The sequence below is a fragment of the Perognathus longimembris genome, chromosome 21 (genome assembly GCF_023159225.1).
Source record: "Perognathus longimembris pacificus isolate PPM17 chromosome 21, ASM2315922v1, whole genome shotgun sequence".
NCBI lineage: Eukaryota > Metazoa > Chordata > Mammalia > Rodentia > Heteromyidae > Perognathus > Perognathus longimembris.
The window spans coordinates 6,323,719-6,443,388 of NC_063181.1; the positions used below are offsets into that span (position 1 = coordinate 6,323,719).

General features: G+C 44.6%; 1 protein-coding gene and 1 long non-coding RNA gene across 3 annotated transcripts; one reads left to right on the forward strand and one right to left on the reverse strand.

Moving 5' to 3' along the window:
* Nucleotides 1-441: 441 nt before the first annotated feature.
* Nucleotides 442-46,942, reverse strand: Ppp2r2a (protein phosphatase 2 regulatory subunit Balpha). Of its 2 annotated transcripts, none has more exons than XM_048330312.1 (10): nt 46,634-46,942; nt 44,627-44,701; nt 20,722-20,819; nt 12,630-12,795; nt 9,980-10,092; nt 9,031-9,208; nt 7,472-7,636; nt 6,066-6,235; nt 4,569-4,660; nt 442-1,430 (listed from the first exon to the last, which is right to left on the reverse strand). In XM_048330312.1, the coding sequence occupies exons 1-10, from the start codon at nt 46,638-46,640 to the stop codon at nt 1,151-1,153; spliced, it is 1,344 nt and encodes a 447-aa protein (XP_048186269.1). In that variant the 5' UTR covers nt 46,641-46,942; the 3' UTR covers nt 442-1,150. The 2 variants fall into 2 exon arrangements, with proteins under 2 accessions (XP_048186269.1, XP_048186268.1); XM_048330311.1 differs by lacking the exon at nt 46,634-46,942 and adding an exon at nt 46,045-46,093.
* Nucleotides 31,675-50,557, forward strand: LOC125339251. The gene is made up of 3 exons (XR_007208511.1): nt 31,675-31,998; nt 49,308-49,313; nt 50,544-50,557. It is a non-coding gene; the product is annotated as an uncharacterized LOC125339251 (long non-coding RNA).
* The last annotated feature ends 69,113 nt before the right edge of the window (nt 50,558-119,670 follow it).

Consider the following 119,670-nt stretch of genomic DNA (forward strand, 5'->3'; position numbering starts at 1 on the left):
TATCCCTTGATGCTATGTTTCCACTCTATTATATGACTAACAAAAAAGTCTAGTTAAAACATCTTAAAGTCTTTTGACTTACTAGTATTCAGGGAAGACAAAAAATGAAATTACTATAAAAAGTCTTTAAAATTTTGGTTCTCATTTACAACAATTTCATTAACAGTGAAGTATAGATACAATGTATCTAATATGCCCACAACTACATTTAAAAATCTCTAGTAGCATTTAGAGATAGCAAAATCTTCAATACTAATATATATTTGAAACATGTTCACATAGAACCAAGACCTCTCTCCTCCATGAAAAGAACACTTGTTAAAAATAATTAACAGATATACCAATAAAACAACAGACTCAATTCAGTTCAGTTCACCCAAGGGCATGACACAGATTTTGGCTTAAAGAGGTAGATTCAAAAGAAAAAGAAAACCAGATTCTCCGTTCTTTGTCACTTTTATTCAGTAGTAGTTTTTTTTTTTTTCCTTATTTTCAGCGCCAGACATGGCAAGGAGTGATTACAGCCAACTGTTATTAAAACATTTGTTCGCAACATGTACCCCCTTTACCGTGGACCCCAAGCTGACTCATTTTGTGTGCTTTCATTCTTTTTCTCATTTTTAATATACCACCACCAAGACCAGGTGGAAGGGGCTAGGTAAGAGATGGAGGGGGAGAGTCCAGGAGGCCAGAGAGGAGGAATGCTACAAGCCACAGTAAGAATGAGCTGTATTTAATTTAAAAAAGGGGAAGGGGTGTACCCCACAAATGATACAGTAATGAGGATACACAATTAAATCCCATAGCATGACTGAAGGCTTTCACTGTGTTTGACGTCATCACAATGGAAGGCATAAAAAGTGGAGTAAATCAATGTTGATACAGTCCAATAGTCTAGTCCATTAGGCAAGATGGTGCAAGAAGTCATTTAAATTAAAAGTGCCCTACCCTTACCTAAATGGCTAGCAGACACGGAGAAGCCCAGGGTGGTGAGTGGAGCTCTCTCCATGCAGCTATGAGTGTTGTCGAATGGCACACTGTCAAACACTGGAAAGGGTGCCACAATGGACCCTTCTCTTACAGGTACGAATGCTAGACTCAGCTATCTCAACTAAGCAGGATGTGGGCTCTTCTGCTAGGAATGCCAACCCTAATTCACTTTGTCTTGAAATATATACAGATTGTTTGTAGTAGCTACGGCAATGATATTTTCCTTGGGGTGCCAGGCTGTATGAAGGATTTTCTTGTTGAAGTCTAGGCTGTCAACACTTATTTCATCTTTCTTTCGTTTGCCGCTTGCACAGACTTTGCGTGGCTTCAAAACCGTGCGAGGCTTATTGTTTTCTCGTGATGCTTCTAGGGTTATATCTCGCTTTGTGTTCCTGTCGAACATTCTGAAGAAATTATTGTAGGATCCAGTCATGACAACACTGTAAGAGTAGAGCACCGCGTCAAAACATGTGAAGAGACTGTGTTAACTAAAACTGCTCCAACCTGGCCTCGCGCCCCCAGGGAACAGTGACTGGAAGGCCCCGATTCACTGGAATAAATCAACTGCTTCTGCTAGGACCCTCTTCCAAAGCTGACATGTCCTCATGCAAAGTTCTCAGTCACCCTGAACTAGCTCCCCTGAGCCACCTCTGCAACTGCGGACCATGTCATTTACTGGAGTAGCAGCTTCTTGAAGTACAGCTGCCTGTAGGATTCACAAATTGTCATCTCCCCCACACACGGCAACAGCTGTTCTTATGAAACCAGTGCTTTCTAATGTGAATTATAAACTTTTAAATTTGTTCCAGATAACCAGAGGCCTCTCCCCCTAAAGCCCCCACAGAGGGCGTGTGGATGATGTAATCTAAGATGTCTTCAACCCGCAATCCTCCTGCCTTGACCTATAGAGTGCGCTTGGACGACAGGCCTGTGCCCCTCTGCCTCGCTCAGACAGCCCTGCTGCACAACGCTGCTAGGCCCCCAGGCGTTTACACCGCACACGGCTCCCAGTCGGCACCACCACCAAGCGTCCTCACAGGCACTTCTCAAGACTGGAACGGCCATGTGTGCAGACGGGTGCCACATGGTTCAAATGACTACTCTAACTGAGGTCAGAAAACTAAGGACCTGCTTGCTCTGTAACCAAGAATTATCTTCTACTCGGTAGTATCTATTCTCCCAATAATCTACATCAAACTCAGCTTAGCACATGACCCTGAAGCCAATGGAGCTGTAGTCCTTAAAAAAGGACTTATGTAGCATTCTTGCCAAAAATGTATAACACACAAATTACAACCATTCCTTCACTAGGTGCCAGTGACTCAGGCCTGTAATCCTAGCTACATAGGAGGCTGAAATCTGAGGATCATGGTTCAAAGCCAGCTTAGACAGGTTAAATCCATCAGATTCTTTTTTCTTTTTTTGGCCAGTCCTGGGGCTTGAACTCTGGGCCTGGGTGCTATCCCTGAACTCTTTTTATTCAAGGCCAGCACTCTACCACTTGAACCACAGCACCACTTCCAGCTCTTTTTGTGATTAAGTGGAGGTAAGTCTCATGTACTTTCCTGCCTAGGCTGGCTTTTGAATCATGGTCCTCACATCTCAACCTCCTGGGTAGCTAGGATGACAGGCGTGAGCCACGGTGCCAGACTTGTTTGTGAGCTTCTTTTTTTGTTGGTTGCGGGTCTTGAATCAACTCAAGGTCTGGGCACTGAGCTCTACTGCTCAAGGCTAATAACTCTACTACTTTGAGACACAGTGCCACTTCTCGTTTTTGAGTGGTTAATTGGAGCTAAGAGTCTCATGGGGACTTTTCTGCCTGGGCTGGCTTTAAACTGCAGTTCTCAGATCCCAGCCTCCTGAGTAACTAGGACTACAAGTATAAGTCACCAGGGCCCAACACTTGTGAGATTCTTATCTCCAATTCATTACCAAAATATTGGAAGTTGAGCTGTGGCTCTAGTGGCAGATCACTAACCGCTAGTGAAAAAGATTAGGGACAGTGCCCAGGCCCTGAGTTCAAGCTCTAGGAATGGCACACACATACACCTAAAAGATATGACTATCATAAAAGAACACAACTGGTTGCTGGTGGCTCATGCCTGTAATACTAGCTACTCAGGAAGCTGAGATCTGAGGATGGTAGTTTGAAGCCAACCGAGGCAGGAAAGTCTCTGAAAGATTCTTATCTCCAGTTAACCACCAGAAAACTGGAAGTGGGGCTGTGATTCAAAGTGGTAGAGCACTAGCCTTGAGTATAAAAGCACAGGGACAGCAGCCAGGCCCTGAGAACAAGCCCCACCACCAGCAAAAAAGTAAAATAAATAACAAAGAGAGAGTGATAGAGCAAATAGCACAAGGATATCTGGGTAAAGGCTAAATGACTTCTTTTGCTATGCTATCAAATTTTCAAGTTTGAAATTATTTCAATAAAATCTTTTTAAGGGAAATAATTCCCACTTCAAGCTGCTTTAAACAAGAAGGTGGCAGTGGTAGCATTACACCACAGGCTATTACATAATGCCTTTCTCCAAATTGGTTTAACTTCCTTTACTCTGTAATGACACTGGAATCATATTCAGCTCCCATGATAAAACTACTACTGAATAAAGAACTCCTAATTATCAATAAATCTCAAAGTTACTTTTTCTCAACTTAAGACATAATCAAATGGCAAAAAATTAATGGCAAGGCTAAGGAATATGGCTGAGCAGCAGAGTACTTGCTTTGCATGCTTGAAGCCCTGGGTTTGAGTCCTCGGCACCATATAAGCAGAAAGTGCTAGCCTCGAGCAAAAAGAAGCCAGAGACAGTGCTTGGGCCCTGATTCCAGGACTGCCCACCCCCCCCCACCAAAAACCCACACCTGACAATTACAATTTTTTTGATGCTCCTTTGATAGTGAAAGAATTATGCTGTGACAAAACTAGAGATAAAAATCATAATATCCTCTGATAATATGGATAAAATGATACACACAAATTGTTGCCTCTATGAGGTATTAATGTTAACAAGAGATCATATGGTAATCATAAGAAATCACCACTGCCAAAGGACTTCTCAAAGCAGGCTCACTGTACAGTAACACCAAACTGAAAATTCACTACTTTAATGAATGGTTATCATTTCAGGGAAGTGATTTTAAAAATGCTTCTTGAGCATGGAGTCTCACTATGTTGCCTTGCCTATGCTGATCTTGAACTCCTAAGCACAAGCCATCCTCCAACTTCAGCCTCCCGTGTAGGTAGCAGGCTACAGGCAGGTTCCACGGTGCCTGGCTTCCCACGTGACTCATCGGGTCCACAGCGGGAAACATGTGAAGGAAGTGACACACGTTTCGGTTTATCTTCACTGGTGGAACCAGTGCTTAGTTTTTCACGTGTGATTACCGCAATGCTACATTTCAGATGACTAAATTTACTTCAAGGAATCCATTGAGAAAAATGGTGTTGTGCTTCTAATTTGTCACTCTAAAACTTGCATTGATTTATATAATGCAGCAATCATAATGGAGAAGGCATCTACCAATCCCCTTCCTCTAATACGACTCCTATTTGAGAGGGTTAAGATGACAATTACCTGTCCGAGCCATTCCAACAACATTCAAACTTGTCAAATATGCAGTCGTTCTCATACAGCGAGCAAAGCTTACTTCTGAGGTATTCATGTACCTGGGGAGATGAGACAAACTAAGTGCAAGATCAAGCCACAAAGAACCGGAAAGTGATGCTATTAGCAAGTCCACATACTTTGGAAAGTATCCTTATATAGGCATATACAAATACCTTTTCATATTAAATCTTACCTTCTTAACAAAATAAAGGTATTATATCAACTTCTACAAACACACAAATCTTATTTTAGGGAAGCACGTTTTCCTAGGGTATACAAGTTAAAAATCCTGTCCTGGACAGGACACAAATACTCTGATAAACTTGACTAAAACAAGAGTAACAAAAGAGCACTACAGCAGTGTTCATTATCACTACTTTCTTTTCAGTCCACCAACTGCTGATAAATTTTTTTGGGGTGTGGGGGGGTTTACGAGGCTTTGAACCCAGGGCCTTGTGCTTGGCACATGTACTACCATTTGAGCCCCCCTACTCCTTTTGCTTCAGTTATTTTTCATATAGTCTTGTGCTTTTTGCTTGGAGTTGGCCATGAATCATGATCTTTCTATGTTATACCTCTTGAGTAGCTGACATACGTATGTCCTGCCACATTCTACCTGCTTATCTCTTTTGTGTGCTGGTCCTGGGGCTTGAACTCAAAGGCCTGGGAGCTGTCTCTGGGCTTTTTTGCTCAAGGCTAGTCCACTCTACCCCTTGAGCCAGAGCTTCACTTTTGGTGCTTAAATGGAGCTAAGAGTCTCCGACTTTCCTGTGCAGGCTGTGTTTCAAACTGTGATCCTCAGATCCTAGTCCTCCTGAATACCTAAGACTATAGGTGTGAGCCACTGGTACACCTGGCTGGCCACAAATTTAATTTAGGTCTACATTTAAAATAGTTTGGTAATGGCTACTCTAGTTGTAAATGCATAATCAAAAAATTTTGATTAGCATAACTTGTTATACAATGATGAAAGCTAATGAAAGTTTCTTTGATAAATTAAGATTTCTGTATTTACTCACTAAAGTATAAACTAGAAAATAAGTTTGGTATTTTAAAAAAGGACTCTGAGAAGCATGATTTATTCCAACGTTAGTGCTGTAAATTACAAAGGAAGTTCAAGTGTTTACTGCAGTGGTGTGTGTGCGCATGCGTGTATGTATGTTTATCAACTATTCTTTTTACGGAAGAGGACCAAAACAAGCAGCAATAGCAGTGAACAGTAGGTGCGCCCTTTCAGTTGAGTGTCTTGCCATGCAGACCAGTATAGCCTTGAACTCATGATACTTCTGAATGCTGGGTACACACTACAATATCCCTGGCCCTAACCTAATTTTAAATGTCCATTTTGAGCCTAATTGGATTAAGTCCTGTTCTATCCAACACAGAATTGGGATCAGTACCATTACAAACCACTCTCTACAAACCACTTCAAAATGCTCTTGAAAGAAGAAAACATGCAAGTACCTGGTATGTCTCCACAGGCCTGTTTTCCATATTTAAGTCCCAAATTTTGACTGACAAATAGTCTCTCGTCATCATATAGCGGCCACTATGGCTAAATTTTACATCCGAAATAGAGGAGATGATTTCAGAAAAAAATGACCTGTTACTGGGATCTTCAGGTTCTTCAAACACTAGAAAGCAAAAAGAAGGTAATGTATGTGTGTGCACACGCACGCAGTCCAGTACTGGGGCTTAATCTGCAGCCTTACATCCTCATTTGGCCTTTTCACTCACAGCCACCACTTTACCACTTGAGCCATGCCTCCAAGTCTGGCTTTGTGCTGGCTAAATGGAGGTAAGAGTCTCATAGATTTATCTGTCCCAGATGGCTTTGAACAGATGGCTTGTGGCATGAGCCACAAGCACCAAGCAAGGTTAGGTATTTTCATAATGACCAACCATTTTCTAATAAAATAATTGATAAGTCTTCTAAGAGAAGTAAAATTATAGGCTAATAAACAACTGGAAAATATCTCCCAACTCTAAAATTTAATTCCCCCAAAAAGTTTAAGAAAATGCCGGCCTGTCTAATTGTAGATGCAGGGTATACAATGCACGTTCAGTCACCCAGCTAATTTAGGAGAACTTAGTGCACCTCACCCGGCTATCACACTCTACCACCTGCCTTACTGACTCTGGCCACCATCGCCCTGACACACCACTGTTTCCCACCAACTCACCCCACGCTATCTTTCTAGTAGCCATGTAAAACTTTTTTTGGTAACCATGTACTTGAATTTGCAAGTACTCATAACAGCATGAGAACAAGAATATCACAGGGCTGGGGATATAGCCTAGTGGCAAGAGTGCCTGCCTCGGATACACGAGGCCCTAGGTTCGATTCCCCAGCACCACATATACAGAAAACGGCCAGAAGTGGCGCTGTGGCTCAAGTGGCAGAGTGCTAGCCTTGAGCGGGAAGAAGCCAGGGACAGTGCTCAGGCCCTGAGTCCAAGGCCCAGGACTGGCCAAAAAAAAAAAAAAGAATATCACAGCCCCTTAATGTTCTGAAGGTAATATTTTCCCATCTTTAATTTTAAGCAACTTTTTAGAATAAATCTGGGGAGAGACAGAGATAGGGACTGGGGGGACGACGACACAAAGGGACTCCTCTACTTGAATACAAGGTTGGAGAGTTCATTCAAATACAGATTTTCCAAGTCTAGCACTGAACTACAAATTACAGTCACTGAAAATCAAAAGCCAGGCCCCCAAGGGAACCCGGCTGCGTTCTTCTGGTGAGAATGCAGTAACGCCTCCTACAGAGTCAAGCATCTAACCAAGGCTACAGCAGGTCTCCACGTACATCTCAGGCTAGTGTCAAGCAAATAAAATAAGGTATTGTTATGAAGATGCATGGAACTTACGCTTAGAGTGCCTGTCACAGAGGGCAGATGCCCTCATGTCACATAACCGAATCGTTCCTTTACTGCTGCTGTAGACAAACGTGTTACAGCTGTTTGGATGGAATTCTGCAGCTGTAATCACCTCTGTGAGCTCTTCCATATTGGCAGGCTTGATATCCACAATATCTGGACAGCATTTCATTAAGGAATTCCCACTTGGAAACAAGGTCAGTAAGATCCTACAATTCTCAAACTAAAATTCATCCACAGACCTAAGAAGTATTAAAACTTTTAAAGCTAACCACCAACCAACTAGATTTTTAGAAGACAAAAATGGGCAAAATTAAGATATTGGGGGGGGGGGGCGCTTTAGGCTATGAATCCCAGAAGTCAACTTGGCAGAGTGGCATGTGCCTATAATCTCAGCACTTGGGAGATGCAAAGGCAAGAAGAGGATCACAAGCTCCATGCCAATACTGGTTACTTAGTAAGACAGTCTCAAAAAGCCAAGCCAAAATAAAACTAAAACCAAAAAAAGGAAATCCCAGAAGCTATAGAGAACAATGACACTATGTAAACAAAAAGAGAACTCCAAAACATGTATATACACAAGAGGATGAAAGGAGTGAATTGTACCACAAATAAGATCTCAATTAATGCAAAAAAGGGGTACTTTTAAAAAAGCAACCCCCCCCCCCAAACAAAAAAATCATGCTAGTCCCATGGAAAACCTGGGAAAGAATAAACCAAAACAAGCTTTTCACTAATTAGACTGGAAAATGAACAAGAAGACAGCCTCTCCTACACACCTTGGTAAAGCATGAATTTTGACAAGCTTCGTCCATCTTGAAATGACTGCTACTTGGAAAATACACACATTGAGTAGAAATAGTTGCTATCATTTATCAAAACTTTCCATTTTGAGTACATATTTGTGTTTATGAATGTACACCAGTACAAACACTTGGAATTACACACGTGTGTATACAGAAAAATTCAGAGAACATAAATAGAAGTGTGCTTTGGAGGGCTGGGGGCATGGCTTCTCTGGTAGATTACTTGCCTAGCATGTTCAAAGTCCCAGTGCAATCCTGGTACTCCAGAAAAGGGTGCAGGCTCAACAGTTTCTACTAACACTATTTATACTTTGCAACCCATATGCACTTGTTTTCTAACCTCAGTGAGAATATTTCTGATTGCCAAAAAAGCTCATTATAAAAAGTGAAGTTTCTGCCAAGTCCTGGTGGCTCACATCTGTAATCCTAGCTACTCAGGAGGCTGATTTCTAAAGATTGTGGTTCAAAGGCAGCCCAGGCAGGAAAGTCTATTAAGACTTATCTCCAATTAACCACCAGGAAACTGGAAATGGTGCTATGGCTCATAGGGGTAGAGTGCTCGCCTAGAACAAAAAAGTCAAGGCCTTCAGCTCAAGTCCCACAACCAACACCCCACCCCCCAAAAAAAGGAGAGAGAAATTTCTATGTTCATAAATACAAACAAAAACCTATGAAACCAATGAACACAGTATTTTCTTTACCAAAAACTACAACAAAGCACATATCATCAGATTAAGTGGATACTAAAACTTCTATCTGTAATTTCCAGATGCCAAAGATTTATTCGCAAATCATCTGCAGATAAATAAGTTTCATAATCACTATTAATAGAAATTGAATTGATGTGGTATGTATGAGCATTGGCAAATATTCTTCGTGGACTGGCCTCAACCATTAGATCCATGGGCCTGAAGACTGGCACCTGTTAATAGTACATGAAAAACAGAATTTACAAAAGGTTAGCAGTTACAAGTTCAGAACACATCATTATTCCAGTTTTTGAGACTTAGTTCTAAAAAGCAAATAAGCTGACCCTTTGTTGAACAGGAAAACAAACAGTTGGGAAAATTTATCTCCTTTTATTGGTAGCAATGTTATTACAATTTGTACTTCTTGAAAGATAGGCAAAATTATTAATGTTTAAACCATAGCACCCAATTCTTTGTATTTTTAAGCTACCAGCTTTGGCCCATTTCTACTTTTTTGGTCTCCAAAGAAAATTAATTTTGAAATGGTAAATACAGCATAAAATCAAGTGCTAATTTCTTTTTTTCTTTTTTTTTTTTTTGCCAGTCCTGGGCCTTGGACTCAGGGCCTGAGCACTGTCCCTGGCTTCTTTTTGCTCAAGGCTAGCACTCTGCCACTTGAGCCACAACGCCACTTCTGGCCATTTTCTGTATATGTGGTGCTGGGGAATTGAACCCAGGGCTTCATGTATAGGAGAGGCAAGCACTCTTTTGCCACTAGGCCATATCCCCAGCCCTCAAATGCAAATTCTATGCATGCTTATCTAAAGTCACTATGTAGTTCAAGTTCAGCGTCTATGTTTAAATGGGTATTTTCAATGTGATACATCATTATAAAAACTTCTGGGGGCCTGGGACTTAACAGTAATCGCTCCTATCGAAGTCTTACTCAAACTCCTGTACAGAATCATATAAACTAGTATTAGAAACTTCTTTCAAGCACTTACTCGTAGTGTAGTAACTGTAGTAGGGTCTCTATACCTTCCATCTTCTTCTTTCAAGTTATACCCTTCTGGTCTTTTGTCTCTTTCACTGATTTTCCATAATTTTATTGTTTTATCTGGGGGTAGAATGAAGTATTCAAAAGGCAAAACTGGCAGAAAAACCATTTAGGACATTTTAAAACATAGCATTTTATACTTCACTTAAAACCATCGTGACTGTATTAATAAAAATACAATTATAATGTGAGTAAAATACATAGAAGCACAGCACAGAAATTACAAATATGTAACAATGTTAATCAAATATATGCCAAGATGTCTATCCTTAAAAAACAATAGAAGCTATAGGAAAGCAATTATTCATGAGTGTGAACAGATATTTGTACAAACATAAAAAGATATTTAGAATCAAATCTCAGGGCACAGATCCCTTGGTTCCTTCCCTTGCAGGTCCTGTCAGACTCCCTCCTAGCCCAGGATACCTCACTCAAGTCTCTCCTCCTCCTCCCGGGTCAGTGCTTCCTAAGTCTGGAATAGGGTGTGAAAAGTATTGATTGAAAGGCACATGTCACAATTCCTTCAAGACATATGCCCTTCAAGATATTTTCTAAAAGGAAACTTTTATTTTAGGATCTATTTTAAGCCTAGAACACAGCTGCAACAGCAGCACAATATTCCTATGTACCCTTCACCTGGTTTCCTCTAATGCCAAAATCTTTTGCAACCATGGCATATTTGTCAAGACTAAGAAATTAACACTGTTCCCAAGTGTTTCTCTCCAAACTTAGAACATTTAGTCCTCAAGTGCCCTGAAGCTTCTCTGACTCAACTGCTTCTCAATGGTGGTCAAGTACTTTGTAGTGTCCATCCCTCAACTGGGATTGCCTGCTGTTACAGGAGACGGACCTGGTGGTGTTCTATCATTTGGGCTCTCACTGTACAGTGTTACCTTTGTAAATTCTCTGTAGGGATGAGTATCAATCCCTTATTTGGAATTATCACTATGAGGGACTTAAGTATGCTTATTTTTATTGGTGTTAATCAAAAAATGGCACTTTTATATGAAAGCATGACATCTTAATAATTTTGTAAACAAAACATAAGCACAGGGACTGGGAATATGATGGCTTAGTGGTAGAGTGCTTGCCTCACATACATAAAGCCCTGGGTTCGATTCCTCAGCACCACATATATAGAAAAAGCCAGAAGTGGCACTGTGGCTCAAGTGGCAGAGTGCTAGCCTTGAGCAAAAAGAAGCCAGAGACAGTGCTCGGGCCTTGAGTTCAAACTCCAGGACTGGCAAAAACAAACGAACAAAAACAAAAACAGCACGTAATGCCATTTTATAAAAGAATTACAAAACAACTCCCAGAATGACCAATGACTCTCTAGCCTGGCAATGTCTATCGTCTAGTTTATAAGAATGTTTGTTCTCCCTGCAGATTACCCGGCAAAGAGGAAATGTAAACAGAGTAAAATTGCCTTTAGTACTTTATTCTTCTGAAATCACCATCTGAAGACAGTGACAACTCTTCAGTGACAAGTGGTTTCGTCCTGCCACACTGGACTCTTTTTATGTGTGTACTGGTCCTAGGACTTGAACTCAGGGCCTGGGTGCTGTTCCTTAGCTTCTTTGATCAAGGGTAGCTAGCAATCTACCACTCGAGTCACGGCTCCATTTCCAGCTTTTTGGGGGTAATTACACGAGAGTCTCACAGACTGTCCTACCTGGACTGGCTTCAAACTGCAATCCTTAGATTTCAGCCTCTTGAATAGCTAGGATTACAGGTGTGAACAACTGACCCCTGGCTGGGCCCTAGTCCTCCCCAGCCCCCTTGTTGGTCCTGGGGCTTGAACTCAGGGCCTGGCACAGTCCCTGTAATTGTCCACTCAAGGCTAATGTTCTACCGCTTTGAGTCACAGATCCACTTCCAGTTTTCTAGTGGCTAATTAGAGATAAGAGTCCCAAGGACTGTCCTGCATGGGCTGGCTTTGAGCCATGATCCTCAGAACTCAGCCTCCTGAGTAGATAGGGACACAGATGTGAACCACCAGTACCCAGCTTGGATCCTACTTTGCACACACAAAAACGTAATCTTTGTTTTGTTTACAATTCATTTTCACAACAAAGAAAGTGACAATGCATTCTACAATACTATTAAATATTTTGTGAAATTAGTGAATGATTGTTTGCATTCAGCCACTCAAATTTATTTTGGAGGCACTTTTAATTCTGTCTACAGAAAAAAATGACATGGATTCACTAGCCCCTGACCCAGGCACTGGAATAGCCAGCAGCTTCTGTCCACTCCAAGTCCTACAGTGCTCAGGGTCTAGAAGACTCTGTGCGTGATGGCCGTCAAAGAGTCACGATGAAGCCTCTATGGCAGACCCAGGTGGAACCAACAGACTAGAAAGGTAGGTTTTAATTTCATCTAAACTCGCAAGCACAGGTCTGCTTGCAAGTATACTGGAGGGACAGTGATGGACTTGAGCAAGAAACGACACCCTGAGAACTTCCGGAAGCCCCAGGACTGGCAAAAAAAAAAAAGGAAACCGCTCAAGGACATTGCTCTTGGGAAGGAAGAGGATCCATTCTAGAACACTAGAATACGCACCCACAGAGAACACAGAAAAGTAAAGACTGACTTACCATTGGTAGACAATAAAAACTGAGCAGCATTTTTCTGGGGTAACCACCTAATTTTGTTGATCTTTTCTTCTATTTCTAAACTTTTCAAGTAGTCAAATTCTGGCTCATGGCTCTGGAAGGTACTGTAAACATTATATTCTCCTCTGCTATGAGACTGGATTTTGTTCTAAAATGGAAAAAAAAAAAAAGATTTGGAACAACTGTTGAGAAACATTCCAAAGAAATCAAACATGTAAATCAATTCCAATAGACAGAAAATACTAACTCACTTAACTATCTTGACTCACTTAACTATGTTCTGCTTTGTGTATTTAAAGACTTCACAGAATAAATACAGCTCAGATGAGGAGAAAAAAAGCTAACAATAAGCTTCATTCAGTAGAAAAACAGTGGAATAATTATGGATCAATTATATTGCCAAGTTACTGTTATATATTAAAGAGCACAGAATCATACTGATTAAGAGAAATGAAAACTAAAACTAATGACCCAAAGAGATTCATCTGAAAGGTAACACTTTGTCCACTGTAGGGGAACCATTCCATTCTGCTGTTAAATGATGTTTCATATTCTTTTCTTTTTAGGTGTCTGCCTCTTTGGGAAGATTGTTTCAAAAGACAAGTTTTCATAAATGCAATGGCCCTATTTGATCCCTATGACATACTCTGAGACCAAAGTTATTGAGAAATTTTGCTAGCAATTAAGTTCACATTCAGTACTACCCAGCAGTGCCCCTGTGACCCTACCAATGGTGGAGCCCGTATCTTTCAAGTCGTATTACATATACATACTGGTGATTTGTTTCTTTTTGGATCCATTTGAAAAAAAAATGAAGCAACTAAATACAGACACTATAATCATGGATTTCTTTGGTTAACACAAATGCCTCAGCAAAAGGAAAAATTATAATCATGTTTACAATTTCATCTCCGTACAATTACTTTAAAAACACTAAAAAAGGGTCATTAAAAAAAAAAATCTTATGGAGGACTGGGAATATGGCCTAGTGGCAAGAGTGCTTGCCTCCTACACATGAAGCTCTCGGTTTGATTCCCCAGTACCACACATATGGAAAACGGCCAGAGGGGCGCTGTGGCTCAGGTGGCAGAGTGCTAGCCTTGAGCAGGAAGAAGCCAGGGATGGTGCTCAGGCCCTGAGTCCAAGGCCCAGGACTGGCCGAAAAAAAAAAAAAATCTATGGAAAACATTTAAATTAAAAAACCCTAAGGGCTGGGAATATGGCCTAGTGGCAAGAGTGCTTGCCTCATATACATGAAGCCCTGGGTTCAATTCCTCAGCATCACATATATAGAAAATGGCCAGAAGTGGCGCTGTGGCTCAAGTGGCAGAGTGCTAGTCTTGAGCAAAAATCCAGGGACAGTGCTCAGTCCCTGAGTCTAAGGCCCAGGACTGGCAAAAACAAACAAACAACAAAAAAGAAAACCTTAATCTGAGCTATCAAAATGTCATCTATTGTTATTGTATCTCCTGAATTCAGAGAATAATCCTGGAAGTATGTTTTGGCTTTTTCAAATAGCCTGATGATGCAAACTGTTCACTCACATAGTTGTTTTGATCCCTGTGAGAATAGCATCGATTATGAGTAGGTTTGTCAACATTAAGAATGCAGAGTAAGCTGTGCACAGGTCGCTCAAGCCTATAATCCTAGAAGGCTTAGATCTGAGGATCACAGTTCAAAGCTAGCCTGAGCAGGAAAGTCTATAAGACTCTTATCTCCAATTGAACATCAGAAAACCAGAAATGGAGCTGTGGCTTAATGTGAGAGCACTAGCCTTGAGAGAAAGAGCTCAGGACGGCACCCAGGCCCTGAGTTCAAACCCCATTAAGAGTATCAAAGAGCAGTAATTATCCACCCTGGGACTATGCAGGGGGTAAAAACCAAATACAGAGCTTGGTTCCCAGCACCTCATCCATTACCTAAACACACTCAAGTATCGCATTAGAAGGAATGTCAGAAATCTCACCTAAAATTACCCACCCAGTCTCATGGTTCATTGTTATACCATGAAAACTACAACATACCAGATAACAATTTGATATTCAGGATGAATGCTATTCAATGGGCACTCCAAGAAGAGACATAATACTATGTGTACACACGAAGGCTTTTGCAAGGGTGCAATCTTTCTTCTGCTAACTACCATCTGGATACTTTTGCATGGCCCATAATGACACAGAGGCAGATAAGCCCACAGAGCTGACATGGAACATCAGTCCGTCCTGTTCCATATGAAAGATTTTGCAGGCCTTACTTATATAGTCCTGGGGCCAGACAATCCCCTCAAGGACAGAGACTGAGCGGGGAATTCCCACCTTCCACCTAAGTTGTGTCTGTTGAGGGGGCGGCAGTGAGAGGTGGGCACATGAGTGGAGGGAGGAGAGTGAAAAATGCAGTCATTATGTTCAATGCATGTTATATAAAAATTGAACTATGAAACTTGAGGTTAAGGATGGGGAAAGATGAGGGAGAATGATGCAAGGGGTAATATTTGATCAAGATGCACTGTACTTATAACCTGACTTCTGGGCGCAGGAGGCTCATGCCTGAAACCCTAGCTACTCGGGAGGCTGAGATCTGAGGATCACAAGGCCAGCTCGGGCAGAAAAGTCCCCGTGAGACTCTTTTCTCCGATAAACCACTCAGAAACTAGAAGTGGCGCTATGGCGCAAGTGGTAGAGCAATCGCCTTGAGCAGAAAGAGGCTCAAGGACAGCACCAAGGCCCTCACAACTGACAAAAAGAAAAAAGGGCTAAATATACATGCTATGCTCAGCAATAAGCAAAAGTACTATTACATGCATGATGTTCTCCTCAAAAATGTAACACCTTAATGAGCTGGAACCTTCAAAAGATTAGTAAGTAGCCAGATGCCAGTGGCTCTCATCTGCAAACTAGCTACTTAGATCTGAAGATTGAGGGTTGAAGCCAGTTTATAGGACTCTTGTCTGTAATTAATCACCAAAAAGTGGGAAGTGGAGCTGTGGCTGAAGTGGTAGAGTGCTAGCCTTAAGCAATTAGAAAAAAGCTCTGGGACAGTGCCCAGGCCCTTAGTTCATACCCCAAGATTGGAAAAAAAATGAAAAATTAAAGATCAGTAAGTATGATTTGGTGGCAGGCTGGAGAGAAAGCTTATCAAAGAAGGCTGAACATGAAGAAATGGATGAACAGTTAACACCCAGGTGTTGGGGATTCATATTGGCCTTAAGGGGGGAAGGGCGATGAGAGCGCTCCCGAGGCACCGCCCTTCCCCCAGCCCTGGGGCAGTGTGGAACTGAGCCACCTATCTTCTTCTGGGTCCAGAACCAGAAGGGGTAGCTTTGAGACCATCCCCCACCTTGCGCCAGCGAGCACTTTTCGCGGGCTTTGCCCAGAGGGCAGTACTATGGGAAGTGACGTTAGCCCATGAGGGAGGTCCTTCCTTGGGAGCTGCTCTTGGATGGACAAGCTCGCCAGTCTATCGCCAGCCCCTGCTCAATCCTCGTCATCATCACTATATTACTGTAAGCCCCTCCCGATTAAACCAGATTGCTCTCCGAAGCACTTGAGATCCGTCTGCGCCTGGCTTCCTTGGATCTTGTTCAGCTGCGTGCACTTTAGGCTTGCCCGTGTCCCTTCGCTCCACCTTGGCCGCCCTGTGGGTCGGGCGCCCAGGGGAGAGGGTGAAAAGGGGAGCACTGATAAGGGAGTAAGCTTAGCATCCCCACACCAGGGGAGGTAAATCTAGCCCAGCACCCAGGTCTTTCAATTCCCAGCTCAAACTCAATCTTAGCTTTTCTCTAACACTAACAACGGAGAAAATAAGGCATTCATTAGCAGCTACTATAGCTAAGTACTCCTCAAAGGTTTTGGATTTCAGAATTTTTCATACTTGGGAATATACATAATGAAATATCTTATTAGAATGTCATCACAAAACTCATTTATGTTTCATATACAACTTATACCACATAGCACAAAGGCAGCTTATATAGCACTTTTAAGTCATTGTACTCATCTTATAACCATCTGCCACTCAGGGTCGGGGTGGAATCCTGCATCTGCGGCATTATGTTGCTTCTCAAAGAATTTCAGATTTTAAGCACTTCAGATTTCTCAACTTTCAGGACCTACTACGTCTGAAGGATAAAACAGGTAAGACCCAAAGGAGGGACTTAAAAATATTGGGTTGGGAATGTGGCTCAGTGGTAGAGTGCTTGCCTAGCATGCATTAAGCTCTGGGTTCAATTCCTTAGTACCACATACACAGAAATAAACAGAAGTGATGCTATGGCTCAAGTGAAGTGGTAGAGCGCTAGCCTTGAGCAAAAAGAAACTCAGGGACAAGGCCAAGCCCTGACTTCAAGCCCAAGGACTGGCTGAAAAATAAAATAAAAACCAAATGATATGCCAAGTATCTGCTGCTATGACTTCTTAAGGTCCATAAAGTTTAATGAAAAGCCTTACCAACAGGTAACAGTAAAAGGCCATAGTAGATCAAATGCCACCGTGTTTTGCAAACAAAGCCACATCATGAAACAGATTAAGAATATTCACTGGAAGTATGGTGCTCACGTGCCTACAAGTCCTAGCAACCCAGGAGGCAGAAGCAGGTAGATGCCTAGTTAACTTTACTGAGGCTACCTCAAAAATAAAAAATACAAACAAAAGGCATAGCTTTTGTGAGAGCATGGCTCAAATGGTAGAGGGCTTGCGTAGCTCGAGTGGGACCCGTGCTTAATCCCCAGTAAACCCCACTTCCCCTACTGAGCCCAGCCTAGGGATCGGCAGCAACTACGTATACTTAGAATGTCTATTTTTCTGGGATTTATCTAAAAAGTTAGAAAAAATTATCTCTGAACTCCCTTCCACTTTTCTACATAATACTATCTTACTGATACATAGGCAGGAATTCCTAAATTCTCACCCAATTGTATTCATTGTAAAGTACACTTATAATCAATCACACAGACCTTGAAGACAACATGGTTTCAGAAACTCTCAAGGCCCGCTTTAAAATAGGGAAAATTAAGCAAAATGTACCAAATACATATTAACCAGTGCCCAGTTTGGAAATATATATGTGCATACACACACACACACACACACACACACACACACACTTTTTTGCCAGTCCTGGAGCTTCCACCCAGGGCCTGAGCGCTAGCCCTGGCTTCTACCATTAAGCCATATTCCCAGCCCTGATTACTCTTTTTTTTTTTTTTTTAACTAATTTTATTTTATTTTTATTTATTTTTTTGGCCAGTCCTGGGCCTTGGACTCAGGGCCTGAGCACTGTCCCTGGCTTCTTTTTGCTCAAGGATAGCACTCTGCCACTTGAGCCACAGCGCCACTTCTGGCCGTTTTCTGTATATGTGGTGCTGGGGAATTGAACCCAGGGCCTCATGTATACGAGGCAAGCACTCTTGCCACTAGGCCATATCCCCAGCCCCTGATTACTCTTTCATATACTCTTTATCTTATTTTCTTTCTCTTCCTCTCCTTTTTTTTTTTTTGCTGGCACTGGGGTACTTGGGGCCTGGATGCTCCCCCTTAGCTTTCTCAGTGAAGCCTCTGGAGATGTTTTCTTTATTCTGTCCAAGCTGGCTTCAACCCTCAGTCCTCCATCTCAGCTTCCTGAGCAGCTAAGATAACAGGTGTGAGACACAGGTGCACAACATTGATCTTATCTTCTGAAACAGGTAAAATATTTGAGCAATCTCACTACCTTAAGACACTCTTTTAGGAAAACAAACTATAATTTATCTACAATTATTGACCAACTCTGTATTACAGCAAACATTTGCCCTATTTTTGCCCAAATTCCAGTCCTGTTTTATATCTCTGTTAAAAATTTTTTCATGCTGGTCCTGGAGCTTGAACTCATCAGGGTATGGGCAATGTCCCCGTGCTCTTTTGCTCATGGCTAGCACTCTACCACTTGAACTACAGCTCCACTTATGGCTTTTTTTTTTTCTTTGCCAGTCCTAGGGCTTGATCTCAGGGCCTGAGCACTGTCCCTGAACTTCTTTTTGCTCAAGGCTAGAGCTCTGACACTTGACCCACAGCGCCACTTCTGGCCTTTTCTGTGCTGAGGAATCAAGCCCAGGGTTTCATGCATGGTAGGCAAGCTCTCTATCGATAAGTCACATTCCCAGCCCCTCCACTTAAAGCTTTTTGATAGTTTACTGGAGATAAGAGTCTCATCAACTTTCCTGCCTGGACTGGCTTTGAATTGTGAATCTCAGACCTCAGCCTCCTGAGTAGCTAAGATCACAGTCATGAGCCTCTAGCTCCCAGCCTCACTTTTGATTTTGACTTTAAACTACCACCTACAGAAGGTGAAAGTGACTTCATTCTCAAGCACTACATTTTCAAGTTAGCTTTTAACACTGTTATTTATATATATATATTTTTTTGGCCAGTCCTGGGCCTTGGACTCAGGGCCTGAGCACTGTCCCTGGCTTCTTCCGACTCAAGGCTAGCACTCTGCCACTTGAGCCACAGCGCCGCTTCTGGCCGTTTTCTGTATATGTGGTGCTGGGGAATCGAACCTAGGGCCTCGTGTATCCGAGGCAGGCACTCTTGCCACTAGGCTATATCCCCAGCCCTGTTATTTATATTTTTATAACTAAAATAATTGGCAAAATTCATGCTTACAAGTTTTTCTTCAATTTTTTCCCCTTAAAACAAAAAGTATGGAAAAGAGCTATATTACCTTTAAGTAAAAACTAGACTGAGAGAAAATAATCCATGGAAGGCCTACTTTTCGGTTAGCTAACATGAAAGGCACGAAAAACAAACAAACAAAAAACCCAAACAAACAAGCAAATAGAGACACCAAGTCAGATGCTGTGAGTAGTGTTTCTGCTATTTATATCTTGGCTTTCTTATTTGTAAATAAAGGGCAATTGTGCTGAAAGTGCCACTTCTCCAAGTATTTCAAGATTCTACAGTCAAGTGTTAGAAACAGAAAATTTGATTGAAATGGTCCCTTCCCCACCAGACCATTCTTTGTGAAGTACAGCTGGAGTTTTAGTTTTCTTTGCTTACAACCAAAAAAGCTAAATTAAATAAATAAAAGGAAACATAGTGTTTGTGCATCTTCTAATCAGACACTATCAATCATTTCTTTTAAAATTAAGTTACCTACCTCACTGGGGTGTTGTGAGGACTAATTCATTAGTGTTTGTAAAGCACTTTGAGATCCTCAGGTCAAAGGCGCTATAGAAGTGCAAAGCAGTAGTATTATTACTAGAGTCTTTGCTTATTCCAGGAACTTCACAATCCTTTAAAACCTAACTTGGAATCATGATTTAGACATACTTGTAAAACCCTGCGATTTATATACATTATGCTAGTTCTTTTTTAATAGACAGGGGGCAGAGGTTTCAAAAAAAAAAAAAAAAGGAGTTTTCTAAAGGATAAACCTTGACCTACAGAGGGAATGAGCCAGGGAAAACCGGTCTGACAAATTTTATCAAATAATTTTAGTGAGAAATTTTGTCAGTCAGATTAGAAGTATGCCTAAAGCGAAAGAAAAAACAAACAAGAATGCACTTAAGTCAAAGATTCTACTACAATGAGAAATTTCTTCAAAGAGCAAGGGAGCAATGTCCAACTCACTCTGAAAGGTAGCAGCACTGCGCTTAAAAATGACATTTAAATCACAGTGACAATATTACTATTAACTGGTATCAAAATAACTGAGCTGTATTTTCTTTAGCCTCCGTACCCTTGGATACACAAAGCAAATCAGGCACTGAGATGGGGGTCAAAGGAACTTTGTTTTACCGAGTTTAAAGAGAAAACTCTTAACTGAGGGCACAGGCTTCAGGACCATTTAAAGTATGGAATAATTCAGCCACTTCCTGCCCTCTTCTTTAACCAAATCTTTTAAAAATTAAAATGTGTTTAAAAATCAAAACAGATATATATGTACACATATGAGGCTAAAAGAACTAGAACTATGTACATATTGAATTCTACTTGATAGATTTCATCTAAAAATGTCAATACCCTTTGGTGAGTTTCTCCAGGGTAACACAAGCTCTAGTCTCAAGGTGAAGATAAAAGTAAGATTAAACTTTACTCACCTCCTGCTCTTGTTGAAAGATGACGACTCTACCACCTTTATCTCCTGTTGCTAGTAATTCTCCAGAATGATTAAATTCTACTGTAGAAATTATATCTGCTGCATAATTGAAACAGAAACAAAAAGACTTCAGTCTTTGTTCTCCAAAACTTGCTAACACATTCAAGTCTACATATCAACCTGTTACCAGAAAAAAGTCCAAAGTTCTTAATGAATACTTTAATCTACTGAAAAGAAAATTCCTCAGAATGAACCAATGTAAAACTTTTTAACAGGAACACAACATGCCTTGCAAGCATGAGGCCTTGAGTTCAAAACTCTAATCTCCCCTGCCCACCCCCCAAACGTATGTAACACTTCACTGAATTTTGCATGATTACTTAAAACATCTTACGTGTATTCCTACGTATCGGTAGCATTGATAATTCATATTTTCACCATGTTTTTTGGGGGGAGGGGGGGAGTTGGTCCTGGGGTTTGAACTTATTAAGGCCTGGGCTGTCCCTGAGCTCTTCTGCTCAAGTGATCTCCCACTTTGAGCCACAGAGCCATTTTTGGGTTTTCTGGTGGCTAATCGGAGGACTTTCCTGCCAGGGCTAGCTTTGAACTGCAATCCTCAAATCTCAGCCTCTTGAGTAGCTTGGATTACCGGCATGAGCCACTAATGCCTGCTCTTCTTTAGGGTAACAATGTTTTGGTTTTTTCTCTTTGCAACTCAGAATACATTATTCAGAAGGCCATGATTGGATTTATGACTTGGGATTCCATCTGAAATCACTTTTACAGTTAAAAAAAAAAGTTATCCCAACCACACCCTAGTAATATCTACCTTAATGTTATAGGCAACTTTTGGGCTTGCGTTAACCGGCCTTACATCAGGCTCAATGATGTTATTTGCCTACCCTGTGTGAGGCCCTGAGTCTGATCCCCAGCACTGCCAAACAACCAAAACAAAAACAAGCCACCTAAGTTTATCAAGCACACTGCCCCATCTCAGCAAACCAGGAATAGAGGTTCACGTCCCACCTACACAACAGAAAAGGCCTACGTATGAAGGTGGCAACAGGCAACAGCTGCAAGATGCCTATATTTTAAAAAACAACAAGGGTGTGTGTGTCTGGATGATACATTCCAGTAACAGTTAATGATCCACTGGGTGCTGATAAAACCTATTTTACAGGATTAGAAGTGAAATTCCCAGAAATGCCTCAAAAGGCTAAAAGGCAAGGTTCCTAAAATACTGTAAACATTAGCTTGTCTGCCTGCATTGATAATTCTGTATTGTCTGTGACTTATTCTTTGGCCAGTCCTGGGGCTTGGGACTCAGACTCGGGGACTGAGCACTGTCCCTGGCTTCTTTGTGCTCGAGGCTAGCACTCTACCACTTGAGCCACAGCGCCACTTCTGGCCTTTTCTGTTTATGTGATGCTGAGGAATCGAATCCAGGGTTTCACGCACGCTAGGCAAGCACTCTAATGCTAAACCACATTCCCAGCCCCTCTGTGATGTTTTAAATATCTAAATGGCCTTTGACAGAAGAAAACTTCCCACCCCAGAGACAACCATCACAAAAGGGGTCAGTTATAAAGTAGCCTTGTAGATGGGTGCTGGTGGCTCAGGCCTGTAATCACACAGGAAGCTGAGCTCTGAAGACTGCTGCTGGAAGACAGCCTGGGCAAAAAAGTCTGTGAGACTCTGATCTCCACTAAACTACCAAAAGCTAGTGCTAGCCTTGAACAAAAGCTCAGGGACAGAGCCCAGGCCCTGAATTTAAGCCCCAGGACAAGCACAGACACATAAAAATGGAGCCTTGTGTAGGTATGCAATAATGGAAACTCAAACACTATTAAGCAATCTTGCTTTGTTGATGGGACCTGGCAAAACCACGAAGATTATTTGTAAAACCTGAATATCCAAAGTAGAGTTTTCTCTTGATCTACAGCTAACTTCAGCGTACACATTAAAGCCATGCACCCAAACTTTTGTTATATAAAATAGATTTGGGCTTTTAGCTTTAAGAAGTGGTGTTTTCCCCTGACATCACAAATATGTGGCAGAATAGTATGTTACACAGACCACAATTTTTTTTTTCTCATTCAAAATTGCCACACAAAGCTCCACACTTGGCCCATGATGCCATCACTTATTGGTAGAATTAAAAATACAAAAGAATCCAAGCAAACAAAGGGCTTCTATGATATGCATGTCAATTAAAACACTTTTAAAAGTAAGTAAAAAATATTTCTATTCAGAGACATTAACACTTTGTAATTGCAAGTCTGAAGACTGACAGAACCCTCTCCATGAGTACCAGCATGGGACTTGGCACAGAGAAGGAATATCTAAAAAATAACCCACAAACAGCATGTTTATACTAACATCAAAGTATTGTTCTCTAAAAAGGTATGCAGTTTAAAAAAAGAGAACCACAGTGAAACTCCTTGATACAAGTAGTATACACTTAGATGAATGAAAACAAAGTGTAAGAGGTGCAAGTGAGTGGAGGGAATGAAGGTGGGTGAATATGGTCGCAATAATGAAAACAGAAGGATGAAACCTGCTGGTGCCATTGTAAGAGAGAAGGGTAGGATAAGTGAGAAAGATTAGAGGGAAGGAGGAAGATGGAGCATAGTATATGTAACATGCATGGGAATATCACAATGTAAACCCCTCTTACAGCTAATGTATGCTAATAAAAACATCTTTAAAAACAGTGCAAAGATAAAAAAAAATCACTATTGCAATAGAAGTGTTTGCAATGATACAGTGGTCACTAGAAACTAGCCAACTTATAAAAAGAGGAAGAATACCAAAGTATGAAATCCTACCACTTAAATACAACCACAGGTAACAGCTGAATTAGTCATTTAGCAAATAAACAATAATCTATCAGATGTATTTATGTACAATGCAATTCCTTTTTTCTTTTTTTGCCAGGCATGAGCACTGTCCCCAGCTTCTTCCTGCTCAAAACTAGCTCTCTACCACTGGCCTTTTCTGCTTTTGTGGTACTGCATGCAAGGCAAGCACTCTACAGCGAAGTCACACTCCCAGCCCCCTGCTTTTTTAAAAGATCATTTATGTAATGGGATCATCACAGATAAATCCTTAATTAACCTTAAAAAAAATCTTACTAGTTTCTCATAAGATAGTAATTCTTAATCCTGCTTAGAAAATCACTATTATAGAAAATCACTATTATTTTTAATAAAGGATGTGTACTTGATGCTTAATTTAAAAAAAGGATATATTTGTATCAGAAAGTTGTCTACAACAAGGTTACTAAGTTCTTTTTAAAAAATTACAGTGTGAGGCTAGGAATATGGTAGAGTGCTTGCCTCGCATACATGAAACCCTGGGTTCCAATCCTAAGTACCACATATATAGAAAAAGCCAGAAGTGGCACTGTGGCTCAAGAGGTAGAGTGCTAACCCTGAGCAAAAAAAGAAGCCAGGGACAGTGCTCAGGCCCTGAGTTAAAGCCCCAGGACTGGCAAAAACAAAACAAAAGAAAATTACAGTGTATGTGAACCTACCTAGAAAAAGCAAGCAAGGAATTATGGGGTAATTACCACAGCTTAGGCAGAGAGCTCAGATAATAGACATGTGATAGCTATTATCATAAAAGGAAACATGGAAACAGAAAGTATTGAGCTGCTCCCACATACTACTCCACTGACTAAAATCAAACAGAAAAACAACCCCCACCCCCCAGCAATATTTGCTGCTGACAGGGAGCGAGTGCTTTCAGTGATGACAAGAATACAAGGTGTACTCACTTCTGGGAGGGAGAGTTCAGAAATTTAAGTCAAAAGACTCTTTGCTATGTAACCCAGCAATCTCAGTAGATACTTGCCAAGGGAAATAAAAATAGTCACACAAACATCTGGATGCAAGTATTTATTTGTAATCGCCAAAAATTAACACAAAAGTAACCTCAACTGAAGAATGAACAAATAAGAAGACACTGTATCTATAAAATGAAATAGCACTTTTATGAATGAAAATGAACAACTTGGACATTAAGCAACAGCATGTGACAAGCACCTGCAATCCTAGCTACTCATGATGCTGAGTTCTGAGGGTAGCAATTCAAAGCCAGCCCAAGCAGGAAAATCCACAAGACTCTGATCTCCAATCAACCACTAGAGTGGCTCAAAGTGGTAGAGTGCTAGCCTTCAGAGCAAAAGCTCAAGGGACAGTGCCTAGGCTCCATGATTGGGGGAGGGGGGGGGGGGAACAGCGTAGATAAATCTCAGTATGTATAGGGCTAAGTGAACAAAGCCAGATTAAAAAGTTCTACTCTATGATTTCATTATATGACATCCAGGAGAAGGAAAACTAGAGGAGAAAAGAACAGGATGGGTGGTCGCTAGGCAGGTAGAGGGAGGATAGATACTGACAACAGAGGGGCCACAAACTTTTACTGGCAATATACTGGCTTGCTATCTTGCAACTGCTTGCTTTCTTTAAAGCTTGGTGCACTATGCTTTAAAAGGGTGAATTTCCACTGGGCACTGGGTAGCTCACACCTATAATCCCAGCTACTCAGGAGGATGAGACTTGAGGATTGAGGTTTAAAGCTAGCCCTGGCAGGAAAGCCTGTGAAACTCTTATCCCCAATTAACTGCCCCCAAAAGCCAAAAGTAGAGTTGTGGCTTAGGGACAGCACCCCAGCCCAGAGTTCAAACCCAAGGATGGGAGGAAGGGCAAATTTCATCATAGGAAAATAACAAAATCCAGTTAATGGAATGTCACCCCAAAAATCCTAAAATCTTACTCTGTATGTTTTTACTCTTCATGCACTACTATGCTGATTTAACTTTAAAAAGAGCCCCATAAGTGTGATTATAGTAGTTTTTTTTAAAGTGCTGTTTGGCATTCAATCTTCACCAAATGCTTCATATAACATTCATACTCTTGAAGCTTGATGAGCAAGTTAAGCTACAAAAACAATCCCAAAACACAACAGATAAAAATGTCCACTGATGTCTGTAAGTTCTTTAAAGAATGTTAGAAAATTAGAGGAATAAGTGCTCAAGAAAATCAAATGCTTTGTTTCTGTATTTTTTTCTGCTAATATCCTTTCATTCATAATCTGCTCTAAGATTTTCCTGTCTTTCTTTCCTTTTTGCCTCTTTATTAAAATACTGGCTCTTCATTAACCAGGCAAAGATACTAAGATACTCAGCATATAATCACCATTCTGTCCAATTAATCTATGAACTTCAAATGTGTATGCAAAGAAACAGACAGGTTCTGTCTTCAGAGGATATCTTTCGTAATCCAACACATCTGGGAAGGAACCAAAGAGAATAATGCCTGCAGAAGAGCCATCACCATGGGGCTCAACCAGGAACCTTCAATTCCACAATGGTGATTTAGGGAAAGACATTTCCAGTGAGTTAGAAGCCAGTCAGTGATTCAGTCAGAATGGAACAGAAACATTGTCCACATAGCAGAAAGCAGAGCTGCTGCAGTAGTAAACCACTGGAGAGTCTTACACCACTCACTACACTGCTATACTTCAGAAGCTCTTTTCTTTCTATTCGTTTTCCCTTGTTCTTACAAAACCCTGAGTAACTATAAGCTGAAGGTTTAACTTTGAGTTTGACACTGAAAGTCCAAGATTGGAAGCCCTATCCCTTTGACCATGAGGAGGAAACAGAAGCATATCCAAGAGCAAACCCACCCCACCTGGCAGAAAGGAGGGACAATTCACTCACCAGAACTATCCCAGGGGTCCCACCAAACCTTCGACGTGATACTCTTCCAAGGACATGCCCCAAATGACACAGGGACATCCTACTAGGCTCTGTACCATCTGCTCTGTGTGCTGGAGCACACAGCCTGTCTCATTCCTCAAGTCCCAGCACCTCTCACAGGCTACCCTGTGCACCATGGGCGGAAACCATGAACTCTTGAGGGACAAACCACAAAGTATAGAGGTATTCTTCTTCACTGTGACAAGTCACAAACTACGGAACTCAAACATCACTGAATAAAAGACACTCAGCGGGCTGGGGATATAGCCTAGTGGCAAGAGTGCCTGCCTCGGATACATGAGGCCCTAGGTTCGATTCCCCAGCACCACATATACAGAAAACGGCCAGAAGCGGCGCTGTGGCTCAAGTGGCAGAGTGCTAGCCTTGAGCGGGAAGAAGCCAGGGACAGTGCTCAGGCCCTGAGTCCGAGGCCCACGACTGGCAAAAAAAAAAAAAGACACTCAGCACAGTTACCTGAGTCTTTTCCTATACACAAGGGATTCCAGGACACATTCCTTTCCGCTTCTCCCATTTTTTACATCTTGTAAAATGAAAAAAAACTCTCAACAGAGATGGGAAACTATTTTTCCGCAAAGGACCATTTGAATATTTGCAATAATTAAACACTAGAAAACCAGAAAGAAGTGTGGCTGTGGCTCAAAATGGTAGAATGCTAGCCCTGAGTAAAAAACTCAGGGCCAGCACCCAAGCCCTGAGTTCAAGCCCCACAACCACCCCCCCCCCATCTGCTAATCTGATCAACTTAAACTTCTCAAAGGTTAATTTCTCCCCTATATGACACTTTTTTGTGTAATACATCTATGAAATGCTAGCTTATTGGTATTGGGGATTCTTTTATATTTAAAATTCATCCCTTCTTCCCTATTTCTTCATTCAATCCAAGTGCAAATTCATGGTTACATATTTTAAATGTCCTATCATTTACTGTGTTTAAGTTTTTCCAGATTGGTTCACAGAACTCTTGCTCTTAGGCTAATGGATCCCTCTTACATGCTCTTAAACTTTCGAGATTTTTTTTTTTTTGGAAGCCCTTTTCCAGCAGCCCCTATAGGCTCTTATCACTATTGACCTCTAGGGGGAGCTCAAAGTTTGTTACTTATTTTCCTTCTCATTTCCACAATTGTGATTTTTTAAAAAAGAACATCTTATGGCACTCTGAAGAGCAAGTTCAGTTTCTGTTGTTCCTTAGAACCTCTTCCATCTCAGAAGAGCAAAAGGCTCTCCCTACTGTGCTCCTGAGCAGCAGGACCGAGCCACTTCTTGCCCCCCCGCCCCCCCCCAACAGACTCCTGTGCTGCTGCCCTGACACTCTTCAGCCATGTGGCACAACTAGGGCATTATTACTGCATCTGAGAGCTGAAGGGAGGACAGCAGTAAGCAGGAGCAAGCACTCCATCGAGGTGAGTCCTGTTACTTTTGCCATAGCAGCAGGCCAATGGGGTGCCACTGTCTTTACCTTAGGGCATAGGCAGAATGAAATATGCAAAGGTAAAGTGCCCAGGTACCACCTGGGCACCACTCCCAAGGGCTAACTTACTAAAGGCACAGCTGCGATACACTGTCAGAGCCTCCTCTGTAGGGAAGGCAGCACAGGAAACGGCCTGAAGTTAGACAGCCAAATTTCCACTTCACCACTGTAGGCCCAATGATGGGGAAGTAACTAGCTCATCTTTCAACACTCATCTGAGAGAGTTTCTCTAAAGCTTAAATAGACAATAAATGCAATAAATTAGCCTTGTGTGAGAAACACAGTAAACACAATGGTAAGAAGACATTTGAGTTCAGGAAGCTAAACTTAGCCTAAATTGTTTGAGTATTTGGGTTCATAGGAGCCGGAGCCTTAAAGCCCAAGAAAGTAACATTCCAGCTGCCCTGCTGTGCATACAAATGCACAGAATCATGACTGGTCATGATAAGATTTTGTACTCTGTGTTTCTTAGCCAAAATATTACTGACTTTACCAGAAGTCAGATGATATGACTGACAAGATCATGGAGAAATCTGCATGAGATTAAGTGCTCATGGCATTTAACAGTCTTTCCTCCGCCCAATTCAGTGACTAAGAAAGAACCTCCTGTGGGAGAAGTTCAGCAAAAACCACTGGCTTCAGATGTTGGAACAGAACCTACAGCAAAGCTGTCATGAAATTCAGAGTCCATGACATAATTTCCAGAGATGTGTTCTGGAACCAATGTCCCTTCTTTGTAATTTCTTTGGATAATGTAATGTCATGTTTGGATGAAATAGAATTTAACCATCCCATCCTGCAACAAAGAACAGAGATAAACCACGTGCTAATGCATGTATAGACAACACGTGTAACTAACAGGTTACGAGCCATGGAATGTCATGACCGTGTATGTTACAAAAGCTGAAAACTGACGATTTTAAGCCTCAAGTTAGGTATCTTCAGAGGATATCCACTAACTTTTAACTGGCTGATATATAATTCCACCAACTAACCACTTCATTCAGCTGCCTGGGCAAATATCGATACTTTTTAATGGAGATTATACAAATATTACTACACCAAGTTCCTACTTCTATATATTTTACTGAGTCTTTGTAATCAGAGTGAGTAACTAGTTGTCAATACCTGCTTCAACTCTTTGCATACTACAACCCACGCTGGGGGAACCAGAACACAGTTCATTATCCATTGGTCACACCAATGGAAATTTGTTTTCTCAGATTTTTGCACCTTACCTTACTGGATACAAAGAGGTAGAATATTTAGAGGTAAAGGTTAAAGAAATGATTAAGCATACCACAGAAAATTATACCACGTTCTTCAAATGGTGAACAGTAGCACCCTAGGGAATTTTAATGAATAATCCAAGCAGATGGAGGCTTGGGTTGCCCAAGGTGAAGTAAGAAAAACTGAGATCTAGGGGAAGGTCAGCAGTGGAAGTGAACGGAGCAGTGCAGAGTACAACTGTTCCTCAGTGGGCAACAGTTCACATGCATTCATGGTATGTTGGTGTCAGATCCTCACAACCAGCCGATGAAGTTGGTTAGACTAGCATATCCATTTAACAAGATGAAGAAAGTAAAGCAGTTAAGTGTACATGCACACAGCAAGCTTGACAACTGAAGGGGATTGAGGAGTTAATGATAAAAGCCAAGTATAATGTTCACTAATAATGCTGGCTTAATGTACTTCATATTACTCAATATCTACTTGCTTATCTTACAAGTACTATTTAACCTAAGTTGTCCCTGCCATTTAGATGTTGAAGAAAAAAGACCCATTAGTTAAATAACCCAATGTTTTGTCAGTGATTTCAACAAAATCTTAACCAAAATCAAGGCTTCATGCAACTTTACAACAAAACCAATTTAATTCAGCAACTTCTTTTTGCTTGTCTATTATAGCTGCCCCCCTGCCCAACGCCCAATCCATCTGTTCTCAGTTATGGTAGATAAAATCAGATCAAATTTTTTTAAGCTAGTTTGCAACTGCATTTAAAATGTAACTGATGGCTGAATGGCTCTCCTGTAATTTAGCTACTCAGGAGACTGAGATCTGAGGATCACAACTCAAAGCCAGTCCAGGGAGGAAAGTCTGTGAGACTCTTATCTCCAATTAACCACAAGAAAACCAGAAGTGATGCTGTGGCTCAAAGTAGAGCACTAGCCTTGAGCAAAAGAGTTCTGGGACAGCATTCTGGCCCTGTTCAAGCCAGACGACCAAAACAACAACAACAAAAAAACCCATGAGAGAAGGGAGTGGGGAATGTAATTTATTCTCTCCATTACTGTGTGTGTGTGTGTGTGTGTGTGTCTTCCTCCCTCCCTCCAATACAAAGGTTCTGGCTAAGTTGTCATTCTCCCAGCCCTCCACTGCATAGTTGTTGCCATTGTTTTAGACTGTTTTAATTCTTTTTCTTAAGCCCAGAGAGTATTTTCATTGGATTATATTTTCTGAAATGCAGAGGTTTTCCCCCCCCATGAACTTCACCGAATAGGAGAGCTCAAAGCCAGGATTTGGTTCATACCTATAATCCTAGCTACTAAGGAGGCTGAGAATGGTAGGATTGCAGTTTGGGACTGGTCAGGGCCAAAAGTTCTTGAGACTGCATTTCAACCAATAGGAAAGATGGGTACAGTGGCATGTGCCTGTAATCCCAACTATGCAGGATAAGGTCCAGGCCAGCCCAGGCAAAGACTCATATTGTATAACAGAATTTAGAAGCACACTTGTAATCCCAGCTCCTCAAGTGGTGGAGATCTAAGCAATGCTGTTCAAAGCCAGCCCAGACAGGAAAGTCCATGACAGTCTTATCTCCAATTAACCAGAAAACTGGAAGTGGTGCTGTAGCTGAAAGTCGTAGAGCACTAACCTTGAGCAAAAGAGCTCAGAGACAGAGTCCAGGCTCCCTGAGTTCAAGCCTGACAATGGACAAAAAAAAAAAAAAAAAGTGGCAGTTCACCTGCCTGGCAAGCGCAAAGCCCTAAGTGCAAACTCAAGTACTGTCTCCCCCAAAAGAGTTAAGCACTAAAGGTCTTCTCAATATTGTTTATGCTTTTGAGTTCTTAAAAATGATCTTGGGCTAGGGTTTATGGGACACCACTTGTGAGGCCTGTATAAGGCCCTGAATTTAGCCTTCCACTCTACACACACACTTCCTACGTTTGTGGGTTTGGGTGGTACTGGGGGATCAGAACTCAGCACCTCCCACTTCTGAGTTAAGTGCTAACTCTTGAGTCTCACAACTAGCCCAGATCTTACTTTCTCTAAATCTTGTGAATCCTGTTATTTTGTTCATTTGTTGCTGCTCAACAAATACTTTACTAGGCATCTAGTATGTACTAGACACTATTTCTGGGTGCTATGAAAAAAGAGTAGAGCTACATTCTAAGACAAACGAGTAATCTATGTAGCATGCACAGTTATCTATATAAAATGCATAGTGTGCTTTGAAAAATACAAAGTAACACAGTGGGGTAAATGACTCAAGTCATAGGGGAAGGGCTGCTTAGGAAGAAACCAAAGTGAGGTAAGGGGGTGGAGTCAAAGATGAGCCAAGAAACCTGTTCAAGTATTCCAAGCAGGGACGCTGGAGGCAAACCTGATAAAGAAGCTGATGTACAATAAGACGAAGACTGGAGCACTTGGCCTAGCCCAAACCATATATAGGCAAATTTCATTTAAATTCTGCTTAACAAATCACCCAAAAGGTAGCAGCTTACAACAAGCATTTATTATCTCAGTTTCTTCTGGTTAGGAATCTGGCTGATACCTAGCTGGGGGTCTCCAGCTCAGAGCCTGTCTCTCAGAAGGCTATACGCAACATGTTATCATCTAAGGCTGCTCTCAAGGCAAACCATGATTAGAGGAGGACCCATTTCTCAACTCAAGCACATTGCTGTTGACTAGTGCCAGGACTTTAATGGCTGTGAGCCACAGACACCATTTCTTGGCCACAGGGAAGTTCACAAAAGCAGTAGGTCACTTCCTTCAGAACAAGTGAAAGAAGGCAGCCCAACACAGTTACCTCCTAAACGATGATATACCAACACTTTTGTCACTATTGTAATAAGTCATCTGACCCAGCCACGCTCAAGGAAAGAGGAATATGGACCTGAACACCTTAGGCTCATCTGCAGGGTTCCTATCAATAATTCCTTGGTCGGCTAACAAATGCAGTAATAAATAATAGCCACTTATTAGTGCGAGAAGCCAAAGGCAATGACTTTGGAACAGTTTCAGGTCTGTGTTTCAAGACTCAGTCTCTCACTCTCTTGCCAGCATGAGTACTCTTCTCCACTCATCAGGCAAGGGAATATGTCCATGGGTGGCATGTTTGCAGTAACAGGCAAGAACTCAGAACTCCATGCAAGACTAAAAAATGTTCTACCACTGAACTACAACCCTAAATTACAAACAGTTCAGTTCCTAATCCTTGCATCAAAATATAAAGTATCTACTGCAGGGCACCAGTGTTTCACATTCGTAATCTTAGCTACTCAAAAGACCGAGATCACAAGACCCTAGTTAGAAGTTAGTTGGAACAATAAAGTCCTTAAGATTCTTAGCTCCAACTAACCACCAAAAAAGACCTAATGTGGTACTACGGTAAGTGGTAGAGTGAAAAAGCTGAAGGATAACATCTAGGCCGAGTTCAAGCTCCAGTACCAGCACACACAATCTATATTTGAATATACTTCAATTCTAACTCTGGCTGCTCAACACAGACTCCTTTTCTTTCTACCCAGGAAAGTTTCTCAAGCATATAAATGAACACTGAGGCAGTCAGTAATGTCACGCCTCAACATTTTTCATTTGTACTGTTTCCTGCCAATTCTTTTCAGCTTAGATATGGCACTCCTCCAGTGTTTCCGAGGATACTGAACTCTCTCCATTATGCTTGTCGGTCATTTCAGAGGGTGTCTTGTCTGCTTGTTTTAACATATGGGCTTGGTTTACCATCCTCCAGAGAAGTCAACAACAGCTATTTGTTTAAGACACTTTAATTCTTTAAAGACTATTTTGCCAAAAGTGCTAAGAAATGTATTCGTTTTCCTACCTATATAGCTCAATTCTATTGTTGAATAAAGTAAACATTTTAACCTATACCACCATTTCCCAGAATATATTTTTAATAATAATTTAGGTAACGGTTGCTGACTCCTAAAAACCTGAAATAGTACATTCGGTTAAAAATATTAACTGAGCTTGTGACACAGCAGGTCTTTAAAGAACCAGAATGAACCAACCATACATCTAGTAAAGAGCCCTCTGCAAATAATCCCCAGCAGTGGTCACATGGCCAAGAACATACATAATATATAATCAAAGACTCACCTTAGATTACCAACAGGATTCTAAGCTCACAAAGCAAAATATCAACTTTTATTTAAAATTAAGTTGCTGGTGGGTGCCAGTAGCTCATACCTGTTCAAAGATATCTTAAATTACCAACAGTATTCTAAGCTCACAAAACAAAATATAAACTTTTGTTTAATCCTCCTAGCTACTCAGAAGACTGAGATATGAAGATCACTGTAAGATGTCAGCCCAATAGGAAATTCCGTGAGACTCTTAACCTGCACTGAAACTAAAAACAAAACAAAAAACTGACAACAATAACTAGAAGTGGAGCTGTAGCTCAAGTGGTAGAGTGCTAGCCATGAGCCCGAAAGCTCAGAGACAGTGCTCAGGACATGCATTCAAGCCTCAGGATCACCATAAAAAAAAAAAAAAAAAACCCAACTGCTGGATGTATAAAGACTTGTAAAGAAAAACACTGATAAAAAAATCCTTGAACTAAGTAATAGGAAAGGTTTGTAGGCCCTTGTAAGAGAGGACTTGGAAATGAGTTACTATTTCCTCTTAACTGGCCTGCTGTATGAAGAGTTGTACATGTTTGGAATGTACATTTACAACTACCCAACTGTTAATGAAGGTCAAGGGTTAAACATCGTCACAAATACCCACTGAAATTTCCTGGAATATTTATTAAAAGCAAGGTAGCAAGGCCCTATTATCACAAAAATAAAGCTTTGACTACTCCTTATCTATAATTACATTACAAAAAAAACAACCAAAATCTATTATCCTCATGACTTTGCTAAATAAAAAATTCATGAAACATAGTAGTTATGATTACTAATTGAGATGCTTTATATAATTAAAAACCCATGTTTTCTACTTTAAACCAAAAACTGTAAAATAAACCAGATTAAACTGGTAAAAATTCAGGATTTTGTCTAAATGGCCTACAAAGTAATCTGGTACTAGGCTTCAAACTATTAGGCTGAGATAGCACGTTTGTGCCAATAGAACCATTCTCTTAATAGTCTAAAATTTGATAAGTTTCATGTTCTGCTTGGAGCTCCCTGTTACATCATTAATTTACAGAAAGAACTTAACTATTCTCTTCCTACAACTCTAGATAAACAATTATGAGTTACGTGGCAACAGGGACACAATCTGAGAAATTCACCATTAGGCAACCTCATTGCTGTGCTAACATCATAGAGCATCTACCCACCCAAGCTAAGACAGCTATGATGTCACAAGGTACTCTGAAGGAAGTACATTCAAGTAGGTGATCCATCAATGATGGAAATGTCATACAGAAGACTAGTTCATAAAAGCATAAAGTTGGAAGCAACCCAAATGTCTATCAAAGGATGAACAGGGCCAAATATTAGTGGCACAAACATAGGTAACATACAGGCACAACAAATGGATGAACAAAATGTGTCTATACATATAATAGAAAATTGCTCATCATTAAAAGGAAATCCTTACACATGCTAAAATACAAATGAACTCAGCCAGTCACAAAAAGACTGCATGATTCCACGTATCCAAGGTATCTAAAAAATAGTCAAATTAACAGACACAGAAAGTGGAAGGGGATTGCCAGGAGCTCAGGAATGGAAAGATCGTTGGTTTCAGTTTTGTGAAATGAAAAAGTCCTAAAGACATGTTTCAAAATAGCAAGAGTCAAACATTCCAGAAGTGCACGTTTAAAAGCTGTGAAGGGGCCAAGGGGGCAGCTCAGTTGCAAGCCCTTGCTATGGAACCTGAGTTTAATACTCAGAACCATAAACGTTAAAATGATAATTTTTATAATAAAATATATTAAACTGATTCTATTGCTGGAAAAAATTCTGTTTATGTCAAGGGAAAAAGTAAGAGTAGGCAATCCTTTTGCTATCAATTACAGTGATAGATAAAGAATTTGACATAAACTATTTATTGCCTACAAACAGGATCTTTCCTCTCTATTACCAACTGAAGTATTAAAGATTACAAATGCCTTTTATGTCACCTTAGAAATTCACTCATCAGAGTCATTCTTACCCTTGCAGCAAGCTGGAAAAAAAAATACATGGTAACACCAAAAAGGCTCTACTTCTATCTACATTTGTGTAGACACAAACATTGAATCTACAGGGGCAGGTTCTCAAGTTGTGCCAAATCTACTTTAGTATGTTTCATTTTCGGTACTGGTGATTGAGCCCCTGGCCTCACACACACCAGGCAATCATCTCCTCCACTACTAAAGGGTCATATTCCCAGCCACCAGTGTTTCTTAATACAGGCAATAGAGAAGATCCCCTTTGTATAAAATATAAAGTGCATAACTGATTTGAAACTCAATATATTCCTGTCAATTTTTTTTTTGCCCGAATCCTCTGGTACTATGTATGAAATGGTAATAACGTAGAGTGCTCATGGTTCACACATATGTAACCCTGGCTACTCAGGAGGCTGAGATCTCAGTACAGATAGGTTCAAGGCCAGGCTGGGCAGAAAAGTCTGCGAGACTCTTATCTCTGGTTAACCAACAAAACGTCAGAAGTGGAGCTGTTCACTTGAACAAGTGAAAAAAACTAAGGGCTAGAGCCTAGGTCCCAAATCTCAGTATGCGGGGTGACGAAGGGGGAGATGATACAGTAGTGCCGGCACAGAGGCTTAAGCCTATAATCCTAGCTACTCAGGAGGCTGAGGATTGAGGAATACAGTTCAAAGCCAGCCAAGGCAGGAAAGTCCATGAGACTCTTATTGCCAATTAACCACCAAAGCCAGAGTGGAGCTGTGGCTCAAGTAGCAGAGCACTAGCCTTGAGCAAAAACTCAGGGACAGGGGCAGAACCTAGGCCCTGAGTTCAATTCCCAAGACCAGCACACACACACTCACACACAAAAAAAGACAGAATTCTTAAGGAAGAATACCCTGGCTGGGTGCCAGTGTCTCATATAAATAGCCCTAGTCAGGAGGCTGGGGTCTGAGGATTGCTGTTAAAAGCCAGCCAGAACAGAAAGTTAATCTCCAATTGGCCCGGGGGGGGGGGGGGGGGGGAGGGAAGTGGAGGTGTGGCTCAAATGTTACAGTACCAGTTGAGGGCAAAAAAATGAAACAAAAGCACCATGCCCTGAGGTCACACATGAACACTGCTAACAGTTAAAACAGAGCTTTGTAGACAAACTCATGGGTGGCAAACTACATGAACTGATTTAAGTGAGCATTCAGATTTCATATAAGAAAATGCAAACAACTCAACATTCAGAGGATTTAATCAGTAGAACTCTAACTGGCTAAAGATTCCACATTAGCCAAGAACAAGAATCCAGATGAAATTTTAACTACTGGGCATAGCAACTAAAGTTATTTATAGTAATATCCAAAAAATTATTTACTAACACATACACATAAATATATATTAAACATATGGCTAAGCCTTGATGGAAAATTGGTAGTTTTTCTTTCTTCTGTGTTTTGTTTTAAGGAAAAACAGCCATAAAAATACTAAGCAATGGTTGATACATTTTCAGAATGAAAAATTCAGCAGCTACTTAAAAATGTAATTAAGTTGCACTTTAGGATGTACCAAAAAAAAAAAAAACCCACATTGACTCCCACCTTCCCCCTTTATTAGTTGTAATAGTTGGGAAATAACTATGCCAATTTTAAACCTTTCTGCAAAAAACACAAGATATCAAGCTACATGTTGAGCTCAAAACAATACAATGTCAAGGTCACCAGCCTACTTTTAACTAATAGATAATAAAACTAAAAACAGCACCATTCTAGGCTCTGAGGAAGTTGAAGAATATCTGTGACCTGACACTTTGTATTACCTTGATTCTCTTTACCTGAGCAGACAGGTAAACTGCTATGCCTTTCCCACTTAAGTATTCTGGCAAATGTTACTTGCAATAATAATCTCTGTGAGGAGATGGTTAGGTTCAAAAATAGATCCCTTAAAGTGGTAAAGGTATCCTCCCCACAGAGACCTCCAGATTGCACAATTCCCGACAGATCTAACTTGGTTATCTAAATAATAAACTGCAGTTTTATAGACATCCATGACAGTACACTATACTGACCATGGCTCATGGCCATACTACTCATGGCTCATGAAGATTCTACTTTAACATATCACTAGCACAAGCAATCTATTGTTTATACAATCAAACGTTGTCAATGGCATGGTGCTCTCAAGCTCTTAATATCTGAGGACAGCAAGACATGCAATATTCCATTAGGAAAATATTATGAAGAAAATCCAGCTTCTCAGGTACCTTGTGGGGAAGGGAGGGGATTGTAATAGGTTTTTTCAGGTAGTTATGGTATCTCGGAGACTACACCTAAATTTGACAAATGACAATTTCCAAAAGGCTTTGTGCAAGCTGAAAGTACATCAGAGGTGCACAACAGTAAATCCAGCTCTTGCCTGTACTTGTTACATTGCAGGACTTTAGAGCAGCATACACACTGTTCACTTGTAAAACACTGATTCATTCAAGTTATGAAGATTTTCCAAGTGCTGACACATTTCCTTCACTGTATAAAAACGATTATAGCCATTAATGTAAGTTTATATCAAGAAGCTATCAAGCTTACAATGACAGATATACATCTTCCAAGATCTTCTGCATTTGAAAGTTCTAATTTTATCAACAACAACAAAAACAAAATAATGGCCAGGCACCGGTGGCTCACGCCTGTAATCCTAGCTACTCAGGAGGCTGAGATCTGACGATTACCGTTCAAAGCCAGCCGGGCAGGAAAGTCCATGAGACTCTTATCTCCAATTAACCACCAGAAAACCAAAAGTGGCGCTGTGGCTCAAGTTGTAGGGGGCTAGCCTTAAGCTACAGAGCTCAGGGACAGTGTCCAGGCCGAGTTCAAGCCCCATGACCAACAGGAAAAAAGTGCCAAATAAGGCAAATTTCTTGTTTATTTGAGAAAGTGCACACCACATATCCAGGCCTGAGTTTCAGTTTCTAAGATAGAACCCAAAACCGAAAATCTGGAAAAACAGTCAGATTGGTTAGAAACAGGAAGAGCAACACCAACCCTCTTCCTCCAGACAGCTACTCTATCTTGTTTCACAGAAAAACTTATGTATGCTTCCCATTCTGTCTTGCAGAATGTTCAACACACTCAATTAATGTAATTAATTGAATCCCATTAGTAATGAGAATGACTAATTATTAATAAATCAAATAAGAATGTTAAGTGGCTCTTCCTCAATCACTCAGAACAGGCATGGTGATGAGGAATATGGTGAGTACTGGCACTGCCTAGTGCCACTCTCTGATTCACACTGGGACGGCTGCAGGTTTACCCACTTGGCCTTTTCACCACTGCAGCAAATAGGCTAATACTGTCATCAAGAAAACAATTCATAGACCTTCTCAGTGAATTCAGATGTTGTTGGACCAAACGCGCTTAACTCACTATACCTAAGAAAGAACCTTCAGTCTTCATTTTAGTAAAATATTTCACACTCCAGAGTATCCACATGTATTTAAGTGTCCTTTCTATTTCCTTAAATAAAATGTGAACTAATGAACTGTTCATCAGAACTGTAATGCAAATAATCACTAGAAAAAAATTTTCCTTATTGTTTCACTTTAATATAAGCTTGTTTTTCTATTTTGGTTAATTAAAAATTTTAAGCAATTGATTTATATTATTAAATCACAATTAGATTTTTTTTCTAAAAAGGGGGGAAAGTGATATAGTATAAAACTAGGGAGACACTGGCCAAATTTATTGAACTACGTTTTCAAAAATGCATAAAGCAGGCAATCATTAGGTTCAGGAACACTAAACAAGCCAAATCATGGAGCACTGATGGCTCAGCCTCTGTGTGGTCATAATAAGGTAAGCACTGATTTCAACTCTAACTGTAGCATGTGATATAGCACAGGGCACAAAGGGAGAAGAAATGGAGTGATGATGTGAATGGCTTAAGTCTTATCTACTGACAAATTGACAGGATACAGAAGTAACATTTTGCTCCTCCTAAGAAGTAGCAGTGAGCACCAAGGAATAGTTAAAAGATGTGAACACTTGTCTTTAGAACTACAGATTAGGAAACGAGGCAGGGAATTGCCTTTTTAAATTCTAAACTCTTTAGTATAGAACACTGCAATCATACATAAATGTAAACACACACACACACACCTTTTCACCAAGAAGTAAAATAAAAATAGAGGTGTAGGCTCAAACAGAACACCTGCCTAGCAAGCACAAGGTCCTGAGTTCAAACCCTAAGAAAACTCCAAGAGAAAAAAGTAATGTCAAAGTTTCGAAGTAAGTCTGCTTTAAACGTATTTTAAAAAATGTCTAAGTGAGCTGGCTCATGCCTATAATTCTAGCTACTCAGATCAATCCTCAGATTTGAGGACTGTGGTTAGAAGCCAGCCCAGGCAGACAAGTCTGTGAGACTTTTATCTCCAATTAACCACCAAAGAGCTGGAAGTGGAGCTGTGACTCAAGTAGTAGAAGAAACACTAGCCTTGAGCAAAAAAGTTCAGGACAGAGCTCAGGCCCTGAGTTCAAGCCCCAGGTCTAGCTGAGGGGTGAAAAATCCAAGTAAACCAGTAAGCAGTCATTAGAAAAACAACCACTATCAAAGGGCAAGACAGCACACCAAGGTCCTCTAACAACAAAGCCCTCAGCCCTTCCTAGTTCCTAATTCTCAACCTGCCCAATGTGCAGGCGAACAAAATCAACCCTAACCCCAATGTCCAACCAGACCCCTTAACAGCTCATGACAGAAAGTTATTAACAAAAGAAAAATTAAAGCTATACACTATCAGACTGCTACTGCTACCATGAAGATTAAAAAGTTCATGGTATGAAAATACCAAATAACAGAGACCATAATAAACTATACAAGGTATGGACTCGTAGAGGACCTTTTTATACACCACATATCCCAAGATGGGTTATAAGTATTGTAAAAACATATAGTTGAGCCAGGGGCTGGTGGCCCAGTCCTGTAATCCTATCTACTCAAGAGGCTGAGATCTGAGGAGGCTGAGATCTGAGGATTGCAGTCCAAAGCCAGCCCAGGTTATCTATCTCCAATTAATCACCAGAAAATCGAAAGTGGCTCAAAGTGGTAGAGGGCTCACAAAAGAGAGCTCAGGCCCTAAGTTCAAGCCCCATGACCAACAAAAATAACAACAAAAAGAGCCATCTGATTGAGAGTAGAAATGGAATGAAGAAAGAGAACAATGCAAAGGTGACAATGACCAAAATGCATTCATAACTTGACTTCTGAAATAGAAACCTTTGTAAAACTTAGTAAAAAAAAATAAGTTAATATTTTAAAACATCCACCTATCTTGTCAAATGTTAAGCTCTTAGTTCTGTAGCTTAATAAAAATTCTTAATAAAAAAATACTGAACTGAGCACCTAAATGCAGTAAAGACTTACTTTTAAATTAAGGCTCTAACATCTTAAAGAACTCAGAAGTAGTTAATAATGTTGAACTATTTCTTTCTAAGGCATCTTTGGGAATTAACAGGATTGGAGTATGAGAAACAACAGCAATCACTTAATCTAGTCCTATTAGTTTACGTCTAAGCATACAGGAAACCAGAAAACTTATCCAAGGCAACATACACTAAGTCTTGGAGCAGGGCCTCTTAATCTCTTTGTGTTAGTTATAAAGGCTATCACTATCTCTATCATCCTACTTTTCTTCCTTTCCAAATCTAGTAAGTGACAATCCTTGGACAAATATTCAGTACCTACTATGTGCCAGGCATTATTGTAGACACTCGAGTTTATACAAGGTGTGCTGCACAGAGCACAAAGATGAATTAGTACAGTACGAGGCTTATGGTGTATAGGAGAGGTTTGGGGTACTGATTACAGTATATAGCAAAGTGCTATAAAGGAACATGTGAGGTTTGAGTAGAATTGATAAAATTTTAAGTGTAGAACATCAGACATATCAAGGTAGGAGTAGCAAAAACAAAGCATGCTCCAGAGAGTACACATAGATGGGACTTTAAAGAACAACATCCATTCAGCCGGATCACTAGCCATAGTAGCAAATAAATTTACATAAAATGAGATTGAAGAGATGTTGCATATTCTAGGCCAAATTGTTCAAATTTAGTTTTTAACCTAGTCAATACAATGATCCATTGGAGATCTCTAAGAAAAATGACAAAACCAGGACTGCTTTCAATATAAACTTAAAAATACAACATAGGATTAAAAAAAAAGGAGTAAACTGTTGAGGAAGTTATTGCTATCTAGACAAGAGACAATATGAAACTGAACCAATATCAAAGCAAGTATAGAATATTAAAGCATTACAAAGGGCAACTGATATCCTTTGGTAGCTGACTAAATGCAGGAGAGCTGATATTCAGCCATTCATAGGAAATAAATTAGTATCACTGACAGAAAATAGGCAATGTAAGCTAACGATGAAGACTGATGCCACAGCGGAAATGTACTAACAGTTTAGAAAAGCAAACCTTCCTCAGTAAAATAAACCAACATTAACAATGAGATACAAACTACAGCATACAAAAAATATTCAAAGTTGCCAGGCACTAACCGCTCACAACTATAATCCTAGCTTCTCAGGAAGTTGAGATTTGAGGATGGAAGTTTGAAGCCAGCTTGGACAGCAAAGTCCATGAGACTCTTAACTGCAATTAACCAGCAAAAAGCAGAAGTTAACTCAAGTTGTAGAAGTGACTGAAGTGGTAGAATGCAAGTCTTAAAAAAGCTCAGTCAGGGGCAGCACACAGGCCCTGAGTTCAAGCCCAAGGACTGGCACATACAAACAAAAACACTCAAATCAGTCTAGTTTTAAAAATGAATGTTCTTTATACAAAATAGACTTACAAATAGATGCCAGTACAAACCATGTTTTTACTGAAATACACACACCAACTTTTGTCATTATGAAAAGCTAGAAATGGGGCTGGGGATATAGCCTAGTGGCAAGAGCGCTTGCCTCGTATGAAGCCCTGGGTTCGATTCCCCAGCACCATATATACAGAAAATGGCCACAAGTGGCGCTGTGACTCAAGTGGCAGAGTGCTAGCCTTGAGCAAAAAGAACCCAGGGACAGTGCTCAGGCCCTGAGTCCAAGGCCCAGGACTGGCAAAAAAAAAAGCTAGAAATATCACATACACTACATTTAACAGCCTCAGAAAATAACTGGTCTAGTGTGTGTGTGTATCAAAAACTATCAACTAGGGGCTGGGAACATAGCCTAATGGCAAGAGTGCTTGCCTCTTATACATGAAGCCCTGGGTTCAATTCCTCAGCACCACATATATAGAAAATGGCCAGAAGTGGCGCTGTGGCTCAAGTGGCAGAGTGCTAGCCTTGAGAAAAAAGAAGCCAGGGACAGTGCTCAAGCCTGACTTCAAGCCTCAGGACAAAAACAAACAAACCCAGTACCACCACCAAACATAAAAACAAACAAAAAAACCTATCAACTAGTTCAATTACATAGGGTAACTGATGTTCAGTTTTGGAGATCTCACTTACAAAACCTACGTAGCTCTCCTTAATGATTAACTAGTATTAGCTCCTTGAAAGAGTTTCTGTTCTAGGTACCAGAACCTTAGTGCTTAGCATTTAGATCTTGGGTAAAAGGAAAACGGAATTCCTCTTGGAATGTCCAAGTACACAGCACTTTCATGTCTTGGTACTACACAACACACAAGTAAAGATCCAGTACTTGAACATCTACTATTCAACAGGTAATAAAGTTACAAATAATAATACATGATTCCTCTTTTCAACCTAGGATTTCTTGCTCTAAACAAATCAAACATCACGGGCTTCAACAGAAGATCTTAGATACAATTTTTGTGCTCATCACTGAGACTCTTTCTGGTTTCTCATCTGAAAAATGGATGCGGATCCAACAAAAAAGAAAGGTGAAAGAGCCTTATAAACATAACAAGTGTGCCATCTGGCTTTCTACAGAATTAAACCACACTCTGATGGGACATTTTTTTATGAAGAATGGTACTGGCACAATAAACACAATCATTTGACTGGCTCAACACCAAGCCACCATCCTACCGTCACCTGGAAAAGTCCTAACACAAATGACATTCCATACACTGGGTGACAACTGTGAGTTTACAATAAGGATGATAAATCTAGACAAAGATTCACTAATTTTCAACAGACAAATGTCTGAAGATCACAAGTACGTTTAGTTTCTGTTTTTTAAATTTATTGTCAAAGTGATGTACAGAGGGGTTAGTTTCATATGTAAGGCAGTAAGTACATTTCTTATCAAACTTACCTCCTCCCTCATTTTTCTCCCCTCCCCAATTTTCCCCTCCCCCTTTTCAGTTTTATGTGGAAAATTAACACTAATTTTATGACACAGGATACTACTAAAAACCATCTTTAATATTTTGGAATAAAATAATGTAACTACCTTATTGGAAGTAATGCCTCTTACTAACAAAAGCCGTATCAACAAATGTAAAAGCCTTGAAGTCTCAAAACTTTAGCTATACTTCCAAAATAAACTGGCAGGACTACTTAAGCAGCCCATAAACAAATAGTTTCTAACTGCACAAAAAAACTAAGTTCTTCAGAAGATAAGCATTTTTTTCTTGACCACCTACACAAGACCCTGCAAAAAAAGTAAATGAATTTGAGCCAGCAATTCTTCAGCATATGCCAATCAATATTACATACCCAAAGCAGACATGCTAAACCTAAAAAATCTTCTCATAAAAATGAAAGATGTTAATAGATGGTCACCAGTGGCTCCTGCTTATAATCCTAGCCACTCAAGAGGCTGAGACTCTTATTAAACTACTCAGAAAAGCAGGAAGTAGTGCTGTAGCTCAAGTTCTAAAGTGTTAGCTAGCCTTGAGCAGAAAGAGGCTCAAGGAAAGTGCCCAGGCCCTGAGGAGTTCAAGACTCAGAACCAGCACCAAATAATTAAAAAAAAAAAAAAAAAACTACAACAACTGTCAAGGACATTTGTGAGCTAGATTTTAATGACACCTATTTCCACTTAATAATCCGAAAACACAAATGTGAAAAACCATCACTTATTTGTATGTGGAGTTTATGTAGCAAGGAAAACCTTTGCAAACGAACATCTGAGCATCCTTGTGACATTTATAAATATTATCATTTATTGCTGCTTTCATTTGAATTTAGAGAATAAGGTATAACTAATAAAAAGGATTTACATTTTTCAAAAAGGTGACTTCTAAAACTGTCCTTCCATTTCTTAAGCAACAAACACAAAACATTCCTAAAAGGCGTGTCCAGATAGATTTAAGGAAAGTTTCCTTCAGTAAAGAGCTGTGTTTTATGTTTGTCTCTACTGAACACATTCTTACCTTCTGCTACATCATCATCTACTGCTCCTTTCACCTGAGAGAAACACCACTGGATATCATTCCCTCCTCCAGCTCCTGGAAAAAGAAAACACACCAATTAAAACAGAGTCCTGTTCATGTTTACTCTCGGCAATGGAGATGGTATCCATGGCTGGCATGATCCTCATACTGCCTAGTGCTGCCCACACTGACAACCACCACTGACAGCACCGATTTGGATAAAGGTTAGTCCCCGGAGAGTTGGTAGTGCTTTAAGAACAAGACTCCATAGGAAATATGCAAAGACCTGCATTCTATCCTCTTTGTACATGTATTCCAAACTATCTCCCACATTCCTTTCCCCTTGAAGCCTTAACCAAGACAAGGCCTCCCAGAAAAAAGTAAATACCTAAAGTTAGTTTTCCTTAAAAGTACACCGGAAGCCACCAGAAGAGTTAAAATAAGGTCAGACTATTAGACACAGAGGAAGAGAAAACTTAGGGAACCTTACTGCCTATGTGAGGAGTAACAGTTCAGGTAAACCCTATGGCCAAAATGTGCACAGAGCAAACACAACACCCACTTCTTTGCATGCATTACCAGCAAAGAAATCACTGGCTCCAGACAGAGGGGAAAAGAAACTAAAAAAAAAAAAAAATGAATGCTGCTCAAGAGACTGTCAAAGGAAGCCTGTTCTGCCTCTTAGTCTTGTCTCTGGGAATCCAAGCGAACTGGCACAGAATCCATTTTGCTAACTTGTCATCATTTTGGACAAAACAATTTTAATCTCATTTCATTACTCATCAAGGTCAAAGAGCAATTTGTTTATAGTAAACTATGTCAGTCCAAAATGTTAACTTCTTGAAAGGTTCCACTAACTAAATTCATTGGAAAAAAAAAAAAAAACAAGAAACATGGAAAACTGGTTTCATCTTGGAATGTCTATTTCACCTCTGAGGACTGGGAAGGATATGGTGGAAAAAGTGCTGGACTTCAGAAGGAAGAAAACAAAATCTAAGTCTAGAAATAACTAGAAGGAAGAAGGTATCTGCAACACCAAAATATCCAGATAATCTTCAGAGCAATTATCTCTCACCTCAGCCCATCATTCCTTCCTAGATGATTTCCAACCTGGTTTTCTCCACAGACATTTTTTTTTTTTGCAAGCTTTTACGAAATCTCTCTCCCTTTGGCTATTTATATCACTCAACTCCACAACTATTTTAACCAACTCTATGTGCAGAGAGCCTTTTGGGAAAAGGGTAGCTGCACAAAAGCAAGCATGCAAAACGCAAAGTTTAAATGGAATCAGGCTTTTTGTTCATGCAACTTGCTGTGTATTTAAAAAAAAAAAAAAAGAAGGCAGGCCTGGTACTCCCTCTAGGTCGTAGCGCGTTGGAAACCAAGAATCAGGTTTGCATCCTCAAAAATAGCCGTGCCCGAGAGTGGGGGTGGGGCGGGGGTTACACCCATGCCCCCATTGTATTTTAACTTGTAAAGCGCTCTTCCTTCCTTCTGGGAGCAAAATTTATTTACACACACACCACCACCACCACCCCACCCCCGAGAGGCCCGGCGACCAGAGCCCCCGGCTGCCCCGGAGAGGAGGAATTCCAGCCGGGTCCGCACCGGAGCCCCCCCCCCAGGGGAGGGGGAGGGGGAGGCAGCGTGGCCCGGTGATGGCCCGGGTGGTGGCCGGGGACACCAATCTGCGCGCCCCCGCCCCGTCCCGCCCCACCCACGCCCCAGCCCGCGGCGGCCGCGCGGCCCCACCCCCACCACCCCACCCACGCCCGGCGCCCGCCCTCCCCGCAGCCCCCGCCGCCGCGCGGCGCCCGGGCCTCCCCGCCCCCCCCCACACCCGGGCCGAGCCCCCGAAACCCGTGGAAGGGGGAGAGGGGTAGGTGGGGGGGGCGCCCGGGGCTCCACCGAGCGCTCGGGCGGGCGCCGGGTGTGTGGGGGGGGGAGGACGGAGGGAGGAGCGAGGCGGCGGCGCCCGCCGGCGGGCGAGAGCGATTCCCCGCTTACCTGCCATGGCGCGCTGCAAATGGAGACCCCGCCGGGCTCCTCGGGTGCCCGCTTCCTGCGCTCGCCCCCCTCACCTGGGGCTGGGGGGGTAGGGAGGGCGGATGGCGGCGGATGGCACCTGTGGGGGAGGGGGCCGGGCCGAGCGGAGGGCAGGAGAGGCGGGCGGGCCGGCCGGCAGGATGGTGGGCTCCACTCCCGGGCGCCCCCGCTCGCGCTCCTTCCTCCCCTCGCGGCGGCGGCGGCGGCGGCTACGACAGCGAAGGCGGCGGCGGCAGGGGCAGGCGACTCCACTTTCAAAATGGCGCCGGCTGCCCTGGCCAGTGACGTCACCCGCGGGGCGGAGCGCCGGCGGGGCGGGGCGCGGCGGCGGCCGGCCCCGCCCCCTCGGCGCCGCGCTCCGGCCCCGCCCCTCCGCGGCCGGCCGGCCGGCCCTGCGCGGCGCCGGGGTCCCGGCGTCCCGCGGCTCGGTCCGTTGGCGGGGCCGTCTCAGCCCGGTGGGCCGGCTTGGGCCAGCGGCCGGGCTCCCGCGGCCCTCACGCCGCCCGGGAGCCGGGACTCCCGGGCGGCCTCCGCTGTCCAGCGAACGTGCTCGCCCTCGGACATACCGGCCCGTCCGCTTGACCGGGGGACGCCCCGGGTTGCCTGGCGTCGGGGAGCGAGCTCACGCCGCCCCGGGAGGACACCGCGGGGCCGGTTCCATCTCGGAGTTCCTGGGGCCGCGGCCTTGGTCCTGGGCCGCCGAGGGCAGGCCCGCGGTCCTGCCCGCCCCGGGATGAAGGGACCGGGCGGGGTCGACGCCGTCGCGAGGAGGCGCGTGGGACAGCCTCGGCGGTGAGGTGGCCGCTCGGGGGGCGGGCGGGGCGGAGGGGGGAGGGGACCGGGGTCGTAGGCCGGCGGTTCAAAGCCAGCCCCGGCCGGAAAGAGAACTAGCGAGGAGCCGGAAGTGGACCTGTGAGGCTCAGGAAGAGAGGAAAGAGCCCCAGCAATGGGGCCAAGACAGCGTCCGCCCCTAGAATGAAGTAAGGGGGATCCGTACACACACATCCCCCACGAGGGAGACGGGCCTGCCGGCCTCAGGACGCCTCCGCGCTGCCTGTCCACACCGTGAATCCCACGAGACGGATCCGCATTCCGCACCCCTGCAGAAAGAAACCTCCAGAATCTTGACCCCCGTGGGCCCAACGCAGCCTAGCACGCGTGAAGCCCTGGGTTCGAGTCCTCGGCACCACATCAACAGACAAAGCTGGAAAGTGGCGCTGTGGCTCAAGTGGTAGAGCGCCTAGCCTCGCGCAAAAGACGCTCAGGGACAGTGCCCAGGCCCCGAGTTCAAGCCTCAGGACTGGCAAAACACACACACACACACACACACACACACACACACACACACACACCATCTGCACCTTTTTTAAAAAAAGAAAATCTCCTTGGCAGTTCGTCGTTCTTTGTTTGTTTTTTCCCAAACTGTCTACCTGCCAGCTTCCATTTCCTTCACTGGTTCTGCCTCTTGGGGCTCTGTCCCCTGTCTGGAGCGCTCTCATTTGTACAATGTAAAGCCACAGTGTACCACGTGATCGCCACATTTCCATTTCCCGTTCTCAGCCTGAAACTGCAGGTTCACACTTCTACCTACCCACCTGACATTTCTGCTGAGACCGAGAACGATTTCCAGTGTGATATTACCCGCGTGGAAAATGCGCAGATAATGGGTTCCTGAACAACTGAGCTCTGTTCGGGCATCGTTGTTGTCTTCTGCAACTACTGTCCACCTGTCACTCTTGCCCCAACACTCCCTCACACCAATCCCGACTCTTAAAAAAATGAGCTTGAACGAAATGTCCTCCAGGGCTGGCTTCTCTACATTTCCTCCCCTTCCCTTCTCACCAACCATGTTGGATGCCCTTGCCAAACAGACTTAAAATCTAATGTACTTTCTCTCTAGACCCCATCAATGTCAAAATGATCTAAATATGTGTGTGTTACTACACCGACTTCTTTGAGGATAGAGAGCATGTCATTCATCTCCATATCGCCAGCCACATCATTTGTTGGATTAATGAAATAAATCTGCCTGGCTTGGGAAGAAAACCACTGAAATGTTGGCCCTCTAAAGCTGGCCATATCATAAGTGTTTTCACTCACCTTTCTTAGCTTTAAAAGAGTTTATAAATGATCTTGGTCATTTTTCTCTGCACTTATTAAGTAACCGTTGGTTAAATTTGTAAGCTGCTTACGTATGCATTTTCCCCAGCTACTTCTAACTAGGTCTTTGCGCTCTGAATGTATGTTCTCCAAGAGAATCCCAGGGGACATGGTCCCTTCATGCACATACTACCATGAACATTTTTGCCTAACACAGAAACTGCACAAGGTAATGGTTTTCTGTATAACTGATGAGGTCCTGAAGAGCCCTAAAATTTGGAAGGATTCTGCTTTGGGTCTGAGCTAAGAGGCGCTAAAGGAACCTGCAGTATCACCGGCAGATTGGAGTTAGTAGGTGTCCCCTGTTACTGCAGTGTTACTGCTGTTCAGCTTTTTAACAGGTATTCCACACCTGTCTAGGGAGTGGGTACTAGTGGAAGTAAGAAGGGTGACTGGATGGTGGAGGAAGGTGAATATGGTCACACACGTGTGAAAATGGAAGGTGAGGCTTGAGTTTGGTTTAGGAAGAGGGGAGCAGAGAGTGATGGGAGGATAAGTCTGACCAAGGTTCATTTCATGTATATATGAACATATCAAAATGAAATGCCCTTGTACAACTGATTGATGCTAATTAAAACATAGATAATAAAATGAGCCAGATGCCCAAGGCTCATGCCTATAAATCCTAGCTCCTCAGGAGGCTGAGACCTGAATGATTTCAGCTTGAGACCGTTAACCAGAAAAGTTTGGACTGGAAGAGCAGCTCAAGTGGTAGAATGGCAGTTGTGGCTAAGAAAGCCAAGTGTGAGCTGGAGGCCCTGATTCCAAGCCCTGGTACGTGTGTGTGCGCGTGCGCGCACACAGCTTATTATACAACTATATTTGGAGTTGAGATGAACACAAATCTGTCTCCCTCCATACTAAATGAGAATGGCATCATATAAATGCCTCTGTCCTCTAGGAAATTAGATCAAACAATACCCAGAAAAGACCAGGAAGTCCAGAGTAAGAGTTAAGATATCCCCAAGAAATTGAAGTTGATGAGGTACACACCTGTAGTCCCCAGCTACTGGGAAGTCTCAGGTCGGATGATGGTGAGCTTGAAGCCAGTCTGGGTTACACAGCAAAACAGAAATAAAACAAATAAAGACATAAATTGACATACTTTTAGCACTTTGGAAGACCTACTACAGCCATACTTTCTGGCCTAAAAAATAAAGGAAAAATTGCTGACAGCATTTTATGTAGTCAAATACTTCTAAAAATGGAGGAAATTGCTTGTGTCTAAGAAGCAGGATGCAAAACTCAGCCATGATCACAAATACGCACAAGAAACCCAAAATACGTGGGGCTGGAAAGGACAGGAAGGAAACACACCAAGGTGTGTGCAACGATGTCTCTGGCAGTGACACAATGGGTGAATTGTTTTCTCCTCTGACTTCTAAGTTTCTTCCCATATTCTGTAATTAACATATATTAATGGGAAAGAATGGCCCTAATTTTAAAAGCCTACTCTAGTGCTGGTATCACAGCTTGATGACAATGTACATGTTTCCCACTTAGAGTAACCATTCTAGTCCATTGTAACTACACAGACAGAAGTGATTTACCCATGATGTTAACATTAATCAGAAACATTTTGTCTTTGTCTTTTAAGAATATGCATACTTGCTAGAGTCTAGGGGAAACCCATCTTGAATTTATTTCTCCTCATCTTTGAGAAACTTGACAGTAACAGTCAGGAAACATGTTGCGGTTTACTATATACAAGAGTTATAAACCTCTCGTTTTGGGAAAAAAAAGATGACAGTCTAAAAGAAGGCATAAAATAAAGATATATGTGTATAGACATATGTATATCCATTACAAAAGGCCGTGGGCACATAATTTATTAAAGAGCTTAGTAAATGTTTTATATATAAAAGATTTATAGGCAAGCCTGGCCTACTTAGCAGGACTATTTCAATGCAAAAGCAAAAAAGGATGCATGTAGAGATGAAGGAAGGAACGGGGGTGTGGCGAGCTGGTGCCCGGCATGCCCTGCCTGCTATCACACAATAGCGACACGAAATACAAGATGAAGCAGCCGTGAGTAAAGCTTATCTCGTGACTTTCTGCTTCTCAATCGCACCCAAAGACTTCCTTTTGCACTTTTGGGGGGAAATGCATTCTCTAAAGCAAATAACCTGAATATCTCTCTGGTATAACATGCAACTGGATGACATTGAACACGATCTCCGAAACGTATGTTTAGTGGCGCTTATAAATGAATGATCCCCAGCTCCCTGTAATGTAAACTATTACCCAAATAGGCTGATTACTTTTGTTTGTTTTAAGGATGAGTCGGCTTCCCTTCTACAGATATGTTAGGTGGCGTCTGAATTCAAATATGACACGGGAACATGTTTTATGCAGGGCTAAGGCTTGAAGTAGAAGAAACTTTAGGCATTAGCTAACAATTCTCACAAGAGACTCTTGAATTCTTTATCTAGCATATCCTTTGGTGCTCATTGAGCCTGGGTTTAGGAACTTCCAAGTAACCAAGAACCAAAGATTATGCTGTTTTTAGACAACTGTCACCACTAAGTAACTCTTCCTTCTATAGTACACTGTATAAAAATGTACTTCATTGCAACTTTATTCTGCAAGCTCTGGCTCTCCTCCCTGGGACCTCTTGAGCATGAACTTGGAAAGTTATTTAGCTGTTAGAATGTATCTCCATCTCCCAAATGTTTTCTTGTGGACAAATAATCAGCCAGGCTCTGCAGAGCTGCTTCCCTGGCCCTGCCTTGGAGCCCTGCGTTACCTTGGGCCTCTACTCTCCACATACTTTCAACCCCTGTGTGTGTTCTAAATGCCTCAAGAAGTGATGCCCAGAATGAAATCACGATGCAGGCCTGCTAATCACACAGAGCTATCTGCTTCTTCTGCAATCCATACTTCCGTTAATGGAGCCAAGTGTACCATGAACTTGACAACCAGAGACTACACTGCTCCTGTTCTGCAGTGGCTCTTTTTTTTCACTCACAGCTGCTGATTGGCATCTCCACACTGGAACATCACAACAATACCTAGATAAACCAATATGAGGGTTTTTTTTACATTATTATTTTTTTCATAAATTAGAGTTTTTTTCCCCTTCTGGTTCTGGGATTGAACCCAAGTCCTCATGAATGCCAGCCAAGCACTCTACCACTTGACCCACACCTCCATTACCACCCCCTGTTAGCAACAGGATAAAGACAAATGAAATAGGAGGAGAAATAGGAAATGTTTCCCACGAAGAAATGAGAGTAAGACTCCATTGAGGATCGCCCTAGCTTTGTTCAGGCCATTCTCAAATCATGATTCTCTTGCAAGTAGCTGAGAATGTACCAGTATGACTGGTTCATAGTTGGATTTTATTGGTTATTACGTGATGATTGGTACATATAAATTATTAACAATTTGAAGAGAATGTCTACAAAGTAATGTTGCTAGAATTGATTCTAGAGAATTATTCCCATGACTTCAGTTAAAAATTTGGTACCAAATTATATTTCAAAGGAGAATTACAGCCAGGCACTGGTGGCTCATACCTGTCTTCCTAGGTACTCAGGAGGCTGAGATCTGAGAATCATGACTGAAAGCCAGCCTGGGCAGAGAAGTATGAGACTCTTACCTCCAATAAACTCAGAAAAAGCCGATAGTGGTGCTGTGGCTCAAGTAGTAGAACACTAGCCTTGAGCACAAATTGGCTCAGGGACAGAGCCCACGCCCTGAGTTAAGTATTGCAATGACATGACCCTAAAAGATTCATGAATTACTTCATCTAAAGTCCTCTGAATGGCAAATTAAGGTCAGTCATAGTGCAATGTCAAAACTTTGTAATCCATCACAACACAGTGATGAATTGTTACAGAGAAAAATGTTGCAAAAGATGTTACTGGTAACACCATGTCTGAGGAGGAGACCTGGGGTTTGGGCCCAGAGCTTCAAGCTTCCTTGGCTTTCTTGCTCAGTCTACCACTTGGATCACACCGCCAGTTCTGGCCTTTTGCTTGTTAATTGGAGCTAGAATCTCCCAGACTTTTCTGTTTGGGCAAACCAAAGATCCTCTTGATCGCAGCCTCCTAAGTAGGATTATAGGTATGAGCAACCTGTGTCCAACTAGGAGGTTTTGAAAAGAAACTTCCAGATGAAACTGATGTGTAATCAAATTTGAGAATCACTGACTTAGCATATCTAGTGTGGCATCCTACAGACACGATCAACGTGTTATATCTGACTCACGTAATGAATGCCAAGTGTTTTGATGAAGGACCTTTAGAGCACACCTCTAGCGCGTTGTTCCTCAAATTATTTCCGATTAGATAGTAAGTATTTTCTGTGTGTGGGGTGGGAGATTCTGTAGTTTAAAAAGTTGGCAAGGAGAGAGCACGTAACCCCTCTGCACATCACTTTGACAATAAATAATTGTTATTATTTTTAAAAACTTTGTATTACAAAGTGTCAGCTTGCAACGGATTGGATTAAAAAGAGGATTGTTCACACACAAAAAGAAAAGTTGACAAGGACAGGAGTGGTGTGGCTCATACCTATAATCTCAAATACTCTGGAGGCAGAAATCAGAAAAGTTGCAGTTGGAGGCTAGCCTAGGGAAAAATCATCAAAACACATCTCAACCAGTAAGCTTGGCGAGGTAGTATGATCCAACCATCTCAGCTACAGGAAGGTATAAATAGGAGGATTGCAGTCCTATCTGTCTGGTCAGGCAAAAATGCAAGACCCTATTCCAAAAATAGCTAAAGCTTAAAGGGATAGCTCATGTGGTAGAGTGCTGGTGAGGCAAGTTTGATGTCTTGAGTTCAAACCCCAGCACTATTTTTTTAAAAAAATGTAGGGGGCAAATACTAGGATTCTTAGACTGTATAGTTTTTTTTAATGTACATTTTCAATCTGCAGCAGATGAGATCTGATATAAAGCCTTTCCCAGATATGGGGGACAAAAGACACTGATACGTAGTAACCAGCATGATTTGAATATAATCATTCAACAGTTATGTGTTAACTTAGAGGAAAATTATCTAAACCACATTTCTCCACCTTCTCTTCACAAATACCAAATCATTTAAGGACTATTTTTTTTTTCAATGTTACCTGAAGACACTCTGATATACTTGAAAACACAGTGCTCTGCTAGAGTCAGATTATAAACATTTTTTTTATTTAAATATAACTTGATTTTATTTTATTTTTATTTTTTTTCAAATTTTTATTATCAAACTGATGTACAGAGAGAGGTTACAGTTTCATACGTTAGGCATTGGATACATTTCTTGTACTGTTTGTTACCTTGTCCCTCATGCCCCCCTCCCTCCCCCCTTCCCTCCCCCCCCCCCCCCGTGTTTAGTTCACTTACACCAAACAGTTTTGCAAGTATTGCTTTTGTAGTTGTTTCTCTTTTTTTACCCTGTGTCTCTCAAATTTGGTATTCCCTTTGAATTTCCTACTTCCAATACCAGATTATAAACATTTTAAGGATTTTTTTTGTAAAACTTATTAAAAGCAGATATCATTAAACAATTAAATCAGTGGTAGAGCACATGCTTATCGTGCATGTAATAGTCCATGCCTTTAGTATCCCCACAATTAAAAGATATAAACATAATTATTTATACTATAATTACAAAAAGGAAGTAGATACTAAGACCACATCAGTGCCTAATAATTGTACCATCATTTACTATTACCTCTGCTTTGTGGGTTATTTATGTCTTTGTAGAGACATAGTGGAACTAGTTACATCCCAGAAATCAGCAGATATTAGAAAACAGGATTGTCCCCCATTGACCTAGAAAGCTGATGGGTAAACATGTCCCAGCGCAGCGAGCTGCTGCTCCTGGATTCATTGACTTCCACCCACATAAGCACATCTCTCTGCCTGTGGATGCTCTCAGCCTTCCTCCCTAATCCGTTGTGTTTTTAAACTAGCGCATTGCTTCCCATTAACATTTCCGGTGAAGATGACCCTCTCCTCCATAATGAGTCTGACCTTTTTGAATGCAGCATTTTCAGCCTTCAGTTGCTGACGGATGCTTGGGCATTGCTTATGAGTCTTCTTCCCACTGAGAAGGCAAAACTGTAAAGTTAGACTAAGACCAGATCTGAAGGCCAGCCATCTAACATCAAGACAAATCTGTGTAACAGTCCGATGAAACTCTTCAATGTAAATGGGCTCTTCCACTACCCATGCGCAGTGAGGTTGCTTCATCCTCATGATCCCACCCACTTAAGAAGAGCAGAGTTCTAGGGGCTGGGAATATGGTCTAGTTTCAAGAGTGCTTGCCTCGTATATATGAAGCCCTGAGTTCGATACCCCAGCACCACATATATAGAAAATGGCCAGAAGTGGTGCTGTGGCTCAAGTGGCAGAGTGCTAGCCTTGAGCAAAAAGAAGCCAGGGACAGTGCTCAGGCCCTGAGTTCAAGACCCAGGACTGACAAAAAAGAAAAGAAAAAGAAGAGCAGAGTTCTAGTACCACATTTATGCCTGTCTCAGTCATTGGACTGTCAATTCAAAACACTAGATCCTTTGATATGTCTTTGCCAGACTTTACATTTATCCGTCGCAATAGCTTTTAGTCCTCAAGAACTCCAGAATCCTCTAACATTGGTTAGTGCATCCGGGTCTGCCAGATTCAAGCCCAGCTCATGTTGCTTTTAGGGCCATTGGGTAACTCACAGTTCCGTTTTCACTTACCCAAGTGGAAAGTAGCCTTTGATACACACTCACTGCTCAAAGTCCTGAACAACAACACTTGTATGTGGAAAGGCTGGCCATATTGGAAGCTCCTGAAACACACAGGGAAAAAGAAAAGCCCAAGTCACAGCCTACAACTCACAATCGTCCTGCCTCAAGCTTCTGAGTGCTGAGCTCGCCGGTGTATGCCAACTCTCCCCGCACTTGTCACGTTTTTTTTTTTTTTTTTTTTTTTTTTTTGCCAGTCCTGGGCCTTGGACTCAGGGCCTGAGCACTGTCCCTGGCTTCTTTTTGCTCAAGGCTAGCACTCTGCCACTTGAGCCACAGCGCCACTCCTGGCCATTTTTGGTATAGGAGGCAAGCACTCTTGCCACTAGGCCATATCCCTAGCCCACTTGTCACGTTTTCAAGGGACCTAAAGCCTACTTCACTTTTTTCAGGTTCCGAAGATCATCTATTTCCAATAACAAAATCAACGATGACCTTGGGTATTCGGCTAGGTCACTGGGTTTGTTATGAGCAGGATCTCAGAGAGCTTCATGAAGTCTACGTGGAAACCGAGGTCCCGGGACATTCCACGTACTCGAGGTTACCCACCTGGTATGGAGAAGCTAGGAGAGAAGATCAGTCTTGGTTCTCAATCCACACGACCCCCCTTCCATTATTCCCCTAAACGATGTGTGTGTTTCTCTGTTTATTTTTGTGCTATACTCTGATCTAGAGCACTTAAAAAAAAGATACATCCTCAAGCAAACCCATTTTTTATAATCAAATATAATTGGCTGGGTAAAAATTCCTTAAAGGTAAAACAGGTAAACTCATTTATGAGGGCCCCCCAAATATGTCCTGGTATGACTGCACTGTACCCTTCATCTTTAGAACAGACTCCATGCACACACCTGCACCCACATACACACACACAACACACACACACACACAGCATTATGAATGTACCCACAAACACTTGAAAGTGGCTTCAGAGAAAATGGAAAGCTTAATGAATCAAATCCGGCTCATATTTAATAGAGCTGAAAAAAAAAAGAACCTCTCTGACAGGGTATGTTGGTAGCTTTGCAATAAAAAAAAATTCAATTTAATAACTTCTTAATTTAGAAGGCAATAAAGCGCTAACAAAAGTTGAAACTTCAAATTGCTTTCAGCGAGGGAACTAAGCCCAGCCTCACTCTGCACATGCTATTTGAAGCACCGCCTCCAGAACCTAACCTCCTCCACCACATCAAAGTTGGCAATCCCTACCAAGCTGCAAAAGGAAAACCATGTGACTTCTTTTGAAGGTCATGCGGGGAAGCTATTGAAGGGGAAGCTATTGCGGGTCTCACCGGTGGGCTCCACTTGCCCTGTGAGGCGCAGGCTCCACCCCCACAGTCTGAACACCTTCCTTAGAAGGGGCTTCCTGGCCCCAAGCAAGTTATCCAAACCATTCTCCAATTGTTTTATGTCTGGGGTGGGATGCTCATTAAAAATCTAGACAATGTGACAGGGGGCAGCAGTTCCAACAAAGTTGGGAGACAGGGCTTGTAGCACAAGTCTGAACACATCCAAGAGTAAATGAGCAGCAGTAACATTCTGCAGTAATACACAACGGAGGGGTGTGTCTGCATGTGAACCCACCAGGCTCTCAGATGAGTTCATTAGCCAACAGCTGTGTGGGGAGATTTGCGGATGAGAGAGTCACAGCTGAGTGGATGGTGGACTATTGATCTGTAATGATGATACCTTACAGGGATGGTGTGTCATTTTGACTAGGTCCTGTTTTGTTGTCATTTTGTTTTATTCTTAATTTTGCACAGTAGTAGGATTTGAACTCGGGCCTTGTGCATCCTGTGAAGCATTCTACCACTCAAGCCATACCTCCTGCCCTATATCCTCTTCTTGATTAGACCCAATCATTTGTGTGTGTGTGTGTGTGAGAGAGAGAGAGAGAGAGAGAGAGAGAGAGAGAGAGAGAAGAAGGATTTGAGAGAGAAGTCAGGCATACAACTATTAATGTTTGGATCTGCCTTACCTTTAATTCATATGTTGAAATCTTAACAATTAAATGGTAGTATTTGAAGTTTGCACCTTTGAGTGGTGCCCTGAAGAATGTGATTAGTGCCCGTTAGGAAGATGGAGGAGAATGGAAAAGAAATAGGCTGGACTTGATTGTCAACAGGAGAGGACTGTTTATTGAGGAACAACGAGGGGCACAGACCTTCCCGCGGGTTTGGAGGGTGTGCGAGGCAGTGAATTTGGGACCATGGCTACAAAGGGTCTGAGCAAGGAGGCAGAGGTTATTGAAAGAGCCACTAGGTCTAGGAAGTTGGTGGCTTTTCCTTGGGCCCACAATGGATTGTGTACAGCTGGGCTTAGGTGCATTGCCCTGCCTGCACGTCAAAGCTGCTCAGCTCCTACCTGGGTTTTGCCGGTGCCTGTATGGGCCTGGGAAAACTGGGTGGGGGCCAATCCTTCATAGTCCATCTTTGAATTCATAGAAAGAATGGGCCTAGGGGGAGAGGCAAGTCCTTCATATAGGATATTTGGATACATAAAAAGAATGTTCTGAGAGGGGAGCAACGTGGAGTTAGGAGACCAAAGCCGATTTCCATCAGTGCACTTATCAAAAAATGAAAACAAAAACACCCTAGCCCATAGCTCATGCCTATAATTCTAGCTGTTCTGGAGGCTGAGATCTGAGGATCACAGTTGCAACCAGTCCAGGCTGAAAAGTCCAAGAGATTCTCATCTCTGATTAACCAGCAATCAGCTGGAAGTGGAGGTACGGCTCAAGTGGTAGAGCATCGAACCTTGAGAAAAAGGCTAAGGGGCAGCACCCAGGCCCTGAGTTCAAGCTCCAGGAATACCTCATAAGTAACTAAGTATAAAAAAGACAATGAATAGCAGGAAATGAAAGCCAATTAGAGGGAAATCTGATATGCGCATGCAAAAAAAGATTGAGGATGAAGAATATGGCGAATTGTGCGGAGGAGCTGGAGTAGACAGACCACTGAACCATTATGTGAGCTATGGGCAGAGAAGTATTTCTCTAGCATACCCAGGCATCCAAATCATCCAGAGCGCTTTACTACCGATGCCTCCACCTTATCTTGCAGAAGTTCTCATTAAATGGATCTGGGGTGGGGCTTTAGCATTGAGATTTTTTTTTTAAAAACCTCCACATATGATTCTAGTATGTGGGCCAAGGCTGAGAACTACCGAAATACTGCAAAGAGGCAAAGTTAAAAATAATAGCAAGAATAATTGGATCCCAAGGTTCATCTTCTGAATGTGGCCCTGGAACTTGGCATTTGAAACTGTCACCATGGAGACGAGTCTCAAAGAATTTTGGAAAGATGCTCTGTTCCAGAACTTTCTTTTTCTGATTCTCGATGTCTATGACAGGGGAATCCTAAAATGAGGTCAGTGAAACTTGTGAATTCAAGTTATTCTCTCTCTCTCTCTATATATATATATATATGCACACACATATGTACATACATACATGTGTGTATGTTTATACATATCTATACCTACATATACAGGTATATGTACATATGTCTGTAAGTGTATATATATGAACATATATATTGATATATACATACATATGTACATGTATGTATGTATCTATCTATCACTCTCTCTATCTGTCCTATCTTGGATATCTTTCAGGGAGAACATCTAGCTCTCCCAGAGAAATGGACTCAGTGGCCAAATTAAAAATGTCAGCATCCCACTCCAGCTCCTACATATGGACAGAAAGCAGGAAGGTATTTGTGCTTGTCTCATTCTTTTGGTCATCCCTAGTTTTACCTTTTAGCATTTCCTTGTTCATTTTGCAACTTGCTTTTGCAGCTCGGTGGCAGGCGTGGAGGCCTCTCTCCAGGCCCCTGGGGGGGGCTGGCCCTTGCTGAGTGCCCCAAACAGAAGCCCCTGTTGCGGAATTGCAGCCACATTGCGGATCTCCTCGGGCTTTGCTGACGGTGCTGTGCGTGGGGCTGGCTAGGCAGCGCTACAACGCCCACCCTCAGGACTCCCAACACCTGCCTGCAGGCACCAGCAGCTTGCTGAAACTGCCCGAAACTCACCTGAATTGCCTGTGTGCTGTGAAATGTCACAGGCTTTCTTGTGGTTCAGTGACAATGGTAAAACGACATTTCTTCCCCCATCAGAAATAGAAAAGAAACAATTAGCTACGAACACTGGTAGAACTAACTCAACTGATAACCCCACCTCTTTCCACCTCAAGTGTGCTGCGCGTGGCTGGGGACAAAGAGTTTGTGGCTGCGTCTGTGAGGAGGCTTTGTGTTGCTTTGTGCATGTGCTTCTGACTCTCCTCCTCAGCTCGCTTCCCAAGAGCTATAGAATCTTCAGAAGTTTTTCTTTAAGCTCCTCTAAAGTATTTGGTTTGTGAGCAGAAGCCCTGAGAACTTGAAAACTCCTTTTCTCTCCTACCCCTGACCTCCCTCCGCATCTCCTACCTGCATGGATATCTAATAAATGAAACTCAAAATGTTGACCTGGGAGAGACAGTAAACCTTCTTTTGTTTTGCTCTGTACTGGTACTGAGGCTTGAACGTAGGGCCTGGGGGCTGGTCCCTTAGTGTTTTCCCTATAGTGCGGCACTCTACACTTGAGCCAAAGCTCTACTTCTTGTTTGGGTTGGTTTGGTTTGGTTAGTTATCTGGAGATAAGTCTTACAGACTTTCCTGCCTAGGCTGGCTTCAAAATTCAATCCTTGGACCTCAGCCTCCTGAGTTGCTGGGATTATAGGTAAGAGCCACAAGTGGCAGTCTTCCAGACAAGTTCTTTAGGGGAATGGAAACATTTTTTTTTTTTTTTGCCATCTAATTAGCTCATCTCAAATGCAAAGAGGATTAATAACTACCGGGAACCACCGCGATAAAGTTGAACAATCTCAGAAATCTCTTTCTTACCTACCTTCCAGAGGTAACATGTCTGGCTACCACCACTGCAGAGAGAGCTCTTGAATAAAAATAACACCACCACCCCTTCATCCCTTAGCTCAAGCTTAAGTATTTTGTAGCCCTGGCATGTGAGAGCCAGATGCAACTTTATTCAGATCCTTCCTTGAAGGCAGCCAGCTGACAGTGTCTGAATAATGGATGACTTAGTGTTGTTTATCTGGAGCAATTTATTTTTGTTGTTGCTACTTGCCTTCTAAGCATTTGCCTGGTTCATAAGTTCAGAAAAAAAATAGATCAAATGTAATAATTCTCTTATTTTGTACCTAAACACATACATAATCAGTCTTGGCAATAATAAAATATTGTATATTTTGAAAGAGCTAGGTGTTATATGTTCTCATCACCAAGAAATGATAACTCTTTAGGTTATAGATATCCTGACATGCTGATTTTTTTAAATTTATTAATTAAACAAAAGTTTTTGACAAGTTGTTGTGCACAAGGGGTACAGTTGCATAGTAGGGCAGTGTGTACATTTCTTGTGATATCTTACACCCTGTTTTTCTTTCCCTTCCCTAGGTCAGGTAGACATATATACAATACACAGTATACCAAGAACATATACAGTAGCCACGTGGCCTACGCCAAAGAAAATTCGCCTAGGGCTTTAAATGTAATGTCGACAATAGACAATATGTCGACAATAGTCTTATATGAACGTACATACATAGCTTTTGAGCTATTGTGATCCACTGAGAGGTCTATTTTTGTCCTTTATATGTTGAGTAGTTGTTTGGTTTTAGTTACATAATGTAGGGTCGCCGACCCAAACCTGTGGGATATGCCATTTGACAAGAAGTTTTTGGTTTCACAGGCCTGGTCTCCTGTCTCCCCCTCCCCCCTCCTTAACAGTCATATATCAAGGAGATCATGCCCCTTTGTTTTCTGTGTTCTAGCTTGTCTTGCTCAACATTATTTGTTCGAGTTCTGACTATTTCCCTGCGAATACCAATATTTCACCATTTCTAATCGCTATGTAGTATTCCATTGTGTATAGGTACCATATTTTTTGGATCCATTCATCTGACATCCTGATTTTTAACACTGAAAACCATATACAGTTACCAAAACTCACACCGTACCTCATAAATATGCACAATTATATGTGTGCCATAAATTTAAAAGAAAGGAAAAAATTTTAAACAGTAATTCCTCTCTAATCCTATTAAGTGTATCATTCAAAACCCACCATCAGTTTAAAGAAGGTGTGTGATTGCTAGTCTGCCTGAGGTGCCATTTGTTTACCATTATGTCAGCCTAAAAAAACCACTCTGATCACCTGGAATCCCTGAACACAGTTAAAAATGGAGCTTTGGAGGATGTGTTTGGGTCGTGAGGGCTCTGGCCTCATCTGTGGATTCATCCATGGACAGATTCATAATCTGATTGGCTGCTGAGAGGTGATGGAAGCTTAGGAGGTGGGTGGGATCTAGTTGGAGAGAGTGGGACCTGAGGGTGTGCAATGAAGAGTAGATCTTGTCCCCAACCCCTTCCTCCAGTATGCTGTGCTTTGCCTTAAGTTCCACAGCAAAGAGACTAAATCACCATGGACTGAAAGCTCTGAAACCAGGAGCCAAGATACAGCTTTCTTCCTTTTGCTGATTTTTTTTTCGGCCATGTGATTTGAGAACAGTTAGAAATATCTTTGATGATGGGACCTACATTTTTATCTTGTGCCAGAATCACCTGGAGAGCTTTCTTTCCTATTTTTTTTTTAAAGCCCAAATCTACTCCTATTACCTTAGAGCTATTGGATTATTCACAAATAGGGTCCAAAAATTTGTACCTTTTCCAGTCGCCACCTGATTTTGCCATGACCAATTGTAGAAGCAGGAGTTAAGAATCCCTGATTCAGGGCTGGGGATATGGCCTAGTGGCACGAGTGCCTGCCTCGGATACACGAGGCCCTAGGTTCGATTCCCCAGCACCACATATACAGAAAACGGCCAGAAGCGGCGCTGTGGCTCAAGTGGCAGAGTGCTAGCCTTGAGCGGGAAGAAGCCAGGGACAGTGCTCAGGCCCTGAGTCCAAGGCCCAGGACTGGCCAAAAAAGAAAAAAAAAAAAAAAAAAAAAAAAAGAATCCCTGATTCAGTCCCTGGGCATAAGAGTTGTTCTCACACGGAGGAGGCTCCCTGGAAGGCTTTATAGTGTTACATCTCACATGTCTATTGAGGGCGGCTAAATGGAATTAGTTTGAACAAAAGATTTCTCTGGAATGAACTGCAATTGAACTTCAGGTGTAAGCAGGCTAGAATTTACCCTGGTAATAAAGGCTGAGTCTCATCTGCAATATGGTGGTCAGATCTGGCCAGCGCCATTGGGGCACATGGCAAGCTAGACCATGTGGTATTTCTAGCATCTTGTCTTGATGGGTGTGCCTGGATTCCTACAGGAAGGGAAGTCCCATGCTAAATCCCAAGAGACAGGAGTTAGCACATGTCCTATAGGTTACTTGTCAGTCAAGTGCTTGGGACTGGGAGCTTCCTGTGACCCAGCCCCCTGACCTGACTCTATATAGGGGCAGGCCAGCTCAGGCGCCATTACGCCATCCTATGCCACATGTTCCAGTCTGGTGCCTTGTCCCCATGGGGTCTCCTTCAGCTCTCCATTGGAGCTGAATTGGTTTGTTGATAAGGGCATGTAATCTTCCGGAAGTAAGTTGCTGTGTTTTGTGTTATATGTTTTTCTGAAACCTGGGACCTGTCCATCTGGAACTTCCCCAATAAATCCATCTTTTTATTTGAGACTGTCTCTGAATGGTGGACTCTTGGAGAGATGGGGATTCTCCCCCCAACCCCCACCTCGGACCCCATTACATCATCCAATCATAAGTCTTGTTCAAATCAGACAGAAACAAGCTGTAACCAACCAGGCTGTGTCTACCTCACTTCTGTTTTCTATTTGCCACTTCCGTCCTTTGTTTATAACTATAACCTCCCATGCATGCTAAGCTGGTAAGTTTCTAGTAAAGCACGCCATAGAGACAAAGCAGCAGCAGTATGACTTGGAGTCGGAGGTGGAGAAGTATGGTAAGGGAGAGTGTTTTCTTCAAATACCTGTAGTACTTTGGGACCATCCCATCCACCACTTAAATTCTCAGAACCTGCAAGGTGGTTTTTGTTATGGGGTTCGAGGAGGGGATTCCCTGTCCCTCCAAGAGTCCACCACTCAGAGACAGTCTCAAGTAAAAAAGATGGAAAAGATGGATTTATTGGGGAAGTAAAAAACTAAAACAAAAACAAAAAAAAACCCCACAAACTGACTGGCCAGGGCCGCAGCCCAGACTTGGGGGGTGCTGGAACCGAGTTATAAAGGTCTGGGCAGTGCTGGAACCCGGTTATAAAGGCCAAGGCCTCATGATCAAGCTTCCCACACTCAGGTGGCCAATGAGGTTACAACACCTACAGAGCATGCCAGATCACACACAGGTGGCAATGGAGTTACAACCTGTTACATAGTGTCTGTTTGAACCAACCTATCACTCTATTTAGAATTGGTGGGTGGATTTGGGGGGGTACTGGACTGGGGGGGTACTATTGTTCACAGGGAGGGGGAATCTTTCCAGGATTCTGGGCAGACAGGGCGTGGCCTTCAACTCTGAAGTTGGGGGTGGGGGATCTTAGTGGAGGTGGACCCAGCCTTCACCCTCCCTAACTAATCTGAGATAGAGGCAGCCTGCCACCCCCCAACAGTTTTTATGACCAAGCCTCTTCACTCCACAGACGAAGATACAGATTCTGAATAACTGGCCGCCAAGGCAACACAGCTAGAATGGAAAGAATCAGATTTCAAGAGCAACCAACCCCATGACCAGTCTGGGCACCAGTGGTTCAGGCCTGTCAGGCCTAGCTACTCAAGAAGCTGAGATCTGAGGATCACAGTTCAAAGCCAAACCAAGCAAACAAAGCTGAGAAACTTTTAACTACAATTAACCAGCACAAAGCTGGAACTAGAGATGTGGCTCAAGTGGTGGAGTGTCAGCCTTGAGAGAAGAAGCTAAAGGCAAGTGCCAGGTTCTCAGTTCAAGCCCCAGTACCTGCAAAATAAAATAAAACAACAACAAAAACAAAAAGCTACCAACCTTGGGATCCACGCCCCCCCCCCCCCCCCCCCCCCGCCATCCCTTAAGGCTCCCACAGGACATGAGGGGCTGTAGACATTTGTGTCTACTCAGCCCTTGACGATTGACTAGAAGTTGCCCTTAAGAGGACCTTGAACTGTGCCCAGATTCCCTGAACCTCTAGCATGGAGATTTCCAAGGCACTGTGGCCACAATACAGAGTTCAGCCAAAGGCAAGCATTGCCTGAGGAACCAGGCACCCACACTAGTTGTAGCCAGATAAGACTTCTGATGGAGGCTAAGGCGGGTGGCTGCCTGGAAGGCCTGCTCCTTTCAAGCAGGAAAATGTGTCATTTCCTCCCTGGCTTCTATAGAATTTCTCTGCGGGGTGCGGGGTGGGGGCGGGGCGGTGGGAGCCTGGTGAGAATTCAGAATGGGCCTGGGTGGGGTGCGGGGAAGGGCAGACTCCAGTGAAAAGCCAGTCAGGGTGGTAGAGTGGGACTTAGCCGGCTGTGGCTACACCCTGTTTAAAAGCCTCAGCGTATTTTTATTTATTTCTTGGCTCATTCTCAGCCTCCCTTTCTAACTGTGTTCTCATCCCTTTTTAATTCAGTGCTGGGATCTCAGCTCATTCACTTCTCCCCCACCTCCTTCTTATATACAAAATCTCACTCCTCTTTTGGCTGTATGTGGTTTTTTCCTTCAAAGCCAAGAAAGATCCAGAGCTGGCAGGTTGCTCCCCCCTTACACCACAAAGGCTGCTTCCTTGTCCCACCTAATAGTGGGACACACACACACACACACACACACACACACACACACACACACACACACAGCGTGATTCCCATGGGCTGGTTATTTTAGAGTCCTGATTTATTTAGCAGCTACCCTCAGCTCCCTCTCCCTCTCCATCTAGGCAAGGTAATGGGAGGAAAAGGGAGAGTGTGGTTTGGCACCGAGCTACAGGAGTGAGGAAAGGAAGAGCTTGTTGGATTTAGTGCTTTTCTGTTTTGCCAATGAGAAAACAGGGGCCTGCGGAGATCAGAGTCCCTGCCGTTTAGAAGGCACATCTGCACAGGGATTGGGCTAGATCCTGGCTTCAGATACCTACATTTCCACTCCCCAAAAGCTCATTGGTAATCTACGCCACGGGGTCTGCTTGTATTCAAAGGTAGCATTTCACCAGGAGTGAAAAAGGAACCAGGATGCTAAAATAGAAGGAACTAAAATAGAAGGCAGCACCATTGTCCAGCTCGCAGATGACCACTTTCTTCTAAGATCATAGTAGCCTGTCTGTGTCACAGGATATCACAAGAGGTTCTTGAGTTTCCCACCCACCTAAGGGATTAGCAATGGCTTCATTCCAGACTAAGATGGGTGGACCAGAAACAGTGCCTGAAACAATAGACCTTGAATTTAAAGCAAAGCTATAGGTCCAACTAGGCACAGTTGCCTCATGCTTATCACCCTAGCTACTCAGGAGACTGAGGGACAGTCCCCAGGATGTGGGTTCAAACCCTAGTACAAGCACAAAAATAAAACCATAAAAACATCCTAGACCGAGGTTCTATGAAGCCACACCCTAGGGGTCAGTTGGACTGTAAAACTTTTCTCCCCCAGACTCATGCCACTGTACCTAAGAAAAATGAGTCACGGAACAGTAAGTACCCTTTGCCCTGTGGGCTGGTCCTGGGAACGGATTTAATGCTTTAAGCCCCCTAAACTTCAATAAAAACGTAGGCCATTGTAAAAATAATTATTCTCATGCTAGAGTCGATCTGCTTCTTGTACTTTATTTATTGGCAACCTTTTGGTTCTTTGCCTGCATTTTTTCTCTTGCTGAACGCAAGCATCAAGATGGCTGTGTTGATCTTGCAGTATTGGTGCGGACAGCCAGGGTTTTAATAGCAATTGCGAGCTTTCCCCGAGGCCCACATCTATTCAGACCTTCCTCCAACACCCCAGGAGTCGGGCTTGCCTCTCAAGTTCATCTACACTCACGCCTCTGACCTCCACCTTCCCAAGCCACTGAGACTTTGCTTACTTGTCCTGCTTCTTCTTTGAAAGCACCTGAGCGTTCCCCAAAGCAAGTTGGGACAATTCTCATTGGCAAGATGCGTGTCCACAGTTTTAACCTCACCAGCCAGCAGGCATGGCATTGTTCATCTCTTGGAGTATTCGAGAAAAGAAACCGGCTCCCTCTCCCTCCTCAGCCCAACCTCTCTGCCCAGCCCTCCCTCACTTTATACCACACACGCCCAACCCACGGGATCTGAAGGACTTGTGCAAGGAGAATTTCCTGTTCTGCTGACTCATCTCCTGCTTGAGATGGAAGATCTTTTCCAATATGTCAGGAGAAGGGGAGTTTTGTAACTTGCGATTTTTTTTGAAATTAGTCTAGGTATATAGTTGCCTGGCACAGAGTAGGACTAAATAAATGAGCATCAAATCCCTATAGGATGACTTGAATAGCCAGCTCACAGTGGTGAGCATTCGGACTCCTGGGAAATCCCACAAGGCCAAGGTTGTTTAGCTTTCTTTAGAGGGAGGCAGGCCCTTGACTATTGGCCTAGAGAAGAGTTTGAAGCAGGCATGACTAGCTGCCACTGGTGATGGCTAACAATGGGACAGCCGGACTTGATATTCTGTATGGTGTCTGGCTGAGAACAAAGGCATACCTCCTCTTCTAGCCAAATCTAAATCAAGGGAAGGATGATTCAACAGCAGGAAATCTGTCAATAGGATTGACATTCAGGAGGTCATGGAGCCAGACATTTGCTGAAAGAGATGGGAACGTAGGAGGAAAATAAAAATTCCAGGATCCTGGAACATTTGTGTATTTCAATCTATATAGCTTTACCTTGAAGATATAGAAACTTCCAGTGGCTGGTGGCTCATGCTCATAATCCTTGCTATTCAGGAGACTGTGAACTGAGGATGATGGTGTAAGGCCGGCCTAGGCAGGAAAGCTTGGGAGACACATCTCGAATTCACCACCAAAAGGCCACAAGTGGAGCTGTGGCTCAAGTGCTAGAGTGCTAGCTTAAGCAAAAACAGCTCAACAAAAAAAGCTCTGAGGCCTGAGTTCAAGCCTGAGGACTGGTACGTGCACGCGCATGTGCGCGCACACACACAAATACTAATGCAAGCAACGAGGAGTACACGAAGATTAATTGTAATATTATACTTTAGGCCTGGTACTGGTGGCTCATGCCTGTAATTCTAGCTTCTTGGGTGGCTGAGCTCTGCCTGGCAGGTAAATCTGTGTGAGTCTGATCTCTAGTTAACCAGCAAAAAGCCACAAGTAGAGCTGTGGCTCAAGTAGTAGGGGGCCAGCCTTCCTTGAGTGAAAAAACTAAGGGACAGCACCCAAGCTCTGAGTTTAGGCCCCAGTACCTGCATAACCACACAGACACACAGACACACACACATACACGCACACAAATTCTATTTAGGTTGTTTGAAATTTTTCATAACAATGCTCAAGAACTTGGACTCTAATTTTGGCACTAATTTTTAGTGTTCATCTATGAGTTTTATTTCTGCATTTCAGTATCCCTGTCTGTAACAGGGATGTGCCTATCTGAATATAGCCTCTTTTGGGTTAAGGATGTTTAGAGAACTTGTGAACTTGTGTCTGACAAGGCTTTTAATGGGTAACAAGGATCTACTGAGATGTGATCATTCTAAATGCCACATCACTTACCCCTAAAGATAAAGATGAAGATTATATGGGATGAAGAAGGAGAACTCTCTGAGAAAACACCAAGTGGTAGATTACACCCGTGTCTCTACCCTGGACTGCCTGGCCGAAGTCGTGAAGGTCAAATGCATAGAGATTCATTTCGTCTCCCTGCCCCAGCAAGGAGCCTGACATGACTGACTTTTTCCTGGGGATGTCCCTCAGGAGCAAGTCCTAGCAGATTGTGCCTGTGGAGAAGATGGCTTCCACTGGCCAGGCATCAGAGACTACAAAGGTCACGTCAGTCTGGGTGTTAGCTGCACCAGGGAGGTAGCCATCACTATCCACACATTCCCCGATTGCTCCAAACCACTGCCCTTTCCAAGGAAAGCCGATCCCACACACTCTCTGGAGCTTTGAGCGTCAGCCTTTGTTGTACTAGCATTGAACCATCAAGCAAGGTTCTCACAACATCCTATTTATGTGTAACATATAATTTTGGTTCCTCCCGGGCGGCGTGGGGGGGAGGGGGGGTAGACAGAGACTCATTTGCCTTGCATAGTGATTGAAGTTTTGGGAAGTCTTCCAAAACTGAAGAAGACCCATTACTATAACACACATGACAAATAACTCTTGATGGGAAAGCATTTATTACTTTTCTCTAGGAAATGCTTATATTATTTTTTGGGGGGAGGTGGGGTGGGGCAGTCTGCTATGTCACCTAGGTTGGCCTCAAACTGTTGATATTCCTGGAGGACTGGGATTACTAACTCAAATGGCCTGGCCCTGCATTTGAATTAATGAAATAAATACTTGTCAGTGGCTGGGGGTATAGTTTCCATGATAGATCTTGTGCCTCTCATACTCAGGGCCTTGGATTTTATGCCTAGCACTATCTAGAAAAGTACAAATACATACATACATACATACATACATACTGCGTGCATATAGACAGACAGACATGCTCAGTCATGGAGCTATTCCTAGAGTCAGCGTCCCACGAAATTCCTATTGTCAAGCTTTATTTTCTCTGCCAAGATTTGTTGGTAAGGACAAATTTCTTGTGTGTGTGTTTGCATGCCTGCTTTGCACCCCCCTCTCTCTCCTTTCTCTGTCTGACAGGTTTTAAGTGACTCGTGTCATTTTACCTGGCACTGTTGCTGTGAAGTCATGGAACTAAAATAAATATAGCTATTGTAGAAGCAAGTGTGCAATGGGTGGGAAGGCCGATTCTAGGGCTCTTCTGGTTTTCGGTTTGTCTTGGTGGACTCCCCGAGCTGGTCCATTTCCAGCCCCCACCCTGTCCTGTTTCCCAAGGCACTAAAGTTACTCAAGAACCATGTCCCACCGGCCTCGGACAGGGCAGAGTCTATGAATAAGGACCCATTGGTAACCTGGCTTCCCTTACATGCCTTTCCATTCCTTCCAACAGGAACGATGAGGACAATTGACCCTCCTTCAGAAAATTGTTCTTTTTTTTTTTTTTTTAAATTATCACTCTGTGGTTTATTTTTGTTTGCTTGGGTTTTTTTTTGGTGTCAGTATTGGGACTAGAACTCAGGGCCTCTTGCTCTCCATTAGCCTTTTTCGCTCAAGGGTAGCTCTCTACCAACCTGAGCCACAGCTCCACTTCCAGCTCTTGGCTAGCTAACTGAAGATAAAATTCTCATGGACTTTTCTCTCCAGGCTGGCTTTGAACCTCGATCCTGAGCTCTCAGCTTCTTTGTGTAGCTAGGATGACAGGTGTGGGCCACTGGTGCCTGGCTGTGAGTGGCTGATCCTCCCTGCAGAAAGAGTGGGCTGGGATGGAGGGGACTCGCGGGGGGGGGGTGTTGGGAGGGGGGGAGGCCGGAACTCGTTCTCTGTGGCACCCAGAGGGGGACGTGTTGGGCTCATTGTCCGTGCACACTCCAGCTCGTTGTGAATAAGAGCAAATGCATTTTCCCAGGCGGCCTTCGCCAACCCAGCTGGCCTCCCCGGACTTCTCTTCCCTCCTCCGAGAAATGAAGTAACAGGCCCGCGTGAGCTCTGTTTTTCCTCTCAGCTTGAGTATTCTTTGCTTCGAGAAAGAGCTTTCTAAATTTAACTGTTATCACTTCTATGTCAGCATGTTCTGGCTAGGGATACATTCCAAGAGAACAAGTTTTAAGAATTTATCTTTCCCAGAGAAATAAAATCTTGTTTTTCTTCTCAGGGTAACATTTAGGAGCCGAGGGTTGGGGTGGGGGGGGAGGGGAGAAGAGGAGCAGAATCTGGGAGATGAGTCATCTTCTAGAATTAGAGTCAATAGGTAGAGGACTGCTTGTCACAGCCTCAGGTAACTCTGTCACATTTGGAAGAGCGTGGCGAGGACACAGAAAATGCTCCCCCCTCCAAAAGAAAAAATCTCGTCAGCGCTGACATCTTGGTATAGAACTTTCAGGTCTTTATATGCATGTGTATACTTTTTAATTTTTAAAATCAAAAGTGAACTCATTCTCAACCTAGTACTTATAATCAACCTGTTTCATAACATGCTTCCCGCCCCCCCATGCCATTAAATAATTAATTACCCTATAATCTTGTAAGAGAAAATCCCTTTTGTGGGGGTGTAGCTCAGTGGAAAAGTGGATGTTTCTTAGTATGTGAGAGGCCTTGGGTTCCATTCCCAGCACCAAAAAACCAAACCAAACCACCACCACCACCAACAAACATCTCTTTGTAAAAGGGTCAATGATCCATCCCTGCCTTTCCCAACAAGTATAATCTATGCTTAGATACAGTTAAAAGACCTGTGTGCCCTTTAAAATGTATTAGACATATCTGGTAGGCAGGACTTTGACCACTTTGTGCTTAAAAGGCAAAACACAGCAGAAACCAGAAGGAAGTCTGAAATAGGCAATTTTCCTCCTCTGATAAGGCCTGCGCCTCTCTGGGGTCTGGATAGAACAATGGCACTGCCTGTTGTGGGATAGCGGAGGGGGGCATTTCCGGGGCAGGCAGGTCTGGTATAAAATGAGAGCATAATCCTAATGTTGTTGAAGATGGTGTTATTTCCACTCCTGGAGAAAGGTGTGTAGTTCTCATTTTACCAAACCTTAAGAAAGAAACAAGGAGCTAGCAGGAAATTTAGACCCCCTAGGAGTTTTGAGTCATGTATTTTCCTTCTCTGGGTGATGATCAATTACTTCTGTTATTTGTGTCTAGTACTGGCACAAACAAACTAATAAAGGTACAGTTGGAACGCCGACATTTCAGACACTTTGTACAGAATCTATGTTGGAGGTAGGTATTAGTGACTGTGAGATAAAAGTCTAGGGTGAGCCAGAGGCCAGGGGTATACCTACAATAGCTACTCAGGAGACTGAGATCACAGTTCAAAGCCAGCCCAGGAAGGAAAGTGTGTTATTTTCTTTTTTGTTGGTCATGGGGCTTGAACTTGGGGCCTGGGAGCAGTCCCTGAGCTCTTTTTGCTCAAGGCTATAGTGCTTGACCACTTTGAGCCACAGCTCTACTTCCGATTTTCTGGTGGTTATTTGGGAATAAGAGATCTCAGCCTTGAGTAGCTAGGATTACAGATGTGAGTCACCAGAGCCCAGCTATGAGACTCCTCTTTATCTCCAATAAAATTACCAAAAATGCCAGAAATAGAGTTTTAGCTCAAGTGGTAGAGCACTAGCCTTGAGCAAAAGAAATTCAGGGACAGCACTCAGGTCCTGAGTTCCAGCCCCAGGACTGGCATAGACACACACACACACACACACACACACACACACACACACACACACACACACACACATCTAGAGTGACAAGCTTACCTTTTCTAATATACGTCTCCCCTACCTTCCCCCCCCCCATCTTTCTCTCTCCCCACTTCTTTCTCTTCCCTTCCATTCTGTCCCAGACTGGAACTGGAACCCAGTATCTGGTGCTTTTTGCACACTGTCTTGCACACTACCTTCTGAACCATGCCTCTAACTCCCTAATATATATTGTTCCTAAATTTTTCAGAACCTTCACACTTAATTTTTTTTAAGCTGTAACCCTTTGTATATAGTGCAAATTGCCTACAGTGCCAGTGCTCTAGGAGGTGGGTAGAAGAAGAATCACAAATTTGAGGCCAATTTGGGTTGTATATATCAAGAACCTTTCTAAGCCAGCTGCCAGCTGCCGGTGGTTCACACCTGTAGTCCTGGTTATTCAGCAGGCTGAGATCTGTAGTACTGAGATTCAAAGCCAGCCTGAAAAGTTCTAGAAACATTCTCTAAAATACACGGCAAAAGGCGAGTCTGAAGAAATGGTTCAAGTGGTATAGCACCAGCTTAACAATCACAAGGTATGAGTTCAAACTGTAGTCATACACACACACACACACACACACACACACACACACACACACACGAACCTTGTGATTCAAGTTGCAGCATAAAATGTGCTCTAAAAACCGGCACCAATTTATTAAGAGGCTAACAGGTAATAAAATGTGATCAAACACACAGAATAAAAGTTGAAAGACTTATCAAAACTCTGAAATCAGGAATACAAGAGGCATGAAAAAAAATAAGCAATGTTTCTCTTGTTGAGAATTTGTGGTGTAGATGAACTTTGCTGTCCCTTATTCATACAGTGATTACATAACACTGAATTTAGCTTCCATGCGATAATAGAAGAAGGAAAGGGAGAAGAGAATAGACTGCAGTACATTGTACACTCAGTGCAGCGCTAAATGCCAAATTTGACTGCAGTAGGTTTTGATCTTTCGTCCTCCACCATGTAGGTGGGGCTCCCGCACCCCAGAGGTAGATTTGCCACGCAGTTCATCAAGTGACAAGACTGCTTTGGGAAGCTCCAGCTTACCAAGCCCTCTCCCCCAAACCCCCCTTTTTTTTTTCCCCTCCAGGCTGGTGCCCTGCCCTTTGAGACACAGATCCTCATGGCTTTTTGGTGGTTAATAGAAGGTAAAAGCCTCGAAGGCTTTCCTGCCTGGGCTGGCTTTGAACTGTGATCCTCAGAGCTCAGTCTCCTGAGTAGCTGGGGTGGCAGGCGTGACACCAGCCCCCAGCCCCTGAGTACTGATGGCACTGGTGGAACCATACATAGGCCTTGCTTGCAGACTGAGAACCTGGTGCTGACAAACACTTGCAATTAGACAAAGTGGAAAAATGGATTCATCCCTCCCAGGCATAAACGTGCCCCTCATGGCTCTTCATGTCGGTCTCGGCCATTGCAAAGACCCAAAGGCTATTGATTCTCTTCCCCTACTTATGTTGATCCCACCAGATTTTGCTTCTCCACGATGACATCCGGTCTGTCTGTGTGGAAGCTTCTAAAAGCACATCCTTCTAAAAGTCACATCCTAACACCGTGGAAGCAGCTGCCTGTGTCACCAAGTTTAAGTTGCAAAGTGTCAACTTGAAGCTGAAGGAAAGAAAATGTTGAAAGGCAGGTTCTTTTGGTAGAGGCTGAGTTACAGAAGAGCAGTCTTCGTTTCGTTTCTTCCTTAGGTCCCACCTTGCTATCAGACATTCAAGCTGCTGGTAAATTGGAGCAAGGGGCCAAGTTCTTCTTTCTAAACATGATAAGAACTCGTGGATAGGTGATTTAAACCCACTGCAACAACTGCAACACGACTGCAAAAGCGTCTCTTCCCAGGAACCCCTGCCTGGGAGATGACTTAATGATGCCATTTGCTGTTGTTATTCTATCAGTGGCAGGCAGCACCGGAGGGGAAGTCTAGTGGGCAGGTTGGGCTTTTTACAAGTGTGTAGATCCAAGGAAGGTACTTCATGAAGAAAGAGCAATCTGAGGAAAGATGTAAAGCAGGAGGGATGAAAGGGCTGGAGCAAGATGGGGCGGGACATTAGTGATTCTCAGGGGATTGGACATGAGGCCTCTGTGACCCAGAGATTCCCAAGAACTCAGCTTCTACCTCTGGGGCGTACTAAGAAATAAAATTCTGGGGGCTGGGAATAAAGTGCTCGCCTCGTATACATGAAGCCCTGGGTTCGATTCCCCACCACCATATATATATGTATATATATATATATATGGCAAAAAGTGGCACTATAGCTCAAGTGGCAGAGTGCTAGCCTTGAGCAAAAAAGAAGCCAGGGACAGCGCTCAGGCCCTGAGTCCAAGCCCCAGGACTGGCAACAAAAACAAACAAACAACAAGAAATAAAATTCTGGAAGAGCCGGGCCATGGCGGCTCACGCCTGTTGTCCTAACTATGCAGGAGACTGAGATCTGAGGATCGAGGTTCAAAGCCAGCCCAGGCAGGAAAGACAGGGAGACCCTTATTTCCAATTAACTACTCAGAAACTGGTAGTGGCGCTATGGCGCAAAGTGGTAGAGTGTTATAGCCTTGTGCAAAGAGCTCAGAGACGGTGCCCAGGTCCTGAGTTCAAGCCCCATGACCAACAAAACAAAAAATGAAAACAAAACACTCTGGAAAAAGGAAGAGAACATTAGCCATTGATATCCATTTCTCCTTCCTAGTTGTGTGTGTGTGTGTGGTGTGTACTTTGTCATGGAAATGTTTGTGTTCTCCTTACCTTAAGTCGATGGCTTTAAGAAATGGGACCTTTCAGAAGTTGTTGGGTCAAGAGGGCGGAGCCTCATAAATGGGATTAGTGCCCTTGTGAGGGAGACCCCAAAGAGCTCTTTCAACCCTCTTGCCATGGGGAGCCATAGGAGATAGCTACCATCTGTGAACAAGGGAACCAGTCCAAACCAGACCAGATCTTTCACTGCCTCCACGTTGAATTGCCCAGCTTCGAGGACTGTGCGAAATAAATTTCTGCTGTTTATGAGCCAGTTTTTGGCAGTTTGTCTAGCAGTATGAACAAACAGAAACAGGCTTTTGGGGGAGAAAATGGAACAAGCTTTGTATGTTAAGTTGGTTTTCCTGATGCAGAGGGCAAACCTGCATCGTACCTTTTCCCTAAGTTCACGTAATCACAGACTTGAGAACAGACCAGAAAGTCCTTGTACTCCATGTTGTCATCCAGTATTTAAAACCTTCTGCAACATCCAAGACCTTGGCTTGAGCTCTTTCAGCATTGGGTGAGTCTCTACCTCTGGGGCAAACCAACCGGCACCAGTGTTTGCTACCATAGCCTCCTGGTGGCAGGCGGAACACTTTGGGAATCCTTTCCCTCAAGCAGGCATCCCTTGAAGGTTTCTCTCATTGACTTTCCCTTCTCCTTTTCAACTTCAACATTCTGTCTTTGAAGCATTTGTCAATCAACAGGTCTTGAGTCCTCCTGTCCTCCCTCCCTTCCTTCTTTTCTTCCTCCCTCTTTCCCTTCCTCTTTCCCTCCCTCCCTCCTTCCTTCCTTGTGACCTCTCTCCCCCCCTATCTTTTGTGCTGGGAATTGGACTCCGAGCTTCATGTTTCCCAGACAGGCACTCTACCCCTTGAGATCTGCTCTAGTCCTTTTGCTTTTAGTTTGTTTTTTCAGACAGGGTCTTGTTGCTTTTGCCTGAACAGGCCTTAGAGGATGATCCTCTCTCTCCCTGTCTCCCTCAGAGCTGGGATGACAGGCCTGTGCCACCATGCCCAGCTAATATTCCCCCTAAGCATAAGTTCTTATAGATTCTATAGTTCTATAGTTCTATAGATTGTGGATTTAAAAAAAAATTTCAGTGGGGGCTGGGGATATGGCCTAGTGGCAAGAGTGCTTGCCTCCTACACATGAAGCTCTAGGTTCGATTCCCCAGCACCACATATATGCAAAACGGCCAGAAGGGGCGCTGTGGCTCAGGTGGCAGAGTGCTAGCCTTGAGCGGGAAGAAGCCAGGGACGGTGCTCAGGCCCTGAGTTCAAGGCCCAGGACTGGCCAAAAAAAAAAAATTTTTTTTCAGTGTTTTTTTAAAATATAATTTCTATATCAGCCATCCCAGAGTCCATGGGAGCAGCTCTGTATTATATAACATTCCTTTAAAACGGTCCTGTTTTTTGTAATTTTCGTCTGGAGCTATAAACAGGGTTAATAAAATGTTATGAATGGTTGCTCCATGATGGGTATATAATTTATCTTCCTAGTCAGTAAAGAACCATCCAGACCATAACAGCAAAGATTCCCCCCAGAGTGTCCCCGGGGGCCCCTGTCCAAATATAGCGCTCTGAATGGACTATTGATCCAGCCAGCAGGGCACTGAGACCTGGAGGCCTGGCTGGGTTTGGGAACAAGGACAAGAAGCTCGCAGGAGCCCCACTCTGCTCTTCACAGGAGTCTCCCAGACCCTCGCAGCGCAATGCTGCCTCTGTGTACATCCTCTGGCCTGTACCGCATGGCTTTCCTCTTCTCCCTGCCCTGAATTCCATCCACTCTTCAAGATCCAGACCAGGTCTTAGTGACTCCCCTCTCCGCACATTGCAGGGCTCTCTGTGTTCAGATACCACGTGTTTTAGTCACCCTTGACACCGGGTATGACCATAAGCAGCTTTTCAGAGGGGACTTTGCATGAACCCTCCCTCAGCACTCCCCTGAGGCCTAGATGAATAGGCTGTTCTGACCCTGGCCTCCGGATTCTTTCTCTTTTGGAGCTCCTATATATAGGTCTTTGAACCTTCCTTATTCTTTTCGGCTTTACTTCATAGTCCTTTGAGTACTTTATTATGTGGTGGGTGTCTTGTGGGAGGCAGATTATTCATCTTAAAGTCCTCCTTGGGGAAGTGACATCTTGCCTCATACATGATAACAATACAATAACAGCCATCAACATTTGCATTTCGCTTTGTAGTTTCCACAGGGCTTTCACATCCCTTTGCTGTTTGATCCCCACTTGCAATCCTGGGAGAAAGAAATGATTATTAGACTCCTTTTACAGACAAGAAATCTTGGCCTTGTCTCTCGGAAGATATTCTGTTACAAACTGCTGAGGCTCTCTGCAACATGACCCTGGAGCTCAATAAATCTTTGTTGGATTGATGGAATGCGATTTCGCTGGTCACAGAAATATGGATGAGGGTACAAGAAGTTAGGAGCAGGGTTTGTCATTTGTTGTACCTTTTGTGCTTGGTGGTTCACGCCTATAATCCTTGCTCCTCGCTACTGGAGATGATGAGCTCTAGAGGATTCAGGTTCAAAGCCAGTCAGGGCAAAAAAAAGTTGGCTAGATTTTATCTCAAAAAAAAAAAAAAAAAAAGAAAGAAAGAAAGAAAAAGAAATAACCAGCAGGGCTGGGAATATGGCTTAGTGGTAGAGTCCTTGCCCAGCATGCATGAAGCCCAGGGTTCGATTCCTCAGCACCACATACACAGAAAAAGCTGGAAGTGGGGCTGTGGCTCAAATGGTAGAGTGCTAGCCTTGAGCTAAAAGAAGCCACGGACAGTGCTCAGGCCTGGAGTTCAAGGCCCAGGACTGGCCAAAAACCCAAAACAAACAAACAAAAAACTAACCAGCAGAAAGCCATTCTGGAGAAGTGGCTCAAGTGAGACAGTAGCAAGCCAGCCAAGGAAGAGTATATGGCACTGAGTTCAAGACTGGGTAATGTGGAAAAAGAAATGAAAATGTCAAATGGAGATTTTAGAACAAAAGGAGACGGGGTGGGTAGTCACCTGTGACATTTAACAGCAGATTGGTTTTTGTTTTCTCTGAGGGTTGGAAATGGTTTTGCAGAGGACTTCCTCGGTGGTACAGCACTGTGGTTTAGGGTCTGCGTTCTCTGTGTTATTCCCCCGTCCGTCCACACACCAGGCCGTGAAGCCCCGGGATGGCGAGGCAGGCGCAGAACAGACTCAGAAAGGCCCTGAGGTGGTGCGGAGGGCAGAATGGATCCAGGGCACTGGATGCGGGGGCTTCCCGTAGAAATACCAGACGGACAGATCCCGTGGAGGTAAGCTCCCTCTAATCGGAACAAGGAAGCCCTGTGGAAAGCAAACACATCCCCTCTATCATGGCGAGTTTACGGCTCTCTAAACACATCTGCTACAAAAGGCTGCTGTAGGGTAAATAGCAATGGGGGCAAAGGCAGGAGAGCCAACCTGACCACAGGTATGTGAACTTGCAAAGCCTGTCCTGCTCCAGAGGGTGCAGAGGCAGGCCAAGGCTGGCTGCTCTCCATGGCCTTCCTGGCTCTTTCTGCCAAAGCATCCTTTCTAGACACCCCAGGGAGCAACCTGTCTGTGGCAGCGGGGAGCACGGCTCCCTCGTGGGGTACAGGGGCTCATTCCATTCCTGTGGACCCCTCTCAGTGTAACCATCAATGCCCACCACGGCATCTCAAACCAGTCTCTCCTTTCCTCCTCAGGACAAATCCAGGAGATGAGGATTCCCTAAATCTTCGTTTATAGAAAGGGAAGAAGCCAGGGCTGGGGATATGGCTTAGCGGTAGAGTGCTTGCCTAGCATGCATGAAGCCCTGGGTTCCATTCCTCTGCACCACATACACTGAAAAAGCCGGAAGTGGCGCCGTGGCTCAAGTGGTAGAGTGCTAGCCTTGAACAAAAAGAAGCCAGGAACAGTGCTCAGGCCCTGAATTCAAGCCCCAGGGCTTGGAAAAAAAAAAAAAACTCAACTAAGAAAGGGAAGAAGCCCAGAGGCTGGGCGACTTCCATCCCTAGCATCACAGCTGTGATGTAATTTCTGCTCCATCGATTATCTTGCCAGGGATTTAACTCTTACACTTGGAAAGTTTCTTAATAGTTTCTCTGATTGTTATTTCTGGATTTTCTGCCTCATATTCCATTTCTTTTTTTTTTTTCTTTCTCTTTTTGCTACAGGACATGAGTAATTTGTAAACATAAGACAGCCTTTGGCAGTCACTCACTAGAGGTACTTATCCCATTGTGACTTGTAAGATTTTGCTCACTGTTATCCTGTATTTACTTGCTGGTTTATAGCAAGTAATTCCAAACAGAAAATGCACCAAGTACACGACTTATCTTCTCAAATATTGTTTATTTATTTATTTCCTGCCAGTCCTTGAACTCAAGGTCTGGGGGCAGTCCCTTAGCTTTACTGCTTAAGGCTATAACCCTACCACTTAATCTACAACTTTACTTCTGGCTGTTTATTGGTGAACTGGAGATAAGACTTTCACAGACTTTTTGCCCAAGCTGGTTTTGAATTATGATTCTCTGATCTCAGACTCCTGAGTACCTAGAATTAAAGGCACGAGCCACCAGCACTAAGCTAAAATTATTAGTTTTATTTTGGTGCCAGTGTTGGAGCTTGAACTCAGGGACTTATGCTCTTGATTGGCTTTTGCTCTTGAGGCTAGTACTCAGTCACCTGAAGGACACGTTTACTTCTGGCTTTTTGCTAGTTAATTAGAGATAGGGGTTCTCGGGTTTCTTTTGCCCAGGTTAGTTTTGAACTGTGACCCTCAGATCTCAGTCTCCTGAGTAGGAAGAATTATGGGTATGAGCCATCGGCACCAGCTCAATTTCTTTTTCTTCACAATTAACCATGTATTACAGATACAGATGTGCATTCATTATGCAGGCATGGAAACCAAGGTTCAAGATGGCTGAATGAGTATGTAGGCTCAAACAGAAGCCATCCATCCACCCACCCATACACCCATCCATCCTCCATCCATCCATCTACCCACCCACCCATCATCCATCCATCTATCTATCCATCCATCCATTCATCCATCCATCCACCTACCCATCCATCCATCCATCCATCCATCCATCCATCCATCCACCCATCATCCATCCTTATCCATCCATCCATCCATCCACCCACCCATCATCCATCCATCTATCCATCCACTCATCCACCCATCCATCCATCCATCCATTCACCCAACCACCCATCATCCATCCATCCATCCATCCATCCACCCACTCACCCACCCATCCATCCATCCATCCATCCATCCACCCACCCACCCATCCATCCATCCACCCACCCACCCATCATCCATCCTTATCCATCCATCCATCCATCTATCCATCCACTCATCCACCTATCCATCCATCCATCCATCCACCCACCCATCATCCATCCATCTATCCATCCACTCATCCACCCATCCATCCATCCATCCATCCATTCACCCAACCACCCATCATCCATCCATCCATCCACCCACTCACCCACCCATCATCCATCCACCCATCCATTCATCCATCCACCCACCCATCATCCATCCACTCATCCATCCACCCACCTATCATCCATCCATCCATCTATCCATTCACCCATCCATCCACCCACCCATCTACATGCAGTAGAGCTGGGAACTCAGTGTAAAAACACCTGGCTCATGTTTCAACCTCTCTAGCTAGCTTCTGGTCTAATCCAAGTGCCACAGGGAGCATCGCTCTTTGACCACTACTGACTTGACCCTCCTGTGTGGATTATTTGCTCCTGTGTTAGTTGCTCAGAAATTGTGTACACTTTTTTTTCCTTTTTAAAAAAATGTACTGTTACTTTTACAGATAATGTTATTGTTAGTATTAAGGTGTTGTGCAGAGGGGTTACAATTCTATAAGCCAAGTAATGAGTACGATTTTTCCTGGACAATGTCATCCCTTCCTTCACTTTCTTCCAGTTTCCCCCTCCTGTCCCTGCCCACACGTTCCATAGCTCATTTCTTACACAGTGTATATTGAATACCATGACTGCGTGAGTTCACCCTTCTTCCTACCATTCTTCTGTCCTCCTCTTATGCCACTTCTGCTTGTCTAGCAGAACACCTACCTTCAGCCACGGTGGGGCTCAGAGGGCAGGCCATGCCCCCAGGCCACAGGGCACTGGGGGGGACATGTTGGTTCCTCTCCCGGATTTGCCCACGCGGCTTGTCTCAGAACCGTTCTAAGGTTTCCTTCCAGCTGGCTCATCCTGTGACCTTGGGAAAGTTCTGCCTCTCTGCACCTTTGTTTCACACTCAGTTATAAAACAAGGCTAATAATACTTTCTACCTCGATCATCAAAGGGAGAAATGCACAGGCAAGCCCTGTAGCTCCTCCTTACAGGTTGAACACCACTAGAGCAGGAGAGAGGGGAGAAATCACTGAAGTATCCTCTACTGGAGGTTAGACAGACAGACAGACAGACAGACAGACAGGCAACAGCTACCTAGATAGAAATGCATTTTAGCCAAAATGTGCTCCTCCAAGGAAACTGTGTTTCTTATAGATCCTTCCTTTTTGCACAGCTATGATTATTATTATTTTTAAATCTTGCACCTTGGCTAAAACACTGCTTCTGTCTGAAATGTCCTCCCCCATTGCCTCTGTGACATTGTGCCTGTCACTCAAGGCCCCGCTGAAATGCCACATTTCCATGAAATCTGCCTCTATCCTTCCAACTAAACACACACTCTTTCTCTGTCTCTCTCTCTTTCCTCTGAGCACTTTGTGTATGGTTCTCTTCAGTTCATATTCAGCCAGGTGTTATGGTGATTTTTAAAAATATACAAATCTTATCATTTCATTCTCCTAAGAAATCATCAGTATATCAAAGACAAGAATAATGTCATATTTCCATAGTTTCCTAAGCTGTTAACATAGCTTTTATATTAGTCATTGCCTGATATTTATTTGTGAATGGACAAATAAATGAATTAAATATTTGTAGAAGAAAGAATTTAATTAGTGATAAGAATCTGGAGCAGCTGATACCACAGAGGTGCCAATTAACCCATCCATCTACCCACCCACCCATCCATCATCCATCCATCCACCCATCATCCATCCATCTATCCATCCATCCATCCATGCATCCTTTGAGCAAACAGTACTAGAGAATTTCCTAGTGCAGGACATTGTTCGAGGTGTCTCACTTGGGTTTTACTCAGGTTTCTGCACACAGTCAAGCAGACTGCGTTAGTGCTGAGAGACCTGGATCCTGGCTAACTATGTCACCTTGAACAGGCTGCACAGTAAATCTCAGTTTCACTTTGCAGGTAAGGGGGCCAATACGGGAGACCCTGTTCTGTCCCACTCCCGGAAGTATGGAAGCAAAGTGAAAACATTTTGGCTTGCTCAAATTACCTCAAGCACACATGCGCATTCATACCCATGTTCATATGCACACGTACATATACGCATATTGACAGACATGTTTTCAAATTAAGGTATACAATGCATGATAAACATTGATTTTTTTTTTTGGTCTTGTGTTCAGAGCCTTTTGATGTCCCTTAGCTTTTTGTTCATGGCTGGCACTCTACCAATTGATCCACAACTTCACTTACAGCTTTTTGATAGTTAATTGGATATGAGTCTCATGGATTTGTCTGCACTGGCTGGCTCCAAACTGTGACCATCAGATCTCAGCCTCCTAAATAGCTAGGATTACAAGTGTGAACCACTGGCGCCTCGCCTTGTGTTGTTGCTCTATTTATAGGATTATTTCAAATAGATTTTTTTCATATTTGTAAGTCTGATGTAATATTACCTATCATCTATCCATCTATTATGATGATCACCATCAGCACCTCTGTACAGATTATCTAACTATCCCCTGTCTGTTGGTCATTTGAGTAATTTTCAATTCTTCATTATTACACATGGCCTATTTATAACCCCATGCAGATTCCTGCACTGCCACCTAACACATTCTTGGCTTGGCTCCCTCTACTGTCAGTTGATATTCACCCAAGGAATGCCAGCTCATTTTATTATTAGCCTGTGCAAGACAGAATTAGGAAGGAACTACAAACGTTGTATTTTTTTAAATGTCAGATTGTGCATTTCCAAAGTAGTTTGGGAACCACTTCTTTGGGGGAGCGTGAGTTTGGGACTATCGCATTGTGGTTCATAGCTAGTGGAGAATAAGGAGGGGGCGGGATTGGGTAGAACGTCATCCATTAGCCAAGTCCTTATTAAGAACCTCCAAGACAGCAGGCACTATTCCAGGTTGAAGGAAAGGGTGTAGGCCTCCCCTGGAGGAGTTTAGAGTCCAGTGTGAGACAAAGGGCTTCAAGTGGGCCATGCTAATACAAGGTGAGCAGGTCTATTAGGGCAGAGTGTTCAGGCCACACCCAGCAGAGTTCAGAAGCAATGCCATCTATTTGGGCTCTGGGCAGATATGCCAGGAAAACTGGTCCTGAAGACCAGTGGCCTGTGGCCCATAGTGAAAGGTCCAGACATTGGGAAGAGGTACCATATACCGATGCTGAAAAGAATTGTTGGGTGAGATTTCCAGGGAGACGATTCACGGCGATGGAGTTCTATTTGGAGGCTCATCTTGGAGAAGATCAAGAGTCCCTTAGAGGAAGTCTCTGCACTATTCCCCAAGGGGCTCTCAGTTCAAAGTAGTCAGTGTATGTACCACAGCTTCATTATCTTGGAGTGGCTCTAAGCCCCATTCCTTCCAACTCAAACACTTCCATCAAACCCTATTACCATGGTTTGGAGGAGTGTTCTCAAAGGCCCATGTATTGAATGAAGACTTTGTTCCCAGGTTGGTGCCATGGGAAGTGCTGGAACCTTTAGGAGGTGTGGTCTAGTGGTCCTTAGGTCATTGGGGGTGTGCCTTTAAAGAAAATTGTGGGACCTTGACCTCTCCTCCTTGTCCTCCTCCTCCTCCTCCTCTTCTCCTTCTTTTCCTCCTCTCTGTCTCCTCCTCCTCCTCCTTCTCCTTCAGTGCACACACACCACAAAGCTGTCTGGTAGACAGACAGACCGCCTGATGCTACTTGCTTGCAGTGTGTCCTAAAATTTTCTCTGATTCTCAGATTTCCCACCAATATGTGGAAAATGAGACTAAATTCACCCACGTGGTGAGATGACAAATACTTTTTTTCCCCCCTAAAGTGCTTTCCCTGGTACAGAGTAGTTCCATAAAGATTATTTTTTAAAATATAATTATCTTGAGTTAAAAAAGAGAGATGTATATAGTACCACAGAGAGAAAGTTCTCTAATCCTGAGTCGTGCTGGTTTGCAAATCTGAGATCTGTTTTAGCTACATCACTCAATCCTGCCTCTTGGAAAATGTTATTTTACATTACGGGCATTTCAAGTTTGTTCCTTTAATGCACTGCATACATTATTTTAAAAAACAAACTGACAGCTCTTTGATCTAATTTTTGCTGGCAGATTATGCACGAAATAAATATTGTATTGGAAGCCAGGCGCTCGTCAGGTCTTGCCCCTTTCCCTGCCTCCACCTGCTCTTTCTTCTGCTCCCTGCTTCTCTCGCCTCACCCCTGCTGCGGACGCACAGGGAGACCGTGGTCCACACAGCCTCTTGTTTGTTCCTGACTGGGGCCCAGGTGGCACTGATCTTCACGACCTCTGCGTGCTTCTTAACCTCGGCCCTGCACCTGCTCGTCTGTCCCTGCCTCCCGCCTGTTTCTGCAGTTGGCCACGTTTTGTCTCTTTAGATAATCTGGCCTCCTCTTGTCTTCCTTTCTCTGTAATGTTCACTGCCATCCAGGATTTCCAGTAGATTCTGAGGGCACTGGCTGACCCCAAAGTTGCAACTGGGGTCTGGCAGGACAACCTTAGGGCAAAGGGCTTCCTCCAGCCTAGGGTAGGATGGCCGGTGGGGAAGGGCTGAGGGCTCCTAGCTGACTTGGCAGAATTCCTTTTGTACTTTCTCTAAAAGGTGCTCCTGGGAGCCAGCTTTCTGTGTGCATCTGGGAGCAAGCAGAACCTTGGCAAGAAGGCATCAGCTCTACAACAACAACAACAACAACAACAACAACAACAACACAGCTCTCTGACATTAAAGCCCAACACCATTTTCCCTGACAGCCTAAAATGAATCCCCAGCACTTACTGCTGTGAATCTGCTCCTTCATGCAGAGCCAGCCAGCCCTAGGACAACTGTGAAGACAGCCCCAGGGCTTCCAGAGAAAGAGCAAGGAATCTGCAAAGACCCGCAGAGCTGGTTTTCTCCACTCGGGTTTTGTCCAGGTAAGGATGTGCTTCCAGGGAATGGAGTGTAAGACAGGGCTGAGGATTGATCCCGTGGAATTAGCCACAATTCACCCTTGCGTGGTAGGGGAGATTGCAAATGCCCATGGAGCTCAGTGACAGGATAAACCACACGAGAGCCCTGAGGGGCGACCTAGTACTCTGTAAATTGTTTCCTATGGTCTTTGAACTCTCATTCTAAGAGAAAAAGAGGAGCCTCAGAATAGGTCACTTCCTTTATTCTGTTGATGTAAATTAATAAGGAAGCAAGCAAGAGCTTTGAAGATAAGCAAAGTACAAGTCATCAACAGGTATTTGTTTATCGTTATCATTATTACTATTAATTTTCTAGTGCTGGGGAGTGAACCTAGGGCCTTCTGCATGCTAGGCAAACACTCTACTACTGAGCTACACAAAATTGTGCTTGTCGTACACGTTTGTGTTCTGGGTATGTAGTTGCACACAGCTGGCTGCTTCTTTAACAGTACTTGGTTTGTCTTTTTTTTTTTTTTTGCCAGTCCTGGGCCTTGGACTCAGGGCCTGAGCATTGTCCCTGGCTTCTTTTTGCTCAAGGCTAGCACTCTGCCACTTGAGCCACAGCGCCACTTCTGGCCATTTTCTATATATGTGGTGCTGAGGAATCGAACCCAGGGCTTCATGTATACAAGGCCACCACTCTTGCCACTAGGCCACATTCCCAGCCCCTTTAAGACTACTTGGATAGACATCTCTGCCCCCCACTACCTGTATACCTAGTGCAGTTTTTTTATGTTACCAACTAGACCTAGTGTGCATTTATTTATTTAACACTGCCCCTAAATTCTGCCCATTAAGGTGGCTTCTTGCTGGTTGGTTTTGTTTGGTTTGTTAATATAAACAAGATCACAAGTCATATTTGGGGGGGGACTTATCTTTCTGTGTGCTCGCACAATCTTACAAATTCCTAAAAGTGAAATATGTAAGTCAAAGGGTGTGTGCAGTTTAATTTTTGAAAGCTACCATGACATGGAGAATGAATCCTCATGGTGGTATCTTTTGAGTAGCTTAGAGAACAGATAAATGACCCACAGATTATTCTAACCTATTTCAGTACACTACCATCAGATGTATGCTGTTTATCATTCTTCTCAACTTTATTCTGCTGTGATTGTTTATTTTTTAGATGCATGCATGGGTCCTAGGGCTTGAACTCAGTGTCGGGCTGCTGTCACTGAACCTTTCTTTTGTGCTTATTTTGCTCAAGGCTGGCACTCTATCAGTTGGGCCACAGGTCTACTTCTGCTTTTTGGTAGTTAATTGGGGTTCAGAATTTCATAGACTTTCTAGCCAGAGCTTTTGAACCACACAGGTTGCAGTCTCCTAAGTAGCTAGGATTACAGGCCTGAGCCACAGGCAGCTGGCTATTTTTCAGACATTTAAAGTATCATTTCTGAAGCACATTTTTGAACTGGGACATGTTTTCCCACTTGGATCTGCCCCCTCTGGAATCATTGCCTGTCTATTGGATGATTGAACGATCACTCTGAGACCAAGAATGTGATTGGTTAGGAAGGACCTCTGAGTATCTAAAAGAAGAACATGTAGTTATTCAAGTACGTGGGCTCTGTTCTACTGGAAATTCTTTGCTGGATACCTTAGCGAGGAGCAGAGCTATGATTCATCCTGCATAGTAATAAGGCATTGCTGAGAATGAATGCTCAATACTTTAATAGGCAACGTTTTGGAGTGAAGGCTCATTTGCACAAAAAATACTTGCTGATTTGTGTGTACATACACCATTCCTCCTGCAAAGACAACTGATATTTCATCAAAAGGTAGCCCATGGATAGAATCGCCACAGTTCTAATCTCCCTTCTCCTGCCTTCTCATTCTGCGGCCCCTTGTCTTCTGTTAACAGACAAGGTCTAGCATAAAAGGCAGATCCAGACAGCAGGACAGTGGGAGGTGAGAGGATTTTAGAGGATGAATGTTGGGATGAACCACAGTGTCTGAGTGGGGCATTTCCTTCGTGTCTGTGTTCCTATGGCCAGATATCCTGATATTCTGAACCACCCATCGGAGGCCAGCTGCCCACCTGCCTGCTGTGGCAATTCCTTTTGTGATTTTATGAGCTGGAGAAGGAGGCATCCTTGACAATAGTTAGTAGATATTTCTCCCCTCTTTTGAACCTTGAGAGAATGCTGGTATTTAGATTTACAGTAGAAACAATATGGTTTCATAAGCATTTAAAAATATGTGTCTTAAAAGAGCTTGGAATACTCCCCGAAGGGGAGTATTGTGCATCTTTATCTACTAATCAGTGAGGAATGCGACTTCCCCTCCCCCCCCCCCTGCTGGGGGTGTACTGAATTGTGAATTCAGAACCTCAAGCTTGCCAGCCGGGTGTCTTTATCATTTGAGCCATTTCACCGGCCCTTTCTTTTTGGATAAGGTTTTGTGTTACACCAGGCCAGGCTTGTCTTTGGTCCTCCCATTTGTGCTTCCGGGTGCTGTTGGGGTGAGAGGTGGGTGACAGTGCACTCAGACATTCATCAAGATGAGCTGGTGAAAAAACTTCCCATTGCCTGCCTTTCAAGTACTGGAACGACGGGCTTGAGCTACCACACCCCGCCTAATTGATCATTTGAAAGTGAGGAAACTCAATCCTAAAATAACCTTGCTCACTGCTCAGAGCCCAGCCACGACGGTGATGAGGAACATCCTGGACCTTGAGCAATTTCATTTCTATTTATCAGCTCGTTTCCATGGAGAAAAATTCAGAGAATTCTCAGCAAACAGATGCCGAGCCCGCGTGCTTTTCCTGAAGACACACGTGGACCGCGTCCACATGAAGGTTGGCAAGGCTTCCCAAGAGCTGGGAATGATTTGGGTGGGGGCGTGAAAGACAAGATAATTTTAGATCCATTTTGGGAAGCGTCAAATCCCACCTTGTGAGAGGCTGGATCCATTGTCAGCTGTGTGTTTCAGAGTGGGGAGCTTCTAGAACATGCCAGCCAGTCTCCCGTGCCTGGTCTGGGTATCACACTCTGTGCTTTTGTTTCTCTCCATTAGGAAAACTCCACCCAGCTTCTCTTGAAGACCAGCTACGCCTCCCTCTACCTCTTCCAAAAAGCTTTTTTTCTGCAGCTGTGCCACAGCGATCTCTCCCTGGAAGGGTGACATTGAAAACATCAACACCTTTCCTACACTATGGTGAGAGGTGGGGTCCAACCAGTGTTTGTCTTATTAAAAAAAAAAAAAGAAAGATGCAAAAAGACATGGAAGAAAAGCCCTGATCTAGAGGGTTTGTCATCTTCCATGGTGTAAACACCCTTCTTGTTTTCTATCACAAGCCTACCAATATGAGAACCTGAGCCCAGACTGGAGAAGGGATGGGCAGATCTGGCTCCAGCGAGCCAGCATGGCCCAGCATGTGGATGGGGGGTGAGAGCCCAGCTATGGGTCTCTGGGATTCTCCTGTCCTGCTTCGTCTCTTGCATCTCCTGTTGCTTTTTCCACCTCACTTGCAGCCCTGGACTTCCTGTGGGCTGTGTGATGTTCTCAGCCAGGCTGGCAAAATGGTTGACTTGGTTAGGAGCTGCCTAAGAGATTGGGAAAATGCACTTCTGGGTGTGTCTGTCAGGTGTTGCCAGAAACAGTTGTCAATCGGGACAGTAGCGGAAGGGTTGAAGCGGAATAGGTTGAAGGCCCAGAAGGGGCAAAAACATCAGGAGGAGGAAGCCAGCCAGCCAGTACAGGCCAGCTTTCTGAGCTCTGCTTCCTGGCCACCATGAGATGAGCTGTCCCCTCATGTCCCCTCAGCCCCTAGCAATGGAGCCAGGAACCACAGGCTGCAAAGTCTGAGACCATGAGCCAAAGGAAATCCCTCCTCCTTTTAAAGTGTTATCCTGTCAGCGTGATAAAATGTGATGTATTTGTCAGGTGCTGGTGGCTTATGCCTGTAATCTTAGCTACTCAGGAGGCTGAGATCTAAGGACTGTGGTTTAAAACTGGCCAGGGCAGGACTCTTATCTTCAATTAACTATGAAAAAGCCAGAAGTGAAGCTGTGACTCAAATGGTAGAGAACTAGCCTTGAGTGAAAAAAGCTCAGGGGACAGCCCCTAGGCTCTGAGTTCAAGCCCCAGAACCAGCAGACACACACACACACACACACACACACACACACACACACACACACAGTAGGGCTGATACAGGTTCCTACCCCAAGTCTATAATTTAAACTGATATGGTAGATCTTTACCACTTTCCACATTTCTTACCCCGGTTTGGTGCTAATTGTCTCACAGAACTTATACTTTCTCAGATATAAATAACATAATCTATAACTGACTTATACTTTCTCAAATAACATTTACTCATTCTTAGATTTGCTGGGTTTTTTTTTTTTTGTCTCCTCAAATAGCGAAACACTTCAGGAGGGCAGGGATTTTTTTTTTTCTACCCTCATTGTTTTGTTTTAATTATATACCCCATACTCTTTGAGCAGCGCTTGGAACAGGGTAAGTGCTCAATAAACATCTGTCCAGTAAATGAGTGAGATACCGTGTACACTAATCTCACTTCCTGCTGAGCCCGTAGGCAAAGCCATCTCACACCGAATAAATCCTGGTTGACTGATTAACTCCTAAGAGGTGGAAAAGGGAGTCAATTGACAACGTCAGCGGAAACAGCCTCCGTTAGACCCAGAAAGCTCTCTCCCCAACAAGTGCAGGATTCTTCCACAGGGAAAACCCAGCACTTCCTCCATACCCAAAAGCTTGGCAAGCAGTTCTTCCACAGTGTGATTAGAGCCTTACCACAGCCCCCCACGCCCCTCAAGGAACGGAGAAAAGAATTCATTAAGGTCTCATCAATTTAAATTTGTTTTCAGGAAGCAAAAAAAAAAAATAATCAATCTGTCATCCTTAAAACTCACTTGAGCTTGCACACCGAACGGTTTCATGCTGCAGAATCTGTCTGGTGCTGAACCGATTAGACCCAGTAATTGAGGATGCTGGAATTGTTGGAGATGAAGCTCCCCCAGAATATCTGAGGACACGCCTACCTTGAAAGCAGGAAGGCCCTGTGGCCTCGACAAAACGGGAGGGTACTTGTGGAATGAATGAATGAATGAATGAGTGGAGGAAGGAGTGGCTTTTGGTTTTAGGCATTTATACGCACTCTGAAGCAACATTTTATTGAAGGTGACCTAGTTGCTTATGTCCTTATGTCCAGGTGGGATAAAATGCTATTCTGTATGTATGTATCCATCTATCCATCTATCTATTTATTGTTGTACTGGGGATTGAAATCGGGCCCTTGTAGTTGCTAGGCAAGGGCTCTGTGCTTGAGCCCCAGTTCTATTGTGGTTTTAGAAGCAAGGAAACCAAGACTCATAACGGAAGCTCTAAAATGCTACTATTGCTACCTAACAACTGCTCCAAAAGTCACAGGGTTTAAATAATAGCCACGCACTTATCAGCAATTTGTGCTGCTCATAATTGACCTTCTCTCTGGAATCAAACCCAAGGCCTTAAAAATGCTAGGTAAGTGTTCTGCCACTGAGCTATATTCTGGGCCTAGCACTGGACCCCTTATGCGTGTTCCATCAGCTGCGGAGAGATCATGCTACGGGCTGGGCACATGGGGGCCGCAGGGCTGTGTGAGTTCCCACCACCCGGCAGGCGAGTCCAAGTTCATTCACGAAGCAGCAGCGGGGTTGCAGAAGAGCTGACGGCGCGAAACTCAGGTTCAGGAGTGGTGCTGTCATTCTGCTCCATGCAGGAGGGCAGGAGGCAAATTGAGATTCCAAAGGGGTGGAGTAGATTCCATTTCTTAATGGAGTGCCTTAGAAGATATGCCAATTCAGAAAGAGGTGAACATCCGAGAATTCACCACAGGGCTTGACCAGCTGAAGTCTTTTGTAGCAATCCTGAGTTGTTCTGGACTCCCCAGGTTTTCAGTCTTTGACTTCACACTTGGTTACTCACATGTGAGTTTTGCAGAAATGAATGAATGAGTTGCTGACCACCATCGCAGTCAGTATTGGACCAAGAAAAATGCTCCTAGTTCCTTCCTCTTCTCGACCCCCCAACCCACCCCCTGGCATTTCCCTACTGAGCACCAGCCGGCTTTGTAGTCACTATATTGTTATTTCTAAAAATAACGGAGTAGCTCTTGCTGGAGGACAGCTTGTATCATTCTCAAGTTTCCAGCACACTAGGCTAGGTCTCCTACCCGTTAGCTCTGTGGGGCAGCCCTGGGCTGACAGAAGAAGGAAAAGTAACTTTTGAGAACAGGCCCTTTACAGTAAGCGATGTAAGCACTTTTCCTATTGTTATGAAGGTTGGCACATGGACTGTGAGCTGGATTCGAACTCATCGTTTCTTTGCTATGGTTAGAAGTGCACAGTGACTCTCCCATGTCAGAAACGAGTAGACACACAGAGAGACTTTAAGAAGGCAATTTACTTTTGTGCAAAAGGGTACAATCCCATCACCCTACCCGGAGCTGGGCAGGTACAACGTGCAGGGCAGTTTGCTAGGTTTTTATTCCCATCTAAACTGTCCTTCCTCCTTGTCACATTCTAAGTATGATTGATTGCCAATTGCCAAGGATAGAATAGGAGGGTGTGTGTGTGATTATTCTTTCATTTATTTCAAAGGTTTACTTTTTTCCCTCATCACAGCTGACCAGGAGCAGGGCTGATAACAGAGTGGCTGGCAGGTCTGGTTGGAGGAGGTTGGTGAGTTCAGTGGAAAGCGCCCAATCAAAAGGGGGCCTTATTCCTTTCAGCTCCACTGATAACGATTTATCTCCCTCACAGGGCTCGCTGATCACAAGCAGCATGCACAGCAATGATCGTTTATACTTTTGACTCCTTTGGCAGAAGATTCATATTCTTCTGTACTGTCTGCTGGTCCCAGACAGCACAGGTAATAGTTACAATTGAAGTCAAGAAGCAGATAATGCCAGGAAATATCAATATACAAGAAGCACTTTGGTTTGACCAGAAAGACTGCTTTTTCTCATACTACATATTTGTAGGCAAGTCTTGTGATCTTGTTTGTGTTACTAGGACAAAGTACTTTAGGCTAGGTACTTTATAGAGAGAAGAGGCTACACGGCTTGTGATTCTGATGGCAGTAAAGTCCAAGCAGTGGTTTCTCAGCAACTGAGGAGGTCTCAGGCTGCATCACCATGGAGTCAAGGGAAGAGGGAAATGGTTGAGTGGGAAAGTACGTATGACTGCATTTTAACAACCGAATGTCATGAGAAGGAACCCAGGCTTGTGAGAATCACATTAATCCCTTCCTCGGGTGATGCCTTCGTGACCTTTTTCATCTTCAGTAGGCCTTGTGTCCTAGAAATCTTCTACTTCTCAATCCTATGATATTGAGGGCCAGGTTTCCAGCTCATGAACCTCTGGAGACACACTGAAATCATACCCACACCATGGCAGGCCATTGTTTCAAACAGAATGCCCCATCTACCGAGAGGACATTAATGAGCGCCTCCAATACTGTAAAGAGTAACTGAGAGAAACAAATGTCACACTCCTGACATAGTGAATGTCCGAAGAGCCTTGGTTTCTTTTGTCTCAAGCTGTTGCACTTACCTTAATGAGAAACCCTAAGTTCTTAGCCTTTCTCTTCTTAAATGCCTCGTTAGTCATTGCAGAGAAATTTAACTGAAAAGGGTGAAAGGTCCTGCTGGGGCAAACATCTGCCTAGAAGGATGCACGGTGTGGAATAAGGTCATCGCAGATGATGTCTGGCTGTGTCAGGCTCTCTGGGCTGATCATCAATGACTGCTTAGCCAGTGACCCAGGCGTTCTGAGAATCAGCTCAGTCTTGGGAGTCTCTAAAGAACTGCAGGGACCAAGACCGGGATTCAGTCCTTGGAGATTATTTTCCCGGGTAAGGTGAAATCTGAGGTTTATTTATTTTCCTCATGTAAAATACTATTCTTGCAGAACTATTCTTCTTCACATTGAAAGAAGACAGCTAGAAAACAGAAGTCAAAAGGCAATTTTCCCCATCTTATCCAAAGTGCTGGTCACAACATGATATCTGGGTTTGGAGAGATTATTTTTCCAATTTCTTTTGGCAAACACACATACATAGACCCTGTTTTCTTCCTGGGGATACCCCACAGAACGTAATTCAATATTTGAATTGTAGTCCGATATAAAAGAAAAGAAAGCATAGCTTCACTATACAACTACAGACGGCCCTTGACGGGTACGGGCTTTGCTAAAGACATATAGATTGAGCATTATCGTGGACTTGAAAAATCATAATGGGAACCATTGTAGCGGGGGCCCATCTGTCTAGAACGTGCTTAACGTAGAAGGGATGTTTTTCAGAGTTGCAAGTTTAAAAGATGGTAATTTGCAGTCTTTGAAAATGAATACCGTAGTACTATGCACATCCAATACATGAAAACATATTATTTAAAAGGTATGAAAAGGATATGTAACGGTTCTCATACAAAGTAGCGCCTCTGAGGGAGAGGGCCGGGAGACTGACTCCATGGTCATAACCCGCTGAAGAGTCCACTGAGTGTTTTCTGAAACCAGAACAATGTGGCCTTCTAGACTCAGTGACATCATGTTTTAAAAATAGCTGCTTTCAGCCACAGATAACTGTGTGTAATGAAAACGTTTTTTCATTTCTTTGGAGGAGGGGGAGGGGGGAAGACTGGGGGCAGGAGCGACTAGTGACTAAGTGAGATAAATGTTCTAATTGTCCTCAGTCTCCCGTGTGAATAGAAATGTAACAGGCACCAACATGGCCAGCTCACGTGTCCACCCTGCCTTAAAAATATGACGCCGGCCCATAGCTAGGCCATTCCTTCGTCGATGGCAGGGCTGGGGCAGGATTCGCTTCAGGCTTTTCATGAGGAGTGGATTTCTGAGGTGGGAGGCATTGGCCATAACCAGCGTTTCTACAGAAGCTTTGGTGTCTGATGGAAGGCTAAGGTGTGGCCTGGAAAGGCCCCGGGCCGATTCTGGAGGGGGCTCTGCTGGGGTGGGGGTGGGGGCTCTGCTCTCAGAGCCCCTTTGGACCCCACCCCTTCTCCCACTGCCTGTGCAAATCTCAGCTCTGCAGTCCCCGGGAGGCCTTGTAGCCCGAGGGCTGGGAAAGGTCTCTGTCAGCTGGACGGGAAAGTGGACTAATATAAATGCGCTGCCCAGCCCTGTCGGGCTCTAACTGGGGAGAGGAGACCAATGGGGTCGTGCTCCTGAGAGGCAGGGCCAGCAAGTTGCTGCACATCTCCACATCGCACCGCCCCACCAGGATGGGGGACTGAAGTTCAGGGCTTTAGTTACAAGGTTTCTGCTCTCTTCAGATATGTCGGAAAGACTGAGGGAGTGAAGTCTCCCTCTCCCCTCTCTTTTCCTTCCTTTCTTCCTCTTCCTTTTTCATTCCTTCCGTTTCTCTCCTCTTTCCTGATATAACTCAGACTGGCCTCAAATGCTCCATTCTCCTGAATTGTTTTCCCCAGTGAGTGTGGAAATTTGTCATCATCAGACCTCATTTGTCATAATTTCTCAAACAATGCAGTGTAATGATTACTTGCATCGGAACTTATATTAGGAATTATAATCTAGAGATGATTTAAGTATGTGGAAATCTGATGGAGATCTTATTTTATATATCCAAATAGTAATTCTTGCCTCGTCCCCCCCCCGCCCCCACCACTGGTACTGGGGCTTGACTTCTGGATCTTGTGCTCTCACTTGGCTTTTTTTGCTCATGGATAGTGTTCTACCACTTCCAGCTGCAGTTCCATTTCTGGCTTTTTGCTGGGGTAATTAGAGGTAAGAGTCTCATGGGCTTTTTTTTTGGTAGGGTTGGCATTGAATGGTGATTTAAGGTGTGAACCCCTGGTGCCTGCCACAAATCATAGGTCAATAGAAGGGGCTTGAGCACTCAGGAGTTTGGTATCCACCAGGTCCTGGAACTCACTACGTGAGGATACTGGGGACCATTGCTCTGATGGGGTCTTCCGGGGAGCCCATTCTGCTGTGGGTGGCTTAGTCACTTTCCCCTACCTGATTATCTCCATGTGGGCCACTGGAAATCTCAGTTGTGTTGGATTCTGTGACAGTGTTTGTAAAGATTGAGACTGTAGGCATGGGGGTCAGAGAACCAGAGTGCACATCTTGGCCTCACATTTAGGTTTGTAGCATTTGCCCAGCTCAGCCTTCTCACTCAAGAAAGGTAATGGTAGATGATTTATTCTTTAGACAGTGGCAGCAGGATGAGGAGACAATACAGCTCTATGCACATCTGTAAGTGACTTAGAGGTCCTAGGACAATGGAAGTGCATTGCAAATGGTTGCTATATTGTATCATTCAGCTAGTTTTGACAAGGCTTGTTTCCCCTGGTTACTTTTCAGCTGTGCTTGGTGAAATTCATGGAGGGGGAACCCTTAAACACCTAAGGTCAGCCGCGCTTGCGGAACAACCCCCTGCATTGTGCCCGGAACCCATCCTTGAGCACACAGTACCACACTAGTTCATTGCCGTAAGTGTAAGCAGTAAATGTACCATGAAGAAATTTTCTGTAACCAATTCCAGTCCTAATTGGATTAGATACTTATTAGGTCCTGATGTCAATAAAGCCATTTAAATGACTAAGGCTGCCTTGCAGAGATCAAATGGCACCATGTTGAATTAGCACTGAAGATTGCCCGCTTCCCCACCCCCTTACCCCCCCCCACCCCATCCCTGCAGGTTAAGAGTGAGGCTGGATTATCTTCAAACAGAAAACAAAGTCTTCCCATTCTGAATGCAATCATGTATGCCACGCTGTGTAAACCAAGCCTTGTTGCTCTACCGGAAGTCAGAACACGTAAGCCAGTTCAAATAAAGAGCTGGACCCGAGGCGTTTAAACAGCTGTGTGGGAGTAATTATCAAAGCAGGATCTATCTAAGCCAACAACACTAGTTGAAATGTAATTGATTTTGTACTTTGGTGTATATATGCCTTGATTTGACAGTTGTATAAGAGGTATAATGGAGTCAAGTGTAGTGGCTGTTCTCTAACCCCAGGTATGCAGGAGGTAGAGATAAGGAAAGTGTGGTTTAAAGCCAGCTCGGTCAAAAGGTTATCAGGATCCCATCTCAACAAATAAGCCAGGCATGGCGATGTGTGGATGTAGTGTTGGAAATGTTACCTGGCTCTCTCCACCGCAAGTTGCAGCTCCTTGTAGATCCTGTGCAAGAGCTAGTAGGGCTGCTCAATGTGCTAAACCTAGGGAGGAGTGCTGGAAATACCCCCAAATATCAGCTGCCCCTTGCTCTGTGAGGGCTCGAGTCACGCTAGTCGGGTGCAGTTGCTCTGGTTCTCCGGTGAGGAGGATGGCCAGCTCATTGGGTCCTACTGAGGACTTCCGTTTTGTCCTTATACCTTTTGCTATATGCCATGGAAATCTATCATTTGGAAAACAAAGTAAATATTTGGCCCCCGGGGAGGAAGGACTAACTAGATCCAGAGTAAAAACCAAGAAGCTTTGGGGAATGAGGTCAAGAGAGGGGATTCCCCCATCTGATGGTACCTCTGCCTCCCCCATCCCTGAGCTCATCCCTGGTCCTCCCGGATGGATCTCGTCCCCCATGCTTGGTCTAGGAAGTGTAGGGGTCAAGAGGAGGGCAGGGGAGAGCCCTGTAGACACCCCGCTGAGCGTCAGAAGCACATGGTCATCTGAGGGCCTTCAGGGGCGGGACATACATTAGCCACGCGGTCCTATCCTGCTTACCCGTAAATTTCCCCACCAGGCTTGGATTATTCAAGACAAGTATCAGGATTTTTTTTTTTTTTGCCAGTCCTGGGGCTTGAACCCAGGGCTTTGGGCACTGTCCCCGAGCCTCTTTGTGCTCAAAGCTAGTGCTCTACCACTTGAGCCACAGCGCCACTTCTGGTTTTTTCTACTTCTTTTGTTGTTGTTTTGTTTTATTGGCGATAAAGAGTCTCATGGACTTTTCTGTCCAGGTTGACTTCAAACCGTGATCCTCAGATCTCAGCCTCCTGGGTAGCTAGGCTTATAGATGTGAGCCACTGGCACCTGGCTAAGTTTGATATCTTTCTTTGATCTTCTCTCCCTGTCCTCTATAGTTAGCAGAATATCTGACCCCTCTTTCGGTAGACTAAAACCCTTACGAATAGAGGAGGGAAGATGGGAAAATGAAGTCTCCCCATTGGGCTGTTGCATGCTCAGCTCGAAACTGGGGTTCTGGCATGAGAGAGGAAAGGGGGAAAGGAGATCGAGGTAGGCAGATTCCCGGCTGCCATCCACCCTTCCTTCCTGGGAAGGCACAGAGCTGCGTTTCCCTTCTGCAGAGCTGTTATCATCATCATCAACCCAGGCCAACAGCCATGACACTCATGGTTTTCATGCTAGGCCAAAAAAGCAAGACGAGATGGGATGACTTTCCCACCTACACATGCATGCTCTCTTCCGCTCGTGTTCTGTTCCCTTCTCAGCCTTCCTTCCCTCCCTCTGTCTCCCTCTCCATCCTCACACAGGCACACAGAGCAAGTGTCGGGTCTGCCTTCTGCCTCGTAAGCAAATGACCCTGGGCCCTAACCTTGGAGACCCTGGGCTCCAAGCCCTGTGAGCTCCATGGGCCAGCCCCTTTTCTGTTTACTGCTGAAGAAGCAGAAAGTTCCAGGAAGCAGCTCTAAGCCAAGAGGCCCACTCCCGTGCTGGGGGTTGGGGGGTGGGGTGTGCGGCTATCAGGTAAAGAACAGGGTTCTTGTTGATGTGAACTATATTTATTCAGTTAATAACAGACTATCTGCTTATCTCAAGATACTGGCACAATAGGAACACAGAGGATGAATGCTGCATTTCAGACAAAATGTGCCACCTCTGGCCTTTAAAACAGAAGATAGTAAGTGGTTGGGTGTGGCAAAAATCAAGTTCACTCCATTTCGCCGGTTGGATATTCCCTCAGTGCAGCTGTGGTTAGAACTGAGGCCAGAATTCCACATGGCAGGGAGGGAGAAGGTGGGGGGAGGGGGGGAGGGGGGAGTCAGGCCTTCTATTGCCAGGGTCTGACTAAACCCTGGAGATGTGGGGAGAAGGGTCTGTGCCCTTCCTCACTCTCAGCGAAACCCTGAGATAAGATAACAACCACCCATGGAAGGCTTCCCTGAGGGGCCTGGCCCAATGCCAAGGCTCGGTCGTTGATTTCTTTTCCCAGAACCAAGAAATGAGAAGGAAGGAGCAGGAAAGGAGGGAGGAAGGGCCGGGGAGGGCCAGGGGGAGCAGTTTGCAAGAGGTTCCTAGCCATTCATTCCAGGAACAGAATTCAGCTAATCCTGGAGCAGGAACGCCCGTGCACGCATGCCACTCAGTTTCTGTCTTCTCTGAGACCAGGTCTGTTCAGCAGGAAGAGGCATCCAGAAGACGCTATGCAGGGAGGGTTATTTTTTCAACCATTGAATTCTTGTTTTTTTTTGTTTTTTTTCTTCTAGTCCTGGGCCTTGAACTCAGGGCCTGAGCACTGTCCCTGGCCTCTTTTTGCTCAAGGCGAGCACTCTACCGCTTGAGCCACAGCGCCACTTCGGGCTTTTTCTATATATGTGGTGCTGAGGAATCGAACCCAGGGCTTCATGCATGCTAGGTAAGCACGCTACCGCTAAGCCACATTTCCAGCCCCGTTGAATTCTTTTCTTCTTTTGAGTCGGAGATGGGGACTTGAATTCGGCACCTGATGCTTTCGTTCATTGGCCAGTGAGCTACGAAGTGAGCCACGCCTCCACCCCCTAAACTGCTGAATTCTAACGACTTTGATGGCAAGGAGAATAATAATACTGGAATCACTTCACCGGCCAACTTTATTAGCAGTATTTAGTGTTTGGAAGTGGAGGCTCACATGGAAAGAATATCAGTAAAAGGCCAGGTGGGTGGCTCAGTGGTGGAGTCTTTGCCTCGTATATGCACAGTCCTGGCTTCAATCCCCAGCACGAATAAAACAACACAAAACAAAACCCAAGGAAAAGGTGAAAGAATTCCAGCGACTGCATTGCACTGTGAGAGTCTCCTCTCCCTCCCCCCTTCCTCTTCTCTTTTTCTCCTTCCTCTCTCTCTCCACTGAAAGTCTTGCTTATGTATGCTTACATAGTCTTTACATAGTCTACCTTGGCTTCCTGTGCACCCTGGAGTGAGCCTCTGACTCACGGTCCTCTTGCCTCAGCCTCTCATGTGCTGGAATTACAGGGGTGCACAACCATGCTCTTCCAGGCCCCTTCTCCCTAGTCCCTTTTTGGCAACAGCCTGGCAGTCAGTCCAGTGACAACTTCGGTGGCCCCTCCCCCAGCCCCAATGCGGCCCCCCACCCCACCCCCAGGCTGGGACACAAGCAGGTTCTCTGGATGCCCAAGGGCCCTTGGCCTGTCAGAACACCCTGTGCTTCCTGCCCCCACAGCCTGGCACCCAGCTCCGCCTGAGGTGGCACAAGTGGATATGCTAACGGGGCTAGCAGGAGAATGAGTCCAGGTGACTCAGAGCACAGAGCAGATGCCTGGGTCTGCAGACTGAAGGCTGCAGAAGCGGGGAGCATCGTGCCCCCACTCCTTGAGGGGGGGGGCAATGAACACTATCTCGGTGTGTGAGTCCAATGCAAGCCAGGCTGGTGCAGAGATCAAGGGGCAGGGACGCAGGAGTTCAAGGCCAGTCTGGGCAACATCTCTTGGACAAACTGCCTTCCTGTTTTCTATGGTATAGCCGTACATTGAGTTACATCATTACTGGAGTGTGTCTTCCTACTATGTGAGCGGGGACCCTGATTATTTTTGCTGTCTCAGCTCCCCATAGCTCATTACGTAGAACAAAGCCCAGGACGGTAGTCACCTAACGGTGTGAGGAATTAATGAATGAGTCAGCCTAATGTGTACATAGCCCTGTATAGAGACAGCTTCTCTGGGCTGAATAAGTACAAATTAGTCAAGAAGACGTGCCTTCCACAAGGCCGTCAGCAAATAAAAGGATGGAATTATGTACTGGGCCATGGCTCTGTTCTTAAGCACAAGGGAAAAAGGTTTATTTGTGAGTGGGAATAGCATAGAAAGATGGGTAGGTTTGAAGAAGATGAAGCGCAACCCTCCCCACTCAGCTTTAGCGAGGTATTATTGACAAATAAAAATCATATCTAGCTTAATATATGCAACAAGATGCCTCTGCGTGTGTGTGTGCGGTATTGGGGTTTGAACTCAGGGCCTTCCTAGTGCTTGCTACTGTTGGAGCTCCACCCCTGTGCTCAAGCCACCCCCCTACCTATTGAGCTAGGCCCTTACTGTCTGAGTCACACATACCCCAGCCCTAATGTGCTATCTTGACATCTGCGTATATTTTGAAACAATCACCACAATCAGGTTGAGAGCACTTCCATCTCCACAGCCGATTTCCACTTTCTTTTGTCTGCCCCTGCTGCTGCTTCTGGGTGTACCTGGGGCTGGCAGTCCTGGGACTTGTCCGGTCTCCATTGCTACCCATGAGGAAGATCACAAACAGTCAATGAGGCACTTGGATGCAGAGAGCGGCCGGGGGGCGAGCCCACTGCCCCTCTACAGGTGAAGGGTGCCGCTGCTCTATCTAGCCAGCCACACGTGGGCACAGCTTGGCGGGGGGGAGGGGTGTTGCTGGTGGTGGATGGGCCATTTGGAGCCATTGTAGTTTGGGGGGTGGGGTTCCATCTAAGGGTCATCTGCGGTGGTCACGACCAAGGCAACGTCTCCTAAAGCACAGCTATGGTAGGTGATAGAGTGGAATGAAGACTCTTCCTGTCGTTGGCGGCTGGCTGGAAGTCTCTCAGCCGGAGGGGTTTTCTCAGAGTCTCCTGGTGCAGCCTTAAGACGCGTCATGCAGTCAGCTGTCATGATTGCAGTGCAAGAAATAACAAAAGCACAACCGCATGACTGACAGTGATCCGTAAAGCGTGGGGAAGGAAGAATGCACACGGGAACACACAGAGGAGAGCCCCTGCTCCTGAGGCCTCTAGGCCATGGTCACTGAGACACTGTCCTTCCACACCTCCCCTCTCTCCTCCCTGCCCCTCCAGCATGCCTGCAGACACTGTGCATGCAAGCACAAAGGAAGGTGGCTTCGACTGGTTTTCAACCGTCTCATGAACCAAAGGAGAAGGAAAGTGTAAGACCGGGAAGGTGGAAGGTCTAGAACCTGTGGTGGCCTGCCTCTAAGAAGGCACCTTGACTCTTCTTCCCAGAACTCCATCTTCTTGCATCCTCAATCCACAGGCCCAGGGTGATGAACAGGATAGAACAGACCTAGTGTGGTGTCTTCTGTCGACCATTCCCTCTGGGAAAGCAGCTGCCGTTTGGGAGGAGACTCGAACAATCCTCTAGAGAAGGGTGTTGGGCAAAGAACAGACTGCTAACAGCCAGCACCAGGAGACGGACTCCAAATAGACTCACCTCCTGTAGAGCCTTTAGTGACTCAGCCCTGGCTGTCAGCTCCATTGCGGTCTTCTGAGCCATGAGCCAGAATCGCCCAGAGCTTGGAATGGGGACAAAGGTTAGACAAATCCTGTTGCTAGGGTAGTCTCATCCTAAGGGAAAGATTCCTGTTTTATTTTCTTCCCTGGGTACCTTTGCACAGCACTGTTTGTGGTTGTGTCTGAAGAAAATGGAAATTCGTGGCTTTAAGTCTGACCCTTGCAAAGGCCTAAAGCTGTGCACAATGTATTTACAAGACGCGACGAGACCAGCGCAGAGACTTTCTAGTCTTGTGTGGTCCACAAAGAAGTCTTCCTACAGCCCTAATGCACATGTGAACTGGGGGTGTCTCTCCTTAGAAAGAACCCAAGGGTCTCCCAAGATAAAGTTCAAAGTTCCAGCACAATGCACGGTTCCCAACTACCTTCTCTGCTCAACGTAAGTTGTGGCTGGCCCCCTCTCATGGTGGGGGTCTGCCGTCCGCTTGCCTGGAACACCTTCCCTCCTCTGATTGCACTTCCTCATTCTTCAAGGTGTGCAGGCGAAACCCCACCAGCCTCAGGAGACTTTTCCAGGTGCCTCCAGAGAGTTCGCAACTCCTTGTGCACGTGGTTGCATAGCTGGTATGCTGCCATAATTTCTCCGAGATCCTAGAGCACAGGATTTTCTCATGTTTCTTTTCCCAGCTCAGAAGAGACACTTGGTATTTTTTTTTTTTTTGAGCAGGTGGATAAATGAGTTGGATTAAATGAGTCATGCCGTGAGTTGAGGTGCAGCTTCCACAGCTCAGGTCTAGTGGGGGGGGGCTACCAAGAGCCTGGAGTTGGTAAGGACAGGAGAGGCAGGGGAAGTATTTTGGATAGGAAAATACTGGTGGAAGGATTCAGTAAGGTGCATTTGATTTTTTCTCATCATTTGGCCCTAGATTTGCTCTGCCCAAGTAGGTGTCTTTTATGGGGAAAGAGTATAATTGAACCAGCCTTCTGTCATTGGCTTTGTTTGGTTATTTCTCAGGATGTTCCTTCCCCAGTGACCCAAATCTTGACAGGTAGTGATCATACCCAGATTTCCAAATTTAATGTGTAATTTATTTAATTTGAATATAGTAATGCTACGTTAAAATTATATGGTACCTTTCATCTGCAAACCTCAAAGCCTTTCTAGTGCTTAATAAGCATGCACAGCTCCAGGGTCATGTCGTGGTGTTTGAAGGGCAGATTGGGAGCTGGCTCACCAACCAAGGGGATGGAGGGATGAAGGACAGCTTTGTTTCAGGGTATCTTCAGTACACACAGAGGTGGGGCAGGCACACCAGTGAGCACCTTCTCTCCTTCTCTGGGCTTTCCCCATCACATCCGCTCCTGTGAGCTTGTTTTCTTGTCTCTGTAGCTCATGCCAATTCGAAGTTGAATCTGGAGACATTCAGATAGGGGTTTGGTGATTGTTTTTGGAGGGTGATGTCTCAGGTGGTGGCGTTTTCTTCCACCATGAGGTAGACCCTGTCTGGATGTCTCTCTTTCTTTCTTCCTTCCTTCCTTCCTTCCTTCCTTCCTTCCTTCCTTCCTTCCTTCCTTTCCTTCCCTCCTTCTTTCCTTCCTTTCATCCTTTTTTCTTTCTTTCTTTTTCCTTCCTTCCTTCCTTTCTCTCTCTCTCTTCCCTCCCTCTCTTCCTTCCTTCCTTCCTCCCTTCCTTCCTTCCTTCCTTCCTTCCTTCCTTCCTTCCTTCCTTCCTTCCTTCCTTCCCTTCCTTCCCTTCCTTCCTTCCTTCCTTCCTTCCTTCCTTCCTTCCTTCCTTCCTTCCTTCCTTCCTTCCTTCCTTCCTTCCTTCCTTCCTTCCTTCCTTCTTTTTTTCTTATCAGTTGTGGGACTTGAATTCTGGGCCTGGGCGCTGTCCCTGAGCTCTTCAACTCAAGGCTAGCACTCTACCACTTGAGCCACAGCACTACTTGTGGTTTTCTGGTAGTTAATTGGAGATAAGAGTCTCACAGACTTTCCTTCCCAGGCTGGCTTTGAACTGCGATAGAGCTCATTTCTTGAGTAGCTAGGATTATGGGCATGAGCGAACAGCGCCCAACTTGGCTGTCTTTCTTCTTGTCGTGTTAGTATGTTAGCATTGTTGATGGTAAGAAATCATACATTTATTATCCATTAGTTTATTTTTTTGCATATTTAATTATTATATTTAAGTAGTTGTACAAAGGAGTTGCCATTGAACACAGCAGTTTACAAGTACAATGTATCTTGGTCAATGTCACCCCTTTTAATATTCTCACCTACCCGGCCCCCCCCCACTCTTCTTAATTTTGTAGGGTTTACATTAGCTTCTTGTCTGCATTTTCCCCATCTTCTTCTCCTCATTCAACCACCCCTTTTGCTGGGACCCCACCACACCCCTTTTGAGTACCCGCTTCCTTGTGTTTTATTTTGCTGAGTTTTGGTTTTGGCTTTCTAAGGACTAACACTACTTGAAATCTCTCATAAATCTATCCCATTTCAGTTACTACATTTGTATATATTTGCATACCACCCAACCTATGTACTATGGGTCTGCAAGCTAAATGTAGCTTCCGCAGATAAGGGAAAACACGCATCCTGTGTCTCTGGGTCTGATTTACTTCACATAATTTTTTCCAAGTCTTTCTATTTCTTGACAGATGGTACAGTATCATTCTTTCTAATGGATGAGTAAAATTCCGTTGTGTATATACACCACATTCTTTCATTACCTATTGATAGGCATATAGCCACAAAGTGAACGTTTTCCTCACCAAATATTTGGCTTTGTGTGTGTGTGTGTGTGTGTGTGTGTGTTCGTGTGTGTGTGTGTGTGTGTTCGTGTGTGTGTGTACCAGTAACAGGGCTCGAACTTAGGGACTTGAGCTCTCACTTGGCTTTTTTTACTCATGGCTGGTGCTGTACCGCTAGAACCATACTTCTACCCTGGCATTTTCCTGGTTAATTGGAGATAAGCGTGTCATGGACTTTCCTGCCTGGGTTGGCTTCAAACTGCAAGCCTCAGATCTCAGCCTTCCCGAGTGGCTAGGATTTCGGGTGCTTTCCCTCCTGGCGGGCTCCTGCTCAGGCTCCCAGATCGAGTGCCCCCTCCCCCACTCCCCCACGGCATCCTGGGCACCTCCAGAGTCCTTTCCTGCCATTGTTCTGGATGTCATTCTTGCTAAGCAGATGGGAAAGGAAATGGAAGCCAGCACTCACAAAGCTAAGGGAAACCTATTTCCAAGCTCTTGACTTTTAACTCCGGGGCACTAAAGCATTTTAACCAACCAGGCCTGTGAGGACAGCCTTACTGCTCTTGGACTTCTAGCAATCCTTTTGATGGGAAAATGCTTTTTAATTACTGTTTTTGAAACTTTTTTATTGTGCAAGGATTGTTCCCATGCATTTTTTTTCCCAAAGATCAACCCAAAAAGATTTACTTCGATGATTTATAAAAGAAACATCACCATAGCAATGTAATTTCTATTTACAAATTTAAAAATAAATTTACGTCAATGTATTCACATCATGTTACATTAAATAGATTTTAGTTGAGACATTACAGGTAGTGTTGAACAAACAAACCAGTTTGATCTACTTTCTCTCTCTGTCTCTCTCTGTCTCGGGTGCTGGGGATTGTACCCAGGGCCTTGTGCATGATAGACAAGAGCTATACCAGAACTACACCCCACGCACTGCCTTTGAACACCCTCCCATGCATTTTTGCTTCCATGTCTTTCTAGGGGCAAGTGGGAAAAACCTATACATCAAACCTGGGGTGAGGAAGATCAAGTCTCATGAACCTCTTAAATCCAGCAACCTTTATTGCACACTTGTGTGTTGGGGTGGTGTGGAGGGCCACCTAAGGGAGGAGGGCAGGACATTGCTCTAGAGTTACCTACAGTTGGTTAATAGACTTGATAAGTACGCACGCAGGATAAGGTCCTTAGAGGTAAAAGCGATAGAGAAGTAAGGAGAAGACGTTCTAGAACCTGTAACACCAAATCTTAAAGGAGAGATAAAAATCTTACTTGAGTTGGAGATGGAGTGAGATGGATTATCTAGTTGAAAAAAAAAATAAATGAAGACCTGGAAAATACAGAGATTGTGTGTGGATCTTGTGTTGGCTAACTAGTCTCTCTGAAGTCACATGTGGATGGCTAATGGAATCCTAGAGACGCGCGTCTCGCCTGTGACTTTGTCAACCAGAACGGGACCTGCTGGGGAAGGCCTGAGGGGGGAAGCTGATGGTTCTACGTGTGGTCTCGGTGCTCCCCGGCAAAATTCACTTCTTCCTGGTCCCATTATTTATAAGATGCTCTGCCTTACATCGCCTTCCCACTCCCTCCGAACTCCACCTGCCTTTTCTAGCCCAGTGCCATTATCCACGTACCATATGGCCTGGTGTTATAACTTGGCAAAAACCAGCCATGTGAAATGGAGTCTCCCTTTGCCCCTCCCTTCCCTGCCCCTTCCTTCTGTTGCTCAGGAGTGTACTTTGTGGTTCTGTGGGTGGCTCACGAGGCTGCTTGCCTGTTGCCAGAGCCATCAGTGATTGAAGATACTATTTCGGAAAGAAACACATTGATTCTGAAAAATGCCCTAAAGGGGTTTTAGCTGCGGAAGGGAAACCCAGAAGAGACCTGAAGTAGGTGGGTCCGTTGTGGTTGGGTGATTGGGCATTCGAGCAGATCTGTTACGCCTGGGTCACAGACCCAGTATCTCCCGGGCGTGTATTCCAGTGCCTTGCCTTGTGAAAACAACTGAAATTGCTCATGTCAAGGATAGAACTAACACTTTCCCATTTTTCTCTTTATAAAATATTGATTACTCTCTTCCCTTCATTTCCCCCTTCCCCGGAGCCATTGTAAGAACAGCCTTCAAGTACATTTTAATATTTATTATTACACTCAAATAGTTGTAGTGGGAGGGGCGGGCTCCATTTAACATATCCACTTATGTGTGCAACGCATCTTGATCGGTGTGTCACCCCATCTATCATCCCCCCGTACCTCTCTCAGCCCCGCTAGTCTTGTCAAATTCCCTAGTTCTCTTGTCACCTGCGTGCACTGAGCATTGTGCCTGTTTGCCGACTGTGTTTCCTCTTTCCACTCATCCCCTTCTCCCACTAGTCCAGACACGTTTCAACTTCCTGGTTTGATTTCCAAAGCAGGATATCAGAGGGAGCTGGCTGCGAGAGCGAGACGTCTCCTTTAGTCATGTTTCCTTCCATTTTTCTTGTGCCCCACAATTCTTGTTCTTCTCTAATACTAACTGTCCTCTATTGATTTCGCACTATGACTTCAATGCTGTCTTTTGTCTCCCCAGAAGGATGAGCTCTACAGGTTGATGTGGTGAAATTGACTGTGTAGACGGGATGGGGACTAAAGAAACCCTATTATGGACTTAGCGCTACAGGAAATTTGTAATTTGGTCATTTCTGTTTCCAGGTCATTTCCTTTTTTCTGAACCACTGTACTAATTTGAATCTCTCTGTGTGTCTTGGTACAGATTAAAATGTTAGGTAGCATCTGGATTTCAATGATCATGCCAGTGCTCAGTATATTGATGATGGAACTGAGTTTGGCTACAGAAATTCCATAGCTTCCTTCCTCCAAGGCTTGTTAAGTGAGGAATTTAGAGCCTGCATGGTTCCTCGTGAAGAAGTTTCTAGTACACACCTAGGTAACTCTGTTCCGTTTGGTTCTAGAACCTCTCCTTGTCAGATGAGCTCACAGGCGAGCTATTTATGAAGGTGGATCAAGCACTCTGCTTTCCGGTGCGCCCTGGCTGAGTCACGGCTGGGAGTGGAGCGCTCTGGAATTGGTGATGGTTGGTTCCAAGGAAGTCAGTTTTATTTCCTCCTGTTGCTGTTTCCAAAGTCTTGAGGAGGGGGAGGGGAAGAGATGGGAACACATGGAAAAAAAGGGACAGGATGAGGTGGAGAGAGGACAGAAGATAGGGAAGAAAGAGATGAGAAGGAAACCAGACTTGGTTGGGTGCTCACCTTACACCAGGAACTGTCTTCTGCGCTTTACATCGCCTTTCAATTTACTCCCTGAAGCCGCTTGGCAGAGCAGTTACCGCGATCCCTATTCGCAGGTGAAAGTAAACACAGATAAGAAAGTTTATGAACAGTGCCCTCGGTGCCCTAGCGAGTAAGAGCGTCGCTGGGACTGGGGTTTGGGTTGTGGGAATCGAGTTCAGTGTGTTCTTCCTCTCAGCTGTGACCGTCTGGTATCTGCTCTACGCCATGCCCTACGCTGTGTGGTAGGGATGAAGATGGAGACTTGTCCTCCTCTCCTTGAGCAGGACGTGTTCCCAGTGAGTAGGGGATTTCGAAGTTTACCTAGTCTCCATGCCGTGCTGAGAGCCTCCGATACAAGGGCAGAGGCGAGGACAGCTTGAACTTGGAGAGTGCAGTGCATACGCGTGTAGGAAGGCGGGGAGCACCATATCGATGTCGTTCTGGTTGGAGCGTGGGGAGTGGGGAGGAGAATAGCCAAGGACAGATACAGGGTCTGGCTAGGGTGGGGCCCTGCGTGCCAGATCTGTGGATTTGGGCTGCAGAAGGAGGATGTGGAGGCAGCTCGCCCGCAGGGAGACGCCGTGATGGAATCTGTGGGTCCTGGGCAGCGATGCTGAGGGGCAGTTGGAAGGAGCTGAGATTGAACCAATGAGCCTGAGAGAAGTTCTGGAGCTGGATGAAAACTCATGGTTGCCCCACACTGAGGCGAGGGAACTGGGCTTTTTCTTTGGGGGAGGAAGAAGGAGGCACAGGGGTTGGAAGCCAGGGCCTCACTCTGGCTAGGCAAGTCCTCTACCAGGTCAGTCGTGCTCAAGGCCCTTTTGGCTTTACGTTCTTCTTCGGGTGGGATTTCATATGTTTCTGTGGGGGCCGGCCTTTCATCACGATTCTCCTATCCCTCTGACTAGCTGGAATTACAGGTGCCATCATGGTCAGAGATCGGGCCTTCATAAGCCACATGGCCCAAAAGGAAAGGAAGTGGGATTGAGGGATTTTGACTTGCAGAGGGCAAGCAACTCTTTTCTTGGAGTGGGGGCTGTCTCAAATAAAAGAGTAGGTTTTGGAGAGGTTGTGAGAAGCAGCGTGAGGAGAACTGTCATGAGTGGAGGCATGAGAGCTGACGGTTGTAAATTGGGGACTGTTCTTCATGAGGGCAGGAGTGGGGGTGAATTAAAGAGGAGAGGCGCTTTGGGTTATTGACACGGAGCTAGAGGGACTCAGCTGCTGGGACGTTGGGTGTGCTGTCGATGTGGACCTGGAGATTATTTCAGATGGCAGCAGATGCTAAAGTGGAGAGGAAGACTCAGCCAGGTGTTACAGTACCCGACGCATGTGGAATGATGATGCATTTGTTGGTAGAGTATTAGTGAGGAGGGTAGGCAGAAGAGACATAAGATGGCCCGAAAGTAAACAGAACATAATAATCTAGTGTGAGGAATGAAAAAATAATGGCCTGATAACCCTGCCAGGGGGTTAGAAGAATGTATGGCCACCATTGGTGTCCAAATGACAGGATGAAGGGCCCCCAGGAATCGGAGTCTGGAAGAGACAGGATTCAGAAAGTGAAGGGAGTAGAGAGAGCACTGCAGAAAGAAAAGGCCAGCCTGGAGGTTTGTTACCAGTGGTATGCCTTCCTTTTCTGTGTTGTTGACTGCTTTTCTAGGGTTGAACCATGAATCTACTATTTAAATTATTATAGACGTGGAGTGAAATTTAATATCGCGAGCTTCCGGTTCAACTTGTTTGCCCTTCACCCTACGGCCCTCTGCTCCCTTAGCTGTCTCACCCAAAAGATGATTCTGTTGTTGTTCCGATGGGAAATCGCCTGAGTGCAGGCACATGGACGCCCTCCCCTCCGCGGGAGGGCACGTTCCCTGGGAAGCAGACTCTGAGGAGATTTGCATAAGTAGGTAGGTTTACTAGGGTGAACCCTTGGCATTCGCACCCAAGGGTGTGGAGGCTGGGAGCTTCCTCAGGGAAGCCAACAAGGCAGCTGGTGCCAAGGCAAGGCTGCTCAGATTCAAGGAGACCTGCCCCTGGTGAAACTTCCCTCCCAGCCGTGGCTGGGTTGAGAGGTGCACCCTCTCCGGAAGAGGCAATCTCCATTTGAGGCAAGCTCCTGGAGAAGAAGTCAGCCCAGGGCCATGAGCGGCGGGTGCACGCAGAAGTAAAGGCCTGACAGCTTTTTTATTTTTGTCACAGAGTGTAAAATCCCAGTGGGGAGACGTAGATTCACCACCCTCCCTGGAGACTTTCCATCTGACCGTGGTTAATGTCTTCACATATTTCAAGTTTGTTTTTCTCATGTATTTTCAAAGATTCAAATGGCTGCAAAGATACACACACATATTTACACACACACACACATATAAGCTTACATATAACGCTCTCTGATACTGTGAAGTTTATATAGGTCATTTTGTGTTTGGTATGGTAAATGAGATATTTTCCATTATTTTTTGGACTGGTTATTCCTAGAAATAGTAGGTTTACTTGGTTGTATATTCTCAGCTTTATTGAGGTTTACTTGACATAAAATAAACCATATTTAGTGCGTGCACTTGGTCAGGTACTGATGGCTCATGCCTGTAGTCCTCACTGCTCAGGGGACTAAGATCCGAGGGTCTGTGTTTGGAACCAGTACAGGTAAATGTAAGACTCTTATCATCTCTAGTTAACCAGCAAAAAGCTAGAAGAGGAGATGTGGCTCAAGTGCCAGCCGTGAGCCAAAAAGCCAGGCATGCGTGCAAAGCCCCGGGTTAAAGCCTTAGTACAGGCATACACACAAAAGAGTATATACTTGTGAACTCTGGCATATACATTTATAAAAACATCACCACAACCAAATTAATGAATATCCATCACAACCAGAGGCTCCGTGCCTGTGCTACCGATCCTGCCTGGCACCAGTCCCTGGTCCACACATTCATCAGCTTTCTGGAAGATTCGTTTGTATTTTCTAGGACTATTATTTTGGACCGTATTAAGGCTTAGACTTAGGGCGTTGTACCTGCTACGCTGGTGCTCTACCACTTGAGCCATACGCTAGTCTTTTTTAGTCTGGTTTTTCAGATAGGCTCTTGAGCTTTTGCTCAGCTTCAGTCGACAGTCCTCCTGTCTGTAACTCCCAAGTACCTGGGACCACAGACATGCACCACCACAACTGATCTTTTTTTCTGAGATAGTCCTGCTTTTTTTTGGCGGGGGGGGGGGGGGCCTTGGCTGGCCTCAACCTGCAATCTTCCTGTCTTTACCTTTAGAAGGCTAGGATTGCAGGAATGTGCCACCACACCAATCGGTGTTTAATTCTTTAAATATATTTTGTATTTTATCGTGAGAATTGACTGGACTTGGTGTTCTACCATTTTTCTTCGAGTGATGTAGAAAGCCTGTTTTCAGATCATCCTTATCTGTCTCCTTGTGATTACTTATTTCCCAGCATTCCTAGCCACTGGGGTTCAATGTTTAAGATTCTACCAGTGTGAGGTGCTAGTGGGAGACTGAGAACATGGAAGGAGAGAGAAGCCAAAGGACAGGACAAGGTGGCAGACAGACCTGTGGGCCCCCGGTGGCTTCCTGGTGCTTGTGCTATAACCTCTGCCCAGGCCCTATTCCGATGTTCCCACAGCTGAGATGGGCTTTGGAAGATCCTTGAAACTTCTGCCTAGCCGTTCCCAAAAGCCAACCTCAGTTCAGACTTGGCGTCCTTAGGTCTTTTGGCAACATCCCTAGGTTGGTGAGGATCTGAAGCTGGCAAGCGGCTAACCTGTGTTCTTCCTGATAAGAGAGAAGGTCAGGATACCGTGGACCTTTGTAGTTCTGCCCCACTTTGGGGCAAAAGGAAAGACCCCGCTTTTCCTTAATTATCTTCACCTCAGCCATCTTTCATGGTCTGGGCAGCAAATTCCCCATTCAAACACCACGTTGGTTCCTGTTGTCTGGCTCTAGCCTGACTCCCACCACGTTGATCCTGTAGGTGCGTGCCTTCCAGCCTGGCAAGAAGGAAGCACAGGATTCAGTGCGCAGAGCACAGGCATGCATCAAAATCTGAGCCCTTCACTTGCTGGGTATCCATCGAAGTGACATTTCTTGTTTTCTTGTATCTGGGTAGGGCCTTAAGACAAAATCTCTTCCTCATTCTCTCTCTGTCACCTGCAGTGACTACCCCAAGAGCCAGAAGTCAGTTTCCCTGATAAACCTCAGAGCTGTGGGACTTTTATCCTCAAGCAGTCAGCCTGCTCTTATACAAAAGGAACCCCTTAATTGTACCAGCCCCTTCCTTTTTACATTAGAGGATGTACTTGACTCGTGGATCTCCTGCTATCCATGACAACAGTACGTGTTTGTTTCCTCCTCCAGAAGATGAACAATTAGCATGCTCTTCCACTCCTATTTTGGTTGCTACTAGCTGGAATAAGTAATCAGGTTTTAACTAATTGCTCTGTCGTTTGCATTCTATTTCATAACTGTGTCCCAGTCATTATTTTGGCTTTGGTTACCCACATGCTAGTTTTCATGGGAGAACAGGTTTGTGGCAGAGTGTCACTGTGGCATTGAACTCATAATCCTCCTGACCTCCCCCTCCTGAATTCTGGGATTGCAGGCATGAGCTCCTACACTTGACAGATAGAACCACTTTTGATGCTCACTGTCCATATTTTTACAGCAAAAACTAGGCTTTGTTAAGTTCTTCATTTGAAAAAACAACAACACCGATCTTTTTGATGGTTTGACTCTTGGCTCATGTATGAAAGTCTTGGTTGACAGGCATGGCACTATTGGGAAGGGATAGGACCTTCACGAGGTGGGAGGACAGAGTGGAAGGAAATTGGGTCACCGGGCGGGGGGGGGCATCCTGTTACTGGCTCTTTCCCCTTTCTCAGTTTGCTTCCTGGCTGCCATGAGCAGCTCAGCTCTCCTGACGGCTCTCCACCAAGGCGTGTCGTGGCGCTACAGTCTCAAAGCCACAGGGCCAACTGGCCATGGACTGAGAGTCTGAGCCCATCACCCAAGAGGAGCCTTTCCTCCTTGACGTTGTGTGTCTCAGATGTCTCGTCACAGTGCTGGAAAGCCACGGAAACAGTACAGGTCTTAAGAAATACACTGGAAAGGTATGCTCTCGTGGAGGAGCTGCGGTTGTTTCTTGTTTTATATTGGACAGAGCCCGTCATCTTGATGAATTTGTCTCTTGCCTCCAAGTGAGTAGCTAGCACATTTCATGGGAGAAGTTGAAGACAGATGGGTTATTCCCTTTTAAGGTTACCTTTCCCTTTCTTTCAAATACTTAATTCTCTCCACCCCTGCAAGCTTGACATTTACCAATTCGTCACTAGTATTTGTGGCTTGGTTTCTTGTCATTAGTTTTGCTTGGTAGAAAGTGGGCCCTTTTGAAATGTGGATAGTGTCAGATACAGGGTCCTGTACCCTGTATGCATTGCCTTAGGGCAACCCAAGGAGATGGTAGTGGGATAATCTCCTTTACAGGAGGTTCAGGGGCACATAGGAGTCCAGAACAGAATGGACATTAGAGGTGGGTGGGGTGTGCTTCACTCTAGCATCTGAGCTGTAGGCTCCTCTTCAGAAGAGGCAGCAATAGGCCTGGGTTGTTTTGCCCTGTTAGGGCTTTGCTTCTATTTCTAGGCAAGCACTCTGCCACTAGGCCATATTCCCAGCCCCTCTACTTCTGTTTCTTTGGTTCCTGATTCTCCATCAGAAACAATTGCCCATGAATTGGCTCTCTTTCATCTAGTCTTTGTATCTGCTGCTGCCTGTTGTTGTTGTTTTTCTGTGTCATCTTTTTTTGTATTATTTCAGAGCTTGGCAAACATATCCTTCCTATTTGGCTTGTGTTTTCTGCAGTTTTGTCCTTGCTCTTTTCCATGGTAATGTAAGTTAAATTATCTATTGGATCTTTAGTTTCCTATTTGTTTTGTCTCACCCATTTCTTTTTGTATTTTTTCTGCCTTGTAGCCAGAACTGCTGACATTTCAATCCTTCTTTATGTTTGTCTAAACTGTGTATGCAGCCAGCTCTGCCTTCTAACATTTTCTCCTATCTTGTGTGCTCAAGACAATGCTTTTCCCCACACCTATATTCCGAGTATCTTGGAATTTTGTGTTCAGGGCATTATCACAACCCACTATTTACAAATAAGGTCACTTTCAAAAATACTGGGAGTTAGGACTTCAATGTATCTTTTATTTTTGGCAGGAGTGTGTGAGGTAACCCATAATTAAAGTAGACAGTTCTCATCGGAAGCTTGGAGCCTAGCTCTGAGTTCCCCAAGCTCCGAGTTCCCCAAGTCCCAGGCTTCTTTTTTTCCCTGCCCTAGGTCAGAGGCTTCTTCCTCTAGTTATTATTTCTTCATCACTTTGTGTCTCCTCTGGTCTTGCAGCCCATCAACACCTGATTCATAAATTCTCTCATAACATCCTCCCTGTTACTATAACGGGTAAGGTTTCCTTTTCCCAGTCAGATCCATGACTCTGCGGTAGGGACCCCCAGATCACGTGTGTCTGATATTTGAAATGAGTGTCTGGTACTCATCTCCAGAAAGATTCGGGGTTATGAGGAACGGTGTGTGCCTATTCAGGCTCCGTAAGCTTTAACAATCGTCGTTTCCTTGTACACTCCTTTAAAGATCTCGTTTGCTTGCCTCTTGCGTCCTTGTAGCGAGAAGGACAAGAACGAGCCGGGTCCGTGAGTTCGTCATGTGGGGCGTCGGGAAGGAAGGGCAGGAGCTGGGGTGGGGGTTGGGCCGTGCTGGAGGGTGCACAGCCCAGGGAGATGCTGGCCAGGAACAGCGGCTGAGGCCCTGGCACCAGACCAGGAAGAACATGGTGGGTGGATCTGAGCCCTGGCCCTGGGCATCCCAAGGGGATTCCGTGCCCTTTCACCTAGTAGTAATCTTGCTTCTCAACAGCTATTTTAGCAAAACAACCCCAAAGGGAAACGTATCTAAACACCTGACTCTTCCCAGGCTGCCGGCTCTTCTCCGGCCTGTGCCTCCGCGTCCTCCCCCCGGTCACCACACCTGGGCCGCACTGCCCCGTCGGCATCGATTTGCTGCATCGGGGCCACTTTTTGTGGATGTGGCAAACTCGGACCCTGCTCCCTGAATTCCCTGGCTCCTGGCTACTTTGTGTTTGAACCCACAGCCAGACCATGCTGGAGGAATGCTGGGGATCAAACAGAACGCTTCGCTTTTTTGGTAGCAGGCCATGAAAAGCTGCTTTTGCTGAAAAAAAAAAAAGTTTTTTGATGACTCTCTGTTGGGGGGGTCACCATCAGAGCAGCCCCCAGGTCTCCTGCCGTCACTTTGGCACAGGAGACAGGACCAGAGAGACGCCCGAGGCCGCGGCTAGCCTTTCAAGCCCGCCACGCACTCCCGCCCACCAGGACATCCCCGTGAGTGGGACTGATTCACAATTCCGCACCTGTCTCCTCTCAAGCCCCTATTCCCACTCCGCGTGAAGCCTAAAGCAAACATGGGTGCGAGGGAGTTGGCTTGGAGCGCCCTTTCTTTTTCCCACGGCATGTGGCTTGTCGGGGCGAGTGGCTCCACACCCCCCCTCTCCTCCCCCCTCCAACTCCTGCAGCCGTCTGATGACTGGCTTCTTCACATTTGTCTGACTTGCTGCAACTGGAGGTGGCTTTGAAGAGAGGCCACCTCCATGGCGAAGTCAGCTGTCGAGATGATCGAGCCACGTTGCTGGGCCTGACTAGCACAGCCTTACCCATGTACCATAGTGGAGCGGAAGCACGCAGAGGCCCAGGCACTGAGCACCGGTGCTGACCCTCAGCCCTGCCTTCCTGCCGCCTACCACACATGGGCTGTCTTGGAATTTGCCCGCTCTGTCTGGTTTGCCAGATCCGCATTCACCTGTGTGCACACTGGGGAGTCTTACTACGGTCTTGCAAAGGTTGAGCTGGCACGTGGATGTGAACCTATTTCAAGACTTGGAGAGAAAGCACACGGGCTGGAGGCGTGGCTCAGGTAGCAGAGGTAGAGAGCCCCGGCTAGGCTCGCAAAGCCGCGCACGCACGTGTGAGGCCCCGCGTTCAAACGTCAGCACCAGGAAAAGAAAAAGGAAGAGCGTAATCTGAGACCTCACACTGCTAGGGAAGTCGACCTCAGTCAGAGACGCCATGCAAGTCGCACAAACAGGGAACAAGCAAAGGTACCAAACAAAACCACAGCCGGGAAGGGAGGAGGCTGAGGATCAGAATCCCCAAGAGAGGGAGAAGACGTGGGTCTTGGCGTGGCTTGTTTTGACAGTGAGGACTGGGGACAAGGGTGCTCTGGGTGAGAGGACCTGGAGTGGGAACCTGGTTCTTCCACATTCCAGGTGGGTGATGGGCGGGTGCTTATTTCCTCTTCTGTGGAATGGGAATAACAACACTGCCTGCTAAGCAGGGACTGGTGTATATGTGGAGGGGGGGAGGGTTAGGGATGATGGAGGGGGAGACAGTGAGGGGGAGAGAGAGGGAGGCAGTTGCCCTAATTATTAGTGGTGTGTGTTCACTACGGGATTAATGACAGTTCGGGCTTGGCTTGGCTGAAAGGCCTTGGCAGACTTGGCCCCTGTGCCCAAGCTCTGAGGCACAGCTCCATGGTTGATGGCAGCCCCCCCGGGCCTGGTAGACATTAGGGCTGGGGGTGGCGGAGGTGTGGGGTGACCCTGTCCTGAGGAGGGCCGGGGCCACCCACCCGGGTGGCAGGGCGACAATAGCACATTCAATCCTGCTTCTGGGCCTCAAGTCCCAGCACAAATAGAGAACCGGCTCTCAGCAGCTCAGGGGGCCCCAGCAGCCCGGCGGGGGGCGGCGGGGGGGGAGGGAGTCCCCCTTGAGTCTCAGCTTGTGACCACACACACACACACACACACACACACACACGCGCGCGCGCGCACGCACTGAAGCTGGGATCTCGGGGCATCCCCTGTGCCTTGAGATCATCACGTGGGGGAATCTTCATTCTGGGGGAGCCGGGACAGGCGAGGCGTTCATGGGGTTCAGTGGCCAGCCTCCCCCTTCCCCACCCCCACCGTGTGGCAGGATTGTCCCCCTTGGGCAGCCAGCGGGGACTTGCACGTCTTGTTTCAGTTGGGTTTTAATTGGCTTAGCTCCTTGAGGCTGTCTGAACTTGGCTTTCGCACCTGTAATAAGTTGCTAAAAATCAAATGGGGAAAAAATATATAGCCTAGAACTCGCTAATTATTCAATAAATCGCAGCTGTTATTGACAGTGTCATCCCCAGCTGCCCGGCTGTGCCATTTCCCCCCGGGGCTGAGGCAGCCCGGCCACGCCGGCTCCCAGGCCGCAGGGCCGCGCGTGTGTGAGGCCCTCTAGCTCCACCGTCTGGCGGGGGCCTGCAATGGCCCGGGGACTGGAAATCACTGACTTTACAGTCCATCCGTTCATCCTCTCCCGCCCCCCCCCCCGCAAGCGGCCCCCCAAACACCTGGATTGCCATTGACTCCTTGGGGAAGAAACATTCTCCCGCCCGGAGCCCAGACGCCCCCCTGGGCCCCCCCTCCCTCCCTGAAGTTCTCACCAGGGGCGCCCGTTTCTGGACTAATGAAGGAGTTTAGGAGCACTTGGTGGGGCTGATGGGTGGGTGGGGGGGACACTAGACCTCCTGTGGTGTGACAGCCCTGTGCAGCCCCAGCTCATCTGACCGTGGTTCAAATGCCCCCTGGCCCAGCCTGGGAGAGGCTTTGCCTTAGGCATCCCGAGCCCTAGCTCCCAGCCCTATTTCATGCACCAAGATAAAGGGTTTTTATTTTATTTTATTTTTTGCAAGTTTGTGGGTTTTTTTTTTTTGAGTACCAATAAGTATTTATTTATTCATTGCATTTTGCCAGGAAAAGAAGGGAAGGGAAGAGTCAGCATGTGTTACCAAAAAAAAAAAATGATTAGAAAAAGGGAAAGGAAGTACTCGGGTACAGCAAAATCAATCATGAAATAAAACACCCCGGGGCTGGGATCATCAAAGCCCAAGGGAGTTTTGTCTGCAGGGATCAGAGAAAGGACAGACAGGTACACACTTTCCCACCCCCCCTCCCCATCAGTTCAAGATGTCTCACAAAGCTTTGGTCTCTAGCAGTAAACGTGGCGTTACATTCGTCTGTCTCCTATTAAACAATCTTGTGGCCACTTTGACATAACTTTTTTGCACCTGTGTACAAGTTCCTGCGTGACTTGAACATACATTCACGTGCTGTTTCCTGGTCTCCTGACCCAACTTTCTACATGGAAAGCCCCAATTGTTTCTCTCTACGATTACAGAACAAGTAGATTTGGTCACAAGTGTCTTGTTTGGTGATAATCACATTTAAAAAAAAATGGACTCAGGTTGGGAACGAAGTGGGTGTGTGTGGGGGTGGAGCCCTAGCTTCAGAATCTTTGCATAACTCACATAAAAGTTGAAGAGACATTCCACAAGTTAACTGTGTATGAGCACATAGGTTTTCTTTTGAGGGAGAAAAGGGTAGGGAATAGGGCTTATTTTTTAGAAAAGATCTAGTCCAAAATGGGAAATAGGAGAAGTGAGGGCACAAAAGAAAAATAATGGTTCAACATCCTCACTTTAGAAGAGGTCCCCCCAACTTAGTTTCAGATCTTTTTGTCTAGTGCAGAACCTTCTGTCAAAGATGCTTTGGCTATTTTTCTCAACTCTAAACGTTTGTAAACAATAAAACCCCAAAAGAACATGGAGAAAGACCCATACATTATTATTTACACAAACTAGGCCACCTAGCAATTACCAACTCAAAAACTCAGTAAAGTCCTACAAAGCCTAGACAAATACAATTAACTAGAGGGGGGCAGCATTTGAGGGGAGACAAGGAACCAGGATCAGACACACATCACCCAATGCATTCTATTGCATTTGTCCCGTTTCGACTCAGCGAGGGAGGTTTGCGGGGACCTCACAGCATGTAAACGAAACCCCCGTTTTCTCCTTTAGCTAACACTATGAACCACTGTGCAGCAGGGCAGGACACTGGCTCCAGGTGCTACAGAAAGGCCCTCACTTAGGGGTAAGTTTGTGTTTTTGAAGTGGCTTCTCAACTATGTAGCCAAGGCTGGCCTCCACCTGGTGATTCTCCCACCCAAATCCAGGGATTCCACGAGCGTGCCACCAAATCCAGCGGTGTGTATGCATGTATGTATATGTGCATGTATGTCTATATAAAATAAAATCTACATCACATAACATGTACCGTTTTAACCATTTCTTTCTTTAATGCCAGCAATGGGGCTTTAAACATGAGCTCTCACTCAGCTTTTTCTGTTTTTTCTTCTCACAGCTAGCACTTTATCATTTGAGCTACTCCCCTCCTTCAAACTAGCCTTTTCCTAGGTAGAGAATAAGAGTCCCAGGGATGTGTATGCCTGGGATGACTTCAAATCTTGACCCTCAGATCTGTCTCCTGAGTAGCTAGGGTTACAGGCGTGAGTCACGGTGGCCGGGCCTCACACATTTCTAAGTGTGCGACGCGAGTGCGTTCATCGCATTCGCTATGCCGTGAGGCCACTACCACCGCCTTCTCCCAGCACTTCTCCATGGCTCTCAGCAGAACGCGTACCTCTCCTGTCATCCCTGGCTACCTCCGAAGCTACTACACAGCTCTGTGAACTTGCCCGTCCTGTGCTTTTCAACCTGAGGGGAATCATGTCGTGAAGTTAACCAAGATGGGTCATCGCACCAAAAACTTGCCATGTCCGGCGAGGGGGCCGCAGGCACGGCGGCGTGTGAGTCCTTAAAATGGACGTGTAGCTGGGTGTGGTGGCACACTTCTGTCTTCCCACTGCTCAGGAGGCTGGGCAGGAAGACCATGAATCCACGGCTATTCTGGGCCGCAGAGTGAGGCTCTAGCTACAAACAGGTAAGCAAATAACACAACGCGGTGAGCACCATGGGTCTGGGTTTGTAACTGCTTCAATCAATCCAGCTGTACGCGTGTGACGTGTTAGTATGTTTGGTAATACGCATGACTGTCTAAATGCTCATGAACTGAAATAGTTTCCATGTTCTAGGTTCTTTTTTTTTTTTATTCTCAAGTTAAGATAGTGCTTTGAAAATACCTGCGGGCAGATACACGAGTGATTGCTTTGACTTCAGACGAGTAAAAGGGGCATTACCAACC

What these genes read in the sequence shown, in the direction of transcription:
- Ppp2r2a (XM_048330311.1), bottom strand. Translation starts at nt 46,078, where the DNA reads ATGGGTGTAACCCCCGCCCCACCCCCACTCTCGG. An exon ending in AGATGATGATGTAGCAGAAG is followed by an intron (nt 20,820 to 44,626) that starts GTAAGAATGTGT and finishes TCAATTATGCAG; the next exon opens with CAGATATAATTTCTACAGTA. An exon ending in CTACAGTTACTACACTACGA is followed by an intron (nt 9,209 to 9,979) that starts GTAAGTGCTTGA and finishes TACTATTAACAG; the next exon opens with GTGCCAGTCTTCAGGCCCAT.